The sequence below is a fragment of the Gymnogyps californianus genome, chromosome 16 (assembly GCF_018139145.2).
Source record: "Gymnogyps californianus isolate 813 chromosome 16, ASM1813914v2, whole genome shotgun sequence".
Classification (NCBI taxonomy): domain Eukaryota; kingdom Metazoa; phylum Chordata; class Aves; order Accipitriformes; family Cathartidae; genus Gymnogyps; species Gymnogyps californianus.
The window spans coordinates 9,583,063-9,703,253 of record NC_059486.1 but is presented as its reverse complement, the minus strand read 5'-3'; the positions used below and the strand labels follow the sequence as shown (position 1 = coordinate 9,703,253).

Below are 120,191 nucleotides of genomic sequence, written 5' to 3'. Positions count from 1 at the left end.
CTTTCTAATCGGCAGAAGTCAACGTATAAAGATATCTTGTCTCAACGAAGCTACATCTGTTGAGCAGTTCGTAATTGTTCATTCATCGTTAAAGTTTGGAACTATTCCAGTTACAATAAGAGAGCTTGTTTGCTAGTGTGTTATTTCAAAGTGAGTCATGGGCAAACCTAAAGATTAAAGCACATTGGCATAATCATAGTGCTGTGCAGGGTAATTGTGTTCTACACTAAGTGGTAATTGCATTCAGCCATTTCTTCATCCTGTGTTTGTTTGTTTATATCTAGTTGTTTTACAAGGTGAAAAAGAAGCATAAATAAACAGTATTTGCAGATTATGGGACAAACTATATGTGAGACAAAATATAACTTAGACAATTGACCATGTGTCAAGTTATTTAGGAACTGAATATCCTAGGTTATATGTTACATTGCTTTTCTGATGTGTCTAGTTTGTATTTTCCCGTGAATTTGATAATTTAAAGTGGCATTTATTCAGGTGTTAAAAAAAAGGCCTTAATATTGACAATATGTGTTTCATGTATTATCTGATGTCATTTCCATTTGAAATAGAGTGGCTATTTGAGAAATTCAGGTTTATGATAATGTAAGTTTTAAAATCAGAATATATTCTATAAATTATTAAAAGTTTGTGTGAATGTGAGAGAAGCTGGAGGAATGGAAGACTGCATTTTTAAACTCATACTTTTCTAAGTTTGATAAGTTGGTGTTATCAGATTTATTCAGAAAAACAATTTGAGTGTGCGGAAAGACCTAAGCTCCTAAAAAGCACTGTTTTTTAAAGATAATTTAAATTATATTTTCATTTTAAATAACAGAACTCAAGAATGTCTTAGAAGTGGGGACTTTGTCAGTGTCCTCCATATTCTGATGCAGCTGCTAAGGGTGTGTAATCATCCTGATCTGATAAGTCCCCGGCTTCCAAGTTCCTCCTGTGTATTAGGCGCGCTGGAGTTTACAACTGCTTCCCTAGTGCTGAATGCATTAGGATGGGATCTTTGGAAGGTGAGTAGGGAAGTAATTCTCTTGTGCTTGACTTGATTTGACTGGGAGAGCAGATGGCTTAGGACATAAAATTTCTCACACATAATCCAGGTTCCAATTAAATTTCAAAATCTGAATCGCTAATTCCTTTATTTTTAGAAGCAACTGCTAAGATTATAAATAATAACCATTGACTTCATGGTAGTACTGAATTTAGTAGGTATGCTGGGAATTTGCTGTCCTTGTCGAAGAAGGTCAGACTATTTTGCAACATTTTCTGGTTTTGCTTAAAGTTCCCGATTAACCTAAACTGATGGGCCTTGAAATCAAGGAAAAGGTGCCATTCTTGTCCTGTCCTGAGGAGTAGTAAGGGCATAGGTAAGCTGTGTACAGCTCTGGAGATGAGAAGCTGTATCAGATTCCACAGTTGAGTTTTAACTATAGTCTGTTTGTTAAAGTTACATTGCAAGGGATTTCATCCATTCTTTTCTAGTGATTTCAGCAATACTAGAGGCTGGACAAAGCTAAAACAGTAGTGTTACGTGTCCTGGGAAATTCAAATAGTTACTCCTTTAAGCCTGTTGGAAAAATCATTTTGGGGCGAGGGGACGGGGTGAGTGTCAAAGGCATGTGAAGGAAGTAGGGTTAATGTATCAAGGTGGGAATGGATGAGGCTGGAATGCCAGTTCTACAAAGACAAATGTTTTAATTACAAGCATTGAATTAACTGCAGAGCTTGTAATTTGAGGGTGCTGTCCTGTTGTTGACTCTTGGTAACATGAGCATAGTGCTCTATTTTCATGGTGTAGGTTGCTGAAACCTTTTAAAGTAACAGCAGCTGCTCTCTGCAAAATCACATGACACTTGGCTCTTCCATGTTTTGGTTTAATTCTGGCATCAGCTGTGCGCTTTCTAATCATTCTCAGATAATGTGGTATTATTACTACTATTATTTTTTTTTTACTGCAACTGAATGGTAGTAGAAAATTTCTTTTTCTTTTTTTTTTTTTTTTAATAACTTAAGCACGCAGACTGGTCTCTCTTTGATGTGATTGGGATGGAAAACCAAGTTACTTGCTACGAAGCACAAATACTGCCAAAACTGAAGGTAACTAGGAAGCTTATTGAAGAGATCTACTGTTCTCCCTCGTCACCCAGACCTGAGCCAGTGAAGCTCAAACCAAATAGGTATGCAGTGTTCCAGTGATTGATTGATTAAGTAACGGGAGAAAATGAGTAATATTTGTGAAGGCCGAGAGGGTTCATTCAGAAGCATTTGTTTTTCTTGCTATCTTTTGTTTCTAAACTGATCACTGCTGAAGACCGTATTCCAGTCTTCTGAGGGAAAGCAGACTGCTTTTTACCACTTAATAGTTCTTTTCATTTACGAAGGCTCAGTTGTCATCTTTCCTGCCAAACTCAATAGAGTTGAAGTCTGTTGTGGTTTTGATCAAACAGAGGCAGTGACTTCTGCTTAGGAAACTCTACTGCAGAATAATTAAATCTTCTCCTTCTAGTTAATTTTGAGTCTAAGATATGCTTGCAAAGCACTTAAAGAAATCTTGGGGATTTTTGCGGGGGGGGGAGGGGAAGAAAAAAAGGTGTTCTGTTAAATTTTGGTTTTGCTATTGACTCTTCTCTCTGAAAAGCAGTTGGGAGGGTTCATTTTTGAGTCTTGGAGCGAATGTAATTCTGCTGAAGAGCAATGTAGGCTTAAACATTTTACAATAAATTAACCTGATAAGAGCAGAGTGTGGTTACTGAAGCCCAAGACAGCTTGTGTAACACGTGGCTGTAACAGGTGACAAGGAGGACATCCTGCACCAGTTCTATTAGGCCGTTCTGCCAGAAGGGAGCTTTGTCAGTTAATGAAATTTAAGATTTGGAGACGGTAGCTAAAATATATATGCAAAGCAGAAAAAGAACTCATTCTTTCACTGTTTAGACATCTTTAGTTTCCCGGAAGTAGTATACACGAAAAGGTTATTGTGAAGTCAGCTTTTACAATTGCAGTATGTGTTTAAAACCAGACTGCCTGAAGATGCATGGAATTAGAGATCCCCTGCTTTTTGTACATATATTGCACCTAGCCATAGTTAAGACTTTGCTCCATTAAGAAGTTTGATCCTGATTAGCATCTTTTGGGGAGTTTTCTTGCTGTCTTCCGACTCCAAAGATGACTAAGGAATATGGGAGATCTGTCGTGCCTGTACCCCTCCACATAATCTTTCAGAGAAGACTGGAGCGTCAGAGCATTTGGTGTACTTGCATTTTACTGAATATTTTGTTTCTTCTGCATGTTGAGAGAAGCAGAAGCCCTCCTGCCGTATGCTCTGCAGCTGAGTACCTCTTCTAGCGCAGATTACTGACTAAAAATAACTATTTGCTTTTTAACTTGATTGTTTTATTAAGATGAAGGGATTAACAACTTCCTCATGTATGTTTTTTGTATATGTAGAAAGACGATTTGTTAATTTTTAGGTTATTTACACCAGTGCAGTATGGACAAAAACCCGAAGGTAGGACTAGAGACTTCTCAAGGTCTGAGTTGCAGCAGACAGCGGACACAGCAACAGTTATGGCAGATCATCATGAGAAAATACAAAGGCGACAACCACTTGCCATGTTTTCAGAAAATCAGCGTAGGAAAGGTGTGTTGTGCATATGATAAACCATTGCTTTCTGGTTTGCTGTCTTTTTTTTTTTAATATTGCTTGAATTTGGGGAAGAAATGAGGTTGTACTCAATGCGTTTGTGCATTACGTATTTGAATATCAAGTTCCATTAGCAGTTTTCTCACAGGAATTGGCTCACAAAATTAAAACAAAATTCCCTATTATCTACCTGTCTGTCTTTTATAAACAGAATGATACCATTGTGCAAACACTGGAAATTTTGCTGGCAGTTGTGTTGGTCTCCAGGTATACCATCTTAATGAAACTCTCTTCAGACCTGACCTGCAGTGTGTGAGACAGCTTTTCACACATCATTCTTAACTGACTGAGTGGACTTAGGCATCGTCACTGTCCCATTCTCTGGGTCTCTGCTGAGCCACTACTAAAGGTCATTGTTAACTGGGTCTTTTTTTATATGATACAGCCCTTTGGAACAGACCGTTTTCAGATGGTTGGGGATGTAGTGCAGTATTTCAAGCACATTCTTTTTCAGGCCTTTTCTAAATTCTCTACATACTGATTTCAGCTGGGTACAGTGTAAATTTTTGCGTGGTTGAATGGGAAGCATTCAGTATGAAAGGAGACTGAAAATTATATCTGTTAATTATTCTTTTGTGGTGTTAACTGTTCTAAGAACTTCTTTCATCGCTAAAAATGAACTGTGCAAGAAAAGATCTCTTATTCTGTGGTGGTTTTCCCCCAAAACTTTGCTTAAAATATACCTGTGCAGACTCTTGAAGCCCTTGCAAAGTTTGCACGTTGTCAAATCAAATGAGTACACATGTGAAATACCAGTCAAACTGTGTCTAGGAAATCATCTTTTTTTTTTTTTTTTACAGGTCTGCCAGTGGTACTGAGGGGAAGAACATTTCATGTATAGTTTAAGGACACACAGTATTAGCGGGAGATCTAGTCTGTTTGCAGTTAAGTGCAACCCAAGAGTTATGTCTGCAGTAAAATTGCCCTTCATTGGAAACAGGGCACACTATATGCATGGGATAAGCATTCAAATCCTGCAGTGTACAGTGAGGAAACTCTTCTTTTTAAACCTTGTACCTTTTTTGTCTTCTCTTAACAGCCAGCAAGGTAGTACTGGGCCCAATGCCTTCCACAGCTGGAGCACAAGAGAGAATTGCTCAGCCAGAGAAGCCTGTAACATTACAGTTTAGAGGGAAAACATTTACTTTGTCTTACAGTCAATTCTGTCAGCTCATTGGTAGACAGTCTCTGAAGCATCAAGGTAAGGTGCTACGTGATTCAATTCACCTCTTTTTTTTTTTCTTTTTTTTTCTTTTTTTAAACTTTTTAACTATTCAGAAATCAAAATTCTAGAAGCTACAATATCCTCATGCTGTAATATCATGTGTCTGTGAAATTAAATTATTTTTCTTCATTAAAATATTCTTCTTGTCTTGCTTCTTTCCTGGAAAAATGAATTTATTAATGTGACAGTGGATGACTTGAGTACTAAATCTAAATCAGTATCTACGCTTCTGTGTCCAACTCAGGTACTATGCTAACTCTTCATATGATAGAGTATATACTTGATCATGAACAATGTACAGTTTACAAGATTCATGTGTGCATATCTGTTTGCTGAAATAGTCAAAGCTTTAATATTTAAAATGTGTAGAATATTGTAATTGACTAGTCTCATCCATCTATACTAGTGGACTCCCCAATGGTAGTTTGAAAGTCCCATTATATTTTTGCCAGTAGGCATAGAGTAGGAAAGCAGATTTATTTTTCATTAAAATACCAAACCTAACATCTGTCCTTGTATCACAAATACTATTCCAATCATCAGCTTTTCTCCTGCTCACTTCTCCTTTCATAGTCATTCATAGAACTCTCGCATTAACTAAATTATCCTTATTTTCAACTTTCTTTTGCATAAATTTCTTTTTCACATAAGCTTTATCTGGTCAAAATACATTCAGAAAAGAATTTGTAATTTAAAGGGTATCATAGAAGAAAAAATACAACTAAAGGAACACCTGGACAAAATATATTTTGGGAATGAGCGTCGTTTTTTCCAGAACCCCCCTGTATGGCAGAGACTTGTTGGAAATTTGCTCTTGGATCAGTGAAAGAAAAATCTCTCAGCATTGTTCTGCCAGGATTAACAAATGGCGCTGGGCTGGCTTTGCAAATTGCCTTCCATATTCAAGTACTTCAGAGGTTCTGAAAGATCCATTGCACGAACTCATTCTGACATTGAAGCAGCGACAGATTGCCCTGAAGGATGTTGTTACTAGGTAATTGAGACAAATCCATTTGCAGTCTTTGCACAAATTTGATGGGTGTATACTACCATCCAAAATAGGGTATTTATGTACAGTACTGTAAAATGCTAAAAGTGATAAATGAGTTGCCTTGTTTTATCCTTACTGCAGGCTAAATTCCTTTATGCAAAATCTATTTGCATGCCTGACGTATAATTTTAGAACATTCTAAGATTTTAAAACTCTTAATAGTTCCATGGCAATTGTTATTAGTTATATAGCAATTCTACTTTCTTTTCACGTATCTTGTATTCTTTGTGTGAATACTTACAAAAAAGTAGGAATTGTAAGTCAGCTTATCTTGGTAACTTTACGGATAGTGGTAATTTCCTCTTGTCTTGTTCTGATCTTGAGTGGTTTTGCATTTACTTGATGTTAACAGAAAACTTCATCTACTGATTTACTTTCAATTACCTTTAGCCAGGTCCTTTGTGCTTCCATGCAGACATCTTCTTTATTACTGTTTTTGAGTAGTTAATAGCCCAAGCTGTTTAAAAATTAGTATATTAAAGTTTTGGTTTGTTTTATAGAGATCTGTGCGTATTGTCAGCTGTAGCTGTTGCTCCTCCGTATTTGTATGTAGCAAATCCTCCTTATACATATACCCATGAAATTAAGGTCTTGAAGTTTAATCTAAAGGAACAGATACTTCCCTACTTCCATGCAATGCAGCAGATAGCAAGGCCTCGTTTTCTACAGTTTCCAGAACCCCGACTGGTGCAGCGTGATTCAGGTATTAAAAAAACCCACCCCCTGTTATAACTGTGCAAATGTGCTTTCTCCAGTTGTTGAATGCTACCTGCAGAACCTTCACGTTCTTATTCCATAAACAGGGAAGATGGAAGCTCTGGCTGTCTTGCTTCGGAAGCTGAAAGCAAGAGGACATCGTGTGTTGATTTTGACGCAGATGATTCCAATGCTTGATATACTGGAGCTTTTCTTGAACTTCCATTTTCTCACGTACATAAGAGTTAATGAGAGTGGCGCTCACAGTTGGCATTATCTGGTAAGAGAACCTCTTACTCGAGCTAATAGTTAATAGATGCTCATAGTGGGAGGGAAAATGCTAAAGGGAAGTCTAATACATTTGCAAAATTCATTTGCATAATTTCATTAGTTATTTAAGCAAATTATGTATGTAGCTGTACCACAAAATATGTAATTATATATGAAATATGTCAGTCATATTACTATTTGATGAGGCATCCAGGGTGTTTCCAAGAGGTATGCCACTAGCTGTCCTACATTTATGAGTAACTTGTGCTTGAAATACAGTTGTTTTATTTCACAATAGCATTTTGATTAATTGCTTTTGCTTTCATTATCTGTAGCTATCTACATTGTTAGTACTTTAAGTGTAGTTGCTGTTTTTATGTTGGCACTTCCTCAGCCTTACTCCAGGGGCTTTTGTTTTTCATAGAGTGCCCTGGCATTGCCTGAGGATAAATTGAGAGTATGCTCATTTCCCTCCCCAGTAAGATTCTCAGTATCCTCTGGGGCCTACAATTTGAGCAAACATTAACAATATAGTTAAATTATTCTTTTCTTATTTTTTATTTCAAATTGCATTGTTATGCTTTCTGTCAGATGCAGTATAAAACATAAAGGAATACTTTGCCTTAAAGCAACACAAGGCAGCACAATAGAAGGGATTCAATTTAGTCAATAGACAAGAAAAATGATGAAGCACACACAGAATGTAATAACCCAGGCAGGTATGCTTAGTCATAGGACATAATGTGACTACTGTAATAGATCTTTAGATTTTTATCTGGTTGACTGCACCATAAATTAATAGTTTTAATGGTACACAAATTAATTTTGAATTGTGTAGATCTGTAATGTGGGCAGTCAGATAACTTAAAATGTTTGCATGTTTAACGTAGATTGGGGAAGTAATAAGAAAGCAATTTTTCTGATCTCATCATTCTGTAAAAAAGTTTGTTTAGAGAGTTATGCTTTATTAATGTGAATTTGTAATTAAGTCGCTTGTCTCCCCATTTTAGGAATCCATAAAAAACTTCAACCAAGACAAGCGATTCTTCTGTGCTATTCTTTCTTCCCACACTCCTTCCACAGTGTCAGCCATGTAGACGTGAATACTGTTGTCTTCTGTGACACTGATTTAGATCCGCTGATGGATACAAAGGCTAAAGAATGCTGTGATAAAATTGCAAGAGACAGAGATATTCGCATATACAGGTGACTTTTATGCTAAGGAATCGTATAGGTGTTTTAAAATAAAAAATAGAGGGAAGATGTCTTTGGGTGAAACTAGGATTTTTGGTTGAGGTTGTCCTTTTAGTTAAAGTCATTTGATCTTTTAAGATCACTTTAAAGATTGGATCAGTCATACATACTTCTTCCCTTCAGACTAAAGGGAAAATGAAGACCCTGTCCTTTCCTTTACTGTATCTTCTGTCTTTCCCTCCCACTTTCATCTTGTAAGCCATCTGGATTTCTGTGTTGGGACAGTCAAAATGAACATTAATATCTGTGGGTGTTTTCAGCTCTTGATAAACAGTAAATGTCTTTCTTGATGGTCTATCATTGGATTGCAAATCCACTAGTGATGAGATGCTGATGTTCATGTAGTTCTAAGATGTATTTGAAAGCTTCTCTCAAGTCACTGTTTCTTTTCCTAGGAGGACGTGCTGAGAGTAGAGGGGAGCTCTTGCTCACCTTACGCCACTGGCCAGGTATGCATGGGTGTGCAGTGCAGACACTGTTAGCAACTACCCTGCTATTGTAAGGATTTTTTAAAAAATCCAATTGTATAGAAGACAATACTTTTTCTTGTTCATTTTGAAAATAAGAACTTAAAAGAACCCGGCGTTTTGAAAATATGAAATCAGATGTAAAAAGAAAGCTTTCCTCTAAGAAACTAAAAAATGAATACAAAACTTCCTATGAAAATACCTGATGGACTCTAAATGAGCGTTGGTGCCCACTGCCGTAGGTGAGGAACATTAGACATGAAACAGTTGAGTTTCAGAAAGCGTCACTGTTTTCTAGGGAACAGTATTTAAAGAGTTTCTTTGTTTTACAGGCTTATAAGTGGTAATTTGGTCGAAGAGAGGCTGTTCAAAAAAGGTATTCAACGTTTGATTCAAGAAGTGGCTGCTCAGGGAGATGATTGTTCAACAGACTTTTTAACTCAGGTACTGTAACATTAAGAAAGTGAGCAGTTCTTTAATCATATGTAAAAAATGAGTGCTTTACTAGATCAGAGTCAGAATTTTAAACATCATCTAGTTTTATATTTATTTCCAGACTTGTTTGGAGGCCAGTGGTATGTGATCATGGTTAAATCTGTTAAAATCAGTAAAAATCCTGAATTGTTAGCTCATGTAGAAAATCAGAGGATAAAAGTATCTAGAAAGAAAACTGTGTTTGTTTCAATGATAATTTTACACTATTTTTGGCATTGTTTTAATCAAAGACAACATCTCCTGCAGCAAAAGGTGTCAGATAGGTCTGTAATCTGACTTTTCTAAACTCAATTTTAGGATGATTAAAAAACTTTTGACATCATACATTGTCTTATCGAATACTTGAAAACATGTTTCCATAAGGTTCTTTGCTCTGAGTGCGGAAAAGAGGATTCCAGAAAGTTTACAGAAGAGACACTATCTGAGATAAGAAATGACATAGATTCAGAGTTGTGTGATTCAAGAAATATGATGGTTCCTTCACAGTGAGAACAGCTGGCTAGCTTTGTGGATCAGGTATGATGATTTCTCTTGTTTTATGTAAACCTTTAGAAATATTTGAAACTTATTTTCCTGTGCAACAATCAAATGCTTTCATAAAGTACCTTATTTCCACTCCATTTACATGAAACAGTTCTGTGCAAACTTAAATATTGAAACAATCCTGGGAGGTAATCTGAGCCTGTTAATAGATCTGTTCACGTACTGAAACATTTAAGTCACCAAATGTTCTCCTGAGGATTGTGAAGTGCATTGGACTAAATTGTATCTTGTGATATAAAACTGTTCTACAGTCCTGTGCTTTGCCACATACTTTTTTTGTTAAAGACCTTGGATCTGTTTCTTTTTAACTATGAAATGACTATTCTCAGCATTCCCTAAGTTCTGTCAGATTCTGATTGTCTCCTTTTCCCTTTGGCTACTTGTGTAGAACCCAAGTAGCAGCCTGCTTACTAACAACCAGTCAAGGGTGTGCATAACAACTTGGATGGGATTCTCTTTTGTTTTTTTCCAGTTAGGAAAATGGAAGCCAAAAGTCCCACCACTTTTCTCAGTGATACTGGTGGGATGTGAGCAGACTAGCTAGGGACCAGAATGTCAGATTTTTGGCCCTTAGATCTCTTTTCCACCTTAATTATGGTGCCATTATTTGCAACCGAAATAAATACATTTATTGGTTGGGGTGTTTTTCTGCTTGTTTTTACATCACTGGTTATTTACGTGTTTCTAATTCAAAAGCTAAATGACTAGCAATATGTCAAAATGTTTTTCTGAACAGCTTAAGCCAATTGAAAAGTATGCATTGAATTTCTTGGAATTGTTTCATACTTTGAATGATCAAAAAAGCCAGAAAGTCAACAAGGCAAGCAACTATATTTCATTTTCTGAGTAATTAATAAAAACAAAATAGAAAACTCCAGTTGTTGTCAGATTTTATTTTTTGTTTGTTTATTTGGGTTTTTTGTTTGTTTTTTGTTTATGAGCACTGAAATTTTGCTCAAAATGATTGTGGTCTAAAACCACACTGGTTCCTAGTTAACAGGTAGACATATTTCCCTTTCTCTTTACTGGTATGAGGGCCTTACCCAAGAATGAAAACTCAGTTTAACTAACTTTGCTATGACTGTTAGCCTATAAAAGGTGGGACTCCAATCAGTGGCAATTTACTGCTGTTAGCATATTTATTGTGAAAAGTGGTAATATTTTAAAGTGTACAAATTTTCTTCTTAAAAGGAGTTAAAAGCTGCAAATATAAAATGGGAATATCAGCATGCCAAGGAGGTGGAAAAGGCAGAAGAAAAATTTCAGCAGGAAGTGAAAGAGGGACTCTTAACGTATACCAGACAAGATGCTTATAACACAGTAATGTCAACGGATCTCCAAGTCCCTGCTTTTCGAAGAATTTGCTTATTGTGACTGTGAACCATGTATTTAAGTATGTCTGTTGGGTTCATGTTGCACTGGTCTTGTGCCCTTGCACAGTTATTGTACTCTTAAAATGGAAGCTGTCACTGTGTGGACAGTTTTAATTCTGTAGAGTAGCAGGTTGCTGTTTTGGCGGAAGAACCATGGGTTGGTAGGTTGACGTGGAATGGCAATGCGCAATTACATATCAAGGTAATAATAACTGAAGGAAGAGACTGAGAAAAATATGGAAAATTAAGAGTCATTCCTTAAAATATTTTTTTTCTACTGTAATTTTAAAATTATAGTTATTGCAAACAAGCTTATGTTTGTAAATGCTGGGTTCTGGGCTGGACGATGTATTGAGGTATCAAAAATTCTTTTTCTCATACAGGAATTTGTCTGTGAAGGACCAGATGGAGAAATAGAAATAATGCCTGTAAGTCAGTAGCTCTTGTTTCATCTGAAGGAAACCTTACGTAAAATACTTTAATTAATGGCAAGCTATGGGTTGTGGGGGTGGGGTTTTTTGTTGTTGTTGCTGATTTTTTTTGTTTTGTGTTGGTTTTTTTTGAAGCTTTGGACTCCCCCTGTTGTACCTGAGAATCATGATGATGTCTACATTGATTCTGTTACGTGTCTGATGTATACTACCCCGATTCCAGAGTCTAAGCTGCCACCTCTGTTTGTTAGGAAGGCACGTAAGCGGCAGAGAGCAGATCTGTCATGTAAGTTGGATTCAAAATTGCACGGGAACGTGTGGTAACATTTTTGTGTGAAACAATATGAAAACTCTTTTGCAAGGATATCTTTAAGTTTGTGTTTAAAAATTTAGGCATGCAGGTACCATTATCTCTGTTAAGATTGATACCGCTCAAACAAAATGATTGAATGTAGTGCGCGAGCAGAGGGAGTGCACTGTGAAAACTTGCTATTGCCCTTACAGATTAGAAATACGGGTGAATTAAATGAGCAGGAGTAAAGCAATGAGACTCTTGTGCGTCCATCTGATCTGTTTTTAAGCTTATTTTCTTAGTGAAGTGAGAAGCTATTTAAAAATGACTGATCAAGTGAAATACTGTACTAGGGGATCACAGGTTGAAGATACCTGCATTCAGAAAAGTACTGCAAAAGGCTTATCGTTAGTCAGATGATTTGCAGCAATCAGTTTTCTGTCACGATCTTGTTGCACAAAGTTCCTTTCTCACTGGAGGTGATAACTTTGTCCTGCCAGTTAGCTTCAGGTGAGAGAAAGAAGCATTGCCATAGAAGGATGGTTGTTCCTCCACCTTCACTTTTCGATCAAGTGACTCCAAGAATATTGAAAACACGACAGAGGAGCAAAGCTCAGAAGACCCTCCCCTGGGTAAAACAGAAAACGTATTTTGCGAGACCTTTGTCAGCTCTCATCAAGTCAGCTGCTGACACTGGGCAAGATAGTCCTGCGTGGCTAATTGCTGAAGACTTGGCACTGTTAAAAGTAAGAGGGTGCTTCGTTTTTATTGACTTCAAAAACTTTTTACATGGAAATTTGTTACAGCATCCGTAGACCTTGATTAATACAGGATTATACATGCTTGTGCACACAAGAAAAGCATTTAATTGAAACATTACACTGGTTTGATTTCTCATTGCCTCCTAGGCGGTGAAACAGTTACAGACACTCCCTTTAAACCTTGCTATTGTGTCACCAGCACAGACAGCAAACTGGGACTTTGTCAGCGATGTCGTTAACTCTTGTAACTATGTTTACCGCTCCCCAAAGCAATGCCAAAATCGTTACATAACAGCATTTGCAGGTCCCGAAGGAAAGGTGAGTTTAAGTTGAAATGTGCATTACATTGTGAAGACGTGGGGGTTTTTTGTTTTCGCTGTTTTTGATTCCTCATTGCTGTTAGTGCACTACACGAGTGTTTAGTAAGCAGAATTATAACTGTATTTTAGAATTTTGAATACCTTGGTATACAAGCAAATGCTAGTAAATGTCTTCCCCTGTCAGTATGACTACTATAGGTTGTATTTATTATAGTTTCCATACACTTAAGAATATGAATTTCCCCAATGCTGTAACAATGATATGACCATGGATGTATCATTTTGCACTATCAGCATATTAAAAATAAGGAAGGGGAGCTATTTACTTTAACTTTTATTTAAGTGGCAGGATATGAATTGTCTTCAGTCAAGACTATTGTGAACTATGATTTTTTGAGACAGGACAGTTATGGCTACTTATTTTTGGTACCTAAGCCTTCAATTTCTATTTATTCCAGAATATAGGTGGTTTTCCTCTTTGTGTTAGACAAACCTATGCTAAAGACCGGAATTCTGAGCGTACTCAAATCTATATGAATCGCTTTGAGTAGACGACAATGACTACTAGAAAAAGAAGTTCCTCAAATAGGTTTCTGCAAGTTTACTTCTACTGTCAATGATAATTTTTCCCAGATTTAACATTTAATCAGTTTGGTGGCCTGATTGGTGAAATTTTTTTCTCTTAAGCACAAACATATTTCACAGGGGCGTTTCTCCTGTCAGAGGTGCTGTGATGACCTTCAGCCTTAAGTTAAAGTAGTGCATTTACTGTCCAAGAATCAAACCTGTGCTTGTGCTGATGTAAAGAAGAGCTTGAAGTGCTTCAGTATTGCTCCTCGTGATGTACCAGGAGGGTCTGCCCAGGCTTTCAACTCTTTTCTCAGGCCTGACAATATAGCTGTCATGTATCTGGGTAAAGAACTGGCTGGAGTTCCCTGCTAATCCCGAGCTTTGTCAGATCTTAATTGCAGATTCCTCTTCCAGAATTTTAAAATTCTTTGTGTTAAAATGCCATGAATATTAAAATGGTTGCACAAAATTCAGTTAGCTTAAGCTGCTTCATTTACTTTCGGTGCAGAGAACTATGACAAGCTACTACCTATGTCTGAGGTTGTTTCCATCTGTGCAGAGCCTATGACGACACAGGAAAAGGTCCGTTCAGTTTTTCCAAGTGAATACCAATACCACTCTGTACATTCTTTTCAACAGCTTTTCAATTCTGTTCATTTTCAAATCTTTTGAATTACTTTTTCATGTAAAAACAATTGCAAAGGCTGGGAATAAGGAAAAATAACAAGGGTTTTTGGAAGACTGAAAATTGTTCAGTATGGATTTTGACTGCCTAATCCCCTTTCAGTGCATCAGCTGTCCATTCCAGATCTGTTCCTTTACGCTTCTGTGGTTGTCTCATTTTTTGGCATTTTAGCAATGTCAGAAACAGGCAACCCTGATATATAATAATTTTTTGTCAAGTCAGAATTTTCTGTCGCAATTATTGATATAGACAATTAGGAATTCATTTCAGGATAAATCTTTACATGACTTCATGGTAACAGTCATGGTTTTTATCTACTCAGAATTAAAATAATTAAAAAGAAGCCTATTGCTGTGATTCCCTCCCCTTCCGTCTATTTCTGTTGTCATAGGCGTTGACTGAAGAACAAACAGCTCTACAGCTGCAGGAGCAACAGCCTAGTCAGAAGCAAGAAGAGGAACAAACAGTGGAGCAAATCCAAACCCGGTGTCAACCACAGGGGGAAACACAGGTGAGAAACAAAAACATGATTGCCATGTGATATGTGAATTCATTTCACTCCTGCAGTTGTAGGCAGAGAAATATGTTCCTCCCGGCTAAATGAATCTGTAAGCCCAGATTCATGTGTACTTATGACATCTGTTTTGACTTTGCTGAGGCTGTGTGTAGGACTTAGCAAATCCGGAGAACTGGGATGTTGATTAACAGGAGCATTTTTGTTTAGGTGAGCTGAGGTGATGGACTTAAATGTTACTTAAAAAAATACAGTCTTGTTGTTCAAGGATATAAGAATACTATTCAAAGGATAATTATAGACAAGCTCTTTCTTAAAGATACAGGATTTTGAGCTTCGTCCCAGATGGATTTTATGATGCTGAAAAGGCATTCGATATATAGACTGGAACAACTGTAATTTTATCGTACTAATATAATTGTACTTTTTCAATGTATTTATCTCCCTCATTGGAAGAATTTCTTAAAACTTCACACCCTCTTTTGTGATCACTTCAGAACTCTTGTAAATGTTAGAAATACAGTGTGTTTTATGACACTTTCAGGCTTCAGGAGGTACACTCTCTCCAGTCATAGCTGTATTACAGCAAGTGTCCGTGGTACCCGCCATTCCAGCACAGCTGGAGCCCCCACCCCCGGCCAGTTTGTTGAAGCAGAAGCATTTGCCAGCATCAGTTGTAACCATCACTCTGATGACAACTGCGCAGATGCTTTTGATGACTCCACTGATATCAGGTAACCTTTTACTTTTTATTTTCAGTTCACATTTTGCTATTGAAAATAAATCCTCAAATCTTTATTAAATAGCATTGCTCACTTTAAAATTTATTGACAGCAAGTGAAAATGATGGGGGAGTAGTCTTTCAGTAAGTCCTTTACTCTTTAGAAAATAGTATAGCCCCAGATGCTGTATTATTTAAGCGTAACTAATTTTAATTACGTAGACTTTTAAACACTGTCATCTTTGCATACTGTAACTGATTTTCAGTTTCATCTAACAGTTTTACCTCTATTCTTTGAGCTAGTAACCAATATTCATCTAAAATTTAATTTTAGACTTAGTCACAAGAAGTTCCAGGAACCAAGTCCTGATCCTCAGACCACAGTGACTTCTGTGGCACAGATGAAGTCAGTATAGAAGTTACCCTGATGGCAGACTGCGGGCGTATGTCAACCTCTGGAAAGCAAAGCTTACGTACAGCCTGGGTTCGGCGTACACGACACCTTCGGCAGCGGATGTTAAAAGTGGTGAAACGTCTGCTTTGTACATGAGAACTGAATGTCATTATTGGGCAGGTGGAAGTTATATTTTCTTTATTGCTAAACTATTCCCCAGGTTTTTTGGGCAGTATTTTATTGTAATCAAGAGGAGCACTAGGTTACTTTTTTTTCCCCTCCCTTCTGCATTTCTCCCCTTGCATCGTACGACGATTTTATTGCCCGTGCAGTGTATAGTTCGTCCTGTAAGTAGGCAAGTTTTCTTTGTGGATTTTTACACTAAATCTTGAAGAAAATTGTCGGCGCTGTTACCCGCCCAGACAGAAATTACTCTTGGACCGCATCTGCGCTACAATAAAAGTTAATTTTCCGTCCTGTCCCCGACTCTCGTTCCTGCGCGTGCTGTGCCCGCGTTCCCGCCCGGGGCAGCGCTCCCTGTCCCGACAGCCAGCCGTGGCGACAGGCGCCCGCAGGCGCCGGCCCGGCCGCTTCCCGCCCATCCGCTTCCCTCCCTGCCCGCGGGCCACCGGAGCCCGCCGGGCCGCTCGGGCGGCGGGACGGCGGCGCGCATGCGCTGGCGGCGGCGCAGGCGCCGAGCGCGCTCCGGGCGGTGGCGCAGGCGCCGGGAGCGGAGCGAGGCGCAGGAGGCGCGGTTTGTCTCCTGCCGGCGCTGGTAGCGGCTGCCGCTCCGGCCGCCCCCCGCCCCCGCTTCCTGTGAGGAGCGAATGGAAAGTCTGGCCCCGGCGCCCGCGGTAAGTGGGGCCCGCCGGGCTCGGAGGGCCGCGGGGGGCGGCCGGGCCCCGCTCCTCCCCGCCTTACCCCGCTCGCCAGCCCCGCAGGCCTCGGGCCCGAGGCCCGGCGGCACCGGTCCTGGCGGTGGGGGCGGCCGCGGAGGAACGGGCCTTCCCCGCGCCGCCGCACGGCGCTGGGGCGGCGGAGGGGGGGGGGGGGAAGAGTGCGCCGTGCCCGGGGGCGGGCAGGGCCGGCCAGGGCCGGCCGTGTCCCGCCGCGGGGTGGGGAGCGGCGGCGGCGCTTCCCGGGGCGCTGCCCCTGCGGGGGGGCGCCCGCGCGGGCCTCGGCGGGGGAAGCCCCGCGCCAACTTCAGGCGCCGGCCCGCGGCGGGGCTGGGCGCTCGCCGTGGGCCCGGCCCGCCGTCCGGGCCGTTTGCATAGTTCGGTTTTCGCACACAAAAGGCGATCCCTTCTCCCCGGGCGGGCAGAGGCCGGCAGCGCGCTGGTGACGCTTCCTTATCAGCGTGTAATTAATTAAGTGTTTTCACTTGGGCCGTAAATGTTAGCGAGGTATAGATAATTAAAATAATAAGACCTTGTTACTAGTGATAGGTGATATCATTTGAATCTTAATTATTTGGTATCAGTGCTATGAAGGAGTCACAATACCACGAAGTATTGCAGTATTATTAAATCTTTTGGAAAAGATGCCTGTAAGGAGCGGAATTTTTTTTTCCTTCCCGCCCTGCTGAGGGATCTCCCTCAGGTTTGAGCTCCGAGGAGCGGGAGGGACGCAACCTGCCCAGAACTGTGTTTTAGTCCCCGTGCAGGCTACGCTCCGTGGTACCTGCCTGGCATGTGAGATCTTGTACTCTCAAGCAGCCACTTTTCTCTTCTGCAGCCTCCTGTCGCTAGCACGCGTGTGACAGCACTGCTCTGCTTCCTCACCTTCCCGGGAAGCCGACTCTTTCCCGAGGGCAAGGAAGGGAATATCTCCATCCCCAGGGCTTGAGCAGATTGCTGCAGATAGCCCAGGACAGGAGAGCGGAAGAGTTGTGTTGTATTTCCCTGCCTGAGCAACAGACGACGAGCGGGGCAGTCAGTCAGCCGCTGCATCGCGTCCCTTTCCAGTAGTGCTGCGGTGTTGATGTGCTGCTGCTGCTGCTGCCTGTTGCCACTTGTAACCAACTTGGAGTTAGGAGCAAAGATGAATGGCAGCACACTTGTATGTGTGTTTGGCCTGAAATACCGAAAATGAAACTGTTGTTTTCAAAATATGAGAGAGATTTTGAAAAAAAAACAGGTTTCATTTTTCTTTTGCTGCTACTGCTATGTGATACCCAGCACTGAATCTACCTGTCAGTGCAGGTCGGTGGAATTTTTGTTTCTCAATGACTGAAATACAAAACCAGAATATTTTTGGATTTCTGGATAGCTTGGCTCAATAAACGACATTTTAAATGAAATGCAGATTTGGATTAACTTTCATCTCTTTAGGGGTTAGTGTTCTGAAGGAAAGAGAAGGCAGAGTTAAGTATCAAGTACAATACGTTTTCGAACATCTAGATGATTTGGTAGGGAGATTTTTCGTGGCGCATTTTGTCTTCAGTAGCTAGAACAATAAAGTTGAATAGTCTGTATCTGTTTTTATTATATTTTTAGTTATTGTTGAAGAAATGTACCGTACATGTTAAGTAACTGTTGTGTTTTCAAGAACATCGTATTAAATGTTAAAAGCACTGAAACATTGGCAATAAGGAACATAAAAAAGAGTAGATACTTTTGATATCGGAGACTTGATTCTTGAAGTTCCACAGAAAGGGAAAAAGTATTTTTTTTAAAATTATTTGAAGTCATTCTAACTAGCTAAGGGGAACGTATCATTTGTAAAACTATTCAATAGCACTTTGTTAGCTAGAGAAATGTATGAGGGATTTAAGTGACCTTTTGTGGTGCTGAGGGTTTTGGCTGAGGATGTAAAACATTTTAAGTAACTGCAAAGACAGGATAACCGAGTGCTTACTATAAGGTAGTCTTTCGAATAGTAACTAAGTAGTTTCAGTTGCAGAAATATTTTTACCTTCCCTGAATTTCTGTTTTTGTGTATTTCTTTAGAGTATACTTTAAAAACCTAGAACAGTGAGAATGCACCATGGTAATGGTCCTCAGAATGCCCAGCGCCAGCTCCAGAGGTCCAGGTCCTTCACAGGCAGCGAGGGAGAAGAGCAACAGGCAAATTTACCCCAGTCCCCTGCAGCTTCTTTTGCACCTTCTGCAAGTCCATCTGCACCCCAGTCCCCCAGTTACCAAATACAGCAATTTATAATGAGTCGAAGTCCAGTAGCTGGGCAGAATGTGAACATCACGCTGCAAAATGTTGGACCGGTGGCTTCAGGAAACCAGCAGATAACGCTTACCCCATTGCCAATTCCAAACCCAACGTCACCGAGTTTTCAGTTCAGTCCTCAGCAGAGGCGGTTTGAGCATGGATCCCCATCGTACATTCAAGTTACTTCACCGCTGCCTCAGCAAGTTCAGTCTCAAAGCCCTACACAGCCTAACCCTGTGCCAGTGCAAACGTTACCAAATGTTCGGGCAGGCACTCCAGGCCCTGGCTTGGGTATGTGCAGCCAGAGCCCTACTAGAGGATTTGTAGATGCTAGCGTGCTTGTGAGACAAATCAGCTTGAGTCCTTCAAACGGTGGACACTTTGTGTATCAAGAAGGACCGGGAATTGCACAAATTGCTCAAGGAGCTGCTGCACAAGTACAACTTCCATCTTCTGGGACAACTGCTACGGTAAGGGAACGCAGGCTTTCACAACCTCATTCGCAGTCTGGTGGCACCATTCATCATCTCGGTCCTCAAAGTCCTGTAGCTAGCGGAGCAAATATGCAATCTTTGACTAGCCCGGGCCATATTACGACGACCAGCTTGCCACCCCAAATCAGCAATATTATCCAAGGGCAACTTATGCAACAGCAGCAGCAAGTGCTTCAAGGGCAGCAGCTGGGTAGACCCATTGGATATGACAGGACTTCTGGTGGATTGATTGCAGGAGTTGGAGGACCTAGTGCATTTGGAATGACATCACCGCCTCCTCCCACAAGTCCTTCACGGGCCACTGTACCACAGGGGATGTCGAGTCTTCCTCTTACTCCTACAGTTAATACGACAGTGAAAAAACAACCCAAAAAATTGGAGGAGATTCCTCCTGCCAACCAAGAGACTGCTCAAATGAGAAAACAATGTTTGGATCATCACCACAAGCAGATGGAAATTCTTAAGGAAACTTTTAAGGAATGTTTGATTGAACTGTTTTTCCTGCAACATCTTCAAGGGAATATGATGGACTTTTTAGCTTTTAAGAAGAAACATTGTGTTCCACTGCAAGCATACCTGAGGCAAAATGACTTGGATCTGGAGGAGGAAGAAGAGGAAGAACAATCTGAGGTCATCAATGATGAGGTAAGAAATCTGTTTGTTAACGTTTTGGAATAAAAATGTAGATGAAGTTGTGGCACCTGGATTGTGAAGTATTAGAGAATGGGACAGTACCTGAAAAATCATTTTTACTTGATGAAGTACGGCAATTTTTCTTTAAATAGTTGGTCTGAGAGAATGCAGTTCTGCTAGGTAGTGTGATTTGACAGGTTGGTTTGAGCGTGCCGTTAGATGTATATATTTAAAAGAAAAGAATAGAGAGGTGAAAGGAGCTTTCATTGTCCTAGTTAGTATGTAAGCCAGCACACAAATGAAGATGGCATTGGTGTGGAAGCTGTTTTAAGCTATCAGAATGAATACGAATAGGAATCATAGATTAAATTTCACTTACTAGACTTACACAAACCAAAAAAAAAAGAGCAAAAAGTCTTATAAGAGGTTAACCTTTATTTGACTCATGTGACTTCTAACCATAGATGTTACTGAAGTTCAGTGTTGCTGTGGCCAACAAAAAAACTGAATTAATCTGATTACTCAGAGACAACATGTGAATCATAATCTATATGGGTCCATAGTAATGAATCAGGTTACTTAGGCTGTCTTAGAGCTCTGTGCATGTATTGCTGTCTAAATGATTAAACAAATAACACTTACAGACTGGACATGAACAAGTTAACTTTGTTATTTACGCAAAGCTTTAAAATTACTAACTAACTTGAATTCACTGTTTATTAATGGCAAAGGACTTGAAATAAGCTTGCCACAGACAGATGCCGTGCAACTTTTCCTGCATGTTTGTACCCATTCGTGTAGCGCTCTACCTGCAGCACCCCGTGGGTGCTGGAGCAGTGTCTGTCTTGTGCAGAGCCTACATGCAAGCCTACATGGCAAGTCGTTGCAACAGGGTAGATATAACTGATGCCACTGCATCACTCGGCACTCATAAATACCTTTTAAAATTTGTAAAAATATGTATGGGTATATAGTTTCCAGTTTGTAAAGAACCAAACCAAACCAAACCTGTTATGTAAAGAAACTCATACTGCTTTGAAATACCTGTTAGAAATGAGTGTCTTCAGTGAAAATTGATGACTCTCTTAGGAGTGAATCATTAGCGATCATATCTTCAGTTGGAATTTGTGGGAAATTTTAACAGTGTAACAGCTGAAGTTTAATTTGTTCATTGCTTTGTGGTCTAAACTTCTTGACTAGGAAAAATATATTTCTGCTTGTGATAGTTGTTGATAATTTTGAAGGAATAATTTCTTTCTATATATAGTAGTATAAAAGCTAGCCTGTTACTGTAATTTATTGACAATGGATATTCAATATTTTTTTTTACACCTGGTTTGTATTTTGTCAAATTGTTTAGGTGTTCTTGTTGGGTTGCGTGTTTATCAGCTGAAATACCAGGTGTTTTTAACTACAGTACGCACATTTTGAGAGATCTTTAGCGGGTGTAAATTGTATAGGTTCATTGAAGTCAGTGGCACTACTACAATTTACATCAGTTGAGGCTCTACCCCTCGGTCTTTCGGGTTTGGAGTTTGCTGTACTTCACTGCCTTCTTGTGATGGATCGTCTTTTGTTTGTGAAAGCCGCTTGTCCGTTTAACTGGTGGAGAATTTTGCAAAGTGCAACAGCAAAAGTCTTTACGTGTTTTCAAATGATGAATCCTTTTGAAAGATTAAGACATCTTTTGAGTATGTTCTTTCTTTGTATTTTTTTGTCTTCTTCTTTTATTTCCCCCTCCCCCCTCTTTATCACTTTCTGCTAAAGCAACGCACTTCATCCCTTGCCTGGAAAGGTTGATCACTTTTGGGAATTCAAGGGGAGAGCGAATGGTGGCTGTGCTCATTGCTTAAATAAATGTTGGAGCTCTCTTAAGTTCAAACTGTCTGTCATGCTAATTTGTTGTCTGTTAGGAGCAGCAATCATTAAATTTAAAACACACTTTTATGTTAACTGGATTTAAGAAAAGGTTTCCAGTGACGAGAAGTCACTATAAATAGTCAAGGCTGTACTCTGTTCTGCTATTAAAAGTGAGACAGAACTTTTCAAAAACAGCCTGCGCTCTAACCAAGCTGCACTGATGGCAGTTTAGTTATAATCCCCTCTTCAGTGAGGTACCATCAGTACAAAATAAGTGTGTTGAACAGTTCAAGAAACAAAAAAAAAGAAAAACTCTTAAAAAGAAAATGATTCTCCCTTTTTTTTTTTTTTCCCAAAATATTTCTCTCAGGTAAAGGTTGTGACAGGAAAGGATGGGCAGACTGGTACTCCTGTCGCTATAGCAACCCAGCTTCCTCCAAATGTTTCTGCTGCTTTTTCATCCCAGCAGCAACCATTTCAGGTACTTTTCAATGGTTCTAAAATGTAGTTTCATCCCAGATTTTTTTTCTTCATTCAGATTTGATATTTCTTAGATGAATTAGAATTTTCCCAAGAGCCCATCCCTTATCATCTGAACAAAACAAAAAAAACTTTGCAATCTTCAAATGCATCAGTATTAATGAAGCCTTGAGGAAGTTAATCTTTGTCTCCAGGTTGCTGGCTTATTTCATTAACTTTCAGCTTGAATGTTTTCACTTTGGTTTGTTTGTCTTTTGTTTCCCTAATGCATTTGGTTCATTTGTGCATTCTGCATAGTGATGATATGGATTCTTTTGTCTGTGGCATTGTAATTGTGGATTTCTTCTAAATTTCTTTTCTTTTTTCCCTTATCTATTAAGGTTTTGAGTATGGCTACAGAAGGTTTTGGATTTGCCTTCCTTGAAATGTTTTAAACAACAATAATAACCCTCTGACACAATTTTTTTAAATAACTAACTGCTTTCCATTAGCTCTACCATAAATGTTGGGAAGAGGAGACTGAAGTGCTTATTTCTATTATATAAGTCCTTTTTTACAGATTTTTTTTTTTTTTTTTTCATGAGGGAATACTGAACAAAGTAAAGAGATAAATGTGATAATCAGTTAAAATTTTTGTGGATCAGTGATGATGCAACTTTTAAATTCAGGCTAGTATGGGTTTATGCAGCTACCTTCAACTCTGTGTTACCCAGACACCATTGCTTATATACCCTGAGAAGTAATACACCCTAATTCCTCTGCAACTAATATATTTACCTTTTAGCTCAATTATATATGCTTAGCAGGTGTTACAGGGTGAATTACTCTGCTGTACCATGGAAGCTGCACAGTCTGTACTGCCTTCATCTAGGCTGTGGAAAATGGAGAGTTAAATAAAATGTAAAATGGGTTGTATTCCTGTGTATAATAAATGGGATGTTCACTGTGATATTTTACAAATGAGTTGCATAGTAAAGGGGCTTGCAGTGAGAGCTCTTCGTTATGGCCAATACTGACATGTCTTGGAAGTCTCCTTAGGTAGTCAGGCTTCATCTAAGCTGTTTAAAATGTGTAACATTATACCAGGTTATTTGTTATAGTGATTAGGGTTATCATCAATCTATAGCTACAGCAGTGATGAAGTACTTTTGAAAGTAATATACCATTTCAGACCGGTTTCAGGGAAACTAGCAGGTACATGCTAAAAACGTACAAAACTCTCTGTGTAATTGTGAAAATACCTTTTAGCACAAACTGTTAACAGAAAAGTATAATCTCTTTCCATCAGTCTTTCTCTTTGTAACTGTTTATAAAGAAATAACGTGTCCTGATCAGCAGCATCATTCAAATTTGAGTGTGTAAGTGCAGCACTCAGAATGATTATTGTGGGCGTGCTGCATAATCGTGACCTCCGGAGAACTACATTATTTTAATTAAAGTTAGGACAGTTTTAGTCTAATATTAGTGGTACGTGACTGCAGTTTATAAAGACATAACATCTTTGCTCTTTGAAGTGTCTGGCCTCAATTACGTGGTGATAATGCAGACAGCTGGGAGGCATACTCTTAAGAAAATGTCAGTCAAAAATCCTAAAGTAGAGATGCAACCTGAAACTGTGAGTATGCGATCATCCAGAGTAAGGGTGCAGGTGAAATAAATGGCATTTGAAGCAGAGTTTGGAGAACATACTTGCTTAAACTGATGTCCCAGAAAGCATTTGATGCAAACAGGACATAAGCTGAATTTGTTAATTAATTCAGTAGCATTGTACCAAATAAGTTTTTGTGACGTATTTTGGAAGTTCTATAAATGCCTAAGTGTATGATGCTCTGCCAGACACTGGCTGTTGGACTTGAAATATGCTGCATGTCTGCCTTGTGAGAAGACAAACATTGGAAAACTTAATCCATATTAAGTGTGAGATGGCAGTGAACCATGACCATTAGGGATGAGTATGAGTCAGAGATTCTTAAAACCAAAATTCACATCTTAATCACAGAATCACAGAATGGTTGGGTTGGAAGGGACCTTAAAGATCATCTAGTTCCCACCCCCCTGCCATGGGCAGGGACACCTTCCACTAGTCCAGGTTGCTCAAAGCCCCATCCAGCCTGGCCTTGAACACTTCCAGGGAGGGGGCATCCACCACCTCTCTGGGCAACCTGTTCCAGTGCCTCACCACCCTCACAGTAAAGAACTTCCTCCTCACATCTAACCTTAAATCTACCCTCTTTCAGTTTAAAGCCATTAGCCCTTGTCCTATCACTACATGCCCTTGTAAAAAGTCCCTCTCCGGCTTTCTTGTAGGCCCCCTTTAGGTACTGGAAGGCTGCTATAAGGTCTCCCCGGAGCCTTCTCTTCTCCAGGCTGAACAACCCCGACTCTCTCAGCCTGTCTTCATAGGAGAGGTGCTCCAGCCCTCTGATCATCTTTGTGGCCCTGCTCTGGACTCACTCCAACAGGTCCATGTCCTTCTTATGTTGGGGGCCCCTGAGCTGAACGCAGTACTCCAGGCGAGGTCTCACGAGAGCAGAGTAGAGGGGGAGAATCCCCTCCCTCGACCTGCTGGTCACGCTTCCTTTGATGCAGCCCAGGATATCGTTGGCTTTCTGGGCTGCAAACGCACATTGCCGGGTCATGTTGAGCTTCTCGTCAGCCAGCACCCCCAAGTCCTTCTCAGGGCTGCTCTCAATCTGTTTCACCCAGCCTGTATTTGTGCTTGGGATTGCCCCGACCCACGTGCAGGACCTATAGGCTATGGCTGTATTGCTGGAGTGGCCACAAATGCCCTCACAGCAGTAAAGAGATTGAATGTTATTAATTCATAGCTATTGATAGACTCTGAGTGGCATGAGATATATTCAGCTCAAAAAGGAGTGTTTGAAACCCAGTCATTTTAGGTAACGTTGGCTATGTTTATTAATACTGTTCGATGAAGCATTGAAAATGCAGGGTTGTGACCACTAGGGTTTATTTCAATATAGACGTGCTTACTTGCTTAGGCTTAATTTACATTGGTAGAATTTCTGTTAAAAATCAGAGAAGAAAAGAGTTGTGAATAAACTAGAAGATTCTTGTGGGAAATTGCTGTCTTTGGTATGTTGTCATAATAAATTTTCAGAACATTTGCAAGCCCTTACTGTACATTGATATGGCAAAGGCTCTCACCATCAGGAAATTACACTTAGAGAACATGAGTGCTAAATTAACTCATTTTCTAGGACACAGAGGCTGCCATACGTAAAGTCCGTGTTTGTATTTTCTGATAGAATCTCTTAAGACCTTTCTTGGGATAGCCTTTATTTTTCTCATATTAAGTTTCATAGTAGAAAATTGGGTATAGCATGGCTAAATATTGAGGAGAATTTAAAAATATGACTTGGAAACTCACTGAAAGGGATTGGGCTTGCACAAACACTGACGGACATTAGTAAGTACTTACCAGTAGTGCTGAGGGCCCAAAGAGCATGGAAATCATCATATACCCAAACTTGTTTGCTTCAGTAATCCTGTACGTGAGTCTGCCATCTGAGTTTGGTTCTGAAAGGATTATCTAGGAAATGTTCTCTGTCATTGTTGCCAGTACTAAATGTAGTAATTTTAAAATAAAGTTTTAATGCACTGTGTAATCTTACTGAATCTAAACTCCAACTTGCTGAATCAAACCCCGGTGATTTCGTTTGCATCTCAATATCAACAGTGCTCTTCCAGGCTTGTTAATTCATAGCTGTGATATGTTTATCCTCAGACAAAATGTCTAGTAATTTCTGATGAGCTCTGATGTCACATTGGCCTTATGGCAATATTGTGTTTCTCCTCATCGAGTTTCTTCATGGTGCTCATTTTGCCAGCTGTGCAAACAAGTGCAAGTCTAGCATCTGGAAAACTGGAATTGGAACGTGTGTAACTTGGCTGAGATTCTTTTATTTCCTCTTCTGAGTCTTAGCAGTTTTTCCTGAAATATTTCAAGGCTAACTCTCATGGAGCTCTGTCCTGAGAGTGACAGTGGTGGAAACTCAAGTAAGCTTAAACTGTCTTCAGAATGAGAGTTAATTTGTGTGTTACTGGTGTTTCAGACAGAGTGAAAAGGATTAGCTTTCACAAATGTATTGACTCTCATTTCTTACTTTTGTGTCTTGTTAGTTATGGTACAGTTTATGCATAAATTCTCTTTCCTCATCTGATTTCCCTTCTAATTAATCCTGTAATGAAGTCACAATGTTTAATTTTTGTCATGTCAGCTTTTTATTGCAGCTATATACTACATGAATGTGTCATTTTGACTTCATTGCAGCATTATGCAAATGATGAAGGGTAATACACTAATGGAAATTTCCATTTATTAAAAAAGAAAAAATATTGGGCAAATTTATTTTTTACATATCCCGTTTTCCTGGGTTTGGTATCACTTGTTAAAAAATGTAGACGTGTATTATATATAACCAACTTCATCAGTTTAGTTACTGTTTTAAAATTTAAACTCAACAAAGAGTATCTGTGCATTATGGACATCTAAAACTTCGTAGCAGATATTGAATGAGTCTTGTTTTCTTCATTGTACGACTGTTCTAAAGGATTTGTTCTGTGCTGGCATCTTTAGATCCATTTGTAAATTAGATCTTCGTGTTAGACTATCTACAGAACTTTTGTGATTTGTTTTCTTTTTCCAATAGCAAACGCATACAGGGACTCCAGTAACGGGAACTGTGAACACCATAGAAATTGAAGCTTTTAAGAGACAGCAGGCACTTGCACCAGCAGGTATGTTCCGCTGACAGAATTTCACTTTGGTTCTTTTCTTTTTCTTCCAAACAGTTAATGGAGCCCACTGTTCTGTAACTCTTGAAATACAGTTTTGCCTCACCTTGGGAATTGCCAGATCCTTAGGACTATCTATTGTGAATGGTGCTGTGTGAAGAGTGCACTCCACTCACAATATATAGGACTGGATTTGACAGGCATGGAGACATTGTTAGGTTGATTGTTCTGGCTGAGAAGATTGGAGATGGCCAACTTGAAGTTAGAGGGACTCTGCCCTTGGAGCATGTTCTTCATAAATGCTACACATGTATAGTAGTCGTAGCTTTCTGAGCTGATGTTGGAATCATGTGTAGTAGTTTGCTTTGTAAAATTGAACCCATTCCATTATACCATGCCATAAATGGAATTTGAATATCACAGATTCGTCTAAGAGACCACGAATTGAAGTGGGCCGTCATGGGATGGTTTTTCAGCACCCGGGTGTGGCTTCAGGAGTTCCTCTTCAACAGCTAATGCCAACGGCACAAGGTACTGTGTCACCACATGCCAATTGCACATTAATTTAACAAGGAGATGTTAGTGATGGGACTAGAAACTTGGGCTTCCAGCCTTCCAAGATCCTAGTCCCACCACACACTTCTCCATGTAAATTAATACTTGGTATGCAATGCCTGGTTTGTTTAAGGAGCTGAGTGACGGGCTCCAAAGGTGCATGTGGGCATGGAAATACGTCACAGGTGCTGATGCAAAATGGTTAATCTGAGAATTCTGGAACTGAGCCAATGATTTATGAAAAGGAAACCTCCTAATTTGCAACATCATGACAAATTTTTATTCATTAGTCATGCCAAGCTTTAGAATATGTGTTAGAGTGAATGTGTTAAGAACTGAATATTATTTAGACTTGATGCTGTTATTTTAGGTTAAAATCCATTAGCTCACCAGTCCTTTTTTTTTTTTGTTAAGTATAAGAACTTCAGAAGACATATAATGACATGGTTTTTTTATAGTCACTGCGCTCCAAATTTTAGTTGCAGTCCTGTGCATGAAATACTTTGTTGTTTATTGTAATGGTGATTTATTTTGTGATTGTGATGTGGTATTTTCAAGTGATGGTGTCTTGTGGCAAAGTAAGTAACAAATTAGTCTATTTGCATTTGATTTCCTCTTTATATCAGTAAAGAGCATTGGACATTTTAATTTCATCTGTGCTGTGTTTCCTCTTGCTTTGTAGGTGGAATGCCTCCCACTCCTCAAACTGTACAGCTGACTGGACAGAAACAGAGTCAACAACAGTATGACCCATCTAAAGGCCCTCCTGTGCAGAACGCAGCAAGTCTGCATACACCGCCGCCACAGCTGCCAGGGAGACTGCAACCTGCGAATGTCCCCATGACGTCTCTCCCAGCTGCGCTGCAGCTTTCACAGCAGCAACCACAGATAGTGGAATCTCCAGTTCAGCCTCAGATTCAGGTGAAGATCCAGCCTCAAAGTGTACCCCTGACTTCCGCTCCACTTCCAGCACCACTTCAACAGCAGGTGCCACCAGCAATCCATGTGCAAGGACAGACACCAAACCAAGTGTCACAGCCACAAGCTACAATACAGCAACAGGTATGTGAACTTTATTGGGATGAAAATATGTTCGTTTCAATGCGCAGTAAAATCTAAGAACATTATCTTCCTGAAAAGATATGAAAAATGTTAATGTTTTTTAATTCCACTGGCCACTTAAATCCTTTCCTTATAAAAATGCAGGTGTACATTTTTTATTAAATTAAAGTCCACATTATGTTCTGCTGTAGTGTAGACTTAGGCAATATTGAATCCTAAGCTCACCTCTAACAAATGTGTTTCTTGGGCAGACTGTGACTCTGACACGACCATCTGCAGATCCTGCTCAGACTTCTCAGCGTCTTACGGCAAATACACTACCACCTACCTCATCCGTTGTGCCAGCAACTATCTCAGGCACAACACCGCCTTCTACGTATCCAGTACAAACAAACAGGACCTCTCCAGCAACTAACAAGTCCCTCTCTCCTATTGCATCAAAACCCCCAGGCTTAGCAGTAGCAGCAGCACCTAAAACACAAAGTCCAGCTCAGAATGCAGCAGTATTACCACAGGACAACTCTCAAGACAAGCTTGCTGAGCAAGTAAAGCTGGTAAGAGTTTTTGGTTTTCCCCGAAACTTATGAACAGTTAACACACAGATAACAACTGCCATGAGCGATGTGTTTGAGTTATGAAAATGGGCTATTTTTCAGGGGGGTGGGGTGTTTGTGTTGTTTTTGTTTGGTTTTTTTTTTTTAGTCTGCTTTACATACTGACTTTTGCTGTTATGGGCACTCAGAGAAGTTGAAGAAGACTTACTGGTCTTAATACTGTTGCGTTCTTTCTATTATATTGATTCTATCTACTCATTCAAGGTGACTGCAACCTTACTTATTTTTATAGCTAACTGGAGGTGTTGTTTTGCTTAGTTAACAGGAACATCATAGACAACTTGTTTTTTCACAAAATCAAGCAGTATTAATAACAAAGATAAATATATCTTCTGTGGATAAATACATCTGCAATTTCAATTTATGGAAAAAAAAAAAGGATTATTTCCGTGCAGTTTGCATGTTTTGTAATTTGTTTTTTTGTGCTGCCTAGTGAACCTTTTTTATCCTGTTATTTAACAAAGTACCTCTTGTAATACAGGTTGAAGTACTGTGATTCTCTTTACGTATAAGTTGAATTTAGTCCAGTAATTTTTTCATTAATGCAGTGTTCAGACTTGATTTTTGTAATGCATGTGTCATGCTATTACACCTTATTTTGCTGTCAATTGTTTTGATGAAGTGGGAGCAATTATTATTTTTCCATTTGGCTACTATTTTAGGTGCATTCTGCAGCTTCATTGTAACTGTATGTACTTCTTTTTAAGGAAAATCAAATCCATCAGCGAATAGCAGAACTGAGAAAGGAAGGTTTATGGTCCCTGAGGCGACTGCCTAAACTCCAAGAGGCTCCAAGACCAAAATCTCACTGGGATTATTTGCTGGAAGAAATGCAGTGGATGGCAACTGATTTTGCCCAAGAGAGAAAGTGGAAGATGGCAACTGCTAAGAAGGTACTTGAAAAACATCTTTTGACTCAGAACAATCGATCTTGCTATCGCTCAGCTTGGTAGCAAAGCTATTTAAACGATCTTTTTCCTCAGATAAAAGTGATGGGAATATAAGGCACCAATTTTTAACTTAAATGAGAAGCCATGTTGTCAGCTTTGGATATTCTAGCATTTGAAACAGACTAGGTAATTGTATTGATTGTGGTTGCAAATAATAGTTTTGGATTTTGTGGATTTTATTCCTCTGGCAATCAAATAGCTTGTTTAGGGGACCCAGTCAGTACGTTGATTGTGTCGTATTTAAAAAGTACAGCTATCGTGCCTGTCTCACAAATCAGTTATTCCCTCTCAGTGAAGAGTAAATATTGAATTTTGTAAATAACTTCCATTGAGTGTGGTTGTCTGTCTAATTATTCTTTCTTAATCTCAGAAAAAGATGAAGGAGAAACCATGGAGTTCTAAGGACAGCAGTGGAAACATGGTAGAGAACTGTTTCCATAGGGGAAGAGAGCAGCACAGTAGGAATAATTAAGTCAGTGATGGAATGAAAATTGGGGTGGTATGAGATGAAATATGTAAAATCTGTTTATTTACAATAAGCAAGAGTTTTCTATGGATTCTAGCAATGTTGCATCTTCTTTTGATACATTTATGACCAGTCTGTGGTAATGAAGAGAGCAACTGAAGGTCTTTAGTTTAAATTGCCATGTTGTTTTCTATTGTGTATTCTGGAATGATGGAAACTCAGAACTCTCTTCCTTATAAGCAAAGTATTGAAATACGTGTATAATTTTGTAAAATGAAGATCTGCATTTTGAATATAAGTTAAATCTGGATTTGAAGCACTTATTCCATTTGTGGCCAATGGTAGGTTTTCAAGAATAGGAGAAACAGGAAGGGCAAATATGAAATGATCCTTCCCCTGGCAGTATGCTTCAGACTTCTGGAAGTCAATGTTTTAGGGACCTCCTGAGCTAAAGGTTGCAATCAAGTCAGTCTTTAACAGCCATTGACTGATCTTTCACTCATGTATGTACACTCTTTTTGAACTCATTTTACCTTTGGTTTCTGACATTTTGTGGTGTGATTTCTATGACTTCATATGTGCTGTCTGAAAAAAAGTTTTCTTTTGTGTGTTTGCTGCTAATTTCAGTAGAGTTTCTTCTAATTTTTGTATTGAGAGTAGTGAATTTAGAGTTTCCTACTTGATTGCTTAGTTATAGTTCTTGTATTTTCTTTTTTCCTTTGAGTTTCATGTCTGTTGTTTTACTGGCATAATAAGAATTAGAAATATTGGAGGTAAGTGCTACGTGTGTAAAGCTATGGTCAACATCTAGCTGATAACCACTGTAATCTTAAGAAACACAATGATACATATTTTGAGGTAACCTAATTCAGTATCTCTCATGGTATTTTAGATGGTAAGAACTGTGGCTCGTTATCATGAAGAAAAGAAACTTAATGAAGAGCGAGCTAAAAGGGAAGAACAAAACAAACTAAGGCGAATTGCTGCATCAATTGCTAGAGAAATAGAATACTTCTGGTCTAACATTGAACAGGTAAAATACCAACTTACTAATACTTGTGCAAGTCGTACTGTTTTTTTCATCTTCAGTAATTTGTTTATAAAATGTAAGTGCTTTATTAGACTTGATTTACATTTCAGGTTGTTGAAATAAAACTGCAAATTGAATTTCAAGAGAAAAGAAAAAAAGCTTTGAATTTAAAGAGAATTTCAAGGAAAGGTAATTGTATTCCATTTCACAAGAAATCCACTATGAATTCTGATGCTATTGTTTTACATAATTTCACTCAGTGGAGTTTAATCTTGTTGGTGATAGGATTGTGAGATGCTAATAATAGGTTGTGAACAGATCTGAACTATGAGTTACAGGGTTTTTTTATGTAAGTGACTAATGCATACATCAAGTATAATAATTTTCCAGGTAAGGATACAAAACCTGCAGAAGACCTTTTATTGGAAAAAGAAAGTGAAATGGTAAGTCTTTCTGTTTCTTAAAAAAGCCATCAAATTAGCTTAAATATGACTACCTGTGTGAAAAAGTTTTGGTGAACGTTAAATGTTTTCCTTAAATACACGGTGATGATAAGCAGATTTCTGTGTAGTTACTGACAATTGAACATATAGTCATAAGCACAAATATCATTTTTTCTGGTTATAAACCACAGCTTTTAATGGGAAGTGGATTGCGGTTGATACATGTATCTTAAAGGAAGAATTCATATTTACTCAGTAGCTTTGAATCATTCATTCTAAGATTGCAAGACCAAAAAAATGTACAAATTAATTGCCAGACTTCGTTTTGGGCAGGAGTTTCATCTACTGTAACCAGGGGTAAACTTTGTGGGGTGTGAAAGCAGGTTTTCAGCTGTTCAACGGTGATTTATCTACTGAGAGATGTAGATATATGTTACAGAATGGATCAAACTGAATGAAACTTAAATATCTTTTACCCTAGATGAAATGTGTGCTAGGACTCCTTGGCTACATGTGTGCAATTGGAAAAAAATGGACGAGGGATTGTTCTGAGGCCCTGAGCCATCTGGCATGGCACAGCTGATGCCCTCATGCTGAAATGCTTCCCTTTCACCAAGCAGAATGCCTGCATCTGAATTTCCTGTCAGGAACAAGCTTTAGCATGTGTTATCAGCCAAACTGTGGCCTAGCACTGTCTGTGAGTGTTAGTGTGCACAGGCTAAACCATGCTACAGAGTATGCTGGACAGCTGAGAGTGAACAATTGGAGGCCTGCGCCATATCCCTTTTTTATTGACTAGTGAAAATTTAGTCCTTGATTCCAACCTGGGTAAAAGTTTTGTGCCTCAGTCATGTTTTTAAGGGAAAGAGTGTGCTATGGCTGTGTGCTGCAGCTGGACCTGATTAATTCGAACCAGAAAAACTTGAAGTGGCTGATTGCACGCTACCTTCAATACAGAAGCAGAGTATCTGTTTTTGTGTGACCAGGAAAGTGCTGATAGGTATTAAGTGTCTATTAGCAAATGCTGTTGTGATTGCAAGGCAGTTTTTGCTTTCTTTAAAAAACAAACGAAAAAATCCCTAACTTTGTTTTGTATGATTTTAAATATTTTAATTATTTAATGTTAGGGTTCTTCATCATCTGGAAGGAAAAGAAAGGCAAGCACGTCTTTGACTGATGAGGAAGGTAAGTCACTTTTCAAAATTGTGCACCTATAGCGTAGTACATTAGTAGTATATGAAAACCCTGAAACCACAGGTTTTCAGTCTGTTACTGCATGGATGCAATGCTTTTCACAAACCAAATACCAACCTTCATCCATTTCTTAGAGAGATTAGATAGTCAATTAGATAGTAAATTTTCCTTAAAAGAGCTTCAGTGAGAATTTGAAAATAAAATTTTCCCTGAAAACACACTGCCATCATTGTTGGTGGATTTAATTCTTTCTGTCCTCATTCCTTTGTTTCTCAAACCTTCCTAGTGGTCTTAAACTTCTTTTGAGGATTTCAGACTGAATAACCCATCTACTTTAGTTTCTTTCTTGTGATGACATCTGTGTCATGTTTCTGACAAAGAAAATCCCCAGTTTAAAGCTACAGAATAACCTGTCTCTGGTGACCATTGTCAACCAACACTTAAGAGTTCAAGACTGCCTTCTGTCCTGAGGCAGAAGTGCTTCTCTCCTTTTCATTTATCTTTTAAGTTCTATGTATAGTTGCTTTCAGATTTTCTTGTTTTCCATAGATGTCTCATTCTTTTTGAATCCTGCTAACTTACAGTATTCTATGCTAGTACACTTCAGGGGTATGTAATTACGAATTTCCTGAATTATTGTGTAATTTGAATGCCAAGATTAGCATTTGTTTTTATTTTAGTTGAAGATGAAGAAGAAACAATTGAAGAACAAGAAGCTAAAGAAGGAAACATAAACCATCAAACTGAATTGTCTAATCTAGCCAAAGAAGGTAGGTGTGTTGCTTGATTCTTCTCTGTGGTGGGCTCTGAAACAACAGGCGAAAACATGCAGCAGTTATTATATTTGTAAATAGGGTTATAGATGTGAAGTTGAATGCATTCAGATGTTCAGTCATATGTAATCCTTATTTATTTTTTTCTGTTTGGAAAGCTGTAGTGGTTAGTTTATGGGATGATGATGGACATCTGTACTTTATAAAGTGGTCTGTATACTTAACTAGTTATCACACAAGGTGGCTTGAGAAAAAGTATTTCTCTACTGAAGCACTGCATTTCTTTAAAACCTCACACCAAAAGACTCTCAACCTAAGTTCTAGGAGTGCATGATAAATACTTAAAACCAGAAGTGTATCAGATTGAACATGAACATTTTATCATCAACTGTCTTGAGTATCTCAGAAGGGTTTTGTGACCCACCTGATAGGTCTGAAAGGGCCCTGAAGTGCTGATCTTGGGGGGATTATAAATACTTGAAGATAAGGGGCTTTTAGGGACAATGCTCTGGCTAGCAGCTCTCTCAGCAGCAAGATAACAATAACTGCTATGCTGAGCTTGATGTATGCAAAGCATCCCATAGGGATCACTTCACTTATCATGGTAAAAACCTTGCTGATTTTTAGAGGCAAGCTTCCCATTAAGCTAAGCCCGCCGGGCAGTTAATATGCAGTTTCCAAATCTGTTTGTTTGGTCTGTTTGGCAGCTTAGTGGCTGCAGCCAGCTGGCCAGTTGGAGGGATTGTAACTCTTGGCCAGTCAGCCAGGTTCCTAATGAGGATGTTTCCTGATTGATTGGCCACCACCAGCATGCACATTCCTGCTTCAACAGATCAGACAAGGAATCATGGAGATACTGTTTAGCGGGGTTGAGGTACAGCTCAGTTTTGAAACTTTGAAGTCTTGAATTGTCTTCCAACTACTCGGCTGGATTTGATGCCCCTACCTCCCCAAGCAGTGGTTTACTGTCAGTTTGTATGGTGGGTTCATAATACAGTAAAAAAATCTGTATTTAACAGTAAAAAAGCTGGGTGAGCAAACTGCTTGATGTAATGCCAAGTGTTCTCTGTAATCGAGGTCATTAAATAAGTATTGCCATCATCTACTTAATAATTACCTCTTCAATTAACTTCTGATTAGTGAGCTGGCTTTATACAATTATGAAGAATGTAATGAGACTAAAAACAACGGTATTGATTGTTACAAGTTTTGATATTTTTTAACTTACATCCTTTAATGACCTTCAGCTGAATTGCCTCTGGAAGATTTACTGAAGATGTATGAAGGTGCCTTTGCAGAAAATTTTCACTGGCCCCAGCCGAAGCCCGACAGTGAAGAGGATAGCAGTGAGGAAGGTAAATTACTTTTTGTTTAAAAGAAGTTGTGCTGACTTACAGGGTGAAATAAGTTGATTGGCTCTTCAGGTCTCTGTTAGAAGACATTTTATACTAGGGGAAAACAAATATGGAGTGAATCACATTTAAAATGTTTTTTATTTTTTAAGTGAAGAAGAATGTTATATACAAGAATGAATGGAAAGTACAGTGGCTTTCTTGCTAAGCATTTGGAATGATCATTAGAAAAATTAGATTTATTCCTGTTATTACTAAATATTTTTGGATAATGGTCTGTGAAGAATTTCTTCCTTTTTTTTTTTTTTTCATTTCTCAGTTTATGAAAACAGGGTAGTGTTTGCCTGTCTTAAAGTCCAGATGCATGAGATTCTCAGGAACAATAGTGAGCCGTAGAAGAGCCTCTCTACACTGAATTAAACAGCACACTTCATAGCTAGCTATTATTACACAGTTGCCATCTGTTCTGTACTAACGTGATGGTAGAATTACATATTTGAGGATAGGTTTTAAGTAGTATGAGAGGACCTCCCTAGAAGTTGTGAAAAGCTAATGCTCATGTTAGCCTAGCTAGTGTGAATGTCCAGAACAGGTACACGATCCTGAGCTTAGGCTATTTTCATTTTAGCTTGACTAGCCTGAAAATCATAGAATTGTTTTTAAAAGTTAGCTGCCTCTTTTTAGACCCCTGTCTGAATTCTAACCATCTCAATTCCTTTGTGTAACCGCTGCTTAAGTTTATTTTAAATGCCCATGTAATTTTTCTCTCTCATAGAAATGGAAGACCATATCTCTGATAGGGAAAGTCCTCAGAAAGAAGTTGTCCTCATAGACTCCCTTCTCAGCATTGACCAGTACAAGGGTATAGACAGATCAAGTCCTCCAAAGAAGCATATGCGAGACATAGCAGAAGTTGCTGCTGCAGCAGAAATGCTGTTACCTAAAGGCAGTTCTAGGATAACAACAGCGGTAAGACTCCCTGTTTTCTGCTACTGTGTGTGCTTACTTGTACATAAAGAATTTTTTTTCATGATTTTGCAGATTTTAGCAACAAATTTCAATAAATATTTTCTAGTTATTGAACTATAGAATGGTTATGCTTTATGATGTGCTCCATAAATTTAACTCTGGAAAAAAGTATCAAATCATTCACATTACAGGTAAAATACAATACTCCATCGCTACTGTATGGGCCTCTCAGAGAATATCAAAAGATTGGGCTGGATTGGCTAGCAAAGCTGTACAGGAAGAATCTCAACGGCATTCTGGCAGATGAGGCTGGGCTTGGAAAAACAGTACAAATTATCGCCTTTTTTGCCCACTTGGCTTGTAATGAAGGTAAGTTTGTTTGCCTAACAATTTTAGACAGGTACTGGGCCAGCATTATCTTTGTGAATTGTAACCTAGGGTCACATTTTTTTCTGCTGAACTGTATCAGGCTTTAGTTAATGCACAGAGTAAGGTTATATCAGAAAAACTTTCTTAGATTGTGTGACATAGGGATGCCTTCCTATCAAGTATACTGTTTGATCAATCTGCTGTTACCTTCTAGGGGACAAAATTCTTCTGAAGCCTAGTTTATTAACATAAAAAAGCCTTACAAATTGTTTAATGACCAGATGGCCACAGATAGCTAAAATCAAGGAGTAAATATGAACAACTGGACAAGTGTGTCTTGTATATCATCTCAGATATTACTAATAGTGTTGTACTGAGGATGGTTTAAGAACGTAAGTAAGGCAAAGCTTGTTGTGGAGGTAGTATCTCTTATTCAAGCAGTTGATGTAGTTGAGGGAAAAATAGATATTAGGTGCACAAGGGGTACTTGAGGTCTGAAAAATAATAAAGAATAGATTAGTCATTAAAATACCTCTGTTGTTATTGGATCTCACTTTTAAAGATGAATTTAGCGCACTGCACTTAAAAAATCAGGGGAGAATATAAGCCATGTGAATTGTCAGGAGTCTCTTTCTGCTGTTAACTGCTATGTTTCCCCTTCTGTAGGTAATTGGGGCCCTCACCTTGTTGTTGTACGGAGCTGTAACATACTGAAGTGGGAGCTGGAATTGAAACGCTGGTGCCCGGGGTTGAAAATACTTCTCTACTTTGGCAGCCAAAGGGAACTTAGGGCAAAAAGACAGGTACTGTATTTTGCAACTCTTACACTGTTGTATTTAGCATTTTAGATGGCAAGACCTTTAACCTGCATTTATCTTCATGTTCCTTACATCCTGATGGGATATGAGAAGTCTGTAACACTACAAGTTGGTTTACAAAGAGATTCACACCTAACGGTTCTAGATTTTCAAAGGCATTTTTGGAACTCCTTGGTATTGAGCAATGTGTGCAATACTTAACTTGCTTTCTGATCTGACTATAATTCAAAGACCAAGACTGTCTTTTAGAATGCTTTGGGTCATAGCATCTTTCTGTTCTTAGTGAAGAAATAGCTGGTTGTAAGATACTTAAGAGTTCTGCCTTAACTTTTCTGTCTCATCCTCCCTTTCCTTTTCTGTAGGAATGGACAGAACCCAACAGCTTCAATGTGTGTATCACTTCCTACAAACAGCTGTTCAAAGGCCACCCAGCATTTATGAAAATGCGATGGAAATACTTAATAGTAGATGAGATGCAACAAATAAAGAACATGACTGAGAAACACTGGGAGGCACTTTTCAGTCTCCGCAGGTATGGAGCAGAGAATTGTTTTCCTGCTGGCAGTGGGTTTTTCTCTCATGTCATATAGTTCTGTTCTTAACAGAAACCTGATAAAAAACCTCTTGATTTGGTCTGCCCAGATTTCTGTGCAACATGTGCCTACAGAGGTGCCTTTAGTTGAAACAATTAGGATTCAGAGACATGCTCAGGGTCTTTTTGTTGCCACTATCATAACACTATAATTCTTTGCTGATACTCTGTGCTCCCAAACAGATCCCCTTGTATGTGCTGATACTCTGCAATGAGGAAGCTAGTTTGGTGGTATATTCAAGATTAAAAGGATCATCTATCCTAGATTTAATTTTATTAGCACTACTTATTTATTCTGTGTATCTGACAAACCTAAAGCTACAGTAAACAGTGTTTGAATATTGGTGTCCTTTTCATAGTGATACTAGCTAAATGCTGTATCGGTTAAAAGTCTTCTTTTATTATTCACAGCCAGCATCGATTGCTTCTGATAGATACTCCTTTGCATAACACATTGATGGAGTTGTGGACCATGGTACATTTTCTGATTCCGGGAATTTCCAGACCTTACCTAGATTTCCCAGTAAAAGCAGCTAATGAGGAGAACCAGGATTACTGCCATAAACTGGTCATCAGGTTACACAGAGTATGTTGTCATTTTTTTCTCATCTGTCCTACTACAGTAGTTAAGCTGTTGGGGAAAAAAAAAAGGAAGAAATGAAAAGATGTAGTTCAGCTTGAAATTTCTGGCCTTTCGTAACACTTTGTTCAGTTCAGACAGAAAGTCTTGCTGAAAGCAGATTTGGAAGCATAACATGCAGAAATTAAAGAACAAAGTAATGCCTATACAACTGTGTGCATGGCAATATGATTATATATGGCATATGAGGTTTATCACATCAAATGTGTTAGGTGTGAATAGGTTTAGCTTCCTGTTGTAAAACTGCGTCTTTGAAGTGAGAAATTTTTTTTTTCCCTCAATTATGAAATGTTTCAGATGATTCAGCCATTTATTTTGCGAAGATCAAAGAGAGACGTTGAAAAGCAGTTAACAAAGAAATATGAACATGTGCTAAAGTGTCGTCTTTCTAGTCGACAAAAAGCTATGTATGAAGATGTCATATTACAACCAGGGTAAGGAGTTAAAACAGTAAATAAAAAATGCTGTCATTTTTGGTGCTTAAGCAAGATGATAAATGATTGTCACGGTTGGAAGTGTTTTAGTGGTTTTCTGAAATTTTCCACTATGACCAGTGAATAGAACGTGATTACATTGTAAACTAAAAGTACAGGCAAGTGATGCTATGGGCCTAATGAAAAACATGCATTTGCCTCTGGAACCTAAAAATCAAGTTGTAATGGTTAGGTTTGCTCCTATTTTGTTTTAAGATTTGTCTCTAATGAGTGGTTCTTTATTTCTTAAAGCCCAAAGCGTTTCTCCTCACACCCACCCATTTACCTGTGCTGTGATATCAAGTGATTATTGATAGGTGCAGGGATGAAACAGAAATGAAGCAGGTAGAGGACAGGGAGCTGGTTAGGTTGTATTTGACTGTGAGGTGGCACTGGTCTTTAAGTTTCGTGTTTCCAAATTTACATTTGGTACAGTGCTACTTAAAATGCTCTAGAAAGACCTAGGTAAAATCTAAGCTTGTTTCAAGATTTTTGCATAACATACTACATTGCACATTCTCACCTTGCTGATTTAGGGACATCTCCATAAAAACTGTACTTAAATTAATGTATTTCTGTACACGTTATTTGGTAGAACCCAAGAAGCCCTCAAAAGTGGACACTTCATCAGTGTCCTGCATGTCCTGATGCAGCTGCAACGGATTTGTAATCACCCTGATCTGATAAACCCCCGGCTTTCAAGTACCTCTTATGTATCAGAAACACTGGAATACAGAACTGCGTCTCTGGTACTGAGTGCCCTAGAAAGGGATATTTGGAAGGTGAGTAGAAAAGTACACTGTTTTTTTCTCTCTTAGTGCCCTTGTAGAATTTCAGTACTTAATATTGTTTTCTTAAACATCGTAAGTTTATAAATAGAAGGAATTCACTATTCCATAACTGTGCCTACCAAGTGCGTACTTGCTGCATCTCTTTTTTGTAATAGTAGTTTGAGCTTTTCAAGTGGTTTGTAATCAGCAGTTTTTCATTAACTACTTGGTCAAAGAGAAATTAGCTTTGCTTTCATCATATTCATGTTTGCAGGAATTTTCTGACACTGAAAACACTCTGGGTAGCACAGTGTTTATTTATGGCATTCTGTAATTTTCTTTCTGCTTTCGGTAGCTAAAGGAGAGCAAGACTTACTCTTTTTCACATAGGAGTAAACACTCTGATTCAATGACTAAATTAGAACACTTCTGTCAATCCATTTGGAGTACCACTATTTGTGTTATCATGGAAGAAGTGATCCCCCTCTTTGAGATAATCAAAGGAAATAATTGCATTAGAGAGAAGTATGAGTAATGGAGCACGAGATGATCTTTTTGGTTGATCTTATTTCTGTCCTTCATATTTTTCTACTCCTAAATTATATGCATGCCTTTATAGTTTGGCATTTGAGCTTGATAGTTAACAAACACCTTCTAAGAGTTCTGCTTAATTCTTAGGAAATTCTGGTATATGAAGAATTGTTAAATGTGCCTTGCTTTGATTTCCATAACTGGCTAATGATTTCAATTCTTTTTCTTCCGATGCTGATGCTTAAAATGGGGCTATCAGTTTAAGATGTATTTCCAAGGTTTCTAGACAGTTTTGGCTAATAATTAATAGTTTACTTTTTAAACTTACAGCATTTATTTCAAGTTAAAAAGTAAAATATAGAAAGTTAATTCAGCATAGAACATAGAGAGGACTTCACTGTTCAGGTCATCACATAAAATAAACCTTATTTACAATATCCCTAGGAATCAGACCTGTCTCTTTTTGATCTCATTGGAATGGAAAACAAAATGACTCATTATGAAGCACAAATGTTGCCAAAACAAAAGGTTACTAGAAAGTTGATTGAAGAAATCTACAGCTCCCCTCCACCCCCGGCTAGGCCCAACCCAGTGAAGCTCAAACCAAGCAGGTATGTACAACTGCCCTCCTTTTAAGCTAGAATTACAGGAGGAAAACGGAGTTCTGCTGCTACGTTTACAGAGTTCTGTCTGCATCTCTGGTAATGTGATTCACACAAAACCTCAGACTTGACTTTGCGTTTTATTATTCTGTTGCTTTCTTGTTTACCCTTGAAAACAAAGATTCTGTTTTAATAGTTTTTTGAGGAATACCATTCCATTTGAAGTTTGTTTATGGATTTCCCATAAACGTGAAGTTTGCTGAAGTGATGAGTTTTGCCAGCTTCAGCCATCTGTGAGCAAGAGATTAGCATCTGATATGATCAGTTTATACTTTCCTTGGGTGATAGAGTTTAATTTTAGAGGCCAAACTGTGATCTGTCTATAGGCTGTAACTTATTCTTTTCAGGTTGTTTCAACCAGTTCAGTACGGTCAGAAACCTGAGGGCAGGACTGTAGTTTTCCCAAGCACTCAAGTACAACGCACGCTGACCACAGCGACGGTAACTCAACAGGGACAAGTACGTGGAAGATCACCCATAGCTACAGTGTCTTCAAATCAAGGTAAGAGAGTTAGCGCTGGGTTGGTTACCTGAACCTCTGCATAGACGGATACAAGTTAGTCTGTTAATAGAACTCCTTTTCCCTCTAGCTTAGTGATCTAGAATACTAATGGCTTAAAAATACCAACAGACTAATTGCCAGTAAATTTCCCCCTAGTTTCTACAGTATGATCTGCCAGTATAATGCAAAACTAAGCTTTGTGTAATCTAACTGTTAGCGTATGGAGTAAACATGGCACAGTTGGTATTTAAACCCTGATCACGTGTAATGTTCTGTCGAAGATGGGAATTTACAGTGCTTTTGTGTATTTATTTAACCTTTAAACAATGCTTTCCAAATATATAATGTTGTAAAAATAGGATGGAGTAAAAGGTGTGGATAGAAATCCCAGTCTGTAAGGACAAGCCGTTCCTGTAGCCATTTTAATATCCTGTTGGAAGGTTTCTTTTTAATGCAGGTTGTTTAAAAGAGTGGAGTTAAAACCTCTAACAGCTTGCACAAACAACCCTTATTGATTGCAGCCGCAGCAGCACAGTTTCAGACAACTCAGGCTTCCACCAGTGCTCCAAGACACCAGCCCGCAGCGACCTTCACCACAGCAACTAGCACAGCCAACCCTGTGAAACCGCGGGGCCAGACCTCTGCGCAGGCCTCTCAGCTAGGCCAGGCCCAGCCACAGGCCCCCTCGCACACCATCCAACAGAGTGTGCTGCCTCAGAGGCTGGTACTGACCTCTCAGGCCCAGGCACGGTTGCCTAGTAAGTGGCCTCCCCTTTCAAGGTTTCTCCCACCTTTGTACTACAATGAGGTTAAGTTACTAGGCACCCTAAAATGTGTACAGAATCGTTGTTTTTTTTTCACTCTTCTGATTAGCCTTGCTCAGTATGTTGCTTATGACCAAGGAAAATCGAAAATTGGATAAGAAACAATAGAATTGCTGTGGACATACATTAGCGGTGTCAACTTAATCTCCTATTTCTGCATGTTTCTTCTGCTGGCAAGACTTCCTTCAGACCAAATGTTTTAGCTCTATCCTAATTATTCCTTTCATATTAAACACTAATCCATCTGCTAAAGGCCTCTCTCGCAGAGAGGAACGTTGCAACTGTTAGGCAGAGAAAAGCGATGAGGCTTTGCTTTAAGGTTGTATGTGCACTGCCTATTAGCATGTGTATAGAGTACTGAGCACTGATGTATTAATTTTATCTCTGGGGTAATGCACTGCCTTTACAAAAGCTAAATTTTCACGCCAATATTTTCTCAGTGTCATAAAACTTAATGCTTAAATGCCTCTAACCTTTCTGCATTTAAATCACAAAAAGCTTGGTCCTTGTCACTTTAAAGCTTTTTGGTTTGTCTAAGTGCAGATTGCTTAATATAAATCATGTTTCATCAGCAAATTTCAGGCCATTTCAAATGTGTATTTACAGTGAATATTTTTCTCTCTTCCTTAAACCTTCCTTCATGCTCTTGAAAAGGCAGTGAAAATCACTTTAATGTCTATACTCGTTCTGTTACAAAGTGTCACATGAGTTTTCAGGTAGCTCTTAACTTTTTTGCTAATGAAAGTGATAACTTCTAAAATGTTGATGTTCTTACCCTTTAAACAATCAGCTTTTTTCCAGTTTGTCCAACAAATATAGAAAGCAATACCTGCTTAACTTTTATATGACACTTTTGATGCACTAAGTATAATTATGCATGGAAGGCGCTTCAGCACCAGTTTACTAACCAAAACTTAGAATTGTGAATATTGAACAACCCGCCTCCCTTGGTTTTTTCTTAATGCCTGTTTCCCTCCTTAACAGGTGGTGAGGTAGTAAAAATAGCCCAGCTGGCTTCTATAGCAGGAGCACAAGGCAGAATTGCTCAGCCAGAGACCCCTGTAACACTGCAGTTCCAAGGGAACAAGTTCACTTTATCACATAGTCAACTTCGCCAGCTCACTGCAGGGCAACCCTTGCAGTTACAAGGTACTTATTTCAAAACAGGGAGTTTTCCATTATTTAGAACGCTCATGTTTTGATATGGGCAGCACGTTCCTTGTTGCTATATGTTAAGGAGATTTTTCCATCCCCACTGCTTGTACTGTTCTGCTCTACCTGTTTTCTGTGCGAGACAGGGGTAACAAGGTAGCTCTGTTTTGAAAAATAAATGCCTATCAAATGACAGACACGGTTACTTTATTTTTCTGTATTGTATTTCAAGATTTTATTATTGAGTTTGTTGTCACATGTATGCAATACAGCTAAAGTGAGGCATTATTTCAGATAAACTCCCTGATGAGCAGAAACAGACAAAACTGAGGATGTTCTTGGTTTGTTCTGAAATGTAAATAATACTTCAAGATTGGTGTGGCTCTGAATTTTGACCCAACTATTACCCTGACCTGAATGCTTTACCTACAATATATTTTGCCCTCAAATTTCCCTTGTTGGTGGTATGTGTGTTGCCAAATTCAGGAGAACCTGGAAATCTTGATTCTCTGTGGCCAACAAAATAAATAGAGGGAACGCTAAGTGAGGATTTTTTTGTTGATTGGATTTCGTCTGAATTCCATATAAAATACCTAGATTTAGAATGATATCCCTATGACATGAAACTTCTCTTTAACTATGAAGACTTAGGTGTTTCCCTCCTATCGGATGTTATGGAACTTTAAATCAGATTGGTATAATGAACTTGTCTGGGAAAATTTAACATAATTTGAAACGGTAATGATCAGTTTGTAACAGTAGTATCTTTTGCTAGAGAACACTATTTATTCTTTTACACTCTATCCAGTCTAATTTTTTTAAAATCCTCCATTGCAGGAAGTGTTCTTCAGATTGTTTCAGCACCTGGTCAGCAGTATTTGAGACCTCAGGGTCCAGTTGTCATGCAAACGGTTTCCCAAGCGGGAACTGTTCAGAATGCTCTGAACGCTTTAGGAAACCAGCATCAAGCAGGTGTCCCAACTTCCACAGCAGTGACGCAGCAAGGTAGGTTTTCTAGCCTGAAGAAATGTCTCTATCTGAACATTCAATCGCTAAAATCACATTGGTACATAACTCCAAATTGTTACAGATCGTAATTCTGTAAGTTGAGTTCAGAAGTAGTTAAATGATGAGGCAAATCCTTCTGATTTGTGCATGATGTGTACTGGAGTTTTAGATAATTTTTTAGTACAAACTTGGGAGAGCTCGAAACTGTATTAAATATATAGAATTTTTTTTACCAGTTATGTCTTAGGGCAGATTTTTGTGGGAAGAAGTGAGTTTGAAATACTTCCTTACTTTTTTCAAAGAAAGATCAGGGTGATTGTTTTTTATACTGACAGAGAATGTCCAGCAATTCTCTCAATTTTTCCACATTCATTTTGCTTTTATCTAATTTACTTTGCTTCTCTATCTAATCAAGCTATGGTTTTCCCTTTCCCTCTGCAAATACTGCTTAGGTGTTTGGTGCCTTGCTGCAAATGTGATCAGTTCCTTGCATAAAAACACAGTCAAGATGTTGATCAAAAAACAATAGAGAAATTGCTGTCTAGGATGTATTTACAACAAAAGAGCAGATTGTTAAATGATGATAAACGCAATGCTAGGAGTTCGTTCCCTGAAAATGGCTGTCTGCTGTAATTTTCTCTGGATATAAACTGTTCCCTCAAAACAGACTGTTTACTGCTCCTTTTTGATGTATTAATGTGCCCTTAAAGTTCATATTTTGACTTTCTGAAGAGTACACATCTCATCATAAAAAGGGGAGAGGAAGCTTCAACAGCCTCCCAGTTGTTGGGAGGTAAAGGATTTCTGTCATAGTTTGGAAGATCTGTGGCTCAAATGTTTCACCCTCCAGCTCTGATTACATTACAGGTACTCCTAATATGGCCACAGTTCAGAATGAAATTTGATGTAAGATTTCTACAAAAACTCACGCACCTTACTACTCTCATGATGGTAAAAAGAGAGCTCCGTTAAAAGCAATAATGACTAAAGTACTGTTTCCAATTGATGAAAGAAAACATGATTATTTTTGCTGTTCATCTTTGGAGGAAGATGTAAAGCATATTGAAAATACTTACTTTGACTTTCTGAATTTTGGGTAAAATGCTAAATAAATTCTATTGTTTTGGGTGATTGGAAACTATAATTGCTGGACTCACGTGTAGCTGTGTAGTAAAATTGGATTTGTACTGGCTATCGGTATTAGCTTGTTTGTAATAAAAATGCAGAAAGGCAAATCTTAAACCTCTGTATACTCCTTGGAGTCTGTTATTCTTAATGTAAGGGCTAGCACCTGCTTCTTAACTTGAATGCAATTCTTCATGAGTGTATTGTCTCACCACTAAATACAGTTTCACAGTGACTAGTAGAGGGTTGTGCTGCTTTTCTAGTACAAATAATCAGTGCTGATGAGCAATGCATTCTGGCTGAGATAGAAACCTATATATCCTATCAAGAAAAAACCTGCTACACAGTGTCTGTAGTCTGCTAGTATGTGAAGGGTATTACTGTAGTTTCAATTAGTTTACTTGAGTGTAATGTTCTTATAGTTCAGTTAGCTGTCTGGGAAAACATCTGCTAGCAGTTGAATTCACAAGAATGCTACTGTGAGATTCCATCATATAGTTTCATCAATTTGTAGATATACTGAATTCATATGTTTTCTGAAAAATCTTAGATGATTTGTTTAAGATAAATTAGAACAATCTTTTCCTGATTTAGGGTATAACTTCTAAATGTTAATACCTATTGCACTATACATGACATTTTGAATAAACTATGAATGCAGCAGGTCTTTGTGCAAAGCAAAGTAAAATTCCATTGATCTATCTTGGATTTTTGTGAAAATGGTGTAAATATCTGTCAGATATCTGATGTGTAACAAAGTACAAATTTGCGATACCCAGTGGACATTTAGACTAAAAATTTGTCTGCAATTATGGTGTGTTACAGCTATGAAATGTCTGCTTACTGAAAATAATGAATGAAACCAATCTTCAGAAGAATAAATATATAAACACAAGGTTTATCCTCAGTTTGTATTCCAGGTAGAACTGCAGTTACTAATTTGTCATCTGGTGACATGGGAGCAGTGTTAAAACCAGCACCTACACATGGACAATCGCAGGTACCTAATTTTTATTTCGTTGTGGAAACACAACTTTTAAGGATTGATACTAAGTCTGTGTAATAGTTGGAAGCTATAATTTACAAAGCTGGAATTAATTAGGGACTTTGATGATTACAGAGTAGGTAAAAAACCCAACTTTTGTCAGTGTTTCAGGTTGACAGATCTGATGCGTTTTCATCTCTAATGCATAGTTTAAAATAAACTCTGGTGTATAAAAGCAGCTAACAGCTTTCTTGTGCTGTGATAGCAGACAGGTTCTTATAACTGATAGGTCATAATTATGTAGTAATGCATAAATAAAGGAATCATAAGATTTTCTTTGTGTTTTGAACACAAAGGCAATTTGGCAAATTTTTATAGATTTCTAATCTTAACAAGTTTTTAGAAAAGATACTCAAGCAACCTATAAAGCATAGGGACACATCAAGTATATGTTAAATTGTGCAAGCACCTGCACCTTATCAATATTAATGTGTTAATTGAAATGTCCTAAATATATATAATTAATTTTGTTTTATTTCCAAAACTATGAAAATGCGCTTTAAAAAAAGCAAGAAGATACTAAACTAAGATAGAATTGACTCTTTAATATGAATTGAATTTAGCTGTAGTCTTCAAATTTTGTCCGAAATTTACACCTTTTATGATTGGTCTAAGTAGTTGTTATAATCTAGGATGGTGGTGGTATAAAGCACACAGTACTCTGATCCTGATAGTTTCATTCTAAAGAAACTCAAATTCCTAAGTGATTGTGATGATCAGCAAATGTTTTTTTCAACTTTTCTTGGCAAAGGAAACATATGAAGAAAAGAACCGGCTTTTGAAGGAGCGCCTGGACAGAATATTTTCTGGCAATGAGCGCCGTTGTTCACGGGCCCCGATGTATGGCAGAGACTTGCTGAGTGTTTGTTCTTTGACTGGTGAAAGAAAGCCCTCTCAGCTGTCTTCCAGTGAAGACAACAGTTGGAGGTGGGCTGGCTTTGCGAACTGTTGCCTTTCTTCAAGTGCCTCTGGAGGCCCAAGTAACCCATTGCAAGAAATGATCCTGACTTTGGTTCAGCAACAAGAATCTCTAAAGGATGTTGTTAACAGGTAATGTGTGACTCTGCCTTGTAAGCCTTTACCACATTTAGTTATTTCTTAAACACTCCTTTTCAAAGAAGCTTTAAAACCTTGTTTCTGTCCATGAGCTTGTTTGGTTTAGACTGATTTATTTAGCAGTAAATGATGTGCAATATGAACATAAAAATAACAGTCACTTCTGTTTCTTTTAGGATCTTTATAATAAGAGTTTTCAGTGCCTCATTCCTAATTTCAAGCCCAAATTCAGCTGACCATACTTCAGCTTACATTCTTATGCTTTGGATTTACTTCTGAGTAGGTACCTCTTGGAGCCAACCAACAAGAGTTAAGACACAGAGGTTGTAGACAGAAAGCTAGTTTAGCTAAAGCTGACATTTAGTGGATTGTGTGCAGAGCAATAGCTGCAGTTTTCTAGAAACATGAAATGCAATTAGAAGAACTCAAACTTTCTTGAATTGCTTTTAGGAAGTTTGGTATGATGGGTGTTTTTGTGTTTGAGCTCCAGTGACTGAATACAGTGGTCACAGTGCAAACACCTTAACAGAAGCTATCATCAAAGTAGATAAACCAAAGCAAAACAAAAAGATAAAGGGAGATAGAGAATATTAACACTTTGAAGGTATGTAGCAGTTACTAAGTCACTTTAACAAAGTGGTTAGATAATAGTGTAAAATTACATGGTTGACAGGCTGAAAATTACTGCTGTAGATGATCATTTTGTATGTAACTTTTAAAACTGGTATTCCCTTGTTTTGATGCTTTTCACAGGGCTCTCTTTGTATTGCCAGCTGCAGTTGCTGCTCCCCCATGTTTGTACGTAGCAAATCCTCCCCCTTCATATAGTCACAGATTGAAACTCCTTAAGCACAGTCTTAAGCAGAAGGCAGCTCCACACTTGCATCAGTTGCAACAGATTACAACTCCTCACTTGCTACAGTTCCCTGACCTCCGGCTGGTGCAGTATGACTCAGGTAAAGAAGGACATTTGGTGATAATATTTCAGTGATTTCCTGTTTCACAGGAATGGAATTTCTACATAAAACCATTATTGGTTTTCTTGTTTGAAATACAGGAAAATTAGAAGCTCTTGCTGTCTTGCTTCAAAAGTTGAAATCTGAAGGGCGCCGTGTGCTGATTTTGTCACAGATGATTCTGATGTTGGACATACTGGAATTGTTCCTGAATTTCCATTTCCTCACGTTTGTGAGGATTGATGAATATGCTAACCATGAACAACGGCAGGTAAGTTTGCCCTAACGGTTGTCCACTGGTACAGCAATATGTGCTGCTCATGCTTTTATATGCTACAGCAGGGGAAGGAAATTTGCCTTGTTTCTTCCCATTTTGAAACACTTGACTTGTTTTTGTCTGTTCTTTATTAGGCTATAGTGAATTTGGTTTGATGTTTTATTTTGGTGTATGGTTTATTTACTCGTTGCTTTTGTTCTGTTTATGTAGGAGTTGATGAAAATTTTCAACAGAGACAAGCGCATTTTCTGTGCCATCCTTTCCTCTCACAGTCGTTCCACTGGAGTCAATCTTGTTGAGGCAGACACCGTTGTGTTCTATGACAATGATCTGAACCCAGTGATGGATGCAAAAGCTCAGGAATGGTGTGACAGAATTGGGAGATGTAAAGATATCCATATATACAGGTGATGGTTACAGATCAACAATCACTCTTTAACATGCTTTAATGTAAGGTTAAATCAGATAGTGGTACTCTGTATGATCTGAAATAAAGTGGAAACAGTGCTGAAAACTGCATCTCGCTTCAACAAAAAAGATGACAGGTTATCATATGAAAATGTGGTCTTTCTTAACACTAAATGTAATGAATGAATCATACCTGCATGGTTTTTGTCTGTTAGTTTACATGGAATTTTTTAAGTGAGGTGGTTTTGATTTGTTGGTTTTTTTTTTTTTTTTTTAAATTACACTGATTGTTAAAAGAAAGCTTTAAAGTAGAGGTGGTAGTATGTGTTTTGTTCTGGGCTTGTACCAGAACTAAAAAAAACCCCACAAACCACCACATTTTAGGAGTGCAGTGTTATTCTCTAAGGGCAATTTCTCTTTTTGTTTCTGAAAGCTGTTTTGGAAATGACTTATCAGATTTCTATTCTTTTCTTTTTCCTTTTTTTTTTTAGGCTTGTCAGTGGTAATTCTGTAGAAGAGAAGCTTTTGAAAAACGGCACAAAGGACTTGATCAGAGAAGTAGCTGCTCAGGGAAATGACTATTCAATGGCCTTTTTAACACAAGTAAGTTAACATTCAAAATATGTTCAAACACCTGTGTTGCAGTGTTTAATAAATTCAAGCATCTTTATCGGAGTGTTTAATAACAGTTCAGTAGAAATCTATTTGGGCTAGAATTGATAGGTAAACGTATTAGATTTCATGATTGCTTGAACTGTAGGTGTTAGGGCCACATTCTCTCAAATAGTGTCCATCTGCTTTTGTTCCGTTACTTGCATAGTGATGGCACAGGCATCACCTATGGGACTTAATATATTTTGGTTTCTTGCACCCTGCTGCAAAATTCTGCAGAGCTTGTAAGGATGAAGGTTTCAACAACTTTAAAAATGTGAAATACAAAGTTTGGATATTTAGTGAGATAGGCTCTCAGTTGCTGCTCTGAAGATGCAGAAGACAGTGACTGCACTGATGAAAGCTAGTCCATCCCCTTCTGGCACTCCCGACGTGGTGGTGCAGGATGAGACAAGTGTGTATTTCTGACTTTCCTATAAATGAACTGTTAACACTTTATTCTACTGTAGTCCTATAGGAGAAACTTAGAGAAGAGAAAACAGACAATTTTCCAGAAATAATAGATAGAAGTTTATTTTTTCTTTAGTCAAACCATAGTTTATAAGGTCACTTGAACCTGAGCTAATTCAAAGTTATATAAAAAAATAGAATGGTCCCAAAAGCTCAACGTACGTTTCTCTCTCTTTTTTTTTTTTTTTCCCTTCGACTTACCAAGCAAACGATTCAGGAATTGTTTGAGGTTCATTCTCCTATGGAGGATTCTGGATTTAGAGTGAAAGCAGAAGAATTTGTAGTACTTTCTCAAGAGCCATCTCCAGCAGAAAATATTTCACCTAAAGTTGCAAGACCATTCATAGAGGTAATTATTAACACATACATTAAAAATACAGCTGTGCAACATTAGTGTGAAACAGCTGCCTTATCTTTTTTATTTGGGTAAATTCTGTCAATCTCTTCTTCTGGTAGTTTTTTGTTGTTTTGTCATTTTCCTTCTAACAAAACTTCCAAAAGCCCACAGTTGAGTTGTATGCTTTCTGGGAACTGTTTCTCTTGCTGCATCAGAGACTTATTCCAGAAATTTGTGTTGGATTTCAGTGAACTTCTTATGGGGTTTCTTTCCATATTTTTGAAGTCTTCATTATTTTTAAAATATGTCTTTCTGAAAGGCCCTCAACAGTATTGAACAAGAGGATGAGGAGTCAAATGATCGCGTACAAGAAATAGGACCTGAGTCAAGCATTGAACCTTTAATCTCAGAGCTCTGCGAGACAAAATACAATGAAGAGCCCTCACAGCTGCAGGAGTTAGTTGCTGTTGTGGATCAGGTACCATGACTTTCCGTGAATATTTGGTTAAAAAGTAATGTTTAGTTCAAATATTTCAATTTCTTTGCAGTCTGGCCTTAAAGCAACTTCGTTGTCTATGGGATTGATACTCCCATTAAATGGATGGGACATCTACTGACTTAAGATGTTAAGCCATCAGAGAGGGAGATTAGTTTTAAGGAGAGCTTTGATACACTCTCCTTCAGTTAACATTTCTTTTATTATCCTCAATACTTACTTTTTTTTTTCCTTGATACGTTCTCTCAGCTGACTCCAATTGAGAAGTATGCTTTGAATTATTTAGAGCTCTTCCACGTTTCAGTTGATGAGAATGAGCCACGGTTGAATGAGGTAAAACAACAAATCTTTCTTTTCCATGTTGTTCTGTCACAGTATTTACAAACAGGGTTACATTTTCAATGTGAAGTGGAAGTTTCTCCAGTGACGTGGAATATATTGTAGCCACTTCTGTGATCTTATCTTGCTATACTTTATCAACACTGGAGTGCCTTACAGAGACCTTATTATTTTAGGATTCTTTTGGTTTAAGCAGGTGTCTGTTCTTAATTTCTTTTTTATAAAATGGGAATGACATTCTTCAGCACAGCTCTGCAAATATTTGTTGTCCTCCATTGATAGCGGGCAAAAAAATTTCATTCATTTCAGTGAGCCTGCTTATTTGGGTAAAGGAGCTGTGTTCTAGTTGTCTTGGTTGTTTAACTGAAATTCTGAGTTTGCTTTATTTTGAGGGTTTAAAGACCCTCAACAGAGACCAAAAAATCTCTTCTAAATGATTGTGAAAGTATCTGTTAAGAAATTGCTGTAAGATTTCTGTGCCTGCAAATGTCAAAGTTCAATGAGTTTGTCCATAAAAATACAAATTGATAACTTTTAATCCAGTGTGTGTTACTGCATGAAGTTTATAAGGAGTCTGACTTTCATCTAGATGGAATTGAAAACTGCAAAGAAAGCATGGGAAGTCCAGCATATGAAGGAGTTAAAGGAAAAAGAGCAAAAAATGCTTTGGGACGATGAAGAGGAACTTCTAACATACACTCGGGAGGATGCATACAACAAAGTAATTCCTGATTAGTCTTGTTTTTCTTAATAGTGTATTTCTTAACAGTATTCTGAGAATACCTTTTCCTTCAGGGTTCAGTTGGATCATTTGAATTGTATTCTCTTTTTGCTGTGTAGGAATATGTCTATGAAGGTCCAGATGGACAAACCGAAATAATGCCAGTAAGTAAAAGTAACACCAGGCAGCCTAAACAGGCTTTTTATTTTTTGAAACATAAAGATCAGTGGAGATTTAATATTGCAGTAACTACAGATTTTGTTCTGTGCAGCTTTGGACTCCTCCCACTCCACCTCAGGATGACAATGATATCTACATAGATTCTGTTATGTGCCTGATGTATGATACTACCCCTATTCCAGAATCAAAGTTGCCTCCAGTGTATGTCAGGAAGGAACGTAAACGACACAAAACAGATCCATCTGGTAAGTGTTTGTTCAAAACTGTTCTGAGATTTATTGCTGAAAGTTAAAAAAATCAGGGGATTTTTCATACCTCCTACATGTCTGGTCCGGTAAAGATCAAAGTTGCAGGTTTGAAGAGATGAAAAGTCTTGTCTCGCCATGGTCTTGAAGCAATAGAATCACTGGGAGCCCCAGTTCTTACAGTGTGTCTTTCTATTTAGACACATAGGTGTTTTTAAAAGGACAGTTTTAGAAAACAGGCATTCTACTATGTGAGTTAGGACAAGGCTGATCTTTATACCAGGCTCTGTTTAGTTACTGACAGTACGCTTTTAAGAGGCAGTGGGGAATAGTCTGTACAAATGTAGGAGCATTTTGCGGCTATAAGTAGCAGAGGAATCAAAGAACGGTAGTAACTATTTACCAAGAATGTTTTTTTTTTTTTTTTTGTCGTAGCTGCAGGTAGGAAGAAAAAGCAGCGTCATGGAGAGACAGTTATTCCACCTCGTTCACTTTTTGATCGAGCAACTCCAGGAATGTTGAAAATGCGCCGAGAGGGCAAAGAGCAAAAGAAAAACATCTTGTTGAAACAACAAACACAGTTTGCAAAGCCTTTGCCGACTCTTGTCAAACCAGCTGCTGAGGCTGGACAGGATAATCCAGAGTGGTTGATCAGTGAAGACTGGGCACTTCTGCAGGTCAGATAATACCTGCACTTTCTGCTGTTATTATGTATTGTATTTTTACTTCTAATTTCAGAAATGTTCAAGGTTATTTCTAATTCTTAATAGCTAGTTTGGCATTTTGCTGACATAACTTAGAACAGATTGCCTATCATTGGTGTTCCTCTAAGGATAAATTAAGGGTTAAACTACAAAATGCATGATTAAGTCCTATTTTTGTTGTAGAGACCACTTACTATTATGTTACAGATTAGTTGTGCTGGCTGGACATTGGATAACGCAGCTGAGCTTCTCCCTACCTTTGAGAAGAGAGCAGCACTTGAATGGCAGCTCTCTGTTCCTCTTATACCAATCTCCAAGTGTTTTCTTGCACGTCAGTCTGCATAATAGCATTTTATGCTTGTTTATTCTCTGTGAATGTAGGTGAACCCATAGCCTGAGCCCATAGCTATCTGTATCATTGTAGTAATGGTGTGTGGCCACATGCAGATAAGCGTAGGTTTGGAAGATTGGAATGATTTGTCATCTGAAGCTTTTGTACCTTTATCTGTTGTAGGCAGTGAAGCAGCTGCTGGAGCTTCCTTTAAATCTTGCTGTTGTATCGCCAGCACACACTCCCAATTGGGACCTTGTTAGTGATGTTGTTAACTCATGCAGCAGAGTCTATCGCTCACCAAAACAATGCCGAAACAGATACGAAAATGTCATTATTCCAAGGGAAGAAGGAAAGGTGAGTTTACATAGAATGATGCGTCTTTTTTTACCTTAAGTTTGTAGAGTTTTTTTCCTTATCTCCGTAAACACTTGTTTTTTGTTAAATGTTTCAACAGTGTAAATAAATAACTTTTAAAAGATTATAAAATTATCCTCATCAGGATTTCCACTTATTTTATGTGATTTCTTTGAAAAGAAAAAGCACCTGAACAAAATCTTCCACAAAAGATCATCTAACTTTCCTTCTTATTTTACAGCTAATGTACGAAGCTAATCCTAAAAAGAAGACAAAAAGTATTTATAAGGTGTGCATTGGTATTCTTTCAAAATCAAATCTAGACACTGTGGTATTTAGCAGCAATGGAGGTGGGCAGATAATTCATATGAGATCCATGTTGAGTGTTACTTGAGTTCTGAAACATCAATTAAAATTCCAAATTTATTTTTCCTTTCTTTGTTGATACAGTGGATTGACACCAGACTTCAGCTTTTGGATTTGATAGATAAATTTTAAATCGTGCAAGAAGTTTGTGATTTCACTTAAACTGTAGTGGGTATTTTTCCACCTAACATCCACCATGTAACTCATCCTGATTATTATGATGGTACTTAAGATCTGTAAGAATGTACTTCATGCTAGAGTCTAAGTGGATTACAAATATATAGTGAATTTAATGCTTGAAGCACCTTTTAGTAAATGAGGATGATAGTACGCTACAGAAACAAAAATAAATTCCATGATTAGAAACAACTTCTTCCAAACCGTACAGCAATTTAGTGACAGACCTGGGTAGAGAATCTAGAACTTCTGACTGTAGTCCCATTCTCTGACTAATAAGCAGGTTTGTCCCTGACTGGCAGTTTCTACTTAGGAGAAGCCAAATGTTAGAATGGCATGGTGTGTTGGATGTTAACATAGCTTTGTTGGGAGAGCAGTGCAGTGATGGTTTTATTATATTATGTGTGCGCTATGCATAACTATAAACTAATGGGCTCTTGGTTTGGGTACTGAATTAAACTTGCAAAATCTAAACTAAAGCAAAGATTCTTTTTCAAATTAGAGTTTGCCATTTTGTATGTCCCCAAGTGCTGATGCCAGTGTGACCGTGAGAACTGCTCCTTATTTCGCTCTTTCTTTATATATTTCCCATAGAGTTTTGTGTAACAGTAAGTTATCAGTGACACGAGGCAGAAACCAGTCTGTGATAGATATGTTGGAGTACGTTTTTAAATAATCTACAAGCGCACCATGTGTTTATACGTAGACAAAATGCCATGTGGGTGTGTTCGCAATTGAAAGTTGGTTTGTTTTCATTTTTTAGACTAAAAACAGTCGCCCACTTCGTACCAATCAGATCTATGCTCAAGATGAGGGTGCAACCCACACGCAACTTTATACTAATCATTTTGAGATGATGAAAATGATTGCAGGGAAAAGAAGTCCACCTATCAAACCTCTGTAAGTTTAACTGGGATCATTTGATCTCCCTGTCACCACAGATCTCCTGGAAACTGTGTTCTGAATTGCTCTCGCAACCGAGAGTTATTTTACACTCTATTTCAAACTGCTGTTTTGTTTCTCTGTTCTTGATCTCTTTCCTTGCATCCTGGCCTTGTGTTATTGGAACACCTTCGTATTTCATGTGTTTGGGTTAGCTTTTACTCACTGCATGAATTTGTTTTGTGTGATTAAGAGCAGAAGAACACTCAGTTGTTTTTTTTTAATCTACTTTATAGATGACACTTCCCATTTGCTGAATTGTAAACATTTTGATGTCTATGCTATTTAGTAGTACATTGTTTTCTATGTATATTCTGCAGTAACTTTTTAGGTATTCATTTAATATTTACTCTGCATCTTTCTTAAAATGTCTGTCTGTATGCAGGCTCCAGTACTGGTGGGAATATCATGAAAACTTCGCAAAAACTGCAGTGTCATCTGCTAAAACATGTGAAATTAAATATTGTTTTTAAGTTTTTTCTGTCTCCAGTAATACAGTTTTGCTCAATTTCAGACTTGGCATGAATCCTTTCCAGAAGAATCCAAAGCATGCATCAGTGCTTGCAGAAAGGTGGGCAGTCTCTGTCTTCAAGGAGTTATGAATTGGATAAAAGTGCTTTTTTTCTTTTCTTTTTTAACTTTCAGTTATTTATTTTTAACGTGTGCTTTATCTTATCATTGTTTCTAGTGGAATCAGCTATGATAAGCCACTTCCTCCAATTCAAGTTGCATCCCTCCGAGCGGAACGTATTGCAAAAGAGAAAAAGGTATGGTCTCCATCTCAGCTACATATGACTGCAGTAATTAAAAAATTAGACAACAGAGGAAGTATGAGAAAAGCTGCCTTCTGGGAGAAGTTTGGCGGTACAGTAGATGTTATGAGCAGCTGCAAATTTTTCACGGGCTAGGGTTTAGATATCCAAGGTCCAAAGTGGGACCTTTCCTTGGGTCTGTATGTCACTCTCATTCTCGTTGTTTAGAGGCATCTTTTTGGAAAATATATTAAAAATATGTAAAAATCTTGTTTTATTTTTGACCATTCTGTCACCTCCTTTCTTATATTATTCAGAAAGAGATACTTGTCCTTGCTTGTTGATGGTAAATCGCTTGTTGTGCTATGCTCTAAGCCATATAACCATGAATATCGCTTGTAGTTTGAAACTAGTTAGGTCGTGTAACTTGGAGTTAGAGAGTTACAGTGAAGACAGATTTGTATGCTGTCTCTGCACACACATATATAATACATGCTTAGAATTAAAGGGGTTTTGTTTGTTGTTTTGTTTTTAAAAAAACACATCCTGATTGTTACATGCACTGTTTTGAAGACTATGAAGCTCACACTTTGATTTCCTAGGCTTTGGCTGAACAGCAGAGAGCACAGCAACAGACAGGTCCACAGCCCCAGCAGCAGCAAGCTGGCCAGCAGCAAGCTCAGCAACCAGCTGTACAGCAAGCACAAGCCCAACCTCAGCCGCAGGCTCAGGCACAGGTAGTTCAGCAGCCACAGGCAGTAGTGCAGACTGCAGTAACTACTGTGGCCAACACAGCAGTATTGGTAAGAAAGGGAGGGCTTGGTGCCTCTGATGTAGTAACTTCAGTTCTTCTGTGTGTACCATATTTGCGTGTTTTATTTTCTCTGGAAAGTGAGAATTTTAGGTCAGTATAGTGAGATAAAAGCAATTTCTTTCTTTCTTTTTTTTTCCTGAGTATGCTGGGTATCTTCGTTTTTTGCTCGTTTGTTAAGACTCTGTTCGTACCGTTATAGCAATAGGTCTTGGCATTCTGAGGTGGAAAAACACCATATCCTTTGGAAAGATTTTTTGCCTTTTTCAGTTTAGACTTTAATTTAATCAAGTCTGAGCAAATACATTTACACAGTCAGTGAACAGTGTTTATACAGAGAACTTGGAGAATAAAGAGAATGTAGATGCAAGAGCTACTCTGTTAAAGTAGCTTAAAACCCAAAGCTTTATTAACCTTTGCAAGGCAAGTGGAATGTTGCATCCTACAGGACCTACCATGGTTGTTCTGTTGCAAATCTGTGCAGAGTTTTCATGGCTTCCTTAAATCTAGAGTCTGTTTTAATGAATCTGATGACAGGTCTGAGGCTTTTGTTTTTAGAGCCAATCCAGTTTGCATACTAACGTGTGCAGGCAGTGGTGATTTTATTTTGCTTGTTGAAGGGCAAGAATAATACAGCTTTTACAGAAAGAGACAGAGGATGGGTTCTGACCCATAAGTATTGCTGTGTATCTACTGCTCAGTGATGTTCATGTGTGAGTGGTTGTCTGTGGCGTGTCAGGCTAAGATATTGCTCCCTTCTTCTGCTAACAAGGATGTCAAATGACCAGTATTTACCAAACATTTGACGGGTCTCCAATTGCTCGTTAATGTGGCAGAATCCCAATATATACATCAGTTGTTGTTGATATGTAGAATGAATGAACAACTGCAGAAGTATCTGGGCATTTTATTGCATTTTTCTTATTTTGTCACTTCTGGAATACAGCATTGTGTTAAACAGCATAGTAGAGTAAGAGCTATATTCAGTTTTCTTTTATTGTTTTTCTGAACTGTTACCTCAATTGTCTTCTAAATAGGCGGGCACAATCAAAACAGCAGTTACGGGGACAAGTATACAGACTGGTAAGAAGACTTTATAATTAGGCATTGGAGATGATAGGACATTCGGATTTTCATTTTTAGACTCTCACATTTAATCCTGGCTTGCTTTCAGCTACAGTGAGTGGAAATGTCATAGTGAATACCGTTGCTGGAGTCCCTGCTGCTACCTTTCAGCCCATCAATAAACGTCTGGCTTCACCTGTTATACCTGGAACGTTGACTGTGAGTAGATCGCATCACTAGTTGTGTCCCTGGACTGATCTTGGTTGAATGTTTTATCAGGGTATCTGTTTTCTTCTTTAGCTTTCCATGTTATTAGAAACTCTGCTTCTTGCAAATTCCATGTGCGTCATGTGATTCTGTATCAAACCCCTCTCCCTTAGCAAAATATCAGAACACATTGAAACAGTTTACCAGAAAAAAGTGCCTAATAGATACTACTGTTAAAAATAGTTCATAGACAGGTGCTGTCACAGGCAATGTATTATGTCATTATCATTTCCAGCCTGTAACTGTTTTGTGCTTTGTTAATTATGATCTTTATTATTATTTTAATGGTTTAAGACTGTGAAAGGTAAAGCAAAAAATTGAAAGGTAGTAAAATCAAATTTCTGTAATGTAGTTCAGGGTTTGGTGATCAGCCTGTTTGAAAAAGATTTAACCAGATGCTGATTATGAGACCTATCTGAACAGATAGATGTGTTACAAAGATTTGGACCATCTTTGCTTTTGCAATGTTTTTGCATTTTTGATGTTTGTTTCTAAAATTGTATAGTCCATTTCCAGAAGGCTCCATAGCTTTATATGAGGTGTGGAAACAGAGAAATAATGACTGTGTTCCTTTTCAGACTTCGGGAGGCACTGCAACTGCACAAGTGGTACATACCCAGCAGCGAACTGCGGCAGCGCCTGCTGCTTCCACAGAATTGGTGACTATAGCATCTACCCAGGGAGTTCGTGCAGTAACATCAGTGACAGCATCAGCAGTAGTAACTACAAACTTAACACCTGTGCAGACCCAGACAAGATCTTTGGTGACTCAAGTTACACCAGGTAATAATCGTGTGTTTAGGGATTTTTTTCTGAGGGTACATAAAGAGCCCCAGAATTTGTGTAGGTTGCTTGACCACCATAGCCCCACAATATTGAAAGTCTGGAATTGTTGGCAGCACAATTAAACAGTGCTATGGTTTTTAACTTGCTTTATTGTTCATGCTCAGATTACATTTTTCTCCAGTATTTCTGGATAAAGTGTTGCAGTAGAGAGCTGCTTGGCCCCTAGGCATTATAATTAAAAAAGATAATTAATAATCTAGCAGGAAAATATTAGAATGGACTGTCTTGACTAAAAAACATTGTGAAGGAGCATATATTTTATTATTTACTCTGCTTTTACATTATATTTATGCGAACGTGTTGTTATTTGTAGTAGGTCCACAAACTGTGCTGGAGCAGAAAAATATGCGTTTAACAGCTTGGCTTTTCAGGTGAAATCAATGAATTAAACTGAATGTTGAAAATCTTTCTTCAGAGCATTTTGGTTTTTCTTCATTCACAGCTACACCAACAGTCCAGCTGTCTGGCAAAACGATCACCCCTGCTCACTTCCAGCTTCTGAGGCAACAGCAGCAGCAGGCTGCTCAGGTGCAGGTCCCACAGATTCAGGCTCAGGCACAAGCCCAGTCTCCAGCTCAAATAAAAACTGTAGGGAAATTGTCGCAGGTGAGGAAATGCTTCTGAAGTAACATAGCATGTTACTCTCATTGTTATTGCAAGCATCATTAGCAGTGTGTGTTGTATCCTGTTTTCTTGGGCTAGAGTGAAATGCAGCTCTTTCTTAAATTTCATCCTACTAAAATTTCATGAATGCAGTGAGTCTGATAGCCATTTCAAACAGTACCACTATCGCAGTAGGTCAGGATGTGAAGCACTGTTACTTATTCACTGGCAACCCATTGCGTAAAGGAGTTGCATTCTTAGCTCTTTGATCTTAACTAAAGTCTGGCATAGAATGTTTCTCCCTTAAAACTCCAGATTCATCTCCATTTTTTTTTTCTGTAGTCATGTAAAAGATTGAAAATGATGGAAGTGTTTGTTTTTTGCAGGAGCAGCTGATCAAGTTGCAGAAGCAGAAACTGCAGCTTCCCCAGCAGCAGGCAGCGCAGCAGACACAGCAAGGGGCACAACAGCAAACAGCACAAGTACAAGTTCAACAGCAACAGCAAACTCAACAACTCACTGCTGTTACAGCACCTCGTCCTGGTGCAGTTCTCACAGGCACTACTGTGACAAACCTGCAAGTTGCTCGTCTTGTAAGTTGTCTTTGACTTTGCAAACGCAGTCTTAAACACCTTATTCTCTTTGCTGGTTTAAATGAACTGGATACTGGTCATTCACGCACACAAGTGCCCTTTGCATTACTTAGGCAGTACAAAAGATACCACTGTAACATAAATAGCTTTAAATTGCACTTACCCACTGATACCATCTCTGAATTGTATTACTGTAAAGGAGCTGTAATTAATGTAAATATTTAGAAACATTTACAACTATCACTTTATAATGACCTGTTGTATGCAGCAAATATTTTTTGTGCCAGTACAATAATCTTCATTCCTTACTGCTTAGACTCGTGTTCCTGCTTCCAGCTTCAAGCACAAGGACAGATCCAGGCCCAAACCCCGCAAGCAGCACAAGTTGCTTTGGCAAAGCCTCCGGTGGTGTCTGTTCCAGCTGCTGTTGTGTCATCTGCAGGAGTCACTACACTCCCCGTTACTGTTGCAGGCATTAGTGTTGCCATTGGGCAGCCACAGAAAGCAGCAGGTATGCCAACAGACTTACTAAAACGTAATAAAATTTTGAATCCCACTTTTTTAAAGGTAGGATGTTTCAAGTAATGTCTTCTGTGGGACACTCGCGCTTTTTAAAAACTAAAGTGATAGAGGTTGCATTCCTGTTTGTTTCAAAAACGAGGTAAGAGAATCGCACTTATTCCATTTGATCTGGAGGTTAGCATGATTCTTTAGCCAGATGTGGTTGGTTTTTTGTTTTTTGGTTTTTATTTAAATTGTGCATGAGAGTAGGCGAAAAGATACAGTTTAAAAAATAAAGGCATAGTAATTTCATCATTTTTTTAAAAATGCAAAATGGAAATAGGAAGACTTTTATTTCATAACAGTTGCCTGTAGTATGGACAGATTTTTTCCTGTAGGAAGATTATTGTTAAAACACAAAGTTAGCTTACTCGTGCCCTTAGATAACAGAATGTTTTTTTCTCCACTGTCAAAATCATATGTCTTATTCCCATTAAAATCAGTGGGTTATTAGTGCTCAAAGCTATGCAGATGTATAAGTCTATAAAAAGCACAGTCTGTGTTTGCAAGCTGTGATTACTGGGACAAAGCAACAAAATGAAGACTCTCACAGTTGTAATTATTTTTGTAATTTTCAGGAGGCCAGACGGTAGTTGCACAGCCACTGCATGTCCAGCAGCTTCTAAAACTCAAGCATCATCAAGCAGCACAGCAACAGAAAGCTATCCAGCCTCAGGTTGCACAGGGTCAAGCTACTGTGCAGCAAAAGGTACTTGTTGTTTGCTCTCCCATTGAGTTATGTAATGCTTCTGCAGTTGTAAAGCTTCAGCTCTGAATTACAAGGACACTCGTAGAGAGTCAGGCAGTATTTCTAGGGGTGAATCTTAAGTATATCTAGAGAGAACAGCTTCTCGTGTGCCTTGTCAGGTGCTTAATAATTTTTTCCATAAGGCGGCTGTTTGGTGTGATTTCTCATGCCCCAAACTGGGTTTTCTTTTTTAAGTAATGAAGATTAAGATTCTCGTTAGTCACTTCTAATATAACCAAATGTGGAAAATTCCCAGAGATTTTGACTGTTTACAATATAGTTTGTGCAAAATATACTTTTCCTGAAAGGTCATGTTCTTATGGGCTTTGCTGTCAATCAGCCACCAATGTGGTTTTTTGGAAGTGCATTATCGTATGAAGTGTGCATATGTGTGCATGTGTGTAAGAGAGAACCTTTTCAGTAAATACTTTAAGTGATTCAGAATATTTGTATAAGTGCATGACAGCTTTCGCCTAGTGCTCATTTTGCTGTTACTAATCCTGGGAGGATTTTGTTTCAATAATTAAATGTAATGAATCTTGTTAGCTACATACCTGTTCTTTAAAATACATATTTTGTAGTCATTCATGGCTTTTTTTTCTCTTCTGCAGATAAATGCTCAACAGGTTACGGTCCAAACCCAACAGCAGACTTCACAGCAACAAAAAGTAACTTATACTACACAGCCTGCCATTAAAACACAGTTCTTAACAACTCCAATTTCCCAAACCCAGAAACCAGGTGGAACCCAGCAAGTGCAGGCCCAGATTCAGGTACAGGTAACACAGATTTACACATTTTAAACTCTACTGTGACTGGAGAATTGTAAAGATAACAGGTGATGCAGCATTTTATCACCCACTCATATTAATTCTAGTCACACAATTGTTTAAATGGACTGTATAATAAAATTCATTGGTGCTGAATATGTGGCCTAATAGCAGGTCAGAGGAACTATCTGAACTGTAAGTTCACCTTTCCTCTTTGAAATGAATAAATTGAGTCACTCCTTTTTATTAAGCAAGGGATTCCATACTGTGTTTACTAAGGAAAATTCAGCCAGAGTTCTTCCTGTTTGCTGCTGCTGCCTCCCAGCCTAATCTCTGGCAGCCAAGAGTAGGTGGCAGTTCAGTTGTCTTTTCTTCATAACTGGATCAGTCTAACCAAGGAAAAAGAAGGGGGTTAGGAATTGGAAGCCTTACTCTTTCAGAAGTATATCTAAGATAATGTAGCCCATTAGAACTTCTGTGCTTCCTTCAATTTTATATATAGTTAGGAGGAAACAAGTATGTTGCAGTTAAAATTGAGAATAGGACTTTTCCTCTCCTGGCTAAGTTCTTCAATACACTGATCTAAAAAGTTTTACAGAAGTTCAGTATCACTGAGAATGCCAAGCCGCAGCTTACCATGAACGGGCCTTTGGAAAGGTTTTCACTTGGTAGCAGTTTGGATAGGTATGGTGTTTTGCTGCTATTAGCAATTTTTTATTTTGACCAAATATTTCTTTACTTCATGTCACTACAGGTCGCAAAACTTCCACAAGTGGTCCAGCAACAGGCTGCTGTTGCCAACATTCAACAGATGGTTTCAGTGTCCCAACAAGTAGGTTTTGTGCTTGTCGAATGTAGCACTAGAAACATGATCCTACTGAAAGCTCATTTATTTGGAATATGTGTATTTTTCACCTTATGTGTGGCATAGGCAGTATTTTTGAAGGATATAGCAAGTGCTCTTCTATAAAAACAAATCACGTGACTACCGAGTCAACTGCTGTATATTCTCTAGTCTAAAACTTTGGTAGATGGAGCAATGTTTGTTCATCACTGTAGATAAGCTGAAAAACAGGTTTTTAAAAACATTTTCTAGAGCTGAAAGAATTTTTAAAAATTAGTTTCTTGTGATGTATAGTCAAGATAGCAAATAATTGAACTAACGAGCTCCATCTGAGTTTGTTCTACAAGAATTAGGACTAATCGAGGGTTACAACTTGTTTTGTTCCAGTTCATAAAGCTGGGCCAAGTGCTTTGTAAAAGTCAGAATGGTGTGGTATCTGTTCTGAATGGGGTATGATAACAGACGGGACTAGGGCAAGAGAAGGTCAGACGGTTTGGTTTCCCCTCCCCTAACTACCAGGCAGTTTATTTAACATTGTTTAGAACAATGTCATTCAGGCCATTAGCAACAGGCATAACTTATGCAGTTGATTGGCAGGAATGATTTAACTTTGGACGGTGGATGAAGTTATTGCCTTTGGTGCACAAGAATCTGAGCCAATCGGCTCTTAATCTGTCACAGTTTATAGTGCAGTGTTTTAGTGCAGAATAAAATCTGTGACTGTTTATCTTAAAACGATGATAAAGTGGTGTAAGCTGACTGATAACCACCTCAGATGTGAATGCTTCAAGGGCAAGGTAGACAGCAGGGAGTAGAAACCTCATCAGTCAACACAAGCTGAGTTGTCCTCTGTAGTCAAGTAAGAGCTCCTAGATAATTTTTCAAGGACATTAAAAGCTAGATTTTAAAAAGTCATTGCTGTTAGCATAACTCTGGGACTGTTGAAGTCCATGGTAAAAAGACAAATAAACAGCTCCCCTCCCACACACGCCAGTGACATCAGTGGCAGTAGGACTAGGCCGTGCCAAGTATTTTTAAAACTGCTGTCTTGATGTGTATGTGGCATTCTTTTTACCTGCATTTTTAGAGCTTCCCAGTGGATTCCTCTTGGATCGGTCAAGAGTTAACTTTCCCCTGGAGAAGCCCTTGCAGCTTCATTTGGCTTCTGCCTCTGACAAAAGCAGCTGAAGCTGCTCAGTTTTCATTACCTTGTCCTCTGAACAAGGAGATGTTGAATTTTTTTCTCCCTTGCTCTGGGTAGAACTATGAAAATTAGATTTCTGGATGGAGTTCAAACTATTCTACCCTAAATTGGCAATAGTGAGTGGCAGCTGTAGTCTGAAAGGGTAATGTCAGAGACTGGTAGGAAGCCTCAGTGGCTGTATTTATCGTCACAATATGGATGCAGAGTCGGCGTTTTAACCTCTGATCCTCCTCCTCTTATCCCTCTGTTCTTTTCCCTGTTTCTTCACTTCTGCTTCTGCAGTACAGGAATTTTCCTGTTTATCCAGTGGGGTTTCCATACCTTCCATCTATTTTCTGTAAAGGATCTGGGGGAATGTCCTTTGATTTGCACTGCAGAGATCTGAGTTACAAGCATCTTGGCTCTTAGTTCTGATTTATAAGGCTCTAGAAGATGTGACAGAATGGTGTTTCTCAGTGAAACCACAGAGCCTGCGTTCCCAGAATCCTTCCCAGCCTTCCTACTTTGTCCAAGATGCTTGTCAGTCAAGAGATGCCTATATAAGTAAGATGCCTTCTGTAGAACGGAAATGTAATGAATGCTCAGTTTAATGCCAAACTACTCTTTTGTAATTGCCTTGTCATCCTCATGTCTAGGTACAAGCTCAGCCCCAAACTGTGACACTTTCTCAGACGACAGCAGGTCAACAGCAGGTTCAGGTGATTCCTGCAACAACTGCTACTGCTCAGGTCGTCCAGCAGAAACTGATACAACAGCAAGTCGTGACAACAGCATCTCCCCAGATTCAGGCTCCAGGTGTACAGAATCCAGCCCAGACACCAGCAACATCTGAAGCCCAGAATCAGCAAGCAAAAGTACAAATGAGGACGCCTACTGTCAGATTAAAGGCACCTACTAAACCAAGTTGAACTAATGATCAAAATGCAATAACAGGGAAACACAGCATTTCTTGTTTGCTAAGCCAAGTGAGAAGCTACTCCAAACACCCAATTGAAGACAGACGACCTCTTTTTTTTTTTAGCAGAAGGTTTTTTGCTGGTGAACATTTAAACATGGAAACTCTTGTATAACTTCAGTGTATTAGCAACCGTTTAGCACTCAAAATCTGTGCAAGATGCATTCTGCCAGTGTTCTCTGTGCTCATTCAAACCAGATAAAGCAAACATTACTTACGTTCAAATTCTGCCCAGCTTCACAAAAGCAAAATGGTAATATGCCATAAATGTCAGTAAAATTAATCTATGTTAGCATACTACAAACTGCCTGTGGGAATATGCAGTTCTTTGCTATAGTTCGGATGTGCGCTCAATATCCACGGTGAAGCCATTCAGAGAACCAAGTGTGGCTAATATAGCAAAGTATTTTCCATCTGTATAAAAGCTGCGTGTTGTTCTCGCTTGAGGTAAATACCTCTGGAAGATCTAACGTATTTGAAGTGCTCCCTGCAAAGTTCAGCCAATAAATGTGAAAACCTGTAAGTATATGTAATTAAAAAGGAAAAAAAGTTTCATTCTCCATTTTTGTAAGTCTTTTAAAATGTTTGTTAGTAGTTTTGTGTACAGTTTACTGAATCACCCAACCTGTGCGCTCATTCTCATATTTCACTTTAAGATAATGGATATTTTAGGCATGAACTGAGTAAATACTGTGTTGATAGTAGATGTGTATTAAAGTGTAGCCCATTTTTTTTGTAAAAGAATTGTTCGGTGGATACAGCTAAACAAATGATCCATGGCTGTTTCTCGTGGGACTTCCGTCAAGGAAAATCTCCAACTGATAAAATTTAATCTCTCAGTTTCATTCTGCTCTTGCAACATGTTTAAATGTTCAGTACTTTCTACTCAGCTTTCAGCTCGGGGGGGTGGGGGGGTGGGGGGTGGGGGAAGGGGAGAATAGTGAAATTAAATCTAAGACTTAATTCTTCAACTGTGTAAAGAATAAGATCTAACTTTTGTACTATTCTTTTACTAAAGCTAATGATGAATGTATCTTCAGGTGGGTATTTTGGATGTGAATAGAGCGTGGCCTCTTCCTCCAAATCAGTTTGCCTTATTGCTATGAAGAAAAAAAAAAAAACCCAAGCAAAAAGCTGCATAGAACTGTGGGGGTTTTCTTTACTTTTCTTGCATAAAATGAAAAACAGACTCTGTCTGCAAACAGCACTGAGTGAGGAATCAAAAGCTCTTGGTGGCTTGAATGGATTTATTTTACTTTGGCCATAAAACTGCACGATGTGTAAAATTCAGACAAAATTGTAACATTCCTTTTCTGAGATGGTTTTAAAATTATTTTTCCATTCTGTGATCTTTTTACTCTCTTAGGAGGGGAGCCTGTTTAAAGGCAAGGAAGTGTATCTTTTGTTCTTACCTCTGTATGTACACACCTATTGGTACCTAGCAATCCAAATGGCTTAAACAAGAAAGAATACCCAGTCAGCTCCTCTGTTTTAAGTAGGATAGGTACAGCCCATTCTGTTAAGATCACGAATGTGAACACTGGGTCAGGCAGCGTTCCTGATTTATTTTTTTTATTTTATACCTCTTTTCTCCTGCGTCCTCTTTTTCTTGGACCCTCAGGTCTGCAAATACGGGGGCATTGTTGGGTTTTTTTAAGGTGTTTGTGCATGCAGTAGTATTCCCCTGACCCTGCTGAACCACTGGTTTGTGCCATTACCTAAACTTCATTACTAGCCGCGAAGCTGGTATTGTTGGCAGGGGAATGGCTTAAAATGCAAAGGAAATGCAACGGTAATGGATAACTGACACTGTGTACAGGATAGTGTTGCTCATCCAAAAATATTGCTTAGTTAGCCCCAGTTTTACTTTTAAATGTTTAGCTCTTATTATGTGCATGAAAGTCGTTGGGGGGGGGGGGGGGGAACTTCCAGCAGTGGGAAAGCTGTTGACTGCATCATTGTGCTGGTCTGATTTGGTGTCTAAAGAGGCAATTGTTTCTTGTTTAGGTCAGTTAATTAAGATAAAAATCACCTTTTTCCTTCTCCTTTTTTTCCTTTTGATGTGTCTTTCTCCCGGGAGTGTGTTAGGAAGTCACCCTGTAAATAACTGATGAACATAAGCATTTGTACTTGATCCAGTAGGATTATAAGGAATAGTGATGTATCCTACCTGAAGGTGTAATAAAGTGTACATTTTTATAACACCGCCTTGTCCTGGCTTCTGTAATGCGCGGGGGGGGTGGGGGGGTGGCGCTGCCGGCCGGGGCCCGCGGCGGGGCTGGCCGCCCCACGGAGCGGGGGGCTCGGGCAGGTTCCCTCAGACACGCGGGTTTCGGGGGGCCGCAGCCGCGGGCGGCCGGCACCGGCCAGGACCCGAGCCCCGGCCCCGCCTGCGGGCGGAGCGGCCGCCGGCTCCGCCCCCTCCTCCCGCCGCGCGCGCTTCCGCCGGCAGCATGGCGCGGGCCGCCGCGCTCGCCTCCTGCCTGGAAGCCGTGCTGGGGAGCCGCAGCAATGCCAACCGCGTCTTCGAGATCCTGGAGCTGCTGGCGGTGTGGGCCGGAGCGGGAGCGGGGCCGGGGCCGGGGCTGGGGCTGGGGCGGGGCCGGGCGGCATGCGGGGCGGCGCTGGGGGCTGAGGGCCGCGGCTCGCAGCGAGCCGGGGAGCGGGGCCGCGCCGGGCCGCCCTGCCTCCTTCTCCTCAGAGATGCGCTCTTCCCCAGGGCCAGGAGGAGGAGGACGTCCTCTGCGCCGCCAGGACCTGCAGCCGGCTCTTCGGGGCGCTGCTGGAGCGGAGGGAGCTGTTCGTGGGCCGGCTGCCCGCCGAGGAGGCCTCTCTCGCCGGTGAGTCGAGAGCTGGGGAGGCTCCTGCGGCGGTGTCCCGGGAGAGGCAGGGCCCTGAGCCTGGGTCGTGTCTGCCTTGGGGCTCGTCCCGGCCGGTCTGAGCTTTCCAGACTTGTCTGTGTTTCACCCTTCAGATAACTACAGCGCTGAGGACAAATACAAGATATGGATGAGGCACCGCTACAATGACTGCGTGGATTCCTTGGCAGAGCTGATGGGACACAATGCCTTCCAGGTCAAGGTAGGTCCTGAGCCATCTGCTGAGCCACGAGTTCATGCGGGGGTCCCTTGCGATGCAGAAGCAATTATCATTCTAATATTTCAGTGTGGGAGGGCAGGCAGTGCTGTAAGACATTGCTGCTGCTCTGGCTCACCTCTGCTCACCAGCCTGCCAGTAGCGGGCATGCAGCTTTCTCAGTGAAGAACATCTTAGTTCATTCTTCCTCCTTTAGAAGTTGCCCCTTTGGGTCTGACCCCTGGTGTCCTTGTTGAGGTGGGGTTTTTTGTGTTGTTGTTTTTTAAAAGGAATTGTCACTCTGCACCCTCATGAAGTTTGTTGAGTTGGAGGCACAATATCCATTGATCAAAGTAGAGTGGAAGGGGAGTTTAACTTTTCCTCGTGAACTTCTTAAGGTAAGCTGCAGAACTGAAAAGTTCCTCCTGTCAGTTACCGATGGCACACACGACCTCATGTGCTCACCTTCTCCAGGACTAAAATGTCAAGCTAGGAGGTTTTCAGTGCGAAGGGAGGGTGGTGGTCTAGAGGGAGCACCGAGACCTAGGGCTTCTGTCCCTGGTGAGGTGACACCTGCAGGTCTGGGAGCAGCTGCCTTGTACAGGTTCAAGCTGGATTCCTGGGTGCTTATGAGGTACCAGTTCTGGGGTGGTTTTTTGGAGTCCCTGGCCTCACTTGCAAGGATTGGGAGTGCTGCACACAGCCATGCTAGCTGCCTTTCAGAAAGACAGGAGGGTGCCCTCAGCCATCACAGCTTGCTGTCTGCTCCTGTACTGTAAGAGACTGACTTGTTGCTTTCCTTTACAAACCTTTTGTTAGGTAGTTGTTGATGGCTTACTTCCCTTAAATGAGGATGCTTCACTCCTGATCTCTCGCTTTCAAGAATATATGGAGTATGATGACATTCGGTACTTTGTCATAAAGGCGGTCACTGAGAGTATTGGACAAGTCATGCAGAAGACAAAAGAGGTAACAAATTGTTACTGTTGTGGTGGATCTGGATAAACTGCTCTGAAGTGTGCATCTTGTGCGTGAAGCAGGGAGGGACTGGTGGTATATGGAAAGACTTTGGAAGCAAGAGAAACGAGTGTGCTCACTTGAAGTCATTGATTTTTTTTTTTCTTTTTTTTTTTTCTTGCTCACAATGTATGCCAATTATACTAGGACTGTCTTCAGTCTGAAATTGGAAGTAGTTCAAGGCACACATACTGTTGTTCTTGCAAAACCTGGTCTGGGCTCTAGCTTCTGTTTTACCCAGATCTCTGCAGCTTGGGTGGAACACACAGAACTTTTAATTCTGTTCTCTCTCTGGTGCAGAAGAAGAGTCTGTTTTCTTTAATTGGATCCACCAGTTTGGTTAAACCAGAATTAGTTTAGAGATAGGTTTTGTGTGAGGCAAACAAATAATGCTCCAGGACGAGGCAGCAATAGAGAATATACCAGTACGTAGTTCAGCCACCAGCCTTTTTCCTTTCCTTTTTCTTACCTAAATATATTCAGTGCTTGGGAAATAGGGCAATATTGAAGTCCAGCATCTTACCATCTGTTGCGGAACTTGCCTTGTGTTTGATTATATGCTTTTCTCTCAGAGGCCGCTGCCGTTTTACCAACAGAACGTATTTTCCCTCATTTCGCCCATTAACATGCCGAACAAAGAGTGTGACATGGTCAAATTTATGGTGAAGCAAGGTTAGTAGTGATGATGATGAACTGTGTATGAAAAAGAAAATCAGGTTTAAGATTTTTATTGTGTAAAGACTCTATTATTGTTTGCTAATGAAAAACGTCTGCTTCTGTGGTCACAGTGATTATAAACAGTATTACAAAATCCACATTCCTCAGTCTACAGTGGGGTCTGTCATGGCCTTGTGTCAAGACAAGGACTGCAGCCTGAATTCTTAGGGTATCAAAGAACTAAGTAAAAAAGGGTCATCTTAATTTTTTTTAAACATTCATTTCAAGTTCAACATCTGTTTTCCCTTTCTTCTTAGATAACTGGGAGGAATTGAAAGTGTCAAAGCTGCAGGTAACTGTTCATTTGGTGCTTCAGAGTTGAAATTTTATCTACTTAAAACAGAGCTTTATCTACACCAGTGTGTTTAACTCACTGCTTGCAATTCTGTTTTAAGGCACACAAGCAGGCGTTTGAAAAAATGTGGCTCAGTTTTTTGAAGCACAAGGTGAGTGTTACTTCTGCCACTGATCTGCATTGCTTTCTAATTGCTAATCATTAGAGGCTGTGGCTGTCCTTGCATGGAGCTCCTGGTCAGACCCCACTATGCTTTCAGTGTCAGATGAGAACAGCCCAGTCACCATTTCTGCTGGATTGTTCTGCCAAGAAATGTGACCTCATGTACAGTCTGCTGCTTCTCCTTACTCTCAGCCTTTTTTTCCTGGCTTAAACAAGTCTGCCTGTAAGGAATGATCTACAGTGTAACAACCTCTGTGCACAAGTTGAAGGTTCCCAAGCCTTTTTGCTGGTGACTTTCCCCTCTGAGCTGTGATGGCACTTTTAGTTGTGAGCACCTGCTTCTTTGAATGAACTTAATTGTCAAGTGTCACTTGTAAACTCTCCCATTTGCGAACTGTTGCCGCAAGCCGTTCTGTATTGTCCTGGTGCATTCCCTTTTGTTTGTGCGTTGCCTTTTTGAGCCATGGGTTGCCGTTGCTCTCTCAGTTCTCCCTGCAATGATTGTTTCACTGTATTGTTTTGTCCTTCACAGCTACCCACTGGCCTTTACAAAAAAGTTCTTGTCATTCTACATGACTCCATCCTGCCTTACATGAACGAGCCCACTCTCATGATAGACTTCTTGACAGTGGCCTATGGCATAGGTGAGTGAAAACAGGCTTTTTGTCCTTTGTGAGGCTCTGCAGCGTGGGATGTATGGACTTGGAAGGGCTGCTGGATGCAACACCATGGCCTGGGTGATGAAATAGATGTACTTTTGGCTGGAATGAAGCTAAGGAACTAGTGTGAACTCTGTTGTCCCTGGAAGTGAGATGTTTTTACCTGTGTTTGTCAATGTTGTTGCTCCCTGTATGTAAGGAAGATCATATTTAAGGCTTTGGGAAGAGTAGAATACTGGAGTGATTTCTTTTAAACATAGAGTTCAGCCAGCAATGCTGATACCTGGCCTGCATCCGGACACAGGATGCGCAGATTCCTAGAGAAATGTCCTTTCTGAGGAGACCTTTGCTTCTGCAGTGTGGCTTTCTTGGGGGATTAGAGCAGTGTGTTTGTGTCTCTCAGTCCTTCAGAGCCTATTCTAAACTACAGCTTAATCTTTCTAAGTACTGTATGAGCTTCTGGATGGTTTTAGATGAAATTGTGTTACCTTACAGCTGTCATGCTGGCTCTAATTCCAGGTACTCTTTAGTTTTGTGTTCCTTGTGGGAAGGTTTTATAATAGAAACGAGTTGAAGCTGGTATTTATTTTCTTATTGTGTTGATACCTGCCTGCTTTCTTACAGGTGGAGCAATCAGTCTTCTAGCCTTAAATGGATTATTTATTCTGATTCATCAGCATAATCTGTAAGTCAAAAGAGCATCTTGTTTAAAGGAACATGGGTTTTTGCATTTATATCTTTATAGAAAGGAACTGAAATCTACACATCTTCAGGCTTTAAAATTCCCCCATGAGAAAGCCAGCTCTGCACAAGAGGCTCAGCTGTTTGGATGCTGAGCTCTTTTGATAGTCTGACCTTTTTTTCAGCTGAGCCTAAATATCCTCTTCTCCAGACTGTGGTTGCTCAGCGCTTGAAAATCGATTTCCATTGATCTGATTACATAGTGAAGCCATAGTCTTTGGTGTGCCTTTCACTGGATCCTGTACCATTTGCAGTCAATGGACATAGCTTCACATCCTGAAAATGGCTGGGCACTGCAAGAGTCATAAATTTACCTTACAGCTTGTTTTCAAGTGGTGGCTGTGGAGAGAAGCCTAAGAAAGCTAAACAGAGCACAGCAGTGGTCTGGGGTAGTCTATAATGAAAGCACAGAAACATTTAGACACAGTGTAGTCCCATTGTACATCGCTAATGGATGTTGTCTTTTTCCTTTTTTTAACAGGGAATATCCTGACTTTTACAAAAAGCTGTACAGTCTTCTAGACCCTTCTATATATCACGTGAAGTACCGAGCCCGCTTTTTCCATTTGGCTGATCTGTTTTTGTCTTCATCGTAAGTAGCATCTTTATTATGTACATTCACGTGTTTTTCTCCTGCTTTTCTGTTGGCCAGAGACTGTTCTTCAACAGTCCCCGTGTGTCTGGATATAATGTATTCAGTGTACCTACTGGATTAGAATCATTTTTACTGAGAAAACTGAATCCAAGAGTGTTATTGTAATGCTGTGTAATTTTTCATGTGCTGTTTTTGAAGATTTGCCACAAAGCCAGCTAGTTTCAGAAAGTAAAAATGCAGTTAGTTATCTGAGTTTGAGCTGCAAGTGATTATGGGTGTGTTTTGATCTGTATTCCACTTTGGCTGAAAGTGATGGTTTTTCTGTCTGTCTTTATGAATATGGAAAAGTAACATTTGCAGGCTTTTTATAGATCATAAAGCTGTTGATAAATTGATGACCTTTTGCAGACATATAACACTGAAGTATAAAGTGTTTGACAGTCTGTCTTGATGCTGTCAATTCATTGTACACAGGGAAGAAACTAGATAAGCAGCTGGTCATATAGTTGCCATAATATATTATAAAATAAACCAAGAGTAACGCTTTACAGTTTGGCACTAGGCACTTAATATCAAACCCCTTGTATTCATAGTGTACTTTGGAGAGAGTAACAAGATGTGACAGATGATGTCCTGTGGGGTGGCTTTGCTGAGCCTTGCAGGTGTAGCGAGCCCTAGGGCTGAAGGCTGGGTGGCTGAAAATTGTCATCTTTCATCCCGGCTCTTCTGACCTGAAGAAAGTGCCTAGATGAGCTGATTGCTGTTAGAAATTTGCATTTTTACCATAAAAAAAAAAAAAAAAAAAAAGAACTGTCCTGCACATTTACATTACAGCAGCTTCATGTTCCCATTAACAGCTGCGGTGCTTGCTTTAGTCCTGGAAGCATTACGTAAATTTAACACCATGGCCTGCGTATTAATTAAACCCACAAAACAACATTAGAAGAATATAATTAAGGTTGCCTGACCAAGCACTCAGAAGTTTATAAGAGAACTGAATAAAGACTGCCTTGTGAATGACCATGCACAAGGGCTGTGCTTGGCGAGTGCCTGGAGTAGTGCCATGCATCTGTATTGAATCACAGAGTGATTTGAGATTATTCATGCATTGAATGAAAATGGCCCCAAATTTGTTCCAGAGAGCACACAAGACCCTATATTACTGCTTGAAACCAGGATTCTTATAGCTCCTCTTTAGTCCATAGCCCAAAAACATCTGAAGAGCCCCACTGATCTTTAACCTGACACGCTGTTTGGATTGGTGAGGCTCCTGGCTCACTTGCTAGGACTTTTACATGCTGGTTTCTTCTGTTTCCTTTCCAACAGTCACTTGCCAGCGTACCTGGTGGCAGCATTTATCAAGCGCCTCTCCCGGCTGGCCCTGACTGCTCCTCCCGAGGCTCTACTCATGGTCATTCCCTTCATCTGTAACCTTTTTCGGAGGCACCCCGCATGCAAAGTGCTAGTACACAGACCTAATGGGCCAGAAGGTAAGAGGGAAGGTGGCCGGGGAGTTTTGTGTTACTCCTTGAGACAACATAAAGAGCAGGATTCCTGTGAAGGAGGAGGGGAGATCCCAGCCCCAGTTCTGAGGTTTAGAAGGATCCCTCTGTCCCTTGAGTTTGTGGAAAGCCAGCAGGCTGCTCCTGCAAGTTCTCTGACTGTGAAGACCTGCCTGCATTGCTCCTCTGTGACCTTGGGCCTCACAGTTGGCTCCCCTGCCTCTGTGATTCCCTGAGTGAAGGTTGCTTTGAGCCTGGCACACTGACCCAGGCTAATTCCAAGTGCTAAAGGACTGGGGGAGCTGTACCAGACACTGAGCTTGGCTTGTTCACCTCAAGACTATAAAGAAAAGAGAAAAGAAACCAAATGCAGAAACCAGAGACCTCCTCAGTTTCTGTCCGTAGTGTTTTTGTGTAGGTGGCCCCACTAGAGCCTCAGCAGTCTCCTGAGTTTTTACTTCATCTCTCTGTGATTTAACTGACCAGCGTTGAACATCAGTAGTGACCGTTCCAAGTTGCCTGAGATGCCCTTTGCATCAGACTATTCCAGTTCTTTGTGCCCTACTTCCTGTGCTCTTTGAAAAGTAACATGATTCTGTAGTGCTGCCAGCAGTGACTCTTGGGTCGTGCTGGGATGCGTCAGCTTGTTCCTGGACCCTAAATGTCTTGGGAAGGAGCAACTCTGGCTGCAGCACTGCTCTGGGGTCTCTGTCTTCCCTTTGGGGTTATGTACGTCACACAGGAGATATTAGCTCTGTATCTCTATTTCCTTAGATATGTCAGAAGATCCATATATTATGGAGGAGGAGGAGCCATCTGAAAGCAGGGCTTTGGAGAGCTCTCTCTGGGAGATTCAGGTATGTCAGCTAAAAAGGAACATCTGGTCTGATATGGGTTTCTTCCACCATTGCCACCTCCTTGACACATGTTGGCAGTGGGCAGTCCCACTTACAAGAACCTGCTGACATATGTCTTGCAAATGAGATGAGTTTCTGGCTGATCTTTTACTCTTCATCCTTTTCTATCCTAGCATAAGAGGCAAAGGATTCCATACACTGGAGAAATCGTACATGCTAATTAGTAGGTGACTTGTGAGCCACATCTGACCGTGCAGCTGAAAAGTGTGCTGTTAACAGCTGAAACAGACTAAATAGCTGCAAATGTATGAGGCTTTTTATTTGCTTTGGAGGGGAGAGAGGAACTTGCTGAGCACTGATGGAAATTAATTGGGTACAGCTAGGTCGTCCTGTAGAAATGGGTTTAAAAGTGCTAGTGAAGATTGTAACATTCACGTTTCACCTGGATCATTTGTAGGATGGTGTATGAAGGTTGAAAGTGGTTGAACTACTCCTGATGGTTCTAAAACCTTAATGCCAGGATTATCACTTTCCATTTAAATGCTACAAGGGTTTTGTGTAAGGGGCTGAAGCAGCAAAAAGAATGTTGCTCGGGAGCAGGAAGCCCAGAGAGCAGGAGCTTGGATGCGGTGTCAGGGCTATGGGAGGTAGCAGAATTGGGTTATGCATTGTAGGTATGGCCTGTAGAGGAGTCCGTCTGTCTTGAGTTGGATGTGAACCAAGTGAGAAGGGCCTTTGACATGTTTGAAAGATGGCTGAAATCAGGATTTCTTGAAGCTCTGCAGTAGCACAGTACAGCAAACTTGCCTCTGCCAGAATGTGATGTTCACTGAAGATCTGACCAACAAAAGGGCAGATACCTGTGTAGGAATCCAGATGGATGTGTGTTACCCTGTACTTATTAGACCATCTCCTATTTGTCTTGCTTTTGCAGTCTCTACAAAACCATTATCACCCAGATGTGGCCAAGGCAGCTGCTATCCTGAACCAGTCGCTGTCTGAAATAGAGGATGACATATCAGGGCTCCTGGAGCTCTCAGCTTATGAGGTAGCGTTGCTGTGCCTTTGTGAATGATTGGAACCAGAGGAAAGGAGACTGGTTCCTGGATGCAACAGCAGTGTCCCGTTCATCAGCCTTGCTGCTGGGGAGGGAGCTAGACTGACTTTTGGTTACCCAGAGCCAGGGAAAAAACAGGAGAATGTCCGTTAAATAATGGAGCCTGAGGCAGCAGTGGTGACAGGGCTGACTTTTAAAGAAAAGGTTTATTTGCTGGATCTTTTAAGAGGTTAGAGTGAGCAGTGCTATCAGCCAGGGTGAAGAGCTTGTACTGAGTTTTGCCAATATCTTCTTTTTTTTTTTTTTTCCTTTGTAGCTTTTTGATAAAGAAGTAAAGAAAAATGCTATTGATGTGCCCTGGAGTTTGAGCAAGTACGAGGTTTGTTTGGGAAGAAAAATGATATTTTTGCAGAGCACTTCACTTTAGATTGATGTGATCTATTATAAACACATCTGCACAACTGACTGATCTTAGGGACATGCACACAGTTCACATGTTGTGCTCGGCAGTTCTGCCTTGGAAGTATCTCCATGTGATGAGAGCTGGACTGCTTGAGAAAGGTGCAGCCTTCAGCGACCTTTGCCACTACCCATGGATGGACTTTCCTTTGTTTCTCACGCTTGCGTACTGCCACCTGATATTTGGGAGGGATTTTTCCTCAGAGCAAGGTTTTCTGGACTTGTTCGTTGCTGGGATTCCAGCCGATTTCTCCAAAGCTGCTGGTGCTGGCTGTGATCAGTGACTGCATTGACAGACCATCTTGCTGCCGTTCGATGGGACTGAGGGGAATTGCGGTCTCTGACTACTGCTCTTGTTTTTCAGGTGTGTTACTTTTATACTAGAGCTGACAACCTGTTTGTAGCAAGTGACTTCAATACATAGCTGTAAACACCTGATGATATTCTAATTATATTTTTTTTATATACACTTTTAAACTCATGTCTTCAGAGGGATGTTTAGCTTCCTATGTACTCATCTTAACACTCCCACGTTCAAGGCACTGAAAGCTCTGGTTTGTCAAAAACAACTCATAGATGATGCTCAGTAATTCCATCTATGAAGTGTTGCTGATGTTCTTCATGTACATTCATCTCATGCTGTAAGGTTGCTTAATTCAAAATGCTTACGAGCTTTGGAAATGAGCATAATCCTGGTGACTGCTGTAGCTAGGGAGGCCAACTGATGTGCAGCGGGAGGTGTGTCTAATCCTTGATTTTTTGCTTCAGAATGATAAGCAGCGTGACGTAGTTTTGCTTGCAGCCTGCAAGTGTTGTAGGAGCTCTGGCCAGTGTGTATCCAGGTGCTAATGAAGTTTTAGCTAGTTACTAATACTAGGTGGTTTTGTTAATTTGGATTTTTCATACAGTTCCAGAAGTCATGCAGAAATTCCTTCTGATAGGGGTGCTTTTTTTTTCTCAAGGTTTTGAGTTTGAGATAAACTTGACATTTTTTTCGTATTCATTTTCAACAACTTAATGTTATCTCGTTAGACTGTAACTCTGCTTGCATATTTTGAAATCATATTTTGTGGAGGAGAAAAATACAGTCAAGAAAGTGGAGGCCAAGAAATCTAATTTCTGGCAGACGAGTCTGTTTAAGTCAAGGAAAACTGCAGCTGTCTTGGAGACGCTAAGCGTTATGTTTTCTTCATCCAGTTTTCTTCATGCTTTCCAAACAACGGACATGTCCTCAGAGTACAGAGCTCTACCTCTCTCTCTCTTTTTTTTTTTTTTTTTTTTTTGATGCTTTTGAATTCAGGTCAGTTGTTTTTCAGGATTCAATTTTTTTTTTTTCTTTTTTTTTTTTTAAAAAAGAAATCTCACTCTTTGTCATTCTCTGGTGAAAAAGCAATCCTGTCTCCTCCCTGGCCAGCCTGCTTTTCTTTTTTCTTTGACTTCTGGTATCTGTGGTAGGAAGGCAGAATGACTGAGATGATAACTTACAACTTGAGAGACCTCAGTTCAGGTTCACCCAAGCCTTGTATTTCAGCTCTCAAATGTATCTCCCTATGTCATATGTATGTTGTATGTATGTGTTTGGTAAACATTTTGAAGTGCTCTGATGCTGTAGTAATGAGGACCGCATAGCTACCTTTGAAAGAAGTCTGTAAGTGTATCATCTTTCAGATGAAATGAATGAATATATTGAATATTGAAATGAATGAATATATATATTGAATACCTTTCTCTGCATCTTTTTGTTTTACTCAGGTTGGCCCGGTTACATCTGTCTGAAATTACTGATGGGCAATGTCATTCATACCTTTCATAATATTGACACTCCAGGAGCGTTAGGATTCTTTTTTTAATGTACAAATACTAAACCATTTGGGCGTGGGGCAAGTCAAGGTCTCGTGGTGTTGAAAATGAGGGAGTTTGGTTGGGTTCTTCTATGTGGACGGAGGGTAAGCGGAGCCTTTGTCAGAAAGGCATCCGAAGGGCTGCGTAGGCTGTGTGCCTCTGTCTGTCGTCCTGGGGTCTCCTGGCACCAAACAAGGATAACCCTACACATGGAACGGATCGAGTTGGTGGGGAGCAGTGGGAAGTAGCAGCTTCTGCCTTCTGATATGGCCTGCTGCTGCCGTGTGGGCAGAGCCTTGTGTCTCTGAGACCAAATCGCCACAGACTAAAATATTATCAATACACTTGGAAAAGGGATGCTACTGGAAATGGGGGGTTTTGCTTTTTCCCAGGAGGAAGACTGCAAAGGCACCAGCGTCTTCAATGTTTCACCAGCCGTGGATCCTAAGCACTGTACTGCAATTAATGGTGACTTGATTGGAGCAAGATGCAATTTATTTTTTCCAGTGCGTTCCCAGTGCCCTGTGTGCTGACCGTTGCAGCTCCCACTGACGTTGAGACGGAGGGTTAGGCTGACACAGTGTCTTTTCAGATCTCTCAGCATATTTCAGTGGTGAGCTGGAAATGCTGTTAGCGCTTTACTTAAAGTATGTGCGGCTGACCTGGTGTGACTTAATTATTTTGTGGTGATGCCTAGCAGTCCCAGGCACAGCCCCGCTCTGCTTGGTGCAGACAAGACAAACCGCAGACAGCTCGGAGGAGCTTACAGCTTAAAGCCTGGGTGCGCTTTAGACAAGCCTTGAAGGTCTACCAGAGACTTCATCCCCCATCTCTGATGCTGCGCTTGCCTAAGCAGTGTTCTTAAACCAGCTCTTAGGTGGAAATAGCTTTAAGCCCCTGCCTGTCCTTGGAAAAACATTCCACCTGGTCTTTCATCAAGCTTTTATCTTTAAACTTTCACGCCCCTCTCCTCAATAGGAGGCTTTAGGAAAAAAAAATCAGCAGTTATAAATATTAAAAGTTTCATCTGCACCAAGTGAACAACCCTTATCAGGCTGCACACCCGCTGCTGCTACTGCTCTACAGGTCTCCACAGACTGCAGATTATAGATGCTTTAATCATAGTGTGTATTAACTGGAAGACCAGATTGAAGTACCAGGCAGAGAGTGCATAAGTCACTCCTGTTATTATTTGATTTTTATCAGATGTGGGGAGGGGGGAGAGGGCTGTTCTGGGGTTTGTTGTTGTTGGGTTATTTCAGTGAACATAAAAGATAGTTTTATGAAAACATTGACATAGTCCCCCAGCCTCCCCAGCCGTCACTGCCTCGTTCCCCCACCAGAGGATAGCGATAAGGTCTCTCTGTGTTGCAATGGACTGCCCTTGATTTATTTTCCTGAGCTTTCATTCATTTAAAGGCCATTCAAAGTCATCCCAGCCTGAAGGTAAGAGATAGAGCCACTCATCAAGAGCACGATGAGATTTATCTTGTGAGCCGAAGGTCCAGATTGACCATGGTGTTTGTGTTAATCAGCTTAGATTCTTACTTTTAAGATACTAAAGGGGATAGAGGGAAGTGTAGATTTAAATCTGTAAATAGGTGGAAAAGTGCAAATGCCAGCCGGAGGCCTGGGGCAGCCTTGTCCTGAGCGAAGGGGTCTCTGCTCTGGGGCAATCAGTGCCTTTCCTCTTCTAGCACAGTGGGACATAAGTATGCTTGCTTGCAGGCTGGCGGTGGTCCTCCAAGACATTAGGCTTGTGTGTGTAAAATAACTCACTTTTCACACCATGCTTTCAGGCATCTCGAGGGGTATTAGGAACTGCCTGACACGCAGCCCCTGCCTGTCGTCTTAACCACCCGGGAGTCCACCTCTGCTCCTCTGGATTGCATGTAAGCTCCTCTCAGCGTACAGGAGCTGGACACTGTGTTGATAAATCCTGTCTTAGCTCCAAAGGGGCCACATCCAGAGGCTCCCAGTGAAAAAAAAAAATGCTTAGCCCTGCTGACTAGCTGCTATTAGCATTAAGGTGATTTCCCAGCCCTGAGATAGTGAAAGCTGCAGTGCAGCCTTAACCCCTGTGTTTTCCACTACCTAGTTTTGAAAAAACAAATGAGCTCTCGGGTAATTTACAGCCCTGCTCAGGCAAAGAGGGCTGCAGGATCTCAGTCGACTGACACCAGCCTTCTCCAGCACTATCATAATCAATATTCATTAACTGAAATCTATTGGACTTGGAGATTTACTGCTATTAATAAGCAAAGAGTCTATCTTAGTGTAGTTTATGAGGGAAATTTTAGGTCTGTTATTAACAAGAATTGCTTTTCTGCAGTTTCTCAGCCCTGTCCCTGGGCCATGCTTGCATCACTAAAGAGAGAGAACTGGAGCACATAGGTAGAGCCGAAAGAGAGAAAAACAGAGGGAAACTTCTCTTCAGAGCTGGTGGAAGGCACCTGCAGCTGGGTTAGTGTATGGCCAGCTTCAGAGATAACCGTCTTGCTTTCCTGTAATTTTCTAAGCTGCCATCCTGCATGCACATGAGTGGAGCAAAACTCGAGCTGTTTGGGAACGTCACCCACTCAGCAGCAAGCCTGAGCTCTCTGGCTGCTTTGCTTGGGTACCTGGAGCACTATCGGTCAGACACAAGCACGCTGCTGGGACCCAGGGAGCTCACCCTGTGTTTTACAGCTGGAGGATACCTGCCAGCAGTGGCCACTGGTTCCTCGTGGGCTGTAGTGCCAACCTTCCTCTTCCTGAGAAATAAACCCCGACAACCAGGATGCTCTGGTTGATGGTGCACGCACAGAGGATGTGAATGTCAACTCCATCCTAACAGAGTTAAAATCTGCAGACTCCATGGCCTGCTGGTATCCCCATTTTGTTGATAAACGAAAGGAGCGAACCTTATCAAAAAGAGCAGACTGCAGTCCTGCTAACGTAGCTCCGCTTGTGCTAAAGATAATTGATGCTTTAATAAAGCTACGCGTTATCCAGATTGTGGCTGCAGTGCCTATGTGAGGAGAAGCATCAATCACAGGTGGCTGTATTTAACTTTTATCAAATATTTAGGTGGGTGGCAAGGTGCATTCTTGTGCTGCTCTTCGGGAAAGAGTGTTGGGCTCTGAGATACAAAGTGAATGAATCATCACATCTCTTTTGTCTACATCAGTTTCCTGCAGATTGGGAGAATGGGGATTTACTTTTTTTACTTCTTTTACCAGGAACTGCAGTTCCCAAGTGGAAAGCCTTCAGTCTCATCTGCTGGTGAAGAGACAGGTCTCTCTGCTGGGTGTGCTGCTCTGCCCAGATAAGGTCCTCCTGCGACCTGGGCAATGGCTCCTGGAGTTGAGGGAGCCTTGAGAAAAGCTGTAGGTGAAATTTGCTGCTGTGTCACACGGGTAGCCGTACAGGGAGAGGCCAGGATGAGGGATGCAGGCAGTAAGTGAAGTCCCACCACTGTGCCAGCCCTGTGGGCTGTGGGCAGGCAGCAGGGATGTCTGCAGCGATCATTGCTGCTGCTGCTGGTTACCTAGCCATGGGGCTCTGCTGTGGAGCCAAGCAGAGCAGCTCCAATTAGCTGTGTGCTTGGCTGGATCCGTGGGCCAGCATGTGCTGATCTTCTTTGATACGTGCCTGAAGGGTGTCTGACCACTCACCAGCCTAACGCGCTCCGTGGGATGGCTCCAAGCCTCGGTGGAGCCAAAGGGAGCTGGAACAGACCCACTTTTGCATCCTGTCCCAGGGCTTGGCTTCCTGCGCTTGGTGCGTCATGTCTAAAGCTATAGCATGTGGCTCCTTCCAGAGATACGGTCCTGTCCTGTGAAGCTTTTCCTTGTTAAGATGACGCCTGAAGCATCCTGCCTGGCTGAAATGTTTCCTCTGGACCAGGTCTGCCCGAAGGCCCAGTTTCTCAAAGCTATTTAGTAAATGAACACCTATTATCTTTAAGGAGCTGAGTGTAAATATTGATGGGAGCTTTTATTCTTTTTCAGCTTATCAAGAGATTTATGCCCTGATTTACTTAAAACTGTCTCTTTATTTCATACTCAGCAGCAGAGATTGTTTTCCCAGTAAAAATCCTCCCTGTTCTCTGTGCCCAAGAGTGGAAGGCTGGAGGCCCCCATCTTCCTCCTGGGGGCATGGCTATCGCTGGCAACTTTTGCCTGCAGCTTTGGTGCTGGTAGTCTGAGTTGCTGATGTGCAGCCTGTCAGGCTGCATCCCACAGGCCAGCGAAGCTGGAAGCCATCCTGCGTGGTCCTCTGAAGCACCCGGGCCCTGGGGAGCTTCTCCCCGCTGCCCTCCCACGTGCTCATTGCCTTGTTTGGAGGGAAATGCCGCCCTGGGTGTTCTGTACAGAGCCGGGCAGCAGGTGATTGCTATTCGGGAGTTTCATCCACTGCTGGTCGCTTATCTCCTTGTTACAAGACTGTAGAAAAGCCTCTGCTTTTAGAAGCTGGCAGCGTGTGCTATCGTGGAGAAAAACAGATGAAAAACCTCTGGTTTGAAACTAAAAGACAGGGATCAGAAGGAAAACTGAAGTCTGTTTGTAACATCAGTTTAGTGTCCCACCATTTCAATGCAGAGACTGGTGAGGTCATTTGGTCTCAGAGGACGTCTGATATGTAAAGAGGGATGGGGGAACTGGCTTTTTGGAAGCTTGCTGGTGTAGGATGACCCTGCTGGGTTATTTGTTCTAGAGCCATGCTGAAGCCAGCGTGGAGCGAGAAGGCGTGAGAGAGCTGTCATGGGAAATAACTTCAGATGTTGTCAGGTTAGCAGGTCACAAAGACCAGAGCAGCATGCTCAGGACTGGCCCAGGACCTGCGTTGCCATCACAGTGGCCTTTCCCATCCAGGTCCCCTCGAGATCTGAGCACCCCGTTCCCGCTCTGTGGGGCTGGCTGCCTGCTGGGATGGAGCTCAGCCTTGGAAAGGGTGGAAGAAATAGTGGCAATTGCTCTCCCCATCTCTGCTCTTGGGGCGACGGGTAAGACCAGAGCCTTGCTGATGATTAGCATGATAGCTGCAGTAGTCGTTACTGCAGCGAAGACAGTCCCAGGCTCAGCTGAATGGGGGAAAGCGGAGGAAAAGAGGGGACCCCGGTGTGGTGAGGGCACAGCGCGATGGAGAAAGCAAGGGCTGCGTGGAACGGGGCTGCAGTCAGGGCACTGCAGGCAGATCTGACCCGGAGCTGTCCGGGGGCTTTGCCTGCTCCCCCCTGCCCTGGGGGCCAGAGCCGGGCCAGTGAATCGGGGCTGGTGGCCACTAGAGGACGGTGCAGACCGGGCCAGGCAGCTCTGCTCAGTGTGCTGCCAAGGCACGGCTCCTGCACGACACGTCTGTGTAGGAAAGCTAGTACGCAGCTTATTTGCTACGGGATTAAACCGAACCCTCCGATTCCTGCAGCTCCCCTGGGAATACCTGTGCCCACCCGGGCTGGAGCATCAACGCTGGCGTGGGTGATGTGTAACCACGTAGGGGAGTAAATCCTCCAGCAAACCAAGGAGACGTGGGGGTTAATGGGACCTGTGGTGGACCTGCCTAAGAAACTGCCCTGCCGTGATCCCGTTGTGCCTGTGTGGGGATGGCTTCGCAGGGCTGAGGATGCTGAAAAGACAGGAGGGAGAAATAGAAATCACAGAGTGCCAGGCTGCGTTTTGGAGCGAGGTGATTGCAGGGAGGCACATCTGGGTGGCCTGGGCCAGCGTCCTCCCTTTCTCTTGCTAGGGTTGGCTCACAGGTGTCTTGGCGGCTGTTGCGAGGTAGGGGAAGGAGATGATCGTGCTTTGAATGAACAGTGCCGATTTTTCCTCCCAGCATTGCGCTTACAGGCTGTGATAAGGTGGACTCCAACCCTCCTTTGCTCCGGGTGACTTGTGTGTCACCGGTTGCAATGACTGAGCCCGTGTCAGTGGACGCTTTGCTTGCTGATGCTGCATCGCTCTGCTGCATGAACAGCCTTCACCTGGTTCTTCCCAAAGTAGCTATGTGTGGCGTTTCGTCCTTATGTTTTTAAAGCATGTCCTAAAGATTTTCAGTCCCAATTTAGGAAAATATTTTGATTCAGGATAGCTTTTAAAGATATGCTTTGAATGTCTTGGCAGATGAGACGTAAATTTGTGCTTTAGAGCACTTGACTGTGTTTAATGCTCCCCTGAATTCCTTACTGAGGAACTGAGGTGGCAAGCACCCACCAGAGGACATCTGAACAAAATACCAACAGGGCAAAGACGGCAGCCCCAAGTGCCAGGCTTGCTCTCAGAGGTCCCTTCAACCTAAGCAGCAATTCCATCTCCAAAAACCTTATGGCAAGACCAAGCATTCGGTGCAATCATGCAGGAAACCTGCAGGAGAGGCTTTACTCGCTGGCAGGGAGGATGTCCCCGACCAGCTCTTCTGTCCCCAGAGCTGCCCCTGGGGACAGGGCTGGTTTTGGCGTGCTGGAATCCTGCCTACACCGTCAGCTCTGAGCATGAGGTATGGTTAGTCTCCCACGCTGTCAATCTTGTATCTTTTGTGGAAGTCACGGTCTCATGACGATCAGCAGGAGTCACTGGGTGCAGCTGAAGAGTCCCAGACTTACTTCAGTGTTACAGAGAAAATGAGGGGAGAGGGATCTTCTGGTGCGGGTTTGTCCTTCTGCCTGAACAAGTACTTTAGCTCAGCAAAACGTGCGTAAGAGTATGTAAAAATCAGGCTAGTGCCCGATATTCAGCCTTGGGCTCAGGGAAGATAGTCTCATGATCTCTTCTGGCTTTCAGTGTGATGATGGGTGAGAGGTGCTCATACAGATAAACAATGAGAAGAGGGGAGCATCCAATTAAACACTCGTCCCAGCCACCCAGTAGGAACTACCCCTTTGTCATTCTGTAATGCCTCATAACGGCTCTCTTGATGGTTTTCTACTGCATATAGCAAAACAGAGCTGCATTCTGTTTCTGTTTTAGCTGTTTCTAACACTATGCATCATTGCTATATCTAAACATGATCTTACTTTGATAATAGGACTCCAAGCAGTGAGATTAAAATAACTACATAATAAAATTCCAAATTAAGCTGAAACTATGGTAAATCTTTCAGAGCTGTAGAAAGCTAATAGCTAAGCTGCATGGACTCAGTGTTTCGTTGAATGACTGTGATAAAATGTGTTGATCCACATTATAGCTTTATGTCTGTTTCTGTATAATAACCATAACTACATTTCAGCTGCAGTTTGGCACTTAAAAAGATCTCCTTTGAATTTATAACTTGTTGCATGTCTTTTGTTTGGCTTTTAGAATCTCCAAATAGTAAAAAACCCCCACTTTTCTTGTGCGATAATAGGTGATGAGTGTTGACTCAGCACAGGCGCTGTTAAGAAAATGGGAAGGACGGATCCCTTCTCCCTCGCTAGGAGCTCTTTGGTTTTCTTCATTCTGCATGGTACCCCTGCAAGTCCTGATTTAAGATTGGAGCTGTAAAGGAGAGAGAAGTGGGGGGTCACTGCACTTTGTGAGTGGCCGGGACTGCCGGCGCCGAGTGCTGAGGCTGCTGGCCTCCCCTCTGCCTCGTCTCCCACACATGGAGCTGCATATCACAGGTTTTACAACCAGGCAGCTGGTCACTCATCCCTTAATGGCAAGCTGCCTAATGGCCAAATCAACCTCCTGGCCGCCGGTTCCCATCTGCCAGCAACGATGATGTGACCCTTGGCTTTTGGCTGAGGCCTTGCCATGGCTCTGACGGCACTTGAGAGCTGTGAATTGTCTCAGCCCTGTTTGCTAATTGCCAGAGAAGTCTGCTGCGTGTCTGATGGCAAATGCTGCTTCCTGAGGGAGGAAGCTGTGGAGCTGCCTTTGAAGTGATGCACCGGCCAGCTGCAGGGACCTTGGGTTGCTGCTTGCATCCAGCACTTCTCATGTAACGTCGTACGTTTTTGGTTCATGAAGGGCAGATTCGGGCCAGGGAAGGCGAACACAGCGTTGGGAACTGGGCTGGGGAGAGCTGCCCGAGCCCCGTGCTCGGCTCAGGCTGCCTGTGGTCAGCTTTATGCTAAGCAAGAGCTGCGGTTGTGATAACCCGCAGCAGCAATCAGGGCTGCGGTTCCTCCTCGGGCACAGCATCTGGTGCAGGAAGAGAAATGCCTCCTCCTTTTATCATGCTGAGCTCACGGTACGGGCTTGCAAATCTGGGAACTGAATTGCTTGCAGAACAAGTTACAGATCTTGCTTTACAGAACTGATGGTACTTTTGTGTTCTTTTGAGTTACTACTTATTCTTTCAGTTCAGATCAGTGATCCGGCACTTGGCTCTGCTTAGTGTATTGGTTAGTCCAGAATCCCATCTGCTGCAAGAATCCCCACTTTGCTGCAAGTTATTGTGAAACTATTGTGAAGCCCTGAAACATTTCTGAAATAGTATCAGAGCCTCGTGCTCTCCTTGCCAATGAGCATCTCGTGGAGCAGCTTTGAAGGCAGGCAGGGGAGGAAGATTACTGGAGCAGGCTTTTAAAAGGAGAATTAGAAATTATTTAGCAATGTGATCCAGCCAGGGACCCCCCCTCAGCTTGGGTCCATGGCAGCCCACTTGTTGCTGGAGTTCTGCTCTACAAGATGAAGCCCCTGCAATGACAGAGAGTGCCACAGCACGTTGTGGGGCTCTCCCATCTGAGAGCGGGGCTGGCGGTGCTGGCAGCGTGTCCATCGTGCCAAGCCCAATCCCTTTCCTCTCCTGTGACCGTGCCATATAGCAGCTATACAGTGAGGGAACAGCAGGGACCATCCGCTGTGTGTTCCTTGAGACCCAGCACAGAAACCTGAGCATTGCCAAAAAGAGAGAGCGAGCCTTTTGCAGGCTTTGAGCAGGGATGGGAGGGAAGGAAGATCAGACTGCAGTGCTGGCTCGCAAAGGGGTTTTTCTCCACCCACGCAGGAGTGGGAGTATGTGCCACGAGAAAGGGCTCTGTAGACACGTCAGATGCAGAGCTTTGAATTCCTTGAGTGACATTAATAAAGTGGAGGTTTTTTTTCCCCTGCTCTGCACCGCTGCAGAGCGCTGACCTTGATCCTCTGGGATGGACCTGATGGGCGTTAGGGCCGCTCCTAAAAGCCCCTGCATCAGTGATGGACGGACTGACTGACAGGACTGACTGACAGAACTGTCTGTTCGCCAGTCTCGCGGGTCAGCTACGTGGGGGTAAGGCACAGTGGTCAAATGCTTCTCTCCAGCTCCCTCTCCAAGCACCTCCCTTCACTCTGGCATCAGAGCTGGATTTCAGCCCTTCCGAACCGGCTGATGCTAGAGAAGGAGACTTTGAATTTTGAACATGCAAGAAATTGCCTCTGTAGGCTTGAATTACTTATAGAGTATAAATGATGCCTGAATGTTAATGTACATTTCAGTACACATGTTACGGAATGGAAGATAACTTCACTAAGGGCAGCGACGTTGCACCAAAGTTGAATTCAGCCTGGGGTGTTTGCTGGCAAATGCACCACCATCAATCTCTGCTTAGTCCCCTGAAACCCTCAAGTTTTTGTGACTTGTGAGCCAGGAGGACCCCAGAAGAGAGGCAGGGAGCGGGAAATAACAAAGATATGTCTCTACATTGGAAAGGTAAATTGCTCCCTCAGAAAAAATGATCCCAAGGGTTAGCAAGTCACCAGTAAATACAGCAGCAGGCTAGAGCTGAAGAGAGTCCCTGGTAGATGAGAAGATCAAGACTGGAAGGCTGCTGTCAGTGAAATGAGCAGGACTGAAGTCTCCAGTGGTCTGGGACTAATTCTGACCCTGCCTGTAACAGGCAAGAGCAGTAGTGGGTACAGTGTGGCTGGGAAGGGAAGGTCGATTTCCCTGGCAGAATGTGCATTTTAATTGCTCATTTTCTTTCCTTTTTTATGTGATTTGATTGTGAATTATGTTTTCTGCATTTGTAATTAGAGGGTAGAGCAGATGGTGAGGCTTTGTCTGAAGTGATGTAGCCATTGAAATAACTCATGCTACTGGCTGACAGTTTGCTAGGAAAGGGTGTGTTACACCATGAAGATACCCTGGGAGTTGCTCTAACAGAGACCCGCTTTTTAAATAGTCCAAGATAGATGTTTAAATGATAGAAATCAGCATTGCCCCACTGAAATTCGCATCCAGGCTGGTTTACACCACCCAGAAAGCTGTTCTCCGGGTAGAAACTGCTTTGTCCTTACACCTAGAAATGCCCACTCTCACACTGAGTTTGCAATCAGCTGTGCTGTATTTATTTACATGTAACATGCCACAGCCGGCCCACAACATGCTAGCTGGGTTTCTTTGCTTGTGAGTTTGAAAGGGACAGCTCTTCACATCCTTGGGAGATGCCCAGCTCTGCTTTGTCCCTGTATCCTGCACTGAGAAGGAGGATTTTGTAATTCAAAACTTCCAGCAGAAGTTAGAAAGCTGGGCTTTGAGAGTGAAGCCTTGGAAAGCTGCAAGAGTTCAATGAAGGGTGAAATCACTTTGCCTCTCTCTGTGTCAGCCAGACACTTCCATTCATCAGCTTCCCACTTGATTAGTGATTTGCAGGGAAAATGTTGGACTAGAGTCTCAAAACAGTAATGGATCCTAATCATATTTTTGAAAAAGAGAGAAAACCCTTCCTAGGAAGCTGCTTAAATATGTTTTAGACTTTCATTCATGTCTTCTTTTATCAGACACAAGCTTTTGGTGATATGCCAGTATGCAGAGCAGGGAGCTGAGCTAATAAGTCTTTTTCTTGGACCTGTCATTGAACGGGCCTTTTCCATTTCTAATTTCTATACCTCTCCAATAGAGCTTGGACAGCTCTGCGATACTTTTGATATAGTATTTTAGTGAAAATGATTGTAGTGAAAAGCTGCGTAGTTCCTGTGCATCATTTTCCATAGTTTAGTTTTATTATTAGGAAAGCAAGTCTCTGCTGCAAGTGCTGGGCAAAGTGCTGCACGTTGGGTTGAGACTGCTGGAGGAGGAGGAGGAGGAGGAGGAGGACTATGACCTGATCTGTGTTTGCCGAAAGCAGAGGAGCAAGGCTTTGAGTGGGGGCTGAGGAAAACTCAATTCTTAACTCTGCTGGGGATTTGGTGCCTTGGGGACCGTACCTTGCAGGGCTGAGTTTCCCGGGCAGAGGGCACATCACCCAGAGGGCACATACACTGTTGAGGGAAGTCAGTCGTGCACTGGTGATTTTGCTTTTGTTGAGAGTCTCCTTAATCTCATGCCTATGTAGACACAACTAGAGCAGATTAAAGGAAAAAAAGAAAACAAGATTTAAGTGTAATGTTACCTGCCCTATATGACAGAACTCTTTCTGAAGTACATACATTGTGATTTTTTTTGGCAAAGTGCAGACTGCATTGTGTTATGCTGGGGATAAATTGCTGTGCGGGAACCTTCCCACCCTGCTTGCTCACCAAAAAGTAACTCTCACTTACAGGTATACTTATCCTGTGGCACTTAGCTTAAATTGGGTCTGGCCTGCAATTTGTTCTAATCTGAGCCAAGTGAAAGACTCGGAGGTTTGAATCTACAAGAAGATGTCTTACAGGGCAGAGTTGTCCATCTGTGAGCAGGAGAGCACATTCTTCTCGTGTTCTTCCCTGTCGGGACCTGAAGCAATCGGGGATCACAGGAGCTGGCTGCACGGGAGACAGCACAGAGCAGCCTGCGGCCACTCGGTCCCAGGGGACAAGCAGCCTGTGCGGAGGTGTGTGCAGGGATGTCTGGTCTCACAGCAAAGCTATAGCACTGATAAGAACTGTCCTGCCCTTCGTTGTTAGGCATGTTTAGAAAATGAGGGAAAAGATGGAAAATCCTCAGCTCAGTGTTTCAGGTAAAGCTGCCACCAGGTTTTTAGGTCCCTGTTCCCAAGTCTGTGAGAGCCTGTGGGAGCTTTTCTGTTAACTTCAAACGAGCTTTGAACTGAACCTGGGAAGCAGTGCAGAAAAAGCTGTCCTGGATGCTCCCTGGCAAGGGCTAATTAATGGCTCCTCAGAAGTGCTAAGATCTGTGAAAACTGCTGCATTAGCATGATGTTACTGGCACAGAGCATCCCGGGATGCTAACAGTCCCATGGTGACCTTTTTCCACCTGTATTAGGCAATGCCAAAAGGGCAGCTCTGCTTGCTTGAAATTGGTGTGTGTGGAGGACGGGCATCCCCATGCATGGCTCTTAACACGAACCTTAACAGGAACGACAGGGTGAGGAATGATCAGCCCCCTACAAATGAGTAAGAAACAGCTCAAACCAGGCCCATAAGCCCACTTGTGCGCGTATGCAGCTCCCAAAATAAGCTGTTCTGCCACTTTCCAGGCTCCCACCGCAGAAAGATGACGTGGTTCCCGCTGTCTTTCCCTGTGCAGTTAGACCTTCTGCTTTCCTTCAGAAGTCCTTGACGCAGCGTGAGTGTCTGGTTAACAAGGCTCAGGAAATGCTGACGTTTTAGTTCCTTTCCCAGGCTGGCTGGAGGACACTTGTTTATGACACTCAATTATGATAAATGGAAGACATATGGAGTATAACCCACATCAGCTCTGTGGAGCATGTGACTGCCTCCATGCTGAAATGCATGTGGTCGAACGTTTTACAGCCCTGGTTATTGCTGCCTGCCTCTTCCACTTTGTAGGAAACCTGATCTGAGAAGGAGATGGGGGCAGCGCTGTGTTAGAGCAACGGCTCGTCCCCGTGTGGGATGACACGGGGCAGTGCAATTTAAGGCAAACTCCAGGCTGTGCCTACATACACCCCTGAGGACTTTGGTTGCTCCACAGAGGCAGCAGAAGGCCACCGCGCAGGTGCATCCTCCTGACCTCCCTGCACACCCTCAGTCACAACCAGGCACCTGCACCTCACTCTTCAGGCAGCACTGATGCAGCCTTTGTATGTTTTGATGCATAAAGGACCACTGAGAAGATCCGAAAACAAATCAAACCTACTTACGGGGGTGTGTGCCTGCTCTGGCAGGGCTCTGGTGGCTTCTGAAACACAAGGAAGGAGGGGTGGGAGGTTTTCAAAGGGAATTTTGCTGGCCCTGGTGGCTGCAGTCAAATGGATGGGATGCTGTGTGATAGCACCCTTCACCTTCTGTAGCGATGCAGTTACTTACTTGTACTCTCCGGCTGGTGCTTGTAAACACTCACAGATTTTTTTTTTTACTCTTTAATACAGCAACACTGTGAGCTCTTCCATTTGTAAAATCTATCTAAAAAGAATTAAAGAAATATATTTACAAATGCACACATAGGCACACACATATCATTTAAGACAACAAATAACTAGGAAAGGCAAGACAGTAGTAACTCACTCTCGTTTTTCCTCTGATGTTTTTAAATGCCTCAAGTTTTCCTCTTATGGTTTATGATGTTATCATGCTCCTGTCTAAACTACTACTTTAAAATACATTCTACGGGGTTATTTTCTCCATAAAACCCTGACAATAATAATTTCTCCTGTAAAACCTTCAGTTCCTACTTGCACTGTAACTTTGGATCTGCCAAGCCATCCACTTCTATTTGATGGCTAGAAAATTGCAGGCTTGCAGGTATCTGCTATCCCCGCTGACGGCTCGTAGGTCACATTACGCCACTCTGATGACTAATTCCCTGAGCTGGCAGAGGTGGGCTCACCAGCAAGGTGAGAGGACATCAAGAGGCACATTTACTGGATTGTTTCCTTTTAATATCAAGAGTGCTGTCCTGGGCCAGCTCGTGCTGCCTCTGAACACGATGCTGGTGACCTTGAAAATGGACTCACTAAAGGCGATGTGTTGGTACGTGTGCTGGCTGTCCCGTCTGCTCGGATTTGTCCCTCCCCGTGCTTTTTGCAGCCTGCACCGCTGCGAGCTGTGTGGTGCTGGAGCTGCAGCAGCAGGTTGTGCCCGGCCAGGCTGCTCCTCGCCCTGCTCCCTCTTCCAGATGCCGCTGCGTTAGCGTGTGGGCAGGGATTTCAGCCAAGAGCTTCCCAGCCTGGAGCTATGCTGGGGCTGCCTTTCACACTGGGACAGAAACAAACACACCGTTAAATGCGACGGTGCTTTTCTGGGAGCCGTTGCCTTCTGCTTGTGCTCCACATCAGTGCCCAGTAACTGCTGGCTCCTCGGGCTTTCTCTGAGCAGCAGCTCCTCCTGGTCCCAGGTGGACAAGAGGATGGCCTTTAGACCTTTAGGAGGAGGAGCAGGACAGTACCCCATGTGCAGTTCACAGCCGCGGAGATGCTACCATTATTGCCTGGTGTGTTTTGTTGAGCTGACAGTTTAATTTCTGGTTGCAGTCCAGCATCTCCCCTCAGTCACCTCGCATGTCTTGTAATTTGTGCTTAGCCAAACCAGAGGCTTCTTGGAGAAATGTTTATCATCTGTTGTAACCTGGTGGGTTTTTCTTCCCTTACCTTTGGAAAGCGTTCCCACATTAACCCTGTCCTGGTTAGGTTTGAAGCAAAGGCTTTGCTCTCAGATTACAGCTCTTGCCAACTCATTTATAGCATGGAAAGAAAAACGTGGGGTATTGCCATACCATGAGAACATCCTCACAGTGCCTGACACTGTGCTTCTGTATGGTATTATTTTTCCTGTAAGTTGTTTCAGATCATCCGAGAAAAGGACAAGATTATTTTTCAGGGTTTTTTTTGTTTGTTTAAGTCCTGATTTAATTTTTATTTTGAACTTTCAGCTTACTGTATGGAACATTTTTGGATCATCTGAAGTGCTATCTGCTCTTATCTTCAAAGTACACTGCTGAAGAGCCGTCAGGGAGCGGGTCTGGCTTAAGCAGGAATTAAGTGGCTCTCTGGGTTTCAAGACAGAAAAAGCGTGGCGTCCTGTTGCTTGCATATATCGTCTGTTTTGTCCACAAGTTGCTTCAGTCTAGTCCACTGCAAACAGTAATTCATCTGTTGGGGCTAGTTCAAAAGTTTTCCATGTATCTGCGTCTGTAACCCACGCATTTGCCTGTGTGCAATGACACCTTGCTGCAATGCATCGATCTGCTGAGAGAGCTAATGCCTTTTCCAGCAGTTGTTAATAATTATGGCTATGCCAACCTTTACAGAAAACAGTGTGGGTAAATGGGTGAAATGCAGAGACACTGCTCATGAGTTCGCCCAGCTTTAGGACCCTTGCTTCTTCTTGCATGTTGGTGGAAATCAGGAGTAGTTACTATTGCTCCTCCCTTGCTTCCTCGTGGCTGAGGTGTTTATTCCTGTGCAAGCAGGGGAGGAGGAGGAGGAGGAGGAGGCCAGCAGCCAGCACCCTGTTTGCCCCGGTGTTAAGGACCGTAACACTGAGTCAGACCCTACTTGCACAAAGGAGCTCAGGAAACACGGGCTGTGGGGTTTCTAACCCTTTACTGCGCTGAGCTGGTTTAGAAAAGACATCAGCTGCGCGTGCAGGACTGCTGATGGGCTGCTCTCTGCCGAGCAAGCAGAGGGGTACGAGTTAAGTAACGAGGACCCCGGTTCCCTGGAGTTATGCTAATGCTGGTGGTCATGCAGATAACTGAAACAACCAGAGAGCAGCCCTTGGCCTTGGGAAAGAAGGCACGGCGGGGGATGAGGAAAAATGGCTGTGAAATGACAAAAGGGGTTGGGAAAGAGATTTGATGGGGGAGAAGGGAGCATAAACAAATTTAGTGTTAAAAATAATTAAAACTGTAAGAAGAAGAAGTGATTTGGTATTAGTCTTGGAAGAAAATATACTTGTATATAAGTACCTGAGACAGGTTAACAGGGGCCTGTTTGTTCCTTTCCATAAAGAGCTCAGTAGCCACTATATGCTGCCACCGACTCCCAGGACTTGGGGAGGCATCGCCTGTATGCCCCATTTGGCCTCGTTAAATGACAATTAGTGAGGACCTACTTCAGTGGTAATAATCCAATTGCTGGAGTATCAAGAGCAATGTCAAAAGGAAGATCTTTTATCTTCTAGGTGACTTAATATGGTGAAAATCAGATGGTAACTCTTTTCTCCAAGGCAATTCAGCGGTAGCTTTTGTAACCAGGCCGGCAGACGGCTGGACCTGGGCTGTGGTGCGGCGTTAGGGCTTTGCCTGGGCTGTGTGAACACATGCTTCTGCCGCCCCAGCATCCCTTCCCCACCGTGTGGCCAATCCCAACTGGATTCCCATCTCCGTGCACGAGTAAGTGCAAAATCACCGGGGAAAGTGTTTCCAGAGAGCTGCTGAGGAGCTAAAGCTGCCTGAACTGAGCCTCAGAGCGAGAAGGAGCTGGACCTTTCTTCTGGTGTGTGGTACATGCCCCCCGGCCCTGTATTCAGAGGTGAGCAGCCCCAAAGCCCTGCTGATGGGCACACAGGGGTTTGTCCAGTGGAGCGATGCCTGGTGATGACAGGGTCGTTCAGCTGCTGCCCTGAGGGCAGCCTGAAACTCTGTCACACTCACACGTACGTGCAAATAAACCAGTGGTTGTATAGCACAGACCCTGGTCACATCTATTGAGCTTCCCACTTTACCACGCAAACAGCCTGTGCTTTATTCTGGCCCCATTGTACAACGTCCCTGCCTAAAGCTCTGTGCAGTCTGTAGCAAAACCCCGCAGCGGAGCGGAAAGCACTGATGTTTGTAGAGGCGCGAGGTCGCCACGGGCGAGGGTGAGCCTGTCGAACCCCGCGTGCACGGGCTGCTCCGGGATCCAACGGGGCACTCGAGCATGCAGGTCAAGTGGGAATTCAAATGCAACCCCCCCCTTTTCTAAAGCAATTTGTTTGTTCGCTAGACTAGGTTACAGCGGGAAAGGTGACCTCTGGGCTGAGTGGTTGTAAAGCAGCTCATAAAAGCGGGGGGAAGGGGCGAGGGCATCTACTGCAAAGGATAATGGATTGTTTTGAGCATGATTTGGGGATCTATACGTTAAAGCCGCTGCTTTGCCTCAGATTAACTTGAATTGCACTTGCAGAACTGAACTGAGCGAGGCTTTCTGCCTCATTTTGCCCTTGAAACACTGATTCAAGGAGATAATATGCCTGTTTTTGTTACACACTTGGGCCAAACTCTGCTCTCAGGGACTCCTCATTCCTATTCTTCTTTCTGGGGCAAACTCTGTCCATCACCCAGCAGGGCCCTTTCTCATGTTTCTGGTTTACTTTTTCCCCTCTCTTTCCCTCCCTCTATTTGTTTTCACAAATAAATGTAACAGTAATAGCTAAAGCACACACCAGTAAAGTTTATCAGTATTTTGGAAGAGATGCTAGTAACATATTTGCTGCAAAGTCCATCATGGGAAGTAAGTTACCAAGACATCTCATGGATGAAAGCGTGTATTTTTTTTCCCTTGCTGCCCAGTTAGTTCTTAAATTTCTCTAAAATAAAGCTGACACTGAAAAGCAGAGACATGTTTCTTTCTTCTCCCCCCTTCCCTTTATTTTATATATATATGCACAAATAAAATATATAGATAATATATAATATATACTTTTTAAATATGTATAATACAAGTTTTAAGAATAAGGCCAAAACTATTGTTTTACTCTAATCACAGTTCATATTCCAAGGAATATGCTGCATTTTCATCCTAGAAGTGTAATTCCGAAGACCAGCACAGAAGTAGCGGTAACAGAAAAAAATTACACAGTAGGTCGGTTTTTTGTTGTTTTTTTGTTTTTTTTTTTTTAGCATGGCAATAGCATTTGCATTTCATTTTTCTGCTATGAACATTTGTACTTGTCACTATTTAACAAGCATATTAGCAATGAAAAATGTGAGTAAAAAAGAAATACAATGATGTGACCGCATTGCAATTAGCCCATTATATGTACAATGATATAGCTTGAGGAGTTCCCGATGCAGTGCTAGTTTCAAAAACTAATTATAGCAACCGCATTATAAACGGCACCATTGGTATCTGCTGCCTTCGCATCCAGCAGCTGAATGTAATTGTTCGATCCTGGAATTGATCTGCAAGAAAGTGCTGCATTAATGGGGGGAAAGACGAGCAGAAACGTGCACTCTCCAGTCACACGGAGGCAGTGAGGGTTTATCCTGTGGCAGATATTTTTCAAGAGTATTGTCATGACAACTGAGTCAAGGAATTCCATTTCCTGCCCTTGTTACAGCCGTTGTTAGGTGAGAATTGAATCATGGCATTCAATTTGCTGTTTAATTTTTGTCTGTGCTATGGATGTGCTCGATTTCATGCCCTACACTTGATACAATTGCTGTAAACATGAATACTTGGCATCTTATTGTATCTTTCCAGGTTTTTCCAAACAACTTGGGGGGAGGAGGGGGTCTGTATTGTTTTGCCTTTTTTTGTTTGTTTGTTTTTGTTGGGTTTTTTTTTCCCCATCTCCCTGGATTTGGTGGCATTACCGTGACGGCAAAGTGAACAACCGGAGAATTCAGGTACTTTCTTTCGAGAACCATAAATGAGCTTTTAATGCACTACCTTACACCACCAGCTGCAAAACAGCAGGACGCCTGGCTTGTGCGGGGTTTCACACAGCAACCTGAGCCAGCTCTGCCTATTCGGGACTGAAGGGTGCAGCCGGAGCCTGGGAGCACCGGGAAGGGTCAGGGTACAGCATGCGCTGCGTCACTTGCCCCATGAGTAAGAGTGTGTGTGTGTGTGTGTGTGTGTGTGTGTGTGTGTGTGTGTGTGCGCGCGTGTGCCTCAGCGCACCGCTGATTTATGGTTCATCCAGCTCGCAGGCGGAGCAGAAAGCCTGTGAAGGGTTTTTACAAACTGCTCAGGCATTTACTTGTTTATTGGCAGCTTGTATTAATTGGGTTTAAAAACTCCAGCATGGCTTTATTTTATGTTTATTACGTGCAAGAGGCAGAGAGAAGATTTGAGGGGTCAAGCCATCACTCCCGTTGCTGTAGCACCAGTAGCCGCGCAATGTACGCTACTGATGTATCAGCTCAGCACCATTCCACCCACTCCCATATCACTAGACCCGCAGGTGGCTTTGGCTACGGAAAGGCAAATAAATACACATGGGCATTAGCACCTCTAGCATTCGCTGAGCCTGGGGGCCCGTCCTGGCACAGCTCTTGGCCAAAGCACAGGCCAGGCCAGGGGTGCACTGAAGGTGGATGCTGACAGCAGCATGGATGCTGCGTGGGTGCAGCCCACCCAGGACCAGGTGCATCCAGAATTGTCGGCATCTGTCCAGGACCAGAAATAAGCACACTGGGCCTGCCATTTAAGAGGAGCTAAAGGGACGCCACAGTGCCGGTAACGTAACCCTGATCCCCACGCAGCACGCACTCAGCCTGGGTAAAACGTGCAGGTGTTGCTGGAGCAGGAGCGTGGCTGCAGCCCAAAGCCAAAAGGACCTCACGGTGCTCCCCGGCAGGGCTTTGCTCGTAGGTCATGATGCAGTAACTGCGCTAACTAACCCCGTAGCTGGAAAGCACAATGTCCAAGCTGACTTGGAAGGTGGGAAGGAATGGCAAAGACAGACCTTCGATTTGTGCCAACACACCCGTGAGTCAGCACTAACACTCTGTAGCATCATCCTTGCCCACAGGCAACCTCTGTACTTGTCTCCTTTTTAAAGGTGTTTGCTTATTTATTTATTTAAATTGTGTCTGAGGCTTCATTCTGAACAGCTGATAGGGCAGAGGCAGCCTTTGCTTCCCTGAGAGCTTGCTGACGAGTGCTGAGGCTATTCTTGGCTCACAAGCATCCAAGTGACCATGACAAATGCCAGAGCATCTGGAGTATCAGCTGCACTGCCAGCTCTGCACGACACCTAGACTGCTGCCTGGCAAGTCTGGGCTTTGCTATACAATAACAAAGGGTCATTTACAGAAATTGTGTTTATTTCTAAAAAAAAAATAAGATGGGGGCAGTAGTTTGTGTCAATCCACCCAAACTTGGAATTCAGAAACCAGGAGCAGGACACGCATTTGCAGCTTACATTGCTTCGGTCATTGAGGAGACACTTCTTTAGAGCTCTGCTCCTTGCTGCTGCATCCCCAGCTTTGCCATCAGGATAAGGCTTTTGCTCATTTCCTTAAGCACCCCTGCCCAGTATGGCATGGGCTACAGTGTTGTTTAGAAAGCCAAAAAGTGATCGTGAGGTGGCATTTTATCCCTTTGGTTCGAGAAACTTCATTTTGGGTGCAGTTGCCACTTTAATTTGCTTCCTTTTTTTTTATTACTTGCTATGTACAGTGACCCCATCAACTGGCAAAAGCCCAGCCGATGAGATTTTTTTCTCTGTATTGACTCTTGATGTAGCAGATGATAAAATCCATGGCTGCCGTCTCCCCTCCGCAGGCAGCCCGTGGCTGGGGCAGGCAAGGGATGGGTGTTGGGGCAGGCAAGGGCTGGGTGTTGGGGCAGGCAGGGCTGGCGTGAAGCAGAGGGTGGCCGGGTGCTCTGCAGATCCCTGTCTGGGTCTGCAATGCCCCATTCGCTTCTCATTTGTAAATGAGAGTAACACCAGTGGAGGCCAACACGATACAGCGGTGGGAGCATCAATCCTACTGCACAGTGAACCCCTCGGCACCTCCAGAACAAAACCATCAGTCACGGTGAATAAAATAGTACTGAAGGCAAAACAGTAAGGAAATAAGGCAAAACAGTAAGGAAATAAGGCAAAAGAGAGTTACTGGCCAGGGAAGTGCTGCCTGTCTTCACTCAACCCCTAAAGCCAGACCCAAGGCAGCAGCCAGGGGAAGCCAACTGCAGCAAGGCTTGGAGCGGGACTAGGTGGCGATGTTATTTCTTCCCCGAGCTAGCCTGGGTTTCTTTGCCGTTATCGTGGTAGCTACAGCAACCGACTTGCATCCTATTATCTTTGGGAACAGCAGGACCTGCATATTAAAGTGGCATATTTATTTTTATTGGCTTTGTACATTTAATTAGCTGCCTTTGTACAGGGGCCACATCCTTGACCTATTTGCGGCACCTCAATAAACAAGCTCTGTGTAGCAGTTCCCCAGGGAACCTGCCTTTTGCAGGCGTGCAGTGTTGGCAGGTTCACATTGCAGGGCTGTTTCGAGCTAGGAAGGATTTCAGGCCAATAACTCAGTGGTTTGCCAGCCGGTGAGAGCACCCAGCTGAACGTGGGCTGTGGAGCAGGCTCAGGCTGTGCTTTTGGAGCCCAAGAGGCACCAGCTCACTCAGAAGAGATGGCACACAAAAATTCACACCTCCTCCTGGCTGCGTGCTGCCGCCGACATTTCTGAATTCATGAGATGTGCGAGCAGAACTGGAGGAAAGTCATCATGGCCATAATCCTGACCCAGGCGGCAGCTGCTCTGGTTGCAGACCACGCATAGCCCCGGTGGGACTGTATGACTGGTGACAGTGGGGTGGCCACTGAGCACTGCTGGGCAACATGGTGCATCATTTAGTGACTGCTGGAGAGGGCTGCAGTGCCCAGTGTGGCTTGCAGCTCGTGTCAGACACAGCTGGGATACTCTACACTGTGATTCAAACTTCCACGTGGGCTCGTTGGTGGTTTTAAATGTCAAATCTGTCTATTCTTATAGGCTTGCCTCCTGCTTCATGCTATGTTATGTGGATGAACGAGTTAAATTCCAGTGTGAACCATGAGCTTGATGTCCTGTGCATCAGGAATAATAAGTTTCAGTTCTCATGCCGAGTTTAAAGATATTCCTCAACTTAATTAAGATGAATTATTTTTCGTAAAGATGAACTATCTGCTAGAGGAAGAAAGAGGGAAGAGAGGCTTGTGTGGTACCAGCCTTCAGGTTTCTGATAAAGGCTTTTTCCTGTCGTGTGGCAGCTGAGGCTTATTTATGGAAAACAATAACATTTTGAATCAAACTCTTAAATCTTGAAATCGTGCGTAAAATGTCTAATGAAATCTCTTTCAGCTCCCTGCCGATAAAGGCAATGCTTGTTCTTGACAAAGCAGCCTTCTCTGCTTCCCAGAGTTGGAGAAGTTTGAATCTAAAGTTCAAGCAGGTGATGGAAGCGACACAGGCTTGTGATGGTGGGTGGTGGGTGCTGAGAGACACACAGCAAAGAAACTGGGCAGCAATTTAATCTTCTTTTTTGGTGGTGGAGGGGTATAGAAATGACTGATCAGAACTTAGGTTAGCAGGTGGAAGAGCATGCTAGTCTGTTAACATTCAGTCTAACATCCTCAATACCTGCACCCAAGATCTAAGTGCAGGCGGAGACTAGAAGACAGGGAGGGAAAAAGTGTGCAAGTTCCTAGGCAAAGCTCCACTGGCATTAAGAGTATTTTTAAGGGTTGCATGGCTGAGAGAGAAAAAAACTATTTCCACAAACAGTCATTTGATGATCATTATGTGACGGCAATGTGGCAGGTCTGGAAATCCTGGCATCAAGTGCACTCATTTCCAGGATCCTGACAATGAGACACTGTGACTTCCCATCAAAGCAGGGAACTGCCAGTGTCCCGTGGCACCTCGATGGCCAGCGCTCTAATAACCCTCCTTAACTGCTGCCTCAGCAGCAGCCAGCACTGACTCCTGTGAGGGATGCTTCAGAGCCAATTCGGACTGCGATCATCACAAGCCTTTTCCAGCAATGTGCACGGGTGCTTTTGAGGGTGAGACCTGCTGGATTAGCTCCTTCCACTCCGGGGGTTTGCTGTAGGGGCACAAGCAATGTGCCTGCAATCCTGGTGGAGCAAACCGTGAGGCAAATTGGCTCCAGCATCACGTGGAAGATACAGAGCTCTCCCGCTGCTCCATGCTCACACACCGACGCATTAAGGCTTATGCTTTTGGCAGGAGGCAGCATCCGAGCTGTTCACCAGATGTATTGAAGCTCTCAAGAATTTGTTTGCACTGAGCACTATTGCTCCAACCTGCAGAGGGATCAGGAGCTTCGTACGTCTGCAGGTACTGACAGCGCTCAGCACTGTCAGCAGCTTATCGCGTAAGGCCTTGGAAAGGCAACGAAAAATGAGGCAGAAAAGGGTTCTTATAGCCTGGGAAAAATGATTGGATTACTTAAAGGGTACAGCATAAGCCCTAGACACAAAGCAGAGATGTGACAGACATGGAAACAGCAGCCTGTGAACACAGGTTTGCTGTCTGAAGTGACCAAGAGATGCTGTCCTGGGAGCACATTTAAGCCAAACAGCCCTATAGGCACCATGGCATCTTTAGTTTTGGAGAAGATTTGCCGAAAAAATTTTATATAGCCAGATTAAGGGTAAATCCAAAGAAACAGGTAACAGAAGCACAGTGCATTAGCTCTTGCACTTGGTGGCATGTACTTCAGGGTATGGTTCTTTCATCCCGCTGTAGCTGGTGTAAATAACCTCAAGCCTCTTTCCAGGCTGTAGCTCACCTTTGGCAACATCCTCCCGGGAACACCGGAATTACTGCAGCTCCTCTTTCCATGAAGTGTATCCATGCTCCCAGTCTGATACACAATGGTCTGGTTTTTTCTTTTAAAACTTGTTTTTCTTCTTCATTTTTAAAATAAAAATTAACTTGCTGTTCATCTTTTATTTTCTTGTCATGCTCTGAGCAGTGAGTAATTAGAGCTGCATCACACTGGAGAAATTACAATATAATATTTCTACAGTTAAATCTGCATAATATCTTTGAAAAATAACAAGCTGCTCTAAGGGAAATTAATTATCCCATTGGGACAGTCATTATTCTGAAACAAAAGCTCTCAGTTTTCTTTGCCTGCTTTCATTCTAAGCATTTCTTTCCTTTTAAGTACTGGCCACATATTCCAGCCCTTTGTGGCTGGAACATAAATAATAATATGTTTAAAGCAGTGTACAGTCTGTCTTGGAACCTTTTACAGATATCATGAGAATATTAAGCAACTATAAAATTAAGTCAAAGTGCATTTTGCAGATCTGTTTTGGTGGCTATATATCATTACTGTTCATCAAGCCAGTTCAGCCCATCTAGTCTCATTTTCCTTGGCTATTTTTTCGTGAGTTGCTTCTTCTTTGAGGAACATGACTCCATTTATCATAATAAGAATTTATTATCATCATATTCTCTACCCAGGCCCAAGCCATTGTATTTAAGGAGAGATTTCTTTTTTCAAAAGGGGATGGCACTGCTGTACATGGCATATTCCAGTATTTAACATCTGCACACAAGCCTGGGAAGTCAGACTCTGGAGTGGCTAGCAAGAGGCTTTGAATAGAGCAACGCATAACGTCTATGGCTTAAATCACCAGCTAACTTCTACAGTTGTATGAAGGTACAGACCAACAAGCAGTGACATTGCGGGGCTGGCCTGGTAGAAGGAAAATCAGTGCGTTGTGAGCACCACGTGTTGTAGATGGTGGTCTCCCGCATGGCTGGGAGAGGGCTTCGCAGCCCTGAATCCAGCCTGCACTCCTACAAGCCAAATATTTTGCAGGGTGCAGACTGACTCACGTCAACTGCTTGAGGCTTTTGCCATCTTAGTATCCAGTGGGAAGCCAGCCTCAAACCGAGCAAACTCCGTGGCAATTGGCCTAAATAGTCCCAATTTTTAATGGCGTTGGAAAGCTGCAGTGTCATATTTGTACTTGCTTGGGCAAGTCAGGAGGCATTTCTGCTTCAGTAGCAGCAACTCCTGGGCACCAAATTAGTGCTATTCTGCATCCCTGGCCAGGACCAGATTACCGTATTTTAAAGCAGGGTAAGGTCTTCTGTGCCATCTGCCGTGTATCAGCCAGCTCTTTTTCTTATTTTTTGTTCATTACTTGACATTAGCATGAGGTGGTCTGCTGGGTTTGTATCATGAGAGCAAACACCGAGTCCTTGAGCTCAGCAGTCAGCTGTGCCGCTGTACGGCAAGGAGAGCATCACAGTCCTCCAACAGCCTTTCCCTGGCAGATAACAGCTCTCTAGGTGACCCTGTGGCTTATGGGCATCACTTATACTGCTTTTGCTTTAATGCGCCGGTGTTGGGCTGCCATATTTTTGGAAAGACACTTACATTTTACAGATCACACACTTTGGGTGGGATATTAATATTTCTGTATTATTTTCTACAATGTACTAGGGAAAAATCAAAAAAGGCTTTGTCACTATGCAGGTAAGTTTCCAGCAGTACAAACGTGGAGACTCAGAGAAACCCCCTCTCATCAACACCCAAAACCTATTATCAAGTCTCACGTGCGTTTGTAAGAGCTTTTGCAGTCAAGGTGAATTACAATGATTCTTGTTGAATCCCTGACAGATACAAATACTTAGTTATCCTTGGCTTTTCTGCTGAACCTAATCAAAGATATTGTTTATTAAAATCCTATTGTCTCTGCAGTGAAGAACAAGCACAAGCTTCTCTGTAGTGATTTAATACTTCCGACAGTTCAGAGTAAAGATTTATTATGGCCAGCTGAAAGTGCAAACATGCAATGCCCAAGTCATTACTTTTAATTTGCCACTTCTTTAAAAAAAAATGTATACACAAGGCTAAAACCTGAGTCCTTCTTCACAGTTCAGTGTGATCTCTTCTCAGTCAGGGGAACAAAACAAAGCATAAACCCTCGCCCTTCCCTTCAAACGGAGGAAGGACATTAAGATTTAGCTTGCATTTAAAGGCAGACTGCCATGCTCCTGCTTCAGCCTACTGTTTTTTACTGTTTTTAGACCAGAAATTGGTCTAAAAAAAAAAAATTAATCAGACTTAATGGTTTAAATTACCCGTTTAAATTACCCAGTTATACCTGTGATCCTCTCTGAGAGGATCTGTCAGAGGGGAAAAGACGGGTCTGCTTCATACAGAGGGGCTCAACCCTGCAGTCTTCGGGGCACACAGACAGCTCTGAACCTCCGCGCCACACCTGGGTTATAGCAAGAGCCCTCCCTGCAGGGTCGTGTAAACTGAACTAATTAAAAAAGTGATGTACTTTTTTTTTCAAGTCATGAGCTTTTCTTTGTGAATCAATTTTATTAAGGTTTCAAGGACTGTATCATAATAAATAAAGCACAAAGATAAACGAGTGAGCACAATTAATAAATGCAATGATTCAGCCCTCTGAGCTTTTAAACTGCTTATCTAATCATATGTAATCTTTATTCACAGTGTTAAAACTCTTACATTACAACAGTTGTAAGTCAATTAGAAAAATGGCTTTAACAGTTTAAAGAAGGTAAAGGCAATGTGTGCTTTTCCAGACTATATGTGCTCAGGTGAACGGAGCTCTGGCTTAGCAGGTCTGCTAAGGACCAACATCTAAATCTCAAAGATGACCCTCAAAGGAAAGCTGCTGCCTTCCCTCCCCTGTGATACATGACCCCAGATCTGGGAGACAGATGGGAGATGAGAGCACCGTCACTGCGATTCCACTATAATCCAAAGGGATTCCACTATCTTCCATGGCTACTTTTTCTGCAGCCTGTTAAATCACACCAGGCAGACACTCAAACCAAAATCTTCTTATCCTTAATTATCATCTCACAAGTCCTAGTTATAACAGCTTCTTACTATGTGAAAGGAGGTTTCTCTCCTTTTGGCATTTTAATATTTCTAAACAGTGTTTCCAGATACTTTCTTTCTCACTGCTAAAGCCACGAAATTTACCATTTTGAAAAAAAGAAGCCAATCACATAATCAAACATGCCTTGGCAGGTTTGGTCATACACTCCGTTGAGGTGCAAAGGCAGGGCAGTATTCATCCGAACTAAAAGCCAAGCCTGCCCTTGCAGCAGTAGCACAGCGATCCCGGCTCTGGCTGCACTGAGGGAAGCCGACCATTCCTGATGATGTCTCTTGACTTTGAGCACAAAGTTCCCTCTCTTCGCTATCATTTAATTTGCACATAACTCTTATGGTGAGATACTTCCAGTTTAGATTTCGTGTGTATGCTTATTGGATTTAACAGAGGAGTGTTTCCCCAACTAATTTTCACTAGCAAGCTGTACAGGGCTGGCTTCTGCTTTACTCATTTCCAGCTGCTAACCCCCTACTCCAGGCCTCCTGCATAAGTAGTAAAAATGAAAGCAATAACCCCCAAGCCCACATTTTCTCTGCCTTCTGGCTGCTTCTTTTTCATTTAACAACTCACAGGTTTCTCTCAGCACGTGCCCATTAATTTGCCCTAGACTTTCTGCTCCAAGAGAGGCTCTACCTTTGTACTGGAAAAACAAAAAGACAGGTCTAAATTTTTGTGGTGGCCCCTGACACCCATGCAGGATGGGCTCCCTGAGGGATTTCATTTAAAAAAAAAAAAAACCTGCAAATGTAACAAATAATACACTCACTCTGCCGAGGTGCATCGCTCCGACCGCGTAGGTGAGGAGTCTGGAGCCACGTGGCGCCTGAGCTGTTGCAGACAGCTGACGAGCGATGCTCTGCCTGGCCTAAGAGGCTGTGTCTCCCTCCATCCTTCTCAAGGCTGAAATTTTACATGGCCTTTCAGATAAAAGGAAAAAAAGTTGTTGTCTTTGATTATGTTTTATCTTTTTGTCCCGAAAAGTTGCTTTGAAAGCAGCTTGTACGGCTGATCTATGGACACCTTTCTCCTGTAATTCTGCTATGACCTTTTCACCATCCTTCCAGAAGTAACTCTGCAAAAAAAGAAAAAAAAACCCGAAGCCAAACAAAAAAGTTATAAACAGATATTTTCTTTGTCTGCCTTCAGAGAGTGGTTTCTCTTCCCCGCAAAAGCACGTGCCTGCTTTACAGGCTTCAAATCCGACTGCAGAATCTGAACAAAATGGTCAAAGCCATCTGCAGCAGAGAGCTTTGGACAGAGCATCAGGGAGGCAGAGTCTCAAAACAGCTCACACTAGTGAGCTTTTTTTACCTGTGGAAAAGGTCACACTTGAATTTCTTTTGGAGTTAATACTTCCCTGGAGAAGTGACAGATATCTGTTGGGACAGGAATTGAAGGGAGAATATGAATATGAAGAGCAAAAATGAAAAAAAAAAAAACCCAACCTTGAAAATGAAGTGGAAGGTTTAGCCAAATATGAATGCATTAAAATCTTCAGTAGCGATGAAATTTTGAACACAAGCTTACAGGAGATTTAAGGAGACTTTCCAGGTGTTATTGCACTATATACTATTTTTTTGGCCAGATCTGGAAACTTTGAAATATCTTGGAAGAGGAAAGCTTTTGAATGGTATTTCATTCTCCTGAAAAAATGAAAAAGCTATATAATAAAAGCTTCATAAGATCACCTGCTTTTATAACAACACTTTTTTCTCACAGGCTGTATTTTCATATACCATGTAAAAGCATTCCAGTTCTGAGATTTTCTCTGAACCCTTGGCATTTTTTAATCACTACCTGAATCTCAGGGCCCGTTTCCATCTAAACCCAGACGAAAGATTTACCTGGCTGCATTTTGGAGGACCCCGCCATGTTCCAGCAGCTGGGAAGGAGCATCCCACCCGAACGAGCCCATCACACGCATCTCAACAGAGGCCACTGTAGCACACACAAGTCAGTTCAGCCACTGTCCCCTCCATTACCAAAGACATTGTCACAAAACCCCCTGAGCCGTGAAATACAGTGAAACCACTACCTCCTTGCAAGAGACCTTATCTTTGGTATTTACCGTGCTTTTAGCCTTTTAACACGCTTCTTCAGCTAAGCTGCATGCCATCAAGCTTAAAATAGCGCCGTGGCTGCAGCACGGTGAGTGACACCGAAGTGACTGACAGCGCTGCTGCCGCCTAACTACAAATTTCAGACTGGAGGGGCGGTGGTTTCTCTCTCCCCTCCTCTCCAGATTTTGAGCCCATTCTGGAGGTCATTGCAAAGACGGTGAAGTTGGTAGAAACACAAACCTGACCTCTGTTTCACGTTTTCTGAAAGTTCACTGTCCCAAACCTGTTATGTGCCTCTAAGCCAGACTCCAAGCTCTGGTGATGACACAGTCACTGGTATAGATAATTTGGCTCCTAAATGTTTTCTTTGTGCTTTGAAAAAACATTTTTGAGCAGTTTCTTAAATGTCATTCCTTGCAGTATACAGAGAAGGCAATAAACAATAAAATTATTCACCTTGAATAAACCATCTGCTGTCTTTAAGGACATCACCAGTTTTTTTGTTGCTTTGAATGGTCCTCTGGGATGCTGTAAGTGTCATTAAAACACTGTGTTTCCCATTGTCTGTGTGCCAGACTCATTTTGCTTTAGAAACAAAAAAGATGATGAGTAAAATAAGCAGAAATTTCATTCTCTATTAGTTCCTATATTTAATTTATGTTGTAAATATCTGATATAATGCTTGGTATTTGGAATTATTTTTCAAAGGCTTCATCAGAACGATTTAGCCCTTGGATGTGTGATGTTCCAGATGCAGCAGTCTGACCCGCTTGCAGGCTCTGCTGCGCCTTGATGCTCACTCTGCTGTCTCAGCGCCTGCTCCGCATGCAACTGCTCAGCACCGAGAGCTGACCCGTGCGACGTGCTTTGCAGAGAAGCCTGTGATGCTGAACTGCAGCAAAGCAAGGTTACAGTTAACCCAGGGACATCTGTCTCCATTTTTCTCCCATTTTTCTCCCATTTTTCTCCCATTTTTCTTATCTATTCAATCGTGGATGGAGAGGACGTTGCCATTTTCAACGAAAGTTCAACTCCCTTCCTCCTCCCTCCGTGCCTGCAATATATATGCTGCCTGCTTTTCTTTGATCTGTTCCTTTATAACGATGACACACCTGACAACGGCAGTATATCCCTGTGCACGGGGAGATCCATCACGGCCTAAAGAGGACTTGTCTCTTGCTCCCTAGGACAGCAGTGCGGCGATCCTTACGAACAGGCCGGCAGAGCTGTTCCCACTCCCTGCTGCTACACCCGGGTAATTACTGGCCTCTTTCCTGCCTGCCTCTGCTCTCCTCAGAGCCCTTCTTGGTTCTTTTACTTAGTTTAAAACAAAAAGCCCAGCAACGCCGCTAAAACTCCATCCCCACTTCACAGGAAGAACCTGAGGCTCAAGATAGAAATTACAGAAAATACTATAGAAATGTCCATCTCCAAACTAGCTCTCGCTGTCCAGGACGTCAGTTTGTGGGTGATGAAAGCCACGTGCGGCTACTCCCAAAACTTGGCTGCAGCAGAAACCCCTCCTGGCACGGTCCTTGGCACGGGCAGTCTCCGAACACAGAGGTACTGCTGGGCTGGGGGATGGAGCCAAGTAAAAGGTCAAATGAGAGGCTGTTTTATCAAAAGAACAAAGTTTGAGAGCTGCATTTGGAATGGGCTGGGAAAAGTAATGGGGTTTAAAAATAAAGCTCCGTTGTTTTAAATGTTGTATTGTTTGGGATGTGTTAGCTTCCTCCTAAGGAAAGCCGGCAAAAGCAGATCATTGATGCAATAGTCTGTGCCTTGCAGGGTTCAACCTTAGTTTCAAGGTTGTGAGGTTTGTTTCTGGAGGCTAAATTTACTATAAAAATCTTTACAAAACCTAGCTAATGTAATGAAAAAGCAATCAAACGTTAAGAAAGAGCCATCACATCAGAGACAACCCACTATTATTAATCTAGCTAAAACCAAAGGCTAAGGTCTGTCAGCCTTAAAAAATAAAATGAATTCTTTTTTAGCTCTACAGGCTTTAATTGTTTTCATCACTCGATGAGTTACAAAAATATAAAGAAAAATTTCAAGCTAAACCAAAGCTCCTTTTAAAATGAAATGAAATATAAGCACAATAAAAGCAGCTCAAGGTTCTAGTGACATCAGTTTTGCTGTTGTGGTTTCTGATGTCAGAGCACCCTTTGATGGGTTTATTTCTCCACACCTCACGATCCATTCATTATTGTACCCATATTGTAGATTTCATGTTACAGTCAACAATAAAAATACCCTTGGCAACCTCCATTACATCCTGCAGTTAATTTGCTTTCTCGCAAAGTGCTTATATTTACTATGAGTGATAATCATACATATGCATGAGACCTTAAGTGAGGGAGAATGCACTTAGGAGCTAATATAGCGGGAGGTTTGCCTAGAAGAGATGTCACAACCAGTTCACTTTTGTTATATATGAGTAATTTAATTTCCTCTATAGTGTTATTAGGGCAAGAATGAAGTAACATTCTTTGGCATAATTGAAGCAAATCCCGGCAAGACAAGAGGATAACAAAGCCTTCCCATCTTGTCATGTCAAAGTCTTAGCTACTATTCAGTGCACACAGATGCATTCTTTGTGTTGAATTAAATTATCCAGTTGAGTTTATTAACGTGTTATGTCCCATGACCTTCAGCATATTTACTGTTGGATCTTTAAACTTCTGTCTTTCTTTAATTTACTCCTTCACAACCAACCTCATTTTTGTGTCAGACCAGAAATACCAGTGGCATTCAATCCTTTTTCAGGTCTCAATTTTCACCAGTGGCTCCTCTCGTTAAACCCTGAAACATGATCTCCATTTCTAAGGCTCCCTAACAGATTATAAACCAAACCGCCAAGGAGTCCTGGGACTGCGAAGGAGATGTGGGAGGCTGGCTCTTTCCTTTCCCCACAATCCCTGACGTAGCAGAAAATGATGCTCAAAGGCATTACGGGTTGCAGCCCCACGGGATACAAGCCCAGCAGCCAGGTAGACCAAAGCCACTGAGAGCAGCTTCTGCGAGCTGTGGAACAAATCTGCTGCTGGTGCCTCTCACGGGTAGGTTACTTAAGTCAAATTGAATTGATTTAAAGCTGTAATAGCCTCCAAAGGAGAAACTGGAGCTTTTTCAAAGTAACATGCGAATCACAGGAAAATCAGTTATTTGCAGGTTAGCCAGGCCATGACGGCTAAGCTACTCAATACTATTTTGTTATTTCCAACCCTGCAGCCTCTGCAATACAACTCAGAGCAAAACTTTTGTTGACTCGGGAGCTTTGTTGTCTTGTAAAAGAGACTGGGTTTCACAGCTCTGTGCTGCAAGTACTGACTAATTGCCACCTAGGAGGGTTTCTCAGTGAGCAAGCCCTTTTAAACCTCACGGATTCAAGTTCACTTGGCTGCAACTCACAATCATTTATAGCTCTGAATTTACCATATTTGGCCCAAATGGGAACTGGAGTTGACCAACGACCAGCTCATATCTGAACCTAAAAAAGGCAAATTTTGTATATGAACAGCAATTCATTCTGGCCACAAAGAACAGACGAGTGCTCCTGTTTATCCCTCCTGCTTGCTTTCTAAGCAAATCCCTTGGTAGGAGGGGGCGTGAGTTCCCACGCTGGGTGACCGTGTGCTCCCCAGGTTTCAAGCCAGGAAGAAATGAGGGGAAAAACAGGGGAACACGGCACCGAGCAAAATGATAGGTTCTTCATCTCCCAGTGCCTTTCTGAAAGATACTTTAGCCCTTTTTTAGTGGGAGGTGGGGGTGCAGCAGAGGTAGGGAACAACATTTCTCCCTTGCTCTCTAGCTCAAGGAATACAGCTGTTCTCTACCTGCCTCTGGGTCAGTCCAAAGGGATGGACACACATGTCCAGACATAAAATCTGATGCAAGACCTGCCTTTGATATTTATTTGATACTTATCAAACTCTAAGAACGTACTGCTTGGTATGATCCAGCATGGCAAAGGCACATCTAACTCTTGCTACCCCTGCTCGAGACTCAGCTGTGCTCTTCTGTTACTGCCATCCCTCTTACCTCATCTGTAAAATAGGAATAAATACTATCTATGCACCTGTGTAAAGCATGTGAAAGCATCATAGGAAAGGTACTGTGCATGTGGATATATTATTAGGTCTATTCATACAAAGAAAAGTAAAATGACAACACATAAGCAATTTGCAACAACTCATTTTAGCACTGTTTAGCCTGGGAAGGTCATTACGCGCAGTTGCTCCAGAGAGAGAAAGCTTCAATGCTCTGAGCAGTGCATGCCCGAAGGAAGAATACTCCATACACCAGGCTCAGGGAAGCCTCAGCTTACAAATCAGCTTATCTCGGCCATGCACAAGTTAGTCGTCTTTCACATGGTATTTAAACAACTTGTGAATTCCTGAATATGTGAGATAAAAAAAAGTCATTGTAGGATGAGCCTCAGCTCCCTAAAGCTGCCGAACAGGAATGGAACGGATAGAAGTGAAAAGAAGGGGATATTTCCCAGGTGTATTAGGTGGAGCCGCAGGTTTCTTGCAGATGCTGTATGTCTCATTTATCATATTCTTCTATTCTTGACTTGGTTTTAATTGTTCTCTTGAAATGTTACTCCTACATACCTGAATTGTGTGGCTGTTTAATTGAGAAAGGTGGTAAATAACAGTTATGTCTGGAAGAAAGTCATAAATAAATAGCAGCAAAAAATAAAATAAAATTGAATATCAGCAAGTGAAGTGAGTTTTGTTGAAATTTCTTGCAGTGATAAATCAATGACAAAGTCCTCCATATCCAAAGAAGGGTAAGTCATGAAAATTACTACTAGCCTGTTACCCTTTCTTGGACTTAATGGATGCTCCACCTTTAGGTATTAGACATTATTCAGGTGTTCAGGATCATTCAATACTTTAGCCTTTCTGCAGAGACAGTCTGCTGGCCCCTCTCTGCCAAGCACAGCAATAGGTATCGCTTACCTATGGGATATTGAACTGAGCCAGGGAGCTCATTCCACATTTACCGAAGGACAGGCATGAGATGCTTGGAGCCACCTGGGTCCATCAATAAGATCTCAGTTTGAAACACACTACTTGGCAAGCTACAAAAAAAAAAAGGACAAATTCTACCCACTCTGCTGTGCCCTCCATCAGTGCCAGAACTGCCGTGTCCTTATGGTGCTCCGCACATCCAAACTCAAACACAGCTCCAGCAAAACGAAGGGCATATGTTTACAGCACAGCCAGATCTTCTTGGTGGACTTAATCAAGATGGGAAAACCACTGCACTATGCTTTTATTACTTGCCTATAAGTTGACGCAGTGATTCTGGGACTTTAAGGCTAGAAGAAAATGTAATCATCTAATCTGGCCTTCTGAACATGGGATTACCCACAGGTAATGGGTGCTGTCTGATGTTGGAGGAACGCAGCAAAGGCATAATCTGTGATTGTTGTAGACCACTGTTGCTGAAACTGAAATGGGAACTCTTGAACTTTCTCTCTGCCAGATACAGGATAGAAAATTGCTTTCTAGCTGGTCTAGGCAAAGCTGCATTAAGCTAAGCTGCAGATGAAAATATTGTTATATTCATTGCAAGGGCTGCTATGACAACAGATGAATGCTGCAGGTAATTTAATTACATTTCTGTCAGCCCCTGTGCCTTTCAGGAGACAATGCAGAAGCCAACAGCATTTTCTTCTAATCTTGCAGGTGGCACAGAAAATGTCAAATTCTCCTCCAGAAGGCCTAACGAGAGCATTTCTCTTGAGTCATGAAACATTATTTAAGTACCTTGAAGGATCACTCATGTTTGTTTCCCAGCATCTCCGATTCCATGCGCGTTCCCCTCCATCGCTTCAGGAATCGTGCTGCATAGCAGCACTTTCCGTCCCTCTTGGTATCTGCATGCTGTACAACACACCTATAGGCTGAATCCCGACAAAAGCTGTCTGCACCCCCTGCCCACCCCACCGGGAGAGGAGGAGATAAGAAACATGTGAAAGTCGGAGCTGTTCATCCAGCAGGCGAGAGCAGGAGAAAGCTGAGGCGTCCCCCTCCCGCACTTGTCTGTCTTGGCTTGGCTGTGGTTTGGAGATCAGCACTCACTTGACTGTATTAATGGGAAAACGCATTGGGGGATGGAGGTGAGGAAAGTTCCTTTTTCCCTGTGATCATGGACTATGCAGCAGGGGGAGGAAAACAACTGCTTTAAGGACAAAGTATTGACTGATACAACAGAGAGAAGTTAATAGATATCGACTCCCACTTGCTTTAAGTAGGTCACACAGTGCAAGAACATGATGCACATCCTTCTCTGAGGCGTGGGGATAGGCAATTCTTGCCACAACGAGCAAAATTTTAAATGTTGTTATGTATGTGTCATTCCCTCGTACCGGGGGATAGTATTTTCATATGCAAAAGTCCTAATTTCTCTACAGCTGGATGAAAGCCTGTACTGATGGACAGTACTGACTTCAGTGGGCGCTGTGGGAGCCCAGCATGACTTGAGAAGTGATCTGCGCCGTACTAAGGCTGGACCCAAGATCATTCAAATAATCTTATAATTTACATAAATTAAAGCAGGAACATGGCAATTATCTATTGTTTATCTGAGGAAACTGTCTGAGGAGCAATCCTTCCATACCAGGGTATCAACTCAGTTGCCATGTAATTAAGTCACAGTTACATAAACACCGTACAAATGTGCAACAAGATTCAGATAATACATTAACGCGATAAGAAATACCCAGGCATTTAGCTGACATCGAGGAAATTAGCCACACCAAATTAGATATCAATGAACACATTTACCACCATGTCAGTTATTATTCTGAGTATAAATTGAAACTTAATCAATTATTTCTACAGAGCTTTAACATAAACTCATATTAGGAATTAAAAAAATACTGTTATTTTATAATGTTAGGTCTGCTATATGTTTTATGACACTGATGAAGAAGATATGACATCACTGTCCTTTCCCAATACCTCCCCAGACTGAAGAGAGAGAGATGGAATAACAGCGAGACACAGGTTAAGGTCAACAGTGAAGGCAGTTGACAAAGCACTGAAGGGAAGTCTTGGGAGACACTGGATGCTTTTTCTCATCTCCTGAATAGCTTTGTGCCTTGATTTCTCCTTTGGTATATGGAGGTTATGATACTTCCATTGTAAGGAGCTTTGAAATGTCTCTGATGAAAAGCTCTACAAAATGACAAGTTATTACTCATGCTCATCCGTCAGGTTTGGTGGAGTCCCGTGCAGCCAGTGAGGGGGCTTTGTAACACGGGTCTCAGATGAGCTGCAAAAGAAACATCTCCAGATATTCTGCCCGAAAAAAGAAGCAATTTCTGATCACTAGATCAAGATCAAACTGCAGAAAATAGTTAAATGCATGAACACCTAGACATTCAGTCAGCATGGGTGATCTGATGAACAGACAAATAAAGGTTGAATGTAATTTATGAATTCAATAAAAGAGACACATCTGTTGTGGTTTAACCACGACAACATCTGAGCTAATATCTGACAAAATTCATAAGGTGAGAAGAAAAGCACGAAGAACAAAGAGTTATTGCACCTTTTTACATATACAATTCCCAGAGGTCCAATAAAAACTGGGATGGCAGAGTCATCAGTTTAGGAGACAAAGGAACTATGCTATTTTCTAAAAGGCAGCATTAACCAAAGGTAAATTAATGTGTATACAAATGAATAGACAAACATATATATACACCTAGAAGGATAAAGAGAAGATAGGTACACGATAAAGCTGTGAGAATAACCCAAGTTTTGGATGGAGGCATTGCAAGTTATGCAGGTTGTTCCAAGTGAATTCCAATAAAAACTTGCATGTCCACCACATTGTCCCTCTATTCTGAATACCGCAGAAGTAAATCGGGGTTCAATGGCACTATCTGTCATTTCTTTCCATCGATACAGCCAAGTCCCCTTGGCAAGACAAGTAAAAATGCACAGACCTAGCAAAAAAAAAAAAAAATCACCGCATTTTAGGAACCAATAAAGTTGACCTGAAATAGCTTTATTTTACATTTGTAATTTAAGACTTTAGCAACCTTGGACTTTTAGAAGCTGCAGCCAGTTCTCTACATCTCACTGAAAGACTTGGCTTTGTTCTCAGTGGTATTAAATTCCTGGTCCGATCCTCCAATGAAATAAAATGGTTGCCTTCTATAGTCAGCAGATATATGATTGTCATAAGCTCTTCCCATTGTTATAGATAACAAGGCTGATTGCACTTCTGAGTCCAACTATGTCTTTAAATCTCCATTCTCCACTCGCTACCTTGCTTGCCTGGCTCAGCCCTTGAGCTATCAGCTCTCTCCATGTGGAACCACAAAATTCTGCCGCTTGCAACCATGCACAGGATGAAAGTCCTTGTAGATCAGCCATGACCATGTGTCAGGGTGTGACCAACCTCTTGTGATTTCCCTCCCACCTCAAGAAACAGCAGCAATGGTTACCAGAAAGGCAAATTCAGCTATTGGAGCAAAAGCAACTCAAGGATTGCTCTTCCAGGCTCTGGGAAGTCTCACCTGTCTTGGATGCACATGCTAAATGTCTTTCTGTATGACTCTACCCTGCCACAAAAGCTTCTGATACCTGACCCTCCTCCCTTTCCCAGAGCTTTTTCCCCTCTTCAGAACTATGTAAGATCCCCGCAGTAGTGGATGTGGCAGAACAGGACTTGTAAATAATTTTAGAAAGGCTACAAGAGCCTTCAAGCTAACAGGTCATCCCATTATCTTTCAAGGATGCACCCAAAGCTGCCCAGAGGCTTTCCTCATTACCTTCCTCTCAGCATAGTTAAGGAAGAATTCCCTGGAAATTCTAGTAGTGGCTGTTATTGTCCAGCATCTCCCTCCCTCCCAAGGCAATGAGAGGACTCTCCTAAGGGATGTACTTCAGTATTGGTAAATTAGTTTCCATGTGTGTTGCAGTCCTTTACAATTACACGCAAGCTTCTAGAAAACTGGATTTTTCCATACGTGTTTTTCCCCAGACACGGTATGCTCCATTGCCAGATGGAGTCTCCTAGCACCCCTAAGAGATCAGGACCTGTTTTCAGACAAGTTTCTCAAAAATGCAAAAAATGCCTTTTAACGTCCTACCTGCCTCTCTGTGAGCTCTGTGGAGGCACAGCCTCTCCCTCTGCCATCCCTCCTGACTGTCAGTTCTTACCTCGTTATTCAGAAGGCTTTTGTTCATCCTTCAGAGCTAGTTGTCTGGCATCCTCCAACCACCAATTTCTTTTAGGGTTTGTTTTTTTCTCCGATGAAAAGGAAACATTTTGGTATGTGCATCCAGCCTTGCTGTTTGGACAGTTTAATGAAAACATCAATAAGGCACAGCCTGGAGAAGGAGAGGGAGGTGCACAGTCATTAGGATCTGTTATTAGCATTTTGCACACCACCACAAGCTTTTGTACATGAGCAATTAATACAGCAATAAATACCGCAATGAGCTGGAGAAACCTCATCGAGGCTGGGAAGTGTAAACACTACCTTCCACTTAAAATAATTGTCAGAAGCATTTAAGAACCTTCACGGAAAGGAATAGCTGAAGCTCCTGCCACAAACACAAAAGTCCTTCGCTAGCCATGACAGAGAAACCTTCCACCATCAAAAAGAAGTCATGCGAGGGAATCAGAACAACTGCTAGCCCAATCATCCTTCTAGACCCGTGTGCTACCAGCCCACCTAGATGTAAAGACTAGGTTTAGAGAAGGGTAAGCCGGAGTTTACTGCTGTTGATTTAGCCAGCATGCAGGATATAGAGCATCGATCGGCTTTATTCTGGCTGCATAAAGGAGCACAGGCAATACCTGATCTGGTGGTATACAATTAACGCATCAAGAATTCTTGAGCACACTTGAATGATGGGTTGAGTTCATACAAGAAAAATGTTTCTCTTCGTATTTTTGACTTGGCATTGCAAACCCTAGTGCGGGATTTACTGTACTGTAAGACTATGGCTGGAGATAAGTGTTGATAGAAACACGTGAATGCCCTGTATGGCCAGAGATAGAGCCTGGCTCTGCAGTCTTCATCTGACATGGGGTTGGATTCCTTGCACCCGTTTTAAACCTTTTCCCCTAGAGACAATTCTTCACCCACTCATTTAAAACATCTCACAAAGTCGAGTTTCCCCAAGGAAAGCACAGACTGCAAGAATCTTCTCCCACAATTCGTTTGTACATGCTAGTTACCAGCAACTTTGCTAATAACACATTGCTCATGCAAATTAATTCAGCTCAGAGAAACAAGTCTTGATGATTATAAAATGCTGCAATTACGGTATTGCTTCCGGCCAGCTGAGAGTAAATTCATCAAGCATTTGATATTTAAAGCTGCTGTGGTGATAAATGCTTGCCTTCATTTATGACTGTACACCAAGACAGAGAGAAAATGGAATACAGAAAAATGACTGCATGATGGGAATCCCAACAGAAACCACCAGAGACAAAGGCAGAGATATGAAATCTCTTTCACAATCAGCTGAATGTATCTGATATGCAGCAACTCGTCCTCTCTTATTTAATGAGGAGCTATTAGAACAAAAGCAGCAACAAATACCAGTTTTACTCAGACAGAAGCACTGAGTGGTGTTCTTGTTGACTGTATCTGATAAAAGTCTTATTATGCCAAGGTCAAGGACAGCTGTACAGTAGTAGGTGTCTCTTCTGCCAGGCAGTGCACACGCAGCCAACTGTTATGATTATGGATGCTCGCTCTATGTGTGCAGAGCAGATAAAGGGGAGGATAAACTCCTCTGAGGTTTTGGTAACAACCCTGCTGCTGCTGTGTACCTTTGCTCTGTATATGACATTACAGTAAAAACAAAAGGAAAATTAATTCATCAACAAATACCCACGATTACACTGCACTAATTGTTTTCATGGTTTCATGACGGAATCAACGTTTTGGGCAATGCTGTCCAATACAGAGGAAATCATTAACTCCATTGGTACCCAGAGTAATGGCATTAATCACGATGAACTCTTTTACTAATGAACGTGATGAGAGTAGTGCAAGTCAGGGAGAGTTAGTTGTAACTTTTCATTCAACTGGAGCTCTGCCCAGCCACCTTGCAGCAAACAGCTGACGGGTCTTGAGACCATGGCAGGTCGCTGGCTCACCCCAAGAGCATCTGAGCATCCGATGGTGGGGGGATTTCAAACACCCCAAGAAGACGGTCAGAGTGAGGATACTGGGCAGACTGGAGCGGCTTGTTTTCCCATATTGCTTTCAGGACTCTGTCCTCACGACAGTCACAGGATATCTTACTGGCACGATGCTGATAGCAGCAGCACTGACCTGTGGCTGATTTGCTCTGCAAGAATTTTTCTAATAAATGAGACAGTAAATGTGTCCTTCTGCAATGTGTGGATGTACAGCACCCCATAACAGACCCCCTGTGTAATGCTTTATAAATACCGTCTGCACCATCTGTGGTCAGAGAGGAAATGCTAGTCCAGACTTGGCTGGCATGTCAGAAAGACCTGGTCCCAGATGGAGGAAAAAGAAAGATCTAGGGACAAGAGGAAGCAGAAAATGCTTGGACATAAACCTTTTGGCAACCCGTGTTTGGCAGACCTCTATTGTCATTTATGCTAGGATAACATCTTAGAAAAAGGAGCTGAATTCCCATCTACTGCTCTATAAGGAAATTATAAAGCAGCTATCTATTTTTTCATTAAAATTAAATAATTGAATCTGTCCAGACTCATGTACTTTTTCCCCATGAGATATCCAGGAGAATTAAGTTTCAATTGACTTTCCAGACCTTGGTTATCATAGGAAGCTTTTCAAAAATTCGGACATTTGGCAATTTGAAATTCAAATAGGTTTCAGTCAATATGTTTACTATTGCCAGACAGACATCTTTGTCCCCTGGGTGTTTAATGCCTCAATAAGTAATTGGTCCTTTCATCTTTTATATGCACAGAGTGAAGAGTTTATGGCTCATACAGTGAATTGTCAATACAAAGGATCTTTGCACCAGTCTTAAATAACCCAGCTCCCAGCTCCATTAAATCCTGTTAAAAATCCCCCCTCCCTCCACACACCCACAACTAGTCTCTGAAGATTTTTTCCCCTCCCCTGATTTTCAATGGCATCCTTAAAAGGTAGCTCTGCTTTACGCACCAAGCCTAGATACAGACAAAGACAGGGAGGTGAACATGAGGAATAAGAATATGCCCCCAACAAACTGAAAACTCCAAGGATTTCCAGGAAAACCCTTATTATGACTTTATCCATTAGGTCTGAAATTCAGAGTAGTCAATGCACCTATATCCAGAGATTCAGATCTTTAGAGACAGGAATGCAAACACATGAAGATATCTTCTGAAGCTACAGATACACGGACAGTGCTGTCTGTAAAGCTGAACCAAACCCAGACTTTCTGTTTTACGTGAAACTGCCACTTTTTCATCTTCTTCTGCTCTAGGATTTTTTGTCCTGGTTTCAGCTGGGATAGAGTTAATTTTCTTCTTAGTAGCTGGTACAGTGCTGTGTTTTGGATTTAGTGTGAGAATAATGTTGATAACACACTGATGTTTTAGTTGTTGCTAAGTAGCGCTTATCCTAAGCCAAGGACTTTTCAGTTTCCCATGCTCTGGTGTGCAGGTGTGCAGGTGTGCAAGGAGCTGGGAGGGAGCAGAGC

General features: G+C 41.7%; 3 protein-coding genes and 1 non-coding gene across 7 annotated transcripts; all 4 read left to right on the top strand.

Moving 5' to 3' along the window:
• The first annotated feature begins 7,342 nt into the window (after nucleotides 1-7,342).
• On the top strand, nucleotides 7,343-7,481 carry LOC127023108 (small nucleolar RNA SNORA49). The gene has a single exon (XR_007767406.1). It is a non-coding gene; the product is annotated as a small nucleolar RNA SNORA49 (small nucleolar RNA).
• Nucleotides 7,482-8,604: 1,123 nt separating this feature from the next.
• On the top strand, nucleotides 8,605-16,256 carry LOC127022874 (uncharacterized). Of its 4 annotated transcripts, XM_050906693.1 has the most exons (11): nucleotides 8,605-8,660; nucleotides 9,011-9,122; nucleotides 9,537-9,689; nucleotides 10,908-11,036; nucleotides 11,473-11,517; nucleotides 11,656-11,806; nucleotides 12,313-12,558; nucleotides 12,721-12,891; nucleotides 14,540-14,659; nucleotides 15,207-15,396; nucleotides 15,718-16,256. In XM_050906693.1, the coding sequence occupies exons 7-11, from the start codon at nucleotides 12,352-12,354 to the stop codon at nucleotides 15,768-15,770; spliced, it is 741 nt and encodes a 246-aa protein (XP_050762650.1). In that variant the 5' UTR covers nucleotides 8,605-8,660; nucleotides 9,011-9,122; nucleotides 9,537-9,689; nucleotides 10,908-11,036; nucleotides 11,473-11,517; nucleotides 11,656-11,806; nucleotides 12,313-12,351; the 3' UTR covers nucleotides 15,771-16,256. The 4 variants fall into 4 exon arrangements, 3 of the variants coding, with proteins under 3 accessions (XP_050762650.1, XP_050762649.1, XP_050762651.1); XR_007767379.1 differs by lacking the exons at nucleotides 8,605-8,660; nucleotides 12,313-12,558; nucleotides 12,721-12,891 and having other exon boundaries at nucleotides 9,019-9,122; XM_050906692.1 differs by lacking the exons at nucleotides 8,605-8,660; nucleotides 9,011-9,122; nucleotides 9,537-9,689; ... (1 more) ...; nucleotides 11,473-11,517; nucleotides 11,656-11,806 and having other exon boundaries at nucleotides 12,098-12,558.
• A 319-nt stretch (nucleotides 16,257-16,575) lies between these two features.
• EP400 (E1A binding protein p400) lies at nucleotides 16,576-67,013 on the top strand. Its single transcript, XM_050906403.1, is given in 55 exon segments — nucleotides 16,576-16,631; nucleotides 18,726-20,078; nucleotides 23,210-23,212; nucleotides 27,080-27,176; nucleotides 27,588-27,695; nucleotides 28,402-28,781; nucleotides 29,033-29,335; nucleotides 30,103-30,288; nucleotides 31,704-31,844; nucleotides 31,952-32,030; nucleotides 32,232-32,284; nucleotides 33,412-33,469; nucleotides 34,159-34,248; nucleotides 35,499-35,606; nucleotides 36,379-36,572; nucleotides 36,764-36,941; nucleotides 37,608-37,744; nucleotides 38,122-38,291; nucleotides 38,763-38,937; nucleotides 39,289-39,425; nucleotides 40,060-40,246; nucleotides 41,210-41,376; nucleotides 41,775-41,929; nucleotides 42,451-42,687; nucleotides 43,738-43,902; nucleotides 44,743-44,910; nucleotides 46,947-47,038; nucleotides 47,835-48,133; nucleotides 48,893-49,095; nucleotides 49,197-49,366; nucleotides 49,583-49,779; nucleotides 50,272-50,383; nucleotides 51,108-51,251; nucleotides 51,559-51,717; nucleotides 51,985-52,068; nucleotides 52,664-52,795; nucleotides 52,915-52,959; nucleotides 53,067-53,220; nucleotides 53,656-53,897; nucleotides 54,439-54,612; nucleotides 55,919-56,055; nucleotides 56,612-56,668; nucleotides 56,786-56,864; nucleotides 57,452-57,652; nucleotides 58,698-58,743; nucleotides 58,835-58,944; nucleotides 59,571-59,784; nucleotides 60,293-60,444; nucleotides 60,828-61,034; nucleotides 61,351-61,363; nucleotides 61,366-61,545; nucleotides 62,177-62,304; nucleotides 62,955-63,116; nucleotides 63,868-63,949; nucleotides 65,804-67,013. Coding segments are annotated over 54 exon segments (9,240 nt in total). The 5' UTR covers nucleotides 16,576-16,631; nucleotides 18,726-18,755; the 3' UTR covers nucleotides 66,070-67,013.
• A 1,556-nt stretch (nucleotides 67,014-68,569) lies between these two features.
• Nucleotides 68,570-78,500, top strand: NOC4L (nucleolar complex associated 4 homolog). Its single transcript, XM_050906610.1, has 15 exons — nucleotides 68,570-68,665; nucleotides 68,836-68,956; nucleotides 69,091-69,197; nucleotides 69,482-69,589; nucleotides 70,011-70,160; nucleotides 70,781-70,880; nucleotides 71,183-71,217; nucleotides 71,321-71,371; nucleotides 71,915-72,026; nucleotides 72,666-72,726; nucleotides 73,264-73,374; nucleotides 74,704-74,867; nucleotides 75,654-75,736; nucleotides 76,671-76,784; nucleotides 77,110-78,500. The coding sequence occupies exons 1-15, from the start codon at nucleotides 68,570-68,572 to the stop codon at nucleotides 77,218-77,220; spliced, it is 1,524 nt and encodes a 507-aa protein (XP_050762567.1). The 3' UTR covers nucleotides 77,221-78,500.
• The last annotated feature ends 41,691 nt before the right edge of the window (nucleotides 78,501-120,191 follow it).

Bases quoted from the DNA above. Each gene is read 5' to 3' on its own strand.
- LOC127022874 (XM_050906692.1), top strand. From the start codon at position 12,229: ATGATTTGCAGCAATCAGTTTTCTGTCACGATCTTGTTGCACAAAGTT. The intron at 14,660-15,206 runs GTGAGAAACAAA...TGACACTTTCAG, and splicing joins AACCACAGGGGGAAACACAG to GCTTCAGGAGGTACACTCTC. The intron at 15,397-15,717 runs GTAACCTTTTAC...ATTTAATTTTAG, and splicing joins GATGACTCCACTGATATCAG to ACTTAGTCACAAGAAGTTCC.
- NOC4L (XM_050906610.1), top strand. From the start codon at position 68,570: ATGGCGCGGGCCGCCGCGCTCGCCTCCTGCCTGGAAGCCGTGCTGGGG. The intron at 71,218-71,320 runs GTAACTGTTCAT...TTCTGTTTTAAG, and splicing joins TGAAAGTGTCAAAGCTGCAG to GCACACAAGCAGGCGTTTGA. The intron at 74,868-75,653 runs GTAAGAGGGAAG...CTATTTCCTTAG, and splicing joins CAGACCTAATGGGCCAGAAG to ATATGTCAGAAGATCCATAT.